Source organism: Ammospiza nelsoni, chromosome 2, assembly GCF_027579445.1.
Source record: "Ammospiza nelsoni isolate bAmmNel1 chromosome 2, bAmmNel1.pri, whole genome shotgun sequence".
In the NCBI taxonomy this organism is placed as follows: Eukaryota; Metazoa; Chordata; class Aves; order Passeriformes; family Passerellidae; genus Ammospiza; species Ammospiza nelsoni.
The window spans coordinates 28896997-29022419 of NC_080634.1; the positions used below are offsets into that span (position 1 = coordinate 28896997).

General features: G+C 43.9%; 3 protein-coding genes across 5 annotated transcripts in view; 1 reads left to right on the forward strand and 2 right to left on the reverse strand.

Annotated features, from left to right (window-relative positions):
- HGD (homogentisate 1,2-dioxygenase) overlaps positions 1-14936 on the reverse strand; it is a 23795-nt gene extending 8859 nt beyond the window's left edge. Inside the window, exons 1-9 of the mRNA XM_059465836.1 lie at positions 14783-14936; positions 9549-9620; positions 6608-6696; positions 4815-4920; positions 2634-2693; positions 2069-2160; positions 1443-1477; positions 251-330; positions 22-121 (exon numbers count right to left, since the gene is read on the reverse strand). Coding sequence (XP_059321819.1) covers positions 22-121; positions 251-330; positions 1443-1477; positions 2069-2160; positions 2634-2693; positions 4815-4920; positions 6608-6696; positions 9549-9620; positions 14783-14797 — 649 coding nt within the window. The 5' untranslated portion in view covers positions 14798-14936. The remainder of the gene's footprint in view (positions 1-21; positions 122-250; positions 331-1442; positions 1478-2068; positions 2161-2633; positions 2694-4814; positions 4921-6607; positions 6697-9548; positions 9621-14782) is intronic.
- A 7949-nt stretch (positions 14937-22885) lies between these two features.
- Positions 22886-34138, reverse strand: RABL3 (RAB, member of RAS oncogene family like 3). Of its 2 annotated transcripts, none has more exons than XM_059493771.1 (8): positions 34088-34138; positions 33812-33903; positions 32115-32244; positions 29145-29259; positions 27859-28009; positions 27170-27241; positions 26322-26360; positions 22886-23730 (listed from the first exon to the last, which is right to left on the reverse strand). In XM_059493771.1, exons 1-8 carry the CDS (start codon positions 34131-34133, stop codon positions 23665-23667), a joined length of 711 nt encoding a protein of 236 aa, XP_059349754.1. In that variant the 5' UTR covers positions 34134-34138; the 3' UTR covers positions 22886-23664. The 2 variants fall into 2 exon arrangements, with proteins under 2 accessions (XP_059349754.1, XP_059349753.1); XM_059493770.1 differs by having other exon boundaries at positions 27859-28012.
- A 244-nt stretch (positions 34139-34382) lies between these two features.
- On the forward strand, positions 34383-83658 carry GTF2E1 (general transcription factor IIE subunit 1). 2 transcript variants are annotated; one of them, XM_059466633.1, is made up of 5 exons: positions 34383-34450; positions 42347-42824; positions 73893-74094; positions 78742-78989; positions 81899-83658. In XM_059466633.1, exons 2-5 carry the CDS (start codon positions 42377-42379, stop codon positions 82327-82329), a joined length of 1329 nt encoding a protein of 442 aa, XP_059322616.1. In that variant the 5' UTR covers positions 34383-34450; positions 42347-42376; the 3' UTR covers positions 82330-83658. The 2 variants fall into 2 exon arrangements, with proteins under 2 accessions (XP_059322616.1, XP_059322615.1); XM_059466632.1 differs by lacking the exon at positions 34383-34450 and adding an exon at positions 34542-34911.
- Positions 83659-125423: the final 41765 nt, after the last annotated feature.

The window sequence follows — 125423 nt, forward strand, 5'->3', positions numbered from 1 at the left end:
GGTGTAACACGAGATCATTACCAATGGGTCCCAGGTCAGGCAGCTCGAAGTGTGCCCCATACACCTCCAGGATGTAGCCTCTGGTCTCTCCAAACACCTCCACACTGAAACGCATTCCTTGCTGGAAAATGAAGAAAGATACTAGGATCCTCCCAGGACTTTGCTGACAAACCATGAGCAGCTGAGTGCAGGAGTTGTCTTGCTCCAACCTCTGGCTCTGAGCCACAGACAAGGTGCATTCAGCCCTTACCTGGATGACACAGATTTCATTGGGCTCCACTAGCATCTTCCCAAACTCAGTTGTGATGAGCAGTTTTCCTTGCTGGGGCACTGTGGAAACAAAATGCAGGCAGAGGAGCTGAAGTAGTGTGGTGATTGCCACCTTCTCTCTCCCTGTCAGAGCACCCAGGCTCCAAGGAAGAGCAATGGGCCCTTCTTGGCACAGCTACACAGGGAGTCTGGGCTCCCATGCAGACTCTTGCAGCAGAGACACATGCACTGGGGTGAAGCTTCCTGGCCAGCTCCATCATCCCCATGTCACAGAAGATACTTGGATGAGCCAAAGCTTTGTGGCCCCTTGGTGTAAGTTTTGCACCACAGTCCAAATAAATGGGATTTGATACATTTGGGTCCATACCTCTCTGTCTCACAATCTTCATACAAAACAGTGCTTGTACCCATCTTTGTCAGGACTGTGGCAGTGTGAGATGTCTGGGAATAACTGCTTCCCGAGGGTAGAAGCAATACTCTGCTAACATCTGCATTGTTTTCCATGACTGTTCTGGCACAGGAGAGCTCACATTTTGACTTTAAAAACTAGCAGATTTACAAAACCTGCCCTGGCACTTTTACTTCACAGTAGTGAGGGAGGTGAGTGAGAACAATTTAATAGCTATTTGATGGAACAAATGTTCCTGTTGGTGTCCCGAAGGCATTCCTGTTCCTTACTCAAGAAAGATACAAGCAAATATCTGCCTTCTGATACCACTCAGAATATTTTTCAGCATGTGTGGACTTTATGTGTCAACCTCCACGCTTGCTGTGGCAGTCTGGTTGCCTGAGGCTGGCACAGCATGGGAGCTAAGCTGCCGTGCCAAATAATATTGGGCTAAAGCAACAAAGGCATCCAACTGTAAGCGGTTCTGAAATCCTGAGGTTTATGATTTCCAGAAAACCTCTGCCTGTGGCGTGTCTAATACCGGTCTAGGGAGCCCTGGGAAATGATCCCTGAGGAAGCTGGATCACTGCTCAAAAAGCTGAGGTCTGGCACAGGAGCAGAGCTGGTGCCAGACCACCAAATCTGCATGGCATGGGGGTGAAGCCAACCCTCTCCTCCAAATCTTGGCTGTAGAGCCCCAGGCTCCGGAAAAACAAAGAGGCAGGCAGGTGGTAGCCCAGGTAGAACCACCTGGAGGAACAAAGAAGCCAAAGCATCAACTCACCAATCAGGAAGTCGCCATCGGAATTATAAAGGCATCTAAAGAAAAAGGGAAACAGTAAGATTAAGGTGCCATAAGCCCCATGCATTTGTGCACACCACAGCCACAGCTGGGGAGGTTTGCTCTGGGAGACTGACATGGCAGAGTTTCACAAATTCACAGAATATTCTGACTTGGAAGGGACCCACAAGGATCATCAAGTCCAGCTCTTAAGTAAACGGCCCAGCCTGGAAGCAGGATGTTCTCTGACCTCTGCCAGGTCCCTGCCTTTGCACTCATGGGCACATCAGCTATTGTTAGCTGGGGAGTGGGGCTCATTTCCCCCCTGAGCTCCTGCAGGGAGCAGCAGTGCCTGCTGCATGTGTGTTGAATTCTGAGGAGCTGCTGGAGGACCTAAATCCAAGACACCTCCTCTTGCTGCACCCCATGTCCAGATGCCTACTTCTCTTGGTGGTTCCTCAGGCACTCCTCCAGTGTCTGACCACAACCCGCTGTGGACATGGAGAACATGTTTGCCTGTGCACACAGGAGCACAGGACATACAGGGATGCTGGGAGCTGGACTCCAGGTGGTGGCAGACAGACAGACAGCCTGGAGCAGCCTGAGCCACCAGCGCAGCAGGCACTGACCTGTCAGTCATGGAGGTGTTGCAGACAAAGATATGGACGGCGATGCCATTGCGTCCTCGGGGCTCGCCAGCACCACACAGGGTGTGCAGTCCCTGCAGGCAAACCCGAGGCACCAGCAGTGAGCAGAAGGCAGGGCAGCAGGGGCAGCCCTCGTTCCTCCCCTCTCCCCTCCCTCTGGCTGGGACTCACCTCCTCTCTCACTTCCCACACTGCCCCCAGCCTTCCTCTGCATGGCCCTTTGTCAAATGCATTGGATTCTTTTTAATATAATAAAGGTTTCTTAAAATCCATGTAAGCTGGTGTTTTCTAGCCAAGGGTCTGGGGAAAACTGAGGGTGGGGGCTTTTTTCCTTCTTTAAGAGTTCCTTGAAAGTCAATGAAGAAAATCAAGCCCACTGCCAGCTGATTGAAATCTGCAATCCTCTCCCCTCCCATAGATGCTCTGCAAGCCCAGTGGTTTCAAACCTGCCAATATTACCCCAGTTCTGAGCATCTTGTGTGCCCTGCCACCCCCTGAGGGGAAAGAGAGATGGAGGATGCCCAGGTGCCCTGGTTCCCCAACTTACGCTGACAAAGTCCATCTTGTTCTGAGGGGCTTTGGGAATCTCAAAAGGTTTCCATCGCAGCTAGATTGCAGCAAACAAAAAACAAGAAGGAGGTGCCAGTGATCAGAACACAAATAGTGGTAATTCAAAAGAAAGTAGACCCCTGTCCTTCCCCTGCTTCTCCTTGCTGAGTTGTCTCTTTCCTCTCTTGCCTCGTTGCCTTGATCATCTGGTTTACAAGTGGTTTTGTAGTTGCTGTGGTTTTTTTTTTAATTAAAAAAAAATTTATTTGAGGGGGCTTTTAAAATTTTTAATCATAATTTTGTAAAGTAATTGGCAGGCCTGTGTAGTGCCAAGGTCAAAAAAAATCCTATTTAAAATCTGTCTCTATTAACAACACTTTTGAGAGTGAAAAAATTCAGATAAGCCAGCTTTCCACAGTCAAATTGTTATGGTCCTGTGCTCCCTGCTAAATGATTCAGTCCTTCTGTGACCCAAACGTGACATTTTTGTTTGCTCCACCTCATTTTCCCCACTTCCAAAGCAGAAATAGCTCTGCCTGCATGAGCAGGAGCCATGAGCGGCACTAATTACTTCTTGCAAAGCCTATCGAGGTCCTCAGGCAGAAAGTGCCAGAGGAGTCCAAAATATTTGCTGGATTTGGATCCACCTGCATCCTCTCACAAGAAGTTCCACAGTTTATATTTGTCTGGAGCTTTTTTGTTTGTTTGGTTGGCTTGTTTTTGTTTGGCTGGTTTATTACTGTGACATTTGTTATTGGTATTTGTTTTTTCCCTGCCTCTCAATCATAGTTTCCCTTTGTAATCTCTGTTCCTGTGTGGAGAGCTTTCTTCTGTTTCAGCATTTCTTGCTCAGATGTCACCCTATATTTTTTCATCACATTTGACTCCTTTTCAGTTCTGTCATCTTTTATAATTCTGCCATTGTCCTTGGGTAATTTTAAAGGGTCATTTTCCCCATTGACTTCAATGCGCTTTGCATATGGTGCCTCCATATGGCATCTTTTTAGATGGATGAGGACTGCTGAAGCTCCATAAGTACCTGGGTGAAACACAAAGCATCTCAGGGAAGAGTAGGTGCTGTCCAGCAAACTGAACCTTGTCTCTGGCTTTGCTTCAGAGAGGATAAGAAGGAAAGCAGGAGGGTGGCTCCCACTTACTTCCAGGAAATAACTCTCCTGGGTTTGGTGGTTGCCATTGAAAGTGGCAAGAGAGGCAGTGGGCAGAGGCTTTGCTGCTGTTTCCTTAGACAAAAAAAGTACTACACATAAATGGTTTCAAACGCTTGAGAGCTGGGCATCTTGGAATTACTGTAATCATAAATAATCATAAAGGTGCTAAAGGACATCAAGGATGGATGAGGTGATAACAGAAGTCATTGGAGCTTTATCTGGGAAGGAGCACCAGAGGCATGTAAATATGAGCCTGTCACTGCTCCTTGGTCAATGGCTGGAAAACATATTCCAGCAGATCCAGGAAATTATTTAGACAAATGGTGAGGCTGCCGGGAGGCTGGAAATTAGCTGATCATGATGCATCAAAGGGCAAAACCTGAGAGAAGTGAAAACCAATGACCATGAGATGATGTTGAGAGGAGAATGGCAACAGATTAGCAAAACCAAATGTTCTGCGGCTGGCAGGGACGAAATCATGATTAAAGACAATGGCAAGGCTGTAACAGAGGAAGACAAATGCCATCTCTCTGTTTGAATCTCCAGAATGAAGAGAGATTTCCCACAAGGGCTGCAGAGAAATGGGCTGGCAGCCAGCAGCCTCTCCAAAAGCACAGGGAGGGAGAGGATGGATGGCAGAGACATGCAGCTGCTCTGCTGGCTGAGCTGGGGCACGAGAATTGCATGGGGGGCACTGAAGGAAGGAGAAGAGAGAGCAGATTAAAGGTGTCCAGCAGGAACCCCCAGGGGAGCTGCCAGGTAGCACACATCTAACCCTGTGGCACTGTAGCCGTGCTGGGAAGCAGCACAAGGATCTTCCAAGATGGGAAGCAACAAGCATGGAGGGCTGTCCTTCCTTGGGGGACCGTGGGGAGGAACAATGGACAGGTGGCAAACAAGGAACCCATGGCTCCCTCAGACCTCTTGCAACTCAGTGCCTTTGCACTTCTGGTTAGTTTGACATTTGACTGAACTCCTGGCAGGACCAGGGCTCCTTCCAGCATGGTTACCTGGTTGGGGTCAGGCTCAATTTCATCCCAGTCGTGTGTCAGGTGGCCCTCCTCGAGAGGTTTGAAGGGTTTGTGGCAGACTGAAGGCAGAATTCGATACAGCCAGCTACAAACAAGGAAAACACCTGGATTAGCCTGGGGAAGAGGTTAAACCCTCTGGGTGGCTGCTGGCTGATTGAGCTCCTAGAATAACATTTACATGGGTGGCAACTGGAACAAGAGGTTTATTAAACATCAAATTAGTAATATTAATATTAAGATTACATAGCAAACAACAGCTCACAGCCAGAGGTTTCCAGAGAGATGGCTTTTATTATGGGCTCTAAATACAAACATATCCTGCTTTATATAGGTAAATGTCTGTGTGTATTTACGTGTAATTACTTACACATAAATACACACAATTCACATTCACCCAATTGCATAGGAAAAAATAAAGATACAGCCTTTTCTGTTGCTGAAATACAACAATCTCACAGTTGGAAAAAGAAGCTTGTTTAAAGCAGCTACAAAGCAGCTCAGACAAGGCAGGGATGAGCAGCGTCCAATGGAAAGAACAGAGGAGCTCTCTGGAGACAGCCTGTATCTGAATTTGGATGCCTTACAGAAAGTAGCATCCCTTGCTTGGTTGGGCATGCCCATGCAGCAAAGGCCAGAGTTTTGTGTGATGTTTCCTGCTGCTGCAGGAGGTCCCCCTTGTCTCTGTCACTGCCTGGGACTGTCACTCTCTTTCCTTGCTGCCTGCAGGGGCTGTGGGCCCTGCCAGCACTGCCACTCCAGCATCCACACACCCTACATGCTGCAGCCAAGCCCAAAGCTGGGCTTTCAGTCAGGTGAGAGAGCAGAGGGGATCAGAAAAGCCTGAGCTAGGCAGGGCAGCCCATGCTTGTGATGTGCTAACAGTGGTGGTTGCACTTTGGGCAAGTGGGAGAGGGGAGGAGGGAGCTCTCCCTTGAAAGCTTGAAAAATTCCATCAAGGACAACTTCGTGCAGCAAACAATGATTCATCCCTTTCCCACACACACTGAGAGCTGGCACCAGCCTGGAGAGCAGAGGCATCTCAGATGATGCATTTGCCTTTCATTTGAACAAGCAGCAAAAGGGACAGAAGAGCCACAGTGGGAGCAGCAAAAAGAGAAACCCATCTTCTGCAATCTGGTTATGGCTGGAGCCTGACAACCGGGACAGAGCTCTGGGAAGCTTGCTGCTGGCTGGAACAAGCTGTTCCCAGCACTGCTGAGGTGTTAAAGATCATGCTGGGTCCTGGCACTTTTCTGAGGCCCTGGGCAGCCCCAAAATGGGAACAGACTGATCTAGCAGCTCACTGGCCCCAACCAGTGTGCAGGAACACCCCTTAGGAGGAAAGAATCTTTCTCAGAGGCTTGGCTTTGACACTGTGCATCATCAATTGCTCACCAGTGCCAGGGCCAGGGGTGATCTCTCCATAGAAGCAGCAGGGCTGAAACCCCGCTGTTGTTTCACACAGCACACATAACCCATTCAGGACTCTGTGGTCCCTCTGAACATCCCCTTCCCTCCTCACCTTGCTCAGAAAACCACTTTGTTTCCCACCCCAACCACCCCTTGCTCAGCATTTTTTTAACCCACTTTCCCCACCAAAGCCTTTTCTCTCCTCACCCGTGGTCTTCTGTCCTTGTTCCTTTCCCAGAGCACAGCAGAGGTTTTTACCTTTCTGGGCCTGCAGGAAGCAGTGCTGGCACTGAGGCAGCCTCTCCCCTGCTCCCCAGAGCTCAGCCCAGTGCCACATCCCCCCAGTGCCGGGGTCAAGGTACCTTCTCCTGTTGGTGGCGCGGGGGCAGGTGAAGGCAGAGCCCGAGAGCTGCTCCGCGTACAGGCCGTAGGGACACACCTGGGGGTTGTTCTGCAGGGGGACAAGGAAAAAGGAGTGAGGCAGTGCCATGGAACGTGGCTCTGAAGCCTCCAGCAGAGCACTGAGCTGGGCACCCTGGTGCTGTAGGGTGCTGTGCTCTCCTGGGGCTGTGCTTCAGCTCCAGTGCTCGCGTGTTCTTGCTCCTCTGAGCACCAGCCAGACCCCAAACACCATTCCCACACACCACAGAAGTGCCCAAGGGAGTCAGCACAGCCACTGAGGCTGCAATAGAGTAAGCTGCAAGGGGCAGTGCTGCACAGGGTTAGAAACAGGATTATCAGGGAAAAGGAAATAATCCCCAGTGAATACAGACTGAAAAGCACACTGGTGTTGGGCACAAACTTTTCTCAGACCAAGTGTTCAGAGGGGCTACCCCAGAGCATCATGTCTGGCTGCCTTTCCAAAAGGCTAATCAAGAAACAGAGGCTGAATGCACTGAATTCTCCCTTCTCCTGCCCTCTGCCTACAGAAGCAGTGCCCAGAGCAGGGGTTTTGGTGTTGTACTGCTTCCTCCTGACACTGCTGCCTGCTGCCTAAGAGCATCAGTGACCTGTGTAGGAGCCTTTGCTTTTCTGCAGCGTTTCTGCACAGTCAGAGTCCTTCTTTGGAGTACAAAGGGGGCATTTCCCCCTTTGCAGAGCTGTGGGTACAACTAGCACAGGTTTTAGCAACCCTTATGAGTTCATAACTGGAGGACAGATTCCTCCTTTTCAGAGAACAGAAACTAAGCATTTTGATCTAAGTAGGCCACCATCTACTCGTTTGAGATCAGCAAGAAGCAAAGACATCTGAGAACTGCAGGAAACACCCCAGTGGGACAGTCATACACCATTTGCTATCCCATCTCCCTCCTGCAAGGTCTACTATAGCATCCTGTATCCTGCTGCTGAGCAGAGCAGCCATCCATACAGCATCAAACCCTGCCCTGAGAGGTGGGCAGAGGGGAGAGCTAAAGCTCTCAGTGTGTGTGTAGCCTCCAGCCCTCCAGCTCCATCTTGTCAGTACGGGCATGCAGTGAAGCAGGGGGATCAATAACCCTTGGAATTTTTAACTTAGCCAGCACTACTGCAGATGCCAGTCTTATAAATACTGCATCGGAGAAAGGATCCACTCCTGGGACTGAAAATCTTTTTTGTCTAACTTGTTTTCAGATTTTTCTATTAACTCTTTTGATATGGAGTCCACACTCTGTCCATGAGAGCACCTCAGCCAGGAGCTGGAGGAGTCTGCTCTGCAAAGTGGTGCTGCTGTGGAAATCCTCAAAGAGCACATCCATCACATCCCACTGCCTTTTCAGCAGTCACTATTATTGATCTTCCAGTTTTAAGTGCCTATATCTTACCTTTTTTCTAGCCAACCTCAGTAACAGGACACTGCACCAGCCCAACTACCACCTGAACCAGCACAGCAGTTTGTCTTTCTTGTGAGCACACCGTGGGCTGCCATGCACACCTAGGGGACATTTGCATTCACCATGTCCCTGTGTTGTGTGTCAGTGTCCTCACTGGCACAAACATGCAAAATATCAGAACTGGGGAAATCCAGGAAGCTCAGGAAAAGCAAAAGGTCTCCATTTAACCTTAATTCTACTGGCTTCTCTGTACAGATAGGGAAGGGGAGCACCAAGGGATTTAATTGGCAATTAGTAATTAATTGGCAATTAGCACCAAGTCATAGAATCCCTAGAATGGTTTGGATTGGAAGGAGGATCCTAAACCAACCTGCCATGGACAGGGTCACTTCCCACTTGAGCAGGCTGTTTAAAAACCCATCCAACCTGATCTAGAACATTTCCAGGGATGGGCTGTTCACAGCTTCTCTGGGCAATCTGTGCCAGTGTTGCACCATTCTTGTAGCAAAGAATTTCTTCTTAATATCTAATCTAAGCCTGCCTTCTCTTGGGTTAAAGGCATTCTCCCTTGCCCTATCCACTACATGCCCTTGTGAAAAGTCCCCCTGCAGGTCCCTTGTAGCCCCATTTAGGTACTGGAAGGTGCTATAAAATCTCCCTTGAGCCTTCTCTTCTCCAGGCTGAACAGCCCCAACCCTCTAAGCCTGTCTTCATAGCAGATGTGCTGCCATCCAAGTCCCAAGTTTACAGGAGACCCAAGGGAAGCCACAGGCAGCCTCAGAGTGTGTGCTGGTGTAAAGGAGACCAGCACAAAAGGAGGTGAGGGAGACTTAATTCTTCAGGGTTTCATTTTTCACCTTTGGGCACCAAGAAGGTAGCACCACATTTGTTGCAATTCCTTCCCTTAAAATAGAATGACCCCATATAATTTATTGTCATCAAACTTGTTCAGAAGTTACTTTTAAAAATGAATCTGTCAGTTTATTACTACAGGTATTTATTTATGTCCCCTCCCTACAAAGAAGCTTCTCCCCTGGCAAAGACTTGTATGTCAGCTTAATTGAACCCCATTCCTACAGAAGTTGTGAAATCTGCCTCTCCTGCATGAACATATCTCTCTGCTAATCTTCAAATTTCTGCTCTGGTTTAATCCAGAACTGGTGGCTTCCTTCTCAGTGTGGCTGAGTCACTTGTATTGCAGACTCCTTTAGGAAAAAAGCCCCTGTTGCTGAGCAGAGGTAATTTAGGCAGGCCTTAACACCCAAGGTGAAACTTGGAAGCTCACAAATAACTTAAAATAGAAAGTATTAATGAAAATCTTTAGTTCTGAATTCTGCCAGCATCTTATTATTCCAGTCTTGTATAAAGAAGACTCCTGGAAATTTTCATGGTGGCAGAGAGAAAGGAAATATGTTTAAATGAAAAGGAGCCAAAGGATTAGATATTCACTCAAGAGTGCATTTTGATAAAGCACTTAAAAAACCCTCAGTACCTGTCCCTCTGGTAAAGCTCCTGGGCAGCGTGGATCCTCAGAAGCATGTTCATTTCCAAATCCAGACATGTACTGTAAAACAAACCACACAGCTCATCACTGTTTTGAAAACACAATCAAAACCTCTCCCAACCACCCACCCATTGCTTTCCCATGCATTTTTCCAGGCTCTTTGTATGCATTAAGACTTTCTCAAGTGATCTGTTTGCATGTTGCCACAGACCATTTTCACAGCTCCTGGATTTGCTTCATTAGCTAACCGTGTGCTGGGCTGGGAAGCACAGACAGGAATTGCTCTCCTAAGGCTGCATGTCTATTTTGACAGCATTCTGCTCCATAAAGGTACTTGAGAAATAACCCAAATATGACATATACTGTCAGAGTCAAGGACAACAGGGTGATGGATAGGAAGAACTGTGCACTGACATTATTCTGACTTTGCTTCAGTCATGGGTGTTCCAAAATCTCCAGACTGCCTTGCAAATTTGTTCACTGGGTCCTCAGATTCTTAGGGAATGAAACTGGGAATCATTTGGTTGGCATGCCTTGTGATAAATCCCCGTGCTCAAAGAAAAGGTCAGGATGTAGATGGGATGGGGGATGAAGGGAAACACAGCCAAGTTAAACTGTGTCACTGATCTGCCCTACAAAAGCATTGTCCTGTTGGGCATGAACTGTCCACCATGGTAGTAAGCAAGGATTAATGAATTTCTGGGTGATTGTCTGGGTCTCTAGAGTAGTGAATTCCCAAGATGGAAGAGACTTACACATCCTGTCATACCTGCAGCTCTCATGGTCTGAGCATGGCTAAAAGCCACAGGATAGGGTGGGTGCAGATCCCAGCTTTGCAGCACAGGGAAAAGCCCTGCAGCAAGCTTGAAACACATAAGGGAAGCAGGAATAACCGAGACCTTGGCTTTGCACTGTCAGAAATGTAAATACAGTCCCTTCAGATGCTCCAGGAAGCCACAGAGCAGCTCTGTTGAACTCTGCATGAACACAGAGGTGTTTCTTGGCAGTGGCTGGCGGTTCAGCCCCGTGGCCTGGGAGGGAGTTAAATATTAATACTGCCCTCTAACAACTGCAGGAGGAGCGGGGCTGCTCGTCAGCCTTCAGACAGCAGTGCCAGGATGGCAAAGCCCAGGAGCCCTCAGGCTTGGCTGTCACACGTCCTGGCTGTCCCCAGCACTGAGCAGCCCTGGCAGGCACAGGGACAATCCTCAGCGTGGTATGACCCCCAGGAGGCACAGGTGTGAGATTAAAGTGGACAGACCTGGTTATAGGAGCCCCTATAACCTGGTTTATTTTATATATATATAGCATTACAGTGCCTGGATTATTCCCCCCAGGGGTGCTCAACTTGGGCAATTTGCAGCCTCCTTATAATTTTCCCAGTGTAGCAGACACTCAGAGAGCAAGCCTGAAACCTCCAGAGAAATCATGTGTTTCCCTCAGGCTCCTTTCAGCGACCTGTAAGAGAAGGCCATTCCCAGGGGGCCCAGGCTGGCTGGAAGCCCTGCTCAGCCTGAACCTGAAAACATTCCGGTTTCCCGCGGTTCAGGGAGGATATTTCTCTCGTCTTGTAAATGAATGTACATCGCTAGGAGCTGCTCTCCGCTGGGTTCTGCGAGAAGCATATTGATATGCAAAGCAGTAGGTCACCTAAGCAGCCTTGGCAAATGTATTGTATTGGAACATTCCCCCCCCCCCCCCCCCGCCCCGTTTTTCTTCCCCCCTCCCTCCTTTTGAACGGAAATGCAGCAATATCTGATGGGACTGCAGCAGTTCCAGAATTAACTGAGACTTCCACACTGCATCCTCCTTCCCCGGTAACACTGAGCTTGTCCGAGCATTTGCCTTCGGGCAGCCTTGTGATAAGGGGAGGAAAGAGGGAAGAGGACGAAGAGGGAGCAAGCGGATTGTCTGGAAGCGCAGCCAGCAAGGTTCCACAGGCTCTGCTGAATGCTGATGGAGGGCAGGGAGGGGACAGCCAGTGGCTCTTCGGAGGGTTTGTGCCCCTGGCAAGCGCCGTGTGCTCCCCGGCAGCCGCACTGCTGGGGCGAGGGGGAAAGGAGGCACAGAGATTTTGCTGTGACAAATCCATCCCTTGTCCTTCGGGCTAAAAAGCTGGGGACCTGCACATCTGAACTGCCCATCCGCATCCCCAAAAGTCCCTTTGCCTCTGCTTGCTGGGCCAGAGGAAAGAAACAAACCAGCTCGGCAGCAGCAGCTGCTCTGTGCCCCAGCACAGCGATGCCAGGGGCACTTCCCACCGGGCTGGGAAGGATGCTGGGATGCAGAGCTGCTGCCTTCCCCGGCTGCACCAGGGGCTGCAGGGGGTGCCACTGCCCCGCTGCCTCTGGGGGGGCAGCAGAAGCTGCTGCATCATTGTTGGGTCAAATAAATTCTTTCTTGCCAAGGAAAAAAAAAAAAAAAAAAAGACGAATTCTCAGGTAACTGCATCGAGGGCTGAAAAAAAGACATTGGCAGGACTGCAGCCACTGAAGGGGAGACGCCTTGCTGGTGATTCATCACCCTGAGTGTGGCTCCAAGACTTTCGCCTAGAGATTGGATGTGGCTTTTCTTAGTCCCTGTTTCATTTTCTCTTTCCCTGTGGCATACCTCAGAGAGGCTTCTCTCCTCTACATGCCCATAGGGAGTTGGTGTCAAACATTATCTGGGCTCCCAAAAAGCTGTGCCACATGTGGTCCCTGCATGCCTTGGAATCATCATGCTCCAGGGCTCTGGGGCACCGTGCAGGGACCCTGCTGATGCAGGCTGGTGGGAGCAGTGGTGAAAGGGCCAGGCACATCACGGCCTCTCTCCCTTCCCATCCTCCAAGTCTGTGACATGTAGCCAAAGGTATTATTCTTAGTATTTATTATTTGTTATTTATCTACCTCCCACCTCTCATTTCCCATTTTGCGCTGCACAAGGTGCCCCCAAGCCAAGGGAAATGATCTCTTTCTGCCTGCCCAGCAGCAGAGCATCCTTCCAGGGCTGAAAAATCTGTGAAAATAGAGCCCAACCGTTCTCTGTGAAGTGGTACCATGATTTGAGTCCCAGAGCACTTCCCCCTACATCTCTACCTGGCCTCTACAGTTCCTAGGTAACTTATAGAAATCTCCAGGCTGGGTAGGTTGATGGGCACTATTGTAATTGAGCAGCTGGTTTCTCTGTTACACAAAATAGTCTCTGTGGCTCTTTGTTTTCAGCCCTGCTTTTAACTACTGTTGTTATTTTGTTCAAGATCCCGTAGATTTTTATGCCAACAGAACCTTAGGTATTCATCTGACTCCACTTTGGTTTTTGTTTTGTAGTTTTTCGATAAAATGAGAGAGATAAAAGCCCAGCACAGCATAAAAAATTCAGCACAGCTCATTGATTGGAATAACTGGGATGTAAAGCAGAGTGCTCGCAATGGGTGTCGTGCTCTGACCTATAAACCATAACCTTTTGTTCTCCAGATTAGACAGCAGGCATGGGAAAAATGCATTTGAAGTCTGAACACATAGTCTGCAAAGTAATTAAGACCCTTCTTCAAACACTGCATAATGTATTTCTCTATCAGCTCCTGCTGCAGGACACAGGGAAACAACATTCCTGTCTCAACGAGAAACATGGCACTTTTTATCAGCTCAGTCCAGTCAGCCCTGCAGTGTTTAACACAAATGCAGAAACATTGACATGAGCATTTGGGGCAACGAGCAGAGCGGGTCTGTCACCCTCTGTGTGGGGCTCCACAGCCTCCTGGCAGGATGAAGCCAGAGCACACAAACCAGAGTTCTGCCCTGGTGCTGCAGGGCCAATATCCCCAGACAAAGCTGCCACCTCCCCTGACATTTCAACATCTCTGTGCTCCAAAAGTGCTGGAGATGGCCCAGGGCCAGACCTTTCCTGAAAGGACCTGCTCAGCTCTAGGCTGGGACATGACATCTGCAGACAGCAAGAGAGAGGGATGGATGCCAGGGAGTGGAGAGGAAGGGCAAACCAACAGTTTTGGAGGAGAGGAGCCAAGAGAGGGTGAAGCAGGTGAGGTGGTGACGGGGTAGGGACACATGTGACGTCCCAAAGAGGAGCTGCTGGCAGAGCAGCCTGTTCCCATGAGCAGCTCAGGGCAGACCCACACTCAGCCTGCAGCCACAGCCACAATGGCCAACAAGGTGTTAGGGCTGCTAGGAGTGAGGCAGAGATGGACATGGAAGATGCAATCACAGCCATGACATGAACCAGCTGGATCCTCATCTGGAATGGTGCAGGGACAAGGCTGTCCTGCTGCTGAAAGAGGATAGTGAGGGCTGGGAAGTGTCATGGACAGGCAGGGAAGAAGCACAGTGAAATCCTACTGTTTGAGGAGACAGAACTCCTCAGAGGGGAATGAGCACTGCAAGAGCACTGTGTAAAATAATGAGCATTACAGAAGGTGGGGAAGGAGCACACTCATGTATCTCCAGGACCAGGAACAGGCTTAGTAACAATTACATCCCGAAAGTCCAGGGAGAAATATGATGATCCTACACAAGTTCCTGAGACTCACCATGTCCTGGGGTGAGGCCTTGCCACTCCTGCATGCTGCAGCAGCTCATGCACCCCAGTGGCCCTGGGGCAGCTGGCCCCCCACGACAGTGGTGAGGTGCTGATGAGATTCAGGATTGCAAATCTTGTGTTCCTATTCTTGAGCCACAAACCCCCCTGTCACACCCTTCTCCCAAAGCTGCCCCATGCTCTGGCAAATGGTGCAGGGAAAGCTCCTGCCAGCTGCCCTGCTGGGGCTGGGAGAGGAGGGCATGGCCACAGCCTGGCTGCTCCAGGTGCCCTGCAAGGGGCCCTGAGGAACAGCCCTGAATGGAGACGCTCCCGGGGCTGCCAGGGAAGATGGCAGCCAGGATTGCAACATCTGGGCAGATGTTGCCAGCCAGATTTCATAGGCTGAGGGGGAAACACCCCCTGGCAAACAGGACGGGAGGAGGGGCACATGCCAAAGGTGGGGAAAGGACAACTCCCACCATGAAGAGGTCCTGACCAAGAATGATTTCCAAAGGAGCTGAAGAGGGAGAGAAATGTGTATTTATAGATGAAACACAGCAAAATACTACATCCCAAGAAAGCTTTAAAAACACACCTTGGCACACAAAAGTGGCACAATAAAATGAAACAGCCCCAGAAAGTTAGTGTGAGCAGAGAAAGGGTTTCTACAGCCAGCACTGGTGGGTTCCAGGCACCCAACCTCCTACCTGCAGGCCCGTCATCCTCTCCTGGTTATCCTCCTCCTGGAGCACACACAAACCCCGAGCAGGTATCTGGCCAAAGCAGCCTGGCAAGCAAAGCCTGCTCACTGATCAACTGAGCTGGGCTGGAGGCAGGCTGACAGTGCTGGGAGTGAGAAAGTCCAAGGGAATTTTCAACCTGTTTGCTCAGCCCAGTGTGTGTTTAACCAAACGCCCTTCTCTGCAGAACCAACCCCAGGATCGATCTGAACAAACAGGGCGTGAGGGGGACTGCGTTTCCTCATCGCCCCTGCTCCCCCTTGGATGTTAAAAAAGGGGTCAGAGCTCCCACACATGGGGAGGGGGAAAGAACAAGGTGTTTAGAACCAAGAAAAGCCATTCTGCAACTGTTTTATAAACTTCTTTTGTAAATTGTACCTCTAGCAATTTTCAGACACAACCCTTTAAATGTGTAACAAATATTTCTTCATTAATGCTTCTGAGCTGGGGGATAGAAGAGATCACATCTTCATCATGGTGAAGGCAGTGATATTTGGGAAACACTGTGTGGCAACATTACACAGCATTTTGGGGCCAAAAGCAAGGGAGAATTTTGTATTCCTGTGATTAGAGCTAGCGTAAAGGGAACTTACAAATTCTGAAATATTAATATTCTTCAAGAAAGCTGTTGCTGGGGAAGAAGTGGCAGCAAGCATTTACCTACAGAATACTAATGAAAGTAGCTCTGCACTCCAGAAGTTGCAGGGGAAAAAACACAACTGATTTTATTTGATTTTTTTTTTTTTTACTTTGAATTCCACATCCCCCTGTAAAAAAATAAAATAAAAAGCAGCATTTTTTCCATTTCCATCACCTGCTCTGCTTATATGCCTAGCCAGGAGGAAATTTCTAGGAGGCACCCACTGAAATTTGAATGTGACCCTGAATTAATGCCCCTTCCTCTCCTAGAGCATCCTGGAAGCCTTCCCTCCCCAGAGCAGTTGCCAGCCCCTGTGACCCCCACAGCAGCCCCTGAGCTTGGGCTGCAGGAGGGGGAGGTCCTAAATCACCTCTGCTTCTCTGGAAACTGGTAGCTCCTCTGAGCAACACATTCCAGCCACTGAGAGCTGACACTTTTAGGAGCTGGCAAAATGGGCAGGCTGCCCTGAGGGAGAAAATGGGCTGTGTGAAGAGCCAATGGTTCTGGATGGGGGAGAGGAAGAGGAGAGGAAGAGAGACTTCTCCTTGGCTCTAGAAGAATATAGACTGAGCAATCTCCAAGTTATAAGTCTTCTTCAGGTCTCTGTTTCTGCACACCAGGAAGGCTCTCTCCATACCCTGGTCTCTCCCGCTTTGCCATAAAAAATTGCTCCAGCAGAGAGGAATTCTCCAGGACAGGGCAGAGATTGTGAATATGTTAGCTCACCTTGAGCAGTGATTCATCATTGCCAAAGAAATTAAGTACCTGGCACCTGTCACCTACCCTTGAGACTCCTTTTCTACCAGACAAGATTCAAGAGTAAAAAGTTCACCTCACTTATTTTCTGACAGTGAAAAATTACACATTTGACTACAGTTTAGTGAACTGCAGTTGCAGAGTTTCAGGGGTTTCCAAGATCCTCGTTTACTGAGACACACAGCAGGAGAGAGAACATCACATCTGAGCTTACATTTCCCTTTGGGAGCCTCCATTTCACCTTGCTCACATCTCCTTACAGGATCCATTCTCTCGTTTTCTTCGCATGGGACAGGTAAAAATAAAGGTGCTGCTTTTTAATTATCTGTAGGCCTATTTCCTGGTTGTTTTTGTTTCCTAAAACCAGACAAGGTGTTGTCACTTTACTCACTTGATGGCCATAGAATGTTTTAAAGCTGATTAGTCTGCCTAACCTTGCAATTCCATTCCATTCCATTCCATTCCATTCCATTCCATTCCATTCCATTCCATTCCATTCCATGAAAAACATTATTTAGTAAGATTCTGTTGAAATGCCACTTAAGTTATTGATCTCCAAATTATATGAAATGCAGAAAAAAAATCTTAACACATGTTGTGTTTCTGTTCTAGCCCATACAATTCAAGAGGGAAATAATAAATCCATGCTGATCACTCCAAATCATCTTCATGCTCTTCATGTGTGTGAAAATGTTTTCCAGGATTAGTTGCCTGAAGCATCCCTTCTGAGGGATGGAGGTCAGGCTGACTGGCCTGTAGCTCCATGGACTTCCCTCCTTGCCCATAAATGTGAATATTAAGTGGTGGTCAAACACTGAAATAGATTGCACAGACAGGTTGTGCATTCTCCACTAGTGAAGCCATTCAAAATCCATCTGGATATGGTCGTGGGCAACCTGCTCCAGCTGACCCTCCTTGAGCAGGGGATTGGATGAGATATCTCCAAAGGTCACATCCAGGCTCAGTAATTCTGTGATTTAGCCTAAACAACTCCTTTAGTTAGTTGCAGTATAAATCTTGACTATAAATCTTATGTAACATGAAATATAGATGTACTTCATTAATATTTTAGCAACTGTATTCATTGTCATGTAACTACGAAACATGGAAACAGGATGAATTGCTTTTGCATAAAGGTCCTAGGGTGATTTCCTCCCAAATTTGCCCTAAACCAGGACAATAAACATGGGGCATAAACACAATAAATTAAGCCTGGAAGAATGAGGATTAAAAGCATTGAGTGTTTTCTCAGCTACCTTTCTGGGTTCGTGATGTTATCCAGTGCATGTCTTTACCTGGCCTTTCCTCCAAAGAGATTGCAGCTGAAAGACACAACAAGACCCAAAAGAGATAAGTCAAAAAGCAAAGACATCCATACCACTGTATTTGCTACATGATGCATGTACAGCTGGATGGTACCTGCATACCAGCAGCTTATTACTTGTGAACTGTTCTCAGAGTCATCTGAAGAGGTGTTCAAAGAGCTCTTCTACTTCTGAGAGGCAGCATGAAAATACCAAGGGACTTGCTTGAAAATTTAGCAGCTAGTGTTCAACATCCCAGTGATGAATGAAAGATGAGGAGGAGAATGGAAAATATTTCCTTTCAATGAGAAGTTGAAGCAGCTTGTATTTGATCCAACAGAAAAAGGGGACTAAAAATAATTTGAATTCACAGCATTTGCATTAAAAGGCATTTTGTTTCCTGCTGATTCAGGTAGTGGGGCCATGGTGTGAACTATTATTGGATCACAGCTCACCACTGTGTCCTGCAGCAGGCACTGTCAGGTCCCAAGAGTCAAGCTCTTCCCTCCTGTGGGCAAAAGACGTCATGGGTGACTGAGGCAGATCCTTTCTGATGGATTTGTGCCCCTCCTGTTGCAACAACCTGTTGCTTTTCACAGTGATGCACCCTGCTTCCAAACTGACCAACTTCTCCCATCTTCATCAGCTACAATGCATCAGTGATGTACCTATTAATAAATATCCTCATTCACTTCTGTCTCTGTGATCTCAGCTTCCTCAATTTGCATCTGTTCTTTGCTTGTTAACCCTTTACACACTGCTAAATTGGACAGGAGCTCTTGAGAGCAGCTGTCTTTGTTTATCTGATAGTGTACTACTTAGTACCAGGAGAATTAACCTCTTTTTTGAACCTTTCATCACAATATAGCAAAATAAACCAACGTTTATACTTTTTTTTTTTTTAAATCACTGCCTACAGCAATGTGTTAAAAAAGGCTCTTTTTAATAACATGTACTTTTGTGTAGAGTGGCTCTTATGAAATATGTCCTTGTCATTTTTCTGGGACTGTTCAGCAGAAGATGCCAGACAGGTTAATTATTATCATTTATTTGTGCAGGAAAGATCATAAAAGTTGTCTGCAGCAGAAAGCACACACTCCTTGTTGCCAAAAAGCAGATGCTGCATGAATAGAAGCTGGAGAAGCCACCTGCTCACGTTGCTGTGATGTTTCTGCCTGCAAGCTAGAACCACCACTCTTAGAAGTCAGCAGAAAATTTAGTCACATTGCTTTGTTCTGTTCTTCCTCACTCTGGTGCTAATTTTGGACTGCCACTGAATTTGCAATCTGACCTTATATTCAGCAAGGGTAGCACAGTCCATCAAACCCATGTAAGCCATAGCAGAACCAGCCTCAGGAAAAGCAGATGGTATCAGACAGAAAGATGGAAGCTCTGACCATAGTTGTAGCCTTCACAGCTACTGGGCATCCTTGTCCTTTAAACAATTTTTAACCCAAAGCCAGCAGTGCATTTCCACTGTGCAAACATTAACTTTCAGGTCAAAGGGAATGTAGATGTGCATGGGTTAATCACCCACTATTTCCCTTCATGCTCCTCTTATTCAAAAATATGATTGAATTTTAAGTTGGTTTGCTCATGCAGTCCAGACTTCATTTTGATCAAGTCAAGAAAGAGCATATGTTTTTATTTATGAGCTGGTCTTGTGTTCAGCATCTTTTTGAGAGAAGTCCATGGTGGTATGCTGAGAATAAATCTCCCTGTGCAATTTCAGTAGGTATGGAACCAGCGTTTCTGTGCACAGGTAAGGCCAAGGGGCACAAGAAGCTGTACCTCAGCAATACAATGCCGAAGTAGGAAAAAGAAACCACATTTCTGTATTTAATGGTATTTGCAGCAGGTGTTGGCTAAACAGCTGAACTGCCAAAGTTACATTTCACAGTCTCTCTGCTGCCACAGACAGTTCTGAACATCTAAATTGTCACAGACATCTTTTGTGAAAAATCCTTTCTTTAGGATTTTTCCCTCTTCTGGGAAGCTGAGGCCCGAGAAAAAGAATGTAAACAATGGTTATCTGCTGCTGTGGAATGCAACAGGTGCACCTGTGATTGGCCCATGTTGGTTATTTACAATTGAGGGCCAATCAAAGGCCGAGCTCTCTCTGGGACAGAATCAGAGACAGCTCCTTTGTTTATTCATTTCCTTTCCTATTCTTAGCATAGCAAGCTTCTGAACTTTTCTCTCTATTCCTATTAGCATAGTCATAATGTAACATATATACCATAAAATAATAAATCCAGCCTTCTGATCATGGAGTCAAGATTCTCATCTCTCTCTTCACCCTGAAAGACCCATTTTTAGCCCTGTAACATCTAAATCACCTTCCTTACATGCATGCTGGGGAATTGTCCTCAAAGTTGCGCTAAAGCCTGCCTTTCCCAAAGCAACTAATGCCACTCTGAAAAACTCTAAACATTGACAAATCCACCTTTTTTTTCCAATAACTGTTTCAGACATCATCACTCCCACTGTTAGGGAGCTGCATCTCATTTCAAGATCCATTTAGAGTCAGGACCTCAGTATTGCTGTTCATTGCAGCTTTGCCTGCACTACTGGAAATCTCTTATGCTGCTCACATGGCCACTGTTAGTGACAGAGATGCTTCCTAATTTCTCCTTTGTGTCCTCATGTACTATAAAGAAATATATTTTCCACACTTACTGATCAGATGTCAGAATAAAAACAGTAGCACAAAGTGGATAATAAGTACTAAGAATAATACTTTTGGCTACATGTCACAGGCCCTCACTAGATAGGAGAGCTTTGACACTGTTACTTGAAATTAAAGATTGGAACTGCTTTTATTTTTCTTCCCTTTTTCCACCTGAAAACTAATTTTTTTCGTAAAATCCCTGTGTGTCAGAGGACCTTAACACAGAGTGCTGCAGCAAAGCACACCCTAAGGAAAGCTTTACCTCTGCACACTTCCTGGTAACTTGCCAGCCAGTGACAGGTTCATCAATAATGATAATAGCTTTCTGTCGAAGCAAACTAGTGCACTAAGCCACACACTTGCTCAGCCCTACAAAGGAATCAAAGTAACCAGCCTCCTTGTAAGGATAGTGAGACAGAAACATGTTTCTAACAAGAGGAACTGACTAACAAAAGAAATAGAAGGATTAAGCTCCCTTTGCTGAAAAGCAGAAGCAGGTTTTCAGTCAGTGAAAACTGTCTCCTTGTTATCCACTGAGAAATGAGAACCCAGACCCTGACTTCACCACAGCTGACTGATACTGACTGCAGGCTACAACTCAGCAGTTCATCCTTCATTTGTGACAAACGGAGCATATTGCAGCTGCCTCTGCAAATATAATCAATAATGAAAATTTGTATTAAGGTTGCACCCAAAATCCCATTACTGGATAGGTTTCACATGCTTAAAAAGCCAGTGGCATCCTTGCTAAATTTTCCACGCTAAGGACATACTCATATTCATTCTGATGATCCCCCCACTCATCAAAGTGGTCACAGATCAACCAGAAAGCTCTGCCAAGCCCCTTGGGAACAGGGAAGGCTCATGGTTTATTTGCTCTGCATTTCACCTGCATGGGAGGTCCAACACATCTCACATGTACCTGCACCAGCCACCTTCACTGACACCTCTGGAACACAGCAGCTGGGCACACATTTCTGCCTGGGAAATAACACAGAGACACTGAGTAGCTTGAATCTAAAGGGAGTGGGTAACAATGTTCTGATGTGAAATGTGTGTGCACGTAATACAAACCAGGGACAGACAGGACCAGAGATGAAGGAAAACAGAGAAACAGAATTTCAGTGGTACAGCAAAAGAGACAATGCATGGCACAGAGAAACAGAGAGGAAAATGGGAAAAAAGGGGAAACCAGAGAGCTGAGCAGGAAACACAAAGAGGAGTCTTTGTGACTTCTTGTGATACAGAGGGGTCAGACAAATGGGGCAAATGGGAAGAGAAAGAGGGATAGAATTTGTGGGAACAGGGAATGAGGTATAGGCAGACAGGCAAGACAGACAGAAGGGTGACAGGGCATGGAAGAGGTGTGTGTTTGTGCAGAGAAAAGGAAGGTAAAACACATAAAACAAGTGTGACATAGAAAAGTAAGTTGTCCGGTGTCACATCCCTAAGCTTGCAAGTGAAACATTTTTGGACAGCTAAACAGGTAAGGTGGAAAAGCAATGTAACTAACTCCAGCTGCTCACATACTCCTGGTTCTGACAAGAAGCTGGAGCTCCCTGCACAAATAAATGTAACATCATCCACATGCACAACTCCATTACTCATCATCTTGTCCTAAGAAGGAAAAAATATACCTAATTGTGGTTACCTGCTGAGATCTAAACAAACAACATACTTATTCTGGGCTAGAGGCCTATTTTAGAACACACAGAGAGGTGAGCTGCAGCCAGGGGTTTGGCACTAAAGGTGAAGGAGGGAACAGCACCACAGTTTGCTTGTTCTGCTCTGCAGCTCCTTAGGAACTGAGGGGGCCCAGACCTGGTTCCCTAAGACTGCACCTGACCTTAAGAAAACAATTCCAGCTTTCACTGTCAAAGGATCAGAGACAGACACTGGGGCTGTCACGAGCCGCACAGCTCACACATGTGCTCTTTATTATGAATATTTTGGTACCTTGTTTCTTCTGGTTGTAAACTAACAACCTATTTCACACAAGCACCTAAAAACTTATTGCATTCATGCTTACAACTACTCCCAGACCTTTCTGGAAATGGCCTAAGGAAAAGCAAAGCATCCATCTTTTTAATAAGTTTGACTGGTGCCCCCAGCTGTCACTTTTGTGCCTGATTAGTGGCAGTAGGCAGGTTTCCATTTATTTCCAAGCAGCTGCCAGAAGAGCTGCAGGCAGAGGTAATCCAGAAACTGCAGAACTCTGCTCCCTGTCAATTTCACACTGGCATTTTACTTTCTTCTATCCCCATTTATTATTAATCTCTATTTATATCTAACTCCAGCTCTTAGTTGGCCTTTGCCAGAGGCTTAACCATTAGAGGTGACTGTGAGGAAGGTGTGGAAAGAAGGAACAGCTATAAATCAGGCTTTTACCACTCCATGGAATTCTAGCAAAGTGAGAAACCGTGCAAAGCTTGGGCTCTTTAGGAAAACAAGACCCTGTGCAGAAGATCAGACCAGATCAAGTCTCCTTTATCCTTAGTGCTAACTATGTAAAGGAAACATCTATATAACAGAACTCCCAGTCATGCTCAGTTTTTACACAGCTTTATATCCCTTCTAAATTTCTATCCATTCTAATTCAGAGGATGTTCGTACATTCCATGTTTTCTGAATCCAATAAGTCTCAAGCTCAGTAGGAGCATGTCACACTTGTTTCAAATAAGCACTGTATAAAAACATACTTTTTCCATCAGTTTTCAATGAATTGCCTTTTAATTTAATATAAAAAACAAGACACAATCAATTATGAAAAGATAAACAGGAGAACCTGATTTACTTTGCCCTCTCCAAAGTAAACAATTTTAATTTAAGCAGCAGAACTAACACCAGTTGTTTTCTACTAATGATTTTATTTTTAAGGCTTCCAATCTTTTTTCATATCTTGCCTATTGCTTTTATCCCTTTTGGATAGGGATGAACAGTGTGCTCTAGGTGAAACAACACTCCATTCATTTAATGAAGGCATTCCATTATTTTCCAGACCACTCCTTACCCATCATTGTTTTGCTCACTTCTTTTGGTCACTTTATTGTACATGAGAGGCCCACTCAATGTCATCTTTCCTTTAGAGGTAAAATGAATGCAAATCATTGCAAAGACTGTCCATAAGTTTTCCAAATGGAGAGAAGGATGTCACATATGTGTGCTATGTATGATGAAGTTTCCCACAGCAGTGAGAGGCATTCAATTTATTGCACAGTTTCCCCAGATGTTCCCATAGATGCAGATGGTCTGCAATCCTAAGCAATACTCTAGGCTCCTGATTAGGTTTTTGAAAAACCTTTCCAAAAGGTTTTCCAAAACCTTTCCAAGTCTTTTCCAACAACAGAAGCTTCAGCAGGCTAGCCAGCTGTAATATCATTTTACTGTGCTTGACAGAAGCATTACTGTCTTTGAGCATCCAGTGGGAACAGGACTGTCTTTAGGAACTCAGAGAAGTTGTCTTCCACTTCTCCAGTGCTCAGTCATAATGAAGGCTCTTCAGTGTTCCTCCTCCAAACCTCTTCCTTTCAGAGAAGCCAGGAATCTAGAGGCAGGAAAGACAAGTTGTCATGTCAGAACCAGCAGGAGCTCCCTCTAGCCCGCACTGTTACCAAGCCAACTGCAGCATCTCCCACCTCTGCCATCTCCAGAATCAGGGCCACAGTGCTTCAGCTGACTGCTCGAGGAGCAGCTCTAATTAAACACTGCACAGCTCCACTATGGCTCATCTGTTCTCTGGGGCTCCTTAAGAATTTTGGCAAGGGAAATTGAAAGCCTCAATCCTAACACAGTTAATGACAGATTTCAAAGACAGATTTCAAAGCAGATTCAAGCGCATACAAGAATTTCTCCTCCATTCATTTTTAAAACTATAAAACAATATAAACTAAGTCCTATCAAAGAGCTGTTGAGGCTTTATGCCTTCAAACCCAGGCAGCAGCACTTCAGTGGTAGCTGAAAGTACAGTTTTATCAATGACTGAAAGCTTAAAGAAAATCATTGAGACAGAAATGGCTGCAACAATACAAAGGATTAGAATTCCTGCTTTTGCAGCCCATCTGCAGACACTGCTTACACAGTGACAATGGATGTTTACAAAGAAAATCTACTTGAAACCATCAGAAGCTTCTCTGGCCTTAACAGCATTTCAGACAGATTTTCAATCCTATGCACCTGTGAATCCACAAAAGCAAGTGATATGCTGCTTTCCAATACTGCATATCTGCCCTACTGGCATCATAAAACTATTTGATTACAGGCCAGAGTAACTTTTACCTTACTCACTACAAACAAGCAGGAACAGCAGACCCTTGTAAACACACCCTCCCAAAACAATTCCACACATTGATAGGAAATACAGTCTATTAAAATGGAGGGAGTCAACCAAGCCCTACAAATCATGCCAGAAGCACAAGGGCATGTATGGATGGTGGGGACAAAAATATAATCTACAATTTGCAGCAGATTGCTCAGGTTACACACTTCACTAGTAAGCAGAGAGCTGAAAAGCTTCCCCAAAATAAAAGTCCACTAAAAACTCCACAGATTAAATTTACTTGGGGTTTTCGGGCCCAAAACTCAAATATGCAAGTTATTCACTAAGGTACTAGTTTATTCACCTCTGAAAAGCAATCATCTCTAAGAATAAAATCAGGCAGATTTGGTACAAAGGTTCACCTCATGAAAACTGCTTCAGGAATTTAAAGAGGAAAATTGCAATCATTATAACTAAAAAGTACCTGAACATCATAGGTAAAAAGTTATCTGCTTTAGCATTTTTTACATCAAAATCACTAATTAAGAGGAACAATTATTTATTTATCACATATCTGATTGAAGTCATAGCTATGAACAATTTGAAACTTATCATTCTTTTCATCTTGAAGAAGTTTATAACAGAAATACCTCAAAACACGAATAATTGTAGGAACCTATTGTAGAAAACCCACAAACACATTGGTAAGAGTCACATTTAGTAGATAACTTCAAATGGTAACATTAAGAGGTTGCATTGAAGTCTCCATTTCCAATTTGGATTTTGCCTCTTTTAACATGATTGCTTGCTGTTTAAGATTTGTTTTGAGCTTTTGAGCTCCTGTCAGGGAAGCAGACAGTCATCAGCAGGCTGCAGTCTGTGGCACACAGCCAAAAGGAATGTATAGTTAATCCCTGGCTAGCCACTAAATAGGATCAAATGATAAAAATAAAAATCTTACATCATGCATCAAAGACAACCAGCACACAGGCAGGTTTCTGCATTAAGATATTATTCCCATGAAAGAGAAACTTCCTTTCACTAGAATGTGGGGAGAAGAGGGGAAGATAAAAGGCATCACGCAGAACTAAAAGAGGCAAAAGCAAATTTATTTTCAAAAGGCACTATAGCAGCACTCAAAGAGAGGAAACATTTTGTAACCTGTGACTATCTCCCCCCCACACCCCAGGGGCTTTCAGCACAGCTACCTCTAACAATGTACAGGTGTGACTGTTCTCCAGAGATGCTTTTCATGGTAATCTGCAACACCTTTACATAAGGTAAATGCAACTTCACTACTCCCTGCATGGCAGACTGCATGTGGGGAGGTGGGGGGCACAAAAGCTGTAGTGGCCTGCCCAAACCAGAAGTCATTTTGCTGGTACTTCCCCATCTAGCTGAAAACAGTGAATTCAGTCCTTTAGGAATGAATTACAAGCTGATATCATCCTGCCACTTTCCTTGTGGCTTCACTGAGTCTCTGGAAACTACCCACATTAAACATAAAAGCTCATTCCAGCTGTACAGAAAAACCCTTTCATTGACCTTCAGGATAGCATCTATGGCCTTAATCTGCAACCAAAGCTGACAGAGCTGAAAGAAATCATATTTGCCCATTTTACCTCACTCTTCCAACTTGTAGTATGTTAGCATACTTAAGTATTTCACTGCCAATCACTTTACAGACAAATACTTCAGCTGACAAAAGTCAGCCATTCTTCTGTCTAGCCTTAACAGCTGTGCCCCCAAAGATACAAGAATGAAATTACCAGCACAGATTGCCATTTAGCTTGCATGAAGCTGTGTTTTAAAGAGGACTATGTCAGCAGTTCACATTACACAGGGAGAAATGAAACAAAAGAGGAGGAAAAGTGACAAACCTGATTGCCATCTCTCAAGACGTATCTCTTCTCTATGACCTGGGAACAACAGAGAATGAGCTCAGCTTGCACAGTACATGCAGAACCTCAGATTGCAACCAACACTTCACACATGAGCACTGAACTCAGGGCTAAGGGACAAGGTCTGACCCCACACCTCTGCTCCAGGCCTACAGCTTTAGTGCAGTGCTCCAGCAGTGGCCACCCACAGCCATCCTTACACAAACTGTCTAAGCTGTCTCATCATCCTCAACTTCCACACAGCCCTCCTGGGTAATGGAGGTGATGGTTTGTGTGCCTCCTGCTTCAGACTCAGTTACTCCCATTCCCTCTGCAGGGATACTGGTTCCTACCACTGCACAGTAGCCCCACTATGCTATCTTTGCCCAGAGGATGCTTAAAACAGAGCATTCCCTCTCTCATTTGCACAGTAGTACATTTGCCTAATGGTCTCTTTTTCAGGAAGGGAGAATAATATTCTTAATTAATTTCTTGATTCCTAAAGGTTGCTTTAACTAGGATCAACAGAGCTAACCAGTCTTGCATCCCCCCACATTACTACCTCAGAATGCTGTAACCCCTCTGGCCTGCCAGACAACTTCAAAAGCATAAGCAGAGTGTCTTTTGTGAGTTCTTTTTCACTGCTCTATGCAGATCAGGAACTAAATCTTCAAGCAGATCAGCTATCTCCTGTAGGGTTCCAAAAGCAGATCAATCTTTGGCCCTCCCACACCTAGCTTGAACCAACTCAGAAAGTGGAATGTGAAAGGAGCAGCTTAAACTGCTGTTCATGCTCAAATCCCAATATTTGATGCACAGGACAATAAAACATCATTTCATTGACTTACCTTATCAAAAAACCTGCTTAGTTTGACAGCATTGGATGAACCTGCAGCCAGATAACGAGGATTGGTGCAGTCCTAGAACACCCAAAATGACAACAACAAACCAAGGAAATCAGTGCAAGGAAGCCAAACACAAGAAAATGGAACATACTCTTTTCCCTGACACACACCATCAGCAAGGGAAAACAATGGATCTGCTGATTTCTGCTCCACAGTCACTTCAGAGAGAAGACCAACTGCAGAATTCCAAACAACCCCTCATATGCTCAACATATTCCTTCCACCACCAGCTGTGCAGTCAGGCAGGGATTTGCACAGGCCCTGAGATTGGGAGTGTGTATACAAGCATTGACACAGCACATGTGTATTTTTACACCCACAGATCTATATAAAGTAATCTTCATGTTTCATTCAAAGACATTCTATGTCAGAGCTATGAACAAGAAAAAGAAAATTTAACTCCCAGCCAACAATTCAAAGCTTAAGGGACCTTACCTAATACCCCTTACATCTCCTAATAGTGAACAAAGATATCTGTTTCAACAAGCAAGGGGCAGAGCCAACAGAAATGTGAATGACTGGCACTACTGCAAAAATCTCCAAAAGCCAAATTTTTGTTACATCTTTACTTACTAAAAATTGGACTCACTCCTATACAAAAGAAAAACAACAAAGATGACAAGGATACAAACCAAATTTATCTCTTCAGCATTGAAATCCTCAGCCAAGAATGCTGTTCTGGTCAAAACTTCATTCCTCTTAGTTTCTGGGATCTGATCCAGTTTGGTTCCTATCACCAGCAGTGGGATCTGGTTATCACCAAACTGTTCACGGTCATAGTCACCGCTGAGGGAAACAAAGACAATCCTGAAGGAGGCAATGGCCATGTAAGTGGGCACAAGCACAACATGACCTCCCCTGTGCCTCTCAAAAACCAGCAATTTATCTATTAATAATCATTTAATCTAAGTTAAAATATGCAATATCTTTACATTAAGGAAGAGCTTCTGCACCTAAGTCACTACAAAGGAATCCAAGCTTCAATCACTCTCCTTAGCTAGAATAATCATTTGTCTGTAATTTTTTACCTAAACCAAGCTTTCTAGCAAATACCAACAGCAACAACTTCAGCAAGAATTCTAGTGGCTGAACATCTGTCCTTTACAGAAGTTAAACTTCTGAAAATTAAATCAATTGTGAAGAATCTGTCTGTGGAGACATTAGAGAATTTGGCAGTTTATACAATGCAAATCCTCTTTCCCATTTCCTACATTTCTACAGAACTGTTCTGTGTACCAGAACAGACAGATAAACAATTGATATTTTTCCCACAAGAAGCCACTCCTCACTATTGCCTTCCTGCTCATGTGTGAGGTTCAGCAATGATTTTAAAACCTCCTTGACTAGATGGATGACAGGAGCAAAGAGGTGCAGGAGGAAATCCTTGACAAGGTGTTGGAGAATTATGAACATGCTGTTTAAGCAGAGTTTTTAAGCTCTTTTAGCCACACTCCTAAAATAATTCCCCCATCACCCAAACCAAAAATGTATGAAGTGAACTTCCTCAGTCTTGGTGCATGGAGGGAATGCCTCTTGGCCCAGACACATTTTTCCATGACATTTCCTGTACAATGGCATCTCTCAGTGCAGACAGAGAAATCTGTAACTGGGACTGGACCCACTCTCACAGAGGCCTCAGACAAATAAAGGATGCATAAACATCTTTTCCCTTAAAGCAAGGTCTCTGCCACCCAGTTTGGGAATCTGCTGTCAGAACTGCCTGATATTGCCTGGCAGTATGAAAGAACAAGAATAATCAACAGACAACTTTCTTTGCTATTCCCCATTTCTTTCTTTCTTCCAAGTCTAACCACATGTACTTTCCTGTGGAGACCAAGCACCCTTAGAGAGGAACAAAAACTTGTACAACTGCTTGGAATTACCAGGTCTGAGCTCTGCATGTTTGTTTTTCACTCACCCATTTGTCACAAGAACTCCTGTTGGAGCAACATCTCTGTTGAGTGCTTCCAACGACCAGCGATACAAATTCTGGGATGATTTCTTGTTGGTCAAGTCATGCACTAAAATTATCCCTGCAGGGAAAGACAAGACAGCAAGATGCCATTTAAAGATACATATTCTCCTCCTTATCTTACCAAAATGACACCCACAGGTTCCCAGATAGCTGAGAATGAAGGGATGTATAAGCAGTTCTGTTACAGTGAATAAGTAAGGCTGAAAATATCAGGATGCAACAGGTTTTTTAAAGCTGCTTATCAAGAATTGGCTAAGAGCTAGGAGAAAAAATCACATGAAAGCAGGAAACCAACAACCATCTCAGGCTTTAATCTGCAAAAGGCTTGCAGGCATTCACTGATTCTGTCTACTTCTCATGACACTGAAATTCTATATTACTGCAGCAGAAAATTCAGCCTTTCTCTGGTAAACATAATTATCTTTTATCCCACCATCTATAAAGTCTGAAGTCTTTTTCTTTGTTTTAAAGGAGTTCAGAGAGAACTACTGCTTTCCTGCATTTTTAAGAATTAATGCTATATATCTGGGGAGATATCCAAAAGAGAAAAAGACACTGACAAAATATCATAGTCCACTAAATGGCTGGTAAAAGCATGAATAAATAAGACTTACTGCACTTAAGATTAAGTTTCTAGCATTTTTCATTACCATGAGCCTTCAAAATGTAAATTCTGAGACAGAGTCAAGCTTCCTAGCTGTGCTATTAACAGACACTCACTTCTGATAACCACAGCTCCTAACTCAATTACCAACTCCTGCTAGCAAATTTCTTCTATTTATTCACACCTTCTGCAATATGTGGAATGTTCCCACTTCCTCCAGACTTCAAACTACCATCAATTCAAGGACAAAATGGAATGATATCCCTTATCTGCATTAGGATTCATTCTCAAAACACTTCACAGCCTACAGGTAGAAAAAAACTCACTAATTTAGTCTTTCACCATAACTTCCAGAGGTGCCACCCACTGCTATGAACAAACCACATTTCCACAAACATTTTCCACTGCCCCACATGACTGTGCACAGGCTCTCCCACGAGAGTTCCCAGCATATCACAGCTGTAGCCCTATTTCAAGGCATTTATCTCAGTAACACTATAAAAAAGCAACTCTGCTGCCTGCCCACCCCCAGTGTAGAGAGAAAATGCCTGATACAACAAAACTTAGCCTACAGCAACAGATCCAGAGGCAGTGCTGCACAGCCAGTGAGAAACACTCCCCACCTCTACATTCTCTCCCTCAGTTATGTCTTTGATTTCCTTATGTGCTTCACCTAAAACCTGCACAGTTAGCTGCACCAGCAGGAAAAGGCTGTCAACATCCATAAAGAGCAGGCAGGACCAAAGACTATTCAAAGAAATGCTCCTCCCACAACAAGGTGTGCAAGGCCAAGCCTCACTGCCCAGTCACTGTCCTCAGCTATCACAGTCCCCACACCAGGTGGAGAGCCAGCCAAGAGGAAGATCTGTGGATAATCCAAAACCAAAGTGTACCAGCCTGGTCAGCAGCCTGCTCAGCTGCTGCCACAACCAAACACTGACTGGCTTTCAGACCACTGCAGGCCCAGAAAGCACAAGCAGTCAGGCAGAAGGAATGCATTCATCTTCTCTTCTTAAATCAGGTCAAGCAGAGGCAATTTGTGAGACAAGCTCTAATGGAGAAATTAATCTAATGAAAGAAACAAGACCCAAGGTTAACCACCAAAGTCAACACTCTTCATATGCAAGCTGTCTAATTAGTATCTTTTGGGCAGTGGAGATAAATAACTCTATTTTAATGTCATCAATTATAACTCAGATGCACAAGTCCAAGACTTCATTTCCTAATGGGCTGTTCTAAGTTATTTCCAAGTCTGACCCACACTCCTTGGCACACTGTAGATTTGGTATCAAAAAGAAATCAATTTTTTTTCATATACCAAAGAGGCTTGCTTTGAGGGCACAACTCAACTCAATTCTCATACACAGAAATCTGGTTAACAATATAAGCAAGAGGTACCTAACACAGTTTTCCCCCTGAGAAAAGAGGAAGAAATAACTAGTTAGTCACAGGCCAAAAATGTTTATTGTGTGGCTTAACATGTTACTGAAAAGTCTTCAAATGAGGGGGAATAAGCAAAGAGAATCAAACAGAATACTTGAGCCAGATTTTCAGCAGCAGTTCTTACTCTGATACACCTCTAGTTTTAGTGAAGTCTCCTGGTATGACAAAAAGTAACAACTGAAATACTGCACTGTTATGTTTATAATCTCTTATTTACTCTTGTTAGAGACACAGATGAACTACTAGGCCTTTAAGACAATATCTCAACAGAAGGCACAAAATACTACTTCCTACATATGCAGCAAGTTGCAAGATTCAACTCTTAAAAATAAGCTGGTAAGCTAAATGAGCAGAGGCAAGATGGTTATCAGCATATGGCAATTTTATGGGACACAGTTCAAATTTGCCAGGGTAGGATGTAACTGTCAAAGTTCATAAAAACTGAAAGAATCATTTTTCTGCTGTAAGTTTTACAACCGAACAGACAAGAAAATACAAACAAACAAAAAAAAATCTTTAAAAATATAAATCATATATCTGCAGTATATCAGACCCAGAAAGGTGAAGGTTTGATATACCTTCACTGCACCTCCAAAGCCTCCCTGCTGTGCCAGCAGCACAAGACTGAAGGGAAAGGCTGATAGAGCTCATCTGCACAGGTTTGCCCGAAATATCTGCTGTTCACAACTGAATCCATAAAATTCTGCCTACAAATAATATCATTTTTCCTGTATAAATCAGAAAGGAGAACAATGTAGCCCTCAGGCAGGCTGCCTGGAACTCTGCCCCAGAAGCAAGGGACAGCTCCTTACAGAAACCATATTTACACCAAGTATTAAAACCACACTTACACCAAGCAGACTTACCATTCAGCAAATTATAGAACACAGCTCGTGTGCTTTTCACACTGGTGGCACTGCCCACAGAACCTCCAACATCCCACAGCTCAATGTAATAGGTCTTCTCTTCTGGGGTTCCTTCTTTGTAGTCATGGATCTGATGAAAAATTCACATCACACATAACCACAGCACCCTGCCACAGGAGTTAATCCACATGGCACAGCTGGAAGGATTATTGTGCTTGGATAGAAATCTGGAAATTCTCATGCTGACACAGTTTCAAACCTCTCAAGTGGAAGAGAGACGGAATGAGTCAAGCAGCAGCCACTGGACACCACAGAGATGGAGATCACCATCTCATGTGAGAGGGAGCCTGGTGAGTGAACAGGGAGCACCTCAGTGTTAACAAACCCAACATCTCATGATGTGCTCAGACAGTGTTTTGCCAAAGCAAATGGAAAAATTAAGGTCTTGACTTCTTACAGTTGTTAAAACCCACATGGCAGCATTGCAAGAATATTAACACAGGTGACAGACCTGGATTCCAACTAACCACATCTTTTTCCTACCAAACTCTGACATCTCAACTGAATTAATCAACAACTTCTGCCCCCAGACCTGCTGAGTAGTTTTGCCCACAATCTAACAGGACTGCCATGTTCCTCTCCTCAGATTTTGGAAATACATTTCTAACCTAGGGCAATGCATTTCAAGGAGAATGCAGCAAAGAGTGATGAAGGGAAAAATCATTTATCAATGTCCCATGAGGGCTGGAGGCTGGGCGAAAGAACTGCTGGATGGGCATCCTCATTCCTCCCAGAGCAGGTCCTGCAGCAAGCAATCAGGAGCAGCAGCAACCCCATGGTCACAACTGTCTCCAAATAGCAGGTTAGAAAATCACCACTACTTTATTTGGCAGTGAGATGCATCAGTAGCATTTCACCAAATGTGTACATCAGTCACCAAAACTTACAGTTGTTTATACATTTTGGCAAACAAAGGAATAAGTGCTCACTGGCTCACTGAGTGATGCAGTTCTCTTCATTAATTAGTATTCAATCTTCTATTGGTTATTGATTTCTCACTTCTCATGCTATGTAGCCCACTTTTTCAACCTTTTTTATTATCTTTTTCCCATGTAGGGAGAGTCATATTAATTGTCTGTTAGTTTCTTCTTCAACTCTGCTTTCTCTAACATGTCTTTGTAGTTTATGAATTCTGCATTCCTGGTGTCCAGCTCTCACCAATAAATTTCTCCTGTTAATTTCCTCACTCAGATCTAAGAGCACTGAAGCATGCCAGGCCCTGAAGTTTAATTTGTTTTTCGAACACATGAGCATCACCCAGAGCTTTCCTGTGTTCCCACAAGCTAAACGAGTGAACAGTTTTTTCCCCACTGTGTTTGGCTGACAATTTGGCTGTTCCTTGCCTGTTTCTCAAGGAACTGGCCATCTTGTGATTTGTAACACGCCAGTGGCCACTGCAGCAGGGAGCAGAGCTACGGGTGACAAATGTCTTGTCTGACAGTGGCAACCCTGGAAGGTCAAAACTTGCTTACACAAGTGCTTGGCTCACGTTTGACGCTACTTGCATCAGATGAAGCCCTCAGCAAAAGGCATGACCAAAGTACAGCTCTGTCTGGGGCGGTAAGTCATTGAAGTAAAAAGTCAAGGCCCTTCCCTTACACAGCTCAGTGCCACCAAGAGGCCTGCATGTCACCTACTCGCACATCCACGGAGCAGCCCACAGTCCAGGACGGGTTTCCCAGCACCTGGTTGTGGCACAAGAGGTGAACGAGGGACGATTTCCCGACACCTGCAAGCGCACAGAGAGAGAACAGCTCCTGAGGGCGGTGCCAGGGTTACAGGTGGCGAGGCCGGGAGCAGCACGGAGTGAGCGCGGGCGCTCCCGGCTCCTCAGCGGTAACGGGGAGGGAGGCGAGGAGCAGATCGCCAGGAGCGGCCCCAGGACGCACGGCCTGGGGACACCACGGACTCACCGGAGTCGCCCAGCACCAGCACCTTGACCCTGTCCAGAGCCGCCATCTTTACCCCGCTTAGCAACAACGCCCGGCCACAGGCGCGCCCGCCAATCGCGGCGCGCGTTCTTGCTGCTTCCCTCAACCCATTGGCTGTCTGCTCCGACGGCCAGCGCGTTATCACTTCTGATTGGCTTAGCCCCGGCGGGGGCGGGAAGGCGCCGTTCCGTACGGGCAGGCGATTGGCTCTTTTCCGTGTCGCTCGGCAGGGGGGGGCGGCGCGGCGCAGGCGCGGGCGGTGCCGGCGGAGGCGCGCGGCGGTGACGCGGTGGCGGAGCCGCTGGAAGCGCCGCCCGGAGCCGGGAGAGCTGGAAGCGGCGGCAGGTCAGTGCCGGCCCCGGGAGCGCGGGGTGCCTGCGGCCCGCGGAGCCCCCGGAGCCCCGGCCCGGCCCGCGGGGCCCCCGCTCCCCCGCTCCCCGCACCTTGTGCCCGTCTGGGCCCCTTCCGCGCCTTGGCTCCTTCCCACCGCTTGCCGTTCCTCCTGCGGTGTTTGTTGAGGCTTCTTTGTTTTATTTGATTTTTTTTTTTTAAAGAGGTTCTCCTGACCTCCTCTTGCCCTAGGGAATCGTACACAGTTCGATGTTTAAATCTCAACACATGAAATGGGCAGGGAGCGGGAAGCTGTGCAGGGACTGTCCCGCTGACTGCGTTGAACTGCTGTGCTGTGTGTGATTCTGAGGGCACGCAGGGCTGTGGGCTTCTGAGGGGGAGCTCACTGCCAGAGCCGGCTCAGTCCTGCTTGGCTCATTCCTCTGAGCCGGCTGTGGAACCGTTCCGTGTTCCAGGTCAGCAAGGTGACGTTTGCTCGGTGGTTTTTCTTTTTTTTTTTCTTTTGTTACATTATTACATTATTATTATTATTATTATTATTATTATTATTATTATTATTATTATTATTATTATTATTATTATTTCGTTCTGTCTGGCCTCAGGAGCGTGCTGGTTCCCGAGAACAGCATCATAGTGGCACCGAGCTGCATTAAATGGGTCCGGCTATAGGCCTGTGCCATTCCCGGCGGCTCACAATGAACAAGGAGGATCAGCGTTCTGGAAAGGGTGTTCAGCTAAGGTGCATTTTCTTGAGGTCTAGGTAGCTTAATGTTTTTCATCCACAAAAGGTGGAGTTTTTTCTTTCATTTTTTCCAGTGCAGCGGCATCCTCTCTTGCGTGCTGGTTCTGTTGCTCCTCAGAGTTCACCGCCAGCTCACTGAAGTGTTGAAAAACATAGTAAAAAGGGGAAAAGAAAATATTTTTCTACCTTTAAGCGATCAGTTTGGTGCACTGGTTGTTGTGAGGGCAGAGCCATGTGCCTGGAAAGGAGCACATGCTTTCAGGCAGGAGTGAGGCTTGATGGGAATTGCATTCCTGCCTTCCACTTCCTGTGACATACAGCTCACTTGCTCACAGGATGCTTTAGGGGATTCTTCTGAACAAGAAACTGTGTTAATTAAAGCTAATCTGCTGTCTTGTTACTTAGTTTCTTTGTTTCTTTATTGCTTATATCCACGGTATATACCCACTTATTAGCACTCTCATGATGCACTAAAACTGTACTGGAGCCAATACTTCCATAACTTTTCATTGTCTTTCTGGAATTTCCAAAAGGCAATATTGCTCACATCATCTATCATGATGAAAGGTGGTGTTCCACCATCATGTTCCAAGGTCTTATTGAATCCATAACATGAAAAGCAATTATTGCTTTTTTCCTGTCAGAAACATAGAAAGGAATGCTGGGGCTAAATTCACTGTGCTTTGGTGTAATCATGACTTCCTGGGCTTGATATGTGAGAGAAATGATCTTATTTTCTTCCCTTTAAAGAAGCCCCTAAAACCTTACAACTTCATTGTGTGATGGCTGATGCTTACACGTCTCCAAAATAACACATTTTCTCCTGGTAGGTTCAAATCTGTAAATTTTAAGAGGTTCTGGTATCCATAATTAAAATTGTTCACATTACAGTTAGGTTAATTTTTCACCATGTGGGGGAAGCTCCCCACTCATCTACATCCTTAGCCATGCATTCTTTTCTCTGTTTTGGCTCTAGTCTGGTAACTTAAATGATTCAATTCTTGAACTTTTCCTCTTTGACCTCTCTGAAATGTCCCACTTTTTTCTTTTGGCAAGTTAGTTTTTCCCTTTTTGTCAATTGATTCTTGTTGCTACATGAGTAGTGGACTGCCAGAATTAAGACAGAAGGGTGTGGGGCTTGTGGCAAAAAGCAAGGAAGGAAAAGAAAGACTTCCCTGGGGGAGGGAGGTGTAATTTGACGTCAGCTGCAACAGGAAATTTCATCCATTTGTGTACATGCACACAGGTGGTCCTGTAATTTCCTGACACCTTGCTATTGTTTATGCTGGATTAAGATTACAAAAGTGATTGAGAGTGACATCCTGAGCCTGAATTGTTCAGTTTCTGCCTGGTGTGGTCAAACCTCGTGGCCTTATTACATCTGGCTCTGTGTGTTTTTACTTGTGAAATGAGAGGAAAGCACCCTCCTTTCAGCCAGGCCCCTCAGCTTTCTGTGTGCAGCTGCAGCACAGCTTCTCATCCTGAGTGAAGAAAACCCTTTGATACCTGTGGCCTCCTGGTTTCAGTTTATGGAAAGCCAACAAGAAGGGATTTCAGTGAAAGCAGATTGTTCTTTTCTGCCCTTATACTTCAAGGCAGGTCTCACAATGAAAATACACTTATTTCTCATCAAGATGTAGTGCAGGAGAAAAGCCGAGCAGCAGTGTTCATCAACTCTCCAGGGAATGAAACTCAGTAAGCTCTTGATAAAATGTCAGAAGATTTTATTTTACAACTGATGTGGGATAAAGGCAGTTCTGGCCTCACTACAGAGAAAAGCAAGTGAAAACAGGACTTGAAAGTGGAAGATTCTGTGTCCTTTTCTGGAAAGGATGAATAGTATCTGAGGTTACATTGTACAGACATTGAAAATATTGATGACATGTTCTCCCACTGCAGTTCTGAAATTTATGTCTTCCCTTCCTGTTCTCAGGAAGATTCAGGATTGCTTCTCTTAGCTTAGCCTCATCATCTTCTGAAAAGCAGAATTTTAAAGCTGCCTAGAGTGAGAGACTACAAAACCGGGATCTGGTGTTTGCAAGTGACAGCTGGAGCAGGATGTGGCATGCTCTGGCTCCAGGAAGGCTGTTGTACCTGCCACATTCACAGCAGAGGGGATTCTCTTATTATATCCTGATTTTGATTTTACCTGAAGAAACTCAGGTCACCACTCACCATGTCAGTGGTGTAAGTAAATAATGTTTTCTCCCCTTTCTTGAAAATCTTGTGTCAGAAGCTTGAAGAAGCATTTTCTAAGCCGGTTTCAAAGATTTAGTGGGAAAGAGCACTAATTAAATAAATGTGGGGGAAAATAGGAAGGACCTGTGCAAGTGTTAACAGTGTGTCTGATAGCCTACAGCCAAACCTGCAACTCCAAGCTTTCCTCCAAAAGAGATCTGGGGTGTTTCAAAAGCTTTTTAGGTCCTTGTGAGTCTGAAGCACTCTGCTTCCTTTTTAAGATCCTGCTTTTAAAGCTCCTCTGTCAAATATATTAATAGTGAGACCATTGAATTTTCTGGATAAGACTAATGTAAGTGTCAAAAGTTGCATGTTGAAACAGGAAGATCCACATTTGCAGTATTGGATAAAAATTCATATTAATTCACTGGCTGATGTAGGTTTTCATATTTTCTAGTACTACTTTCATCTACATTGTGGCTTCTAGGTTACCACCCTTCTAGCACTCTTTGTCTCAGTTTGAGTCAGGAAAAGCAGGAAGAAACACAGATCTAACTTAATTAGCACAATTCCTGTTAGAGTTCATTGGAATTGGAAACTCTTGAAATTGTTGTATGAGGAAAAGAAGAGTTCAGTTGTTTTGATGTTGCATCAGGAAGGACCTGAAAGTGGAGGTGTTTGCTCAATTCAGTTTTTGGCTTGTGTGTGGTCTCTGATCCCATCATACCAAAGGGTTTTTTGCAGTCACTTGCTCTTCCCCCTGACACCCTTTCTGGCAGCTCTGGTTATGCTGAAGGCCTCATACATTTTACTAAACCTTAGGTACAATCTTGCAGAAGGTATCCTTATTTTCTTCACCCAGCAGATCTGATTGTGTTGTGTAACTGTAAGTCTCTTTTTCCAGTGTTGCCTTTTATAGACACATCAATATTAATTCTTTCAATTACAGCAATTTAAAAAACCCAACAGATGTGTGTTCAGGTTTGCTGTCCTACTGTGTTAACACAGACAGGTCTGCTTTCCTCCTGCACCCATAATACTGAATTGTATTAATGTGATTACCCAGAACAATTCCCCAACCAACTGTCTCTTTTAATAAAGTCCATGTTTAAATTTGGAAATTCTTCTTTTGGCTGTTTCTGAATATGATGCTGTCCAGTGTGCCTTATCATTGATGCTGGAGGTGCTTAGTGGCATAGCTGAGTATCCTGGCCATTGTATTTTTTTTGTCTGAAAATGTTCCTTGGTGTCCATAAATGATTAAGGTCAGTTCAGACATTATTATGAAACAGGTGCACGCCCATTAAAACCTTGTTAAAGGTGTTTCCATATTTTTTTGCACATGTAATTAATTCAGGTTTGACTTACTGCTTCAACAGAAGGTGAAATCACTGCTAAAGGATGCAATGGTAAAGTCCCCTGGGTTTGAATTTTGTGAGCTGAATCAGTGTCCTTTTGGCATGGTGAAAGATGGTAAGAATTTGCAGTTTAGGGATTAAAAGCCTTGGATTCTTCATGGGCCAGGCATCAGCTTGGCCTGGTGAGATCTGGCAGTGGAATGCACTTGCTTTTGGGTTTTTATTCCCTCAGAAATGGCACTAGTCAGTTTTTTGTTTCACCCAAAGACTGTTTTCTGCAGGATTTAGAATTTAAAGTGTGTTAATCCACTTTTGAAGTGGAGGATAACAGGAAAGAATAGTTTCTGGTGTTTTCAGAATGCCTGTATTTCCATATATCCCCGCCTGGAAAGAAACAGTATCACAGTCAAGATGTCCTCTGTTACCTGAGAACGCAGAACACTTGGACATCACTCAAAATCTCCAGCAGAATAGAAGAAACTGTGTTAAAACTCCTACTCCCACTAGATGAAAAAGAATATTTTCTAGTGATTGACACTAAGAAATGTTATTAAATCTCTGAATGTTGCTGGAAACTCTTAGAGTTGGTTTTATTTACTGGCCCCCTGTAGGTCTCTGTTTAAGCTGTTTGAGTGCATTATTCAGGAAATTGTACTTTAAACCTGTTTTGGAAGTATCTGTGGAAATCTGTAGCTGTCTTATCAATGCAGAGAAAGTGCTTTCCATCAGCTCTCAGATGAGGTGTCCAGAGTGAGATGTGCTTATTTAAATCACTTTACTCCTTTTTTATTTCAACTGATATCTGAAGGTCACTGTGCCCCTGCAAGTTGCATCACCAAGTTTTCTGCAAGGAAGTTGTAGGGAAAGTGGATTGTTGAGGAGGGAAAGTTGTCTGCTCTTCAGATCAGCATTTAACAAGATTTTGACTTTAAACAATTTGACTTTTTAGCCCTCTGGGGTGCCAGGTTTTATTTAAAATTGATCTTTACATTTATTCTTTACTGTGCTTTAACTCTGGGTAAGATTTAATCAATTAGAATAAATTGAGGCTTCCCTCCAGCTTCTGCATTGGCATTGTTTCATAGTGTCAGTATGTTGCTGACAGATACAGATACAGTCAAAACCAAGATTTGTCTTCAGGTGACTGAAAGACTGAAAATATACCAACAGAATGATGTTGATCTTCAGAGACAATATCCTGTGACAGTATTTAGATTTGGTCTGACTTAGAGATTCCCAAATAGTGCATGGCTAACTCTTGGTGGGGCATCATTTATTGCTAACACTTTTACCTTCAATGCAAAGCTCTCTAAAGCTCTCCTTTGTGTGAGATGAATCACTGTGTCTCTGGCATGCAAGAGAAACCTGGCTGACTCTGGAAATACTTGTTTCATGGGTAGTTTGTGGTGTGATAGATGTGTTTTAATTGAATTTCCTTAAAGGGAAGCTGTAGCTGGACATCCAGGCATTGTTTGCTGGGAGCTATTCTCAGCCTGCACACCAGCAGTCAACAAATGTCGTTCAGTAATTTCAATTTGAGCACTGCAAATACCATTTGGCTCTAAGTTAGAGGGGAAGAAAAGCTCAAGCCGGGAAGTGTTCTAAAAGAAAACCATGAAGGTGGTGTTTTTCTTACCCAACAGGCAGAAAAGACAGGATGATCTTGATTTAGTTACTGTGAAGCTTCACATTCCACAGCCTAAGTGCTTTGCAGTGATACTGGCCACAGCCCTTGAGAGGAATATCCCTCCTCAGTGGCAGCAGAGGGTAGGGGTGGAAAAGGAGTAAAGCTTCAGTGGCTAATGCTCCACTTTTTTGAGAGGATGCTGTTTATCATAAGAAAAAAAAAAAAAAATCCAAGGAGACTACTGTGATAAATAATCACAGATCTTTGAGAAGTCTTAGCTGATGGAGTGAGTCAGTCAGCAGCTGCTTGGTTGCAGAGTTGGTGATCTCAGAGGGATGTCTTAGTGTGGGGAGTGGACAAAAATTGTGTGATGGTGTATGTGAAGAGGTATCAGTGGTTTTATGACAGTGATGAAAAAAATAGGATACTCATCCAGATCCTTTCTTCTGCTGTCACTTTTTGCTTTATTTGATAGGTTTGAATACTGGGGAGATGCATATACAGTGTGTGAAACATCTAATGGAAATGAAAATTAGGATGGGCAGAGTTTTACGATTTAATATATTAGTTCACAGACAAAAATTGCATAGCAATGATGAAAAAAACAGAGATTAGAGTAAGAGGGGTTTTCTTCAGTTGAGGGAATCATTTCCATAAGAAATGGTTGCTCATGTCCTAAGCTAGCATAGAAAGCTCCTACTGAAAAAGATAATTCAGAGTCTCATTTGATGTTACCTGGAAGTGCAACCTTCTGAATGGCTATTTCAAAAGCATCTCTAATACTTTCTTCTTCTCTTCAGTCTCTGGTGTTTGTGAGCTAAATCTGGCAGGCGTGACAATGTGAGGAATTCCTTGCATATGATTTTATGTATGTTGCCATGTATGTCATAGGCATGACCATTTCTGCCATTTGATGTTATTGTGAAGAAAACTAAAGTGAAAATAGAATACTTAGAAATTATTGTCTTGTCACAGGCAGCCTGGTAAGTGGTGGTAAGTAACTCAAAGGATGCTTCATGGAATACTTTCTTCTTTTTTAAACTTCATCACTTCATATTTGCTATGTCTTGACTTTTGCTTCATTTATTATGCTATGTTATTCATGGGCTTTTGAGGCCTGAATGTGAGACTTTAAATGAAGGTTCAGTCCTCTGTAAGAACCTCTTTGCTCATATAAGAACAAGGCTGAAGCAGTTTGTGGTGTAGCAGTTGGGAGTGCTAATGGTTTTCATGCTGCAGTGTCCTGGTTTGAAAAGGAAGTGAGTTTTTTGGGAGTGTGGTGGTCAAACCAGTAGGTGCTCAGATTTGAGTATTGGCACCTGGTGTGGCCACTGAGGACATGGATATGCCTCTGAGAACCCAGGGGGTTAAAAGCAGAGAACTCCTGGGGAGAAGCTCTCTTGGTTCTGGTGGATATGCAGGTAGCTGACTGAGGTGTGTTCATGAGCAAGGATCTGTTCTCATGGTGCAGCTGGGAGCTTTTGCTTGAGTGCTGCCAGCCTGTACAGCAAGCTGTGCTCATGGTGCATCTCTGCCCAGGGGTGGCTGAGGTGTTAAACCTGACAGGGCTGCTTACAGTGGGACAGAGTGATGTCAGCTGAGGCCCCCAGACTCCACTCTTGGGCTGGCTGTCTTAGGACCTTTCTTGCTGTAGCCGTTTTTTGCTTTTCCCAATTTACAGGTCTCAGCTATCCCAAAGCTGCCTTCTGGAGGACAGCTTTCTTACTCAAGCTGTGTTGGCTGTGACTCAATATCAATGAAATCTGCTGTATGTTTTGGTACTAATTTCTTGTGTGCTTTTAAAAAAGTTTTGCTTTGAATGAGAGGTATAATTTCCTTCTTCTGTAGCATTATTGACACCTAAGGAGACAGTAGGAAAGGGAAATGGTAAACACCCCATCCTTTTCTTACCTCTAAATAATATAAATAAGAACTTTGGAAGTTAGAAGATAGCTAAGAATCCATCTGCCTGTTTTTCCTTGCAGTATACATGAAGCTCACAATCTGGACCTGCTATGACTGACCCCGACGTCCTCACTGAGGTGCCAGCAGCTTTCAAGCGCCTTGCCAAATACGTGGTGCGTGGCTTCTACGGCATCGAGCATGCCTTGGCTCTGGACATCCTCATCAGGAACCCCTGTGTGAAGGAGGAGGACATGCTGGAGCTCCTCAAGTTCGACAGGAAGCAGCTCAGGGCTGTCCTCAACACCCTCAAGGGTGACAAGTTCATCAAGTGCAGGATGAGGGTGGAGACGGCTCCTGACGGCAAGACCACGCGCCATAACTATTACTTCATCAACTACCGCCTGCTGGTCAACGTGGTCAAGTACAAGCTGGACCACATGCGCCGCCGGATCGAGACCGACGAGAGGGACTCCACCAACCGCGCCTCTTTTAAATGCCCCATCTGCTTCAGCACTTTCACAGACCTGGAGGCCAACCAGCTGTTTGACCCCAGGACAGGTAAGGGTAGGCTAACAGAGTGCTCTAGCTGTGGTTCTGAGTGCTGGACTTTAAGGTGACAGAGCCTTGGGAAAATTCTGTTTGAGTTTAGCCAGAGCTAGGGGGCACTCTGTTTCTGCAGGTGGTAAATGTTTGAGCAAAATACTAAAGGAGTGTATGCAGGTTTATACAGATGAAAAGGAATCTTGGTGAAATGCTTTTGAGTGTCAAGCAGTAGAGAAATGGAAGTCTTATTGAAGTCACACTCAAGGGTGAATAAGGCAATCTGTCCTTGTTGGAAGCTGTCAGGGCTTCTAGCTGGTCAGAGTGACCCTAAAAAAAGTTGGAAAGGCTCCTTTCCCAGCCTGGCGCTTGAAGAAACAGTCAGGGCTCTTCAGTTCTTGGTCTCAAGGTTGTTTATTGTATCTTATCTATAAAATTCTTTCTCCTGTCCAGCTGAGGTACGCTCAGCAAGACAGTCAGAGGCACTCTGCCTGCCCCCAGGGTGGTGTTATGTCTTTATACTAAAATCTACATATACAATGTTTACAATTACTTTCCAATACGTATCACCTATGTTAGACAGTGAGCTTCTACTCTAAACCAATCTAAAAGTGCCAACATCACAGCAGAGGATGGAGGCCAAGAAGAAGAAGGAGAAAGGCAGGACACACCCAGATCCCACCATCTTGCCTCCTGAACCCCCATTCTAAAAACCCCAAAATCTACTTTTTCACCTGGTGATAAATTCACTATCATTCTACTTAATTTGTCATGGCTTGCAGATCTTCATCTAAGGTTGGTAACTTGCTCCATGGGTCATAATCAAAACCACAGGCATTTTTGGGCTCTGCCAGGGTCTCTGAGCCCCCTGGCAGGGGCCTTGGCTGCTCAGGACAGCCAGAGGGATGTCCTGGGTTCTGACAGGAAGCTGATGGCTTTTCAGTATAACCTGGTCTCGCCAGTAAACTGTAAGACTTCCAGATAGTTTGTAGAGAGGGCATATGTAGAGTTGATTTTAGTTGGTCATGCAAGAAGTGAGTTGTTGCTGTTTAATATTCTCTAGCCTGGTGCACTGTACTGCACAACCTTGTTTCCTGGTGCAAGGCAGTCTCACGAAAGTTAAAAGAAATTAATTACGGTCTTTTCTGTGGTTGGGAGTAAACAATATTCTTATTCATGTATAAGTCTCAGTGGAAGTGTGTATCTGTCTCATGCATATGAAATGAGCGCCTTTCTTGGGTGTCATTGTCTACTTTCTGCTTCTGTGCCAGGGAATAAAAGGAAGAACACCTGCACCTGATGAGACTCTGTTTTGCTAGTCTAATCTGGGATCATTCTGGGGGGAAGGCAGGGAGGTTAGGTGTTAATTTACTTTTTCAATTTTTTTATTTGGAATTCTGTGTCCTGATTTTACTTTTGGAGAAGAGGACAAAAGTTAGGAGAGCTCTCAGATACGTTGAAGTATGATGTTTAGCATCACTGAAGCTTTTAATCTAGGGTTACTCATGTTTAATCTGCCAAGTGCAAACACTCAAGAAATGTTCAGCATCTCATTTTCCCTTTTTCCTGCCTCCAAAGTTAAAAAGCTGTAAAACTCCTTTTACTTGAGCAGCTATGCAGAATCCACTAAGTCAAGTAACAGTTGCTGATGAAGTCCAGTGCAGCTCGCTGAGTAAAATTGCTTCCTTGTGGAGCACCAAACCAGCAGTGCCAGCACAGAATTTCTGTGCTCACCACTGAGTGTACAAACTCTGTGTGCCCTCCACATTTAATTATCATCTGTGGTGGCTGCAGTTGTGTGTGCTGGCTGAAGGGAAATGGTGCTTTTGCAGTTTGCAGTGGTGAGGAGAGAGCAGAGAAGCTGTGCAGAGAGCACACGCAGTGGGGAGTGTGAGGCACTGATCCCAAGGAGACCTGTAGCACTTAGCAGAGGCCTGTGGCCATTGCCTCCCAGCCTGGGTGGGCAGTGAGTTCTGAGAGCAAGGAACTGCCTGTCAAGGAGGTGCTGAAAGTAATAATGCTGAGATTGGCTTTGATACCAAGGCCTGTGCTCCAGGAACTGATAAGGTCAACCAAGGGTCTTCCTGCAGTACAGGCACTGGCTGTGTCCACAATGTGAAATCATTCACTGGCACATGAAGTGTTTTATGTTCTGATGGAGGAAAAGGCTGAGTGCTGTTTTCTCAGCAATTCCCAGGAGTTCTCTCAGTATTTGTGCAAATAACAAGATTGTGAGTTTACCTCCAGTTACTTTCAGTAAGAACATACCTGCCTAGAATTTATATATATTCTGTTTCTCTTTATATTATTTTTAAATCACTGATAGCTTCATCTAGGTCGTGCACATTGATACTGTTGTATGTCTGCTTTATATTGCAGTGGAATGTGTTGTCTCCATGTTTCCTGCTGCCCTGAATTCTGTATTAGAAAAGACCTGAGAGACTCCTAGGTCTTTCACAGAGGAAGCTTGAGAGGTCCAGGCATGCAGAGAAACAAGCTTATTAGACAGTGAAGAGCCATGCTTTTCCAAGAATGTCTTTAGCTCCTGTCAGTGCTAAAGATAAACCTCTCCCACTCATGGAAAGTTGTGGCAGTACAACTGTTGAAGGGTAACTAAAAGCCACATAGCTGCAGTCACAGTTGACCTGAACTGCTCTTAGACTACAGCTATGTTGATAAAACTTTGTGTATTAAAAGGCCTGCAGGACCAAAATCTGTTAATCCATGGAGCAGGTAGGACATGGAAGGCATTCTCTGCACCAATCTGGACCAAGCTGCACTTAAATTGAGAGCTTTTTGTTAAAAGATTCCCTCTTTCACTACCTGCCTTTTGTCCTTATCATTCAGAGAGGGGTGTGATTTAGATGTCCTGTGTTTTCTTCTGCTTTGCTTTCCTCTTTCCTATCTACACCTCAAATGCAAACTCTGAGCAAATGTTGTAGAGTTGGAAGAGTTGCTCTTACACTTCCTTGTTAGTGTGGATGAAGAGGTTTCCAGAACCACTCCATTACTGTGGTCATTATTCTGGAATTTGTGAATCAAGAGTGCTTATGAAGAGCCTGTTCATAATTTGGATTTGTAGAGCTCTTTAATTTTTACCACAGCATGTGTGTCTACCTCTTGGGTTTAGCAGACCTTTGTTTCTTATGGGTCAAGTAGCTCTCTTTTGGCTCTGTTCTTTAGTCCATCTCTGAATAATGTTGAAATAAACCAAAGTGTTTATTTTTTCATCAGAAAATGTGATTATTGATGGTTTTGGAGGGTAGACACAACTCTGATGAGAAAAAATAATTGACAATGAGAAGGATGTGTTTTCAGGACATGTAGGTACAGATGTGCTTTGACTGCTGTTCAGTTAACTTGGAAAAATATTTTTAACAGAGTAACATGTTTGCCAGTAGAATAATTTTAAACGTAGGTTTTAAACAGTAGAAGTGTTACTTTCAGAGTGTGTTCCCTCTGTTTTTAAAAGCATTATAAGATTTTTTTTCTCCATCCCTTCTGCCATTGAATGTCTCAACCCAAAAAAAGCTCCAAAGGCTTTCTCTGTTGTCAAAGGTTGAACAACTCTTATCTGGTACTTGAAGGAAGTTCAAGGACAGGATGTGAGACAGAAAGTCAAGATGATGCCAAAAACTGGAGTTTTTCTGCTGCTTCAGCTCACAAGGAGATCTTGTGAAAAGTGAAAAGAAATGCGTGCTGTGTGAAGTATTTGCTTGGTTGGATAACCAGTGAGTGAGTGCCTGTTAACTCTGAGCATGGCATGCCCAGGTCAGGAGTTTCAGCCCCATCTGTTCTACGAGAGGAGCTTGAACAGATCCTCTAGCTGCCATACTTTCTCCTCAGTGGTGTTTTTTACTGTTGCCTCCAAAGAAGCTACATCAGCAACCCCCTGGTTTTAGAGGCAAACAGCGTGAATACAGCATGATTTTATTGTGCAAAAGTTGCAATGCAAACTTGTAGCAAACTTTAGAGGAGCTTTCTGATGGAGGAGTTTGCCTGTCTCTGGGAATTGGTGCAGACTGGGTTGTTACAAGCTAAGCAGCCACTTCTGTGGGTGTTTTATGATCTACAGGTGGGAAAACAATGCTGATGAATGAAAAGTGTCACTTCTAGCTTTGTTTTTCAGATAGGGTGACTGAGAAACAAAAAAGATTGTTGTTTTCCTGGAATATCCTAGTATGAGCACTTGATCCTTGCCATTCCCTTGTGCCATCATCTGCTGTCTGACTGTACTCTGGCATTTCCTCGTTCTGCACATGAGCAATAGTTTGCACCTGCTGCTGTGATGAGCTCTTGGGGAGATGGAAAGTTTCAGCTATTCCCCTGAACAAGATAAGGGCTGTCTCTGGAGGCTGGGGGTGTACAAGGAAAGAGTTTAGTTGAGGAGCAGTAAGAAAAGCCATCTGTGGGATGTGTGATGTGAATAACTCTGCTGAGGTCAGTTCTGCCACACCTGGGCTGACAGTGGACACTGCTGTAAGGGAACACTGGATTTTCCTGTTTCACCTAGACATAGGATGTTACATTATCTCTTAAACCTATGAGAAGAATGTTCTTCTCTGTGTTTTTCATATAGAAACTTCAGACATTTGGGTTCTGCAGGCCAATCCCGTGAATCGCAGATCAGCCTGAACATCTCGATGCCATTTTGTGGGCTGGATGTTGGGAGGATCGAATCCGCCCACGTGCGTGCAGTGCAGTGCGGGGGAAGGACGGCAGGAGCTGCCGGCAGTTTCTCACCCGGTAGAGGGCTCTGTCTTTGCTCTCTCCAGATGGGCTTGGCTTGCTTAATCTATGGACTGTCACAACGCTGGAAATTATGTTCATGGATGTGTGTTTCTGTAGCGTGATTAATTGGATCTGGCTGGAGAAGGTCTCTAATGTATCCTACTCTCATACCTTAATCATATTTGTAAATCTAGTGTAGCGTTGGAGTTCTGTCAAATTCAAGGTCAGTTTGAAAGAAAGTATGTGACTAGAAACTGCAAAAGGGAGAGTGAGGTGGAACTGAAGAAGTGGCAGAAATGAGATTCTGCAGTGCATCACACTGGTATTCAGCCCTGGATTTTCTTAGCTATTCTAAATACCAAACTGTGTTAGGATACTCACCAGTGCAGCAAGTGAATTTGATGTTGAAAAATGTAAGGCTAGATGAAGTAGTTTTTCCACTGCTGTCTTCCAAAAATTATATTTGCAATGTATTTTTGCCCAGTTTTTGTGTTTCTTTCACTTCTGTTACTGTGAAGAAAAATCTTGGTGTTACCAGTATGTTGTAATAACTGGAGTTGATCTCTCATGTCCATCTATACCTTGTGTCCTCACCATAATATTCAGTTAATTACGGTGTGAATAGTAGTGGAAAGAAACGGATGCAAGACCAAGTGGGTAATGTGAATCAGAAAGGTGGTGCTGGTTGGGATGTTCTCAATCACAGTTGTAATCACCAAATTATTTTGTTGCTTTTTGAAATCACAGCAGTTCATTACTTGTCTGCTCTTCCTCCTCCCACAATTTGCTCTTGGTTTGGTAAATGATTTTGTGAGGATGTGTAGCTGTTCCTATAAATGCATTGTAATGGTAACATACTGTGTATCTGTATGCCTTTCTTATTCCATGTACTGATAAGAAATTTAATTTGGGAAGAACAAATTGAAGGTGACAATATCAGTTTTATAGAAGGAAAGACAACATCTTGAATATCATTTTAAGCCACTTGTTTTACTGTCAGCCTCTCACAGGTCCTTTGTGTACTTCCCAACAGAATTGCACATAACACATTCAGAGACTGGTTTTGTGTACCTGTCATAAGGCACTTAATATCACATTCAGCCAGCCTGTGTGCAGCTGAGCACTTGGATGGTTTGGGCCCCGTTTCTGAGATTAGAAATTTGACTAGGCTTTCATTTTTTTGCTTTGGTCTTGTGTGCTGACTTCTGGAGCTACTGCCTTTTCTCCTGAGTGTTCAGCTCCTTACTTCATCCCCAGTGAGCTGTTCAGAGCACATCTGTCTTCTCATCTTCTTTTGAATTCCCACTTCCTCAGGCAAGTTCTACGTTAACTTCAAAACTTCCTCATCTGATTCAAATTGCTTTTGAGCCTGTCCTATCTATTTTGTTAATTTTTTATTATGCTTCCCCTTTTCCCTGCTTTTTTTGCCTTACTCTTTCTTGAGGAGCTCTTGTGTCCATTTCTAGTACATCTCTTTTTGTATTCTGTCCCTTCCAGCCACTAGAAAAAAAAATAAATCACATGGAGCTGTTTATTCTATATATTCACACAATGTAGCCAGTCCTGTTTGATCTTTATGCTGTTGTTTCTTGTCCTTTGAGTTCATTGATTTTCAGACATTCTGGATAGCTCTGTCTGCCATGTAGTGCCATGTATGTGCTAGGTGATGCTACCACTACAACAATTTACAGCTTTTAACCAGCCAAAATGAGGGCTTGGCAAGCCTTAATGTAAACAGGCATACTGAAACTTCCCTTGAAAAAGAATGGATTCAGAGCAGTTCTGCTTTGAACAACTTCAAGTTCTGTGAAGCTGTGTGTTTTTGTTATCATTGTTAGCTTTCCAAGTGCATAAAAACCCATCAGTGTGATTTTTCTTGACTCTACAAGCACATTTTGTTTGTCTGTGCTGCCACTGAGAGCTTTTGGCAAACACCAGCAGAAGGAAAGTGTCCATGCTCTGCTTAGTTTTTCTATTTCTATTCCAATTCCTGGCAAAATCTCCAAGTGTATTCCTGTCAGCTTCACTCTGCTTTAGCTTGATAAGGCTTGGAGCCACAGGGAAAGGAAAACTGAGAAAAACATATCAGAATTAATGCATGTTTTCCTCAAAGTAAGAATACTCTGTGGAGTGACTTAAAGGTTACATCTGTAACTTGAACCCATTCCCTGTGGGTTGGGCATCGTGTCTGGAAAATAACCAGCTGGTCTAGCCATGGATCTCTCAGCTTGATGGGGAAATAGGTGAAGGTAGGGTTGGAACCTAAAACAGCAGCCAAGAGGATAAGCTGCTGCCTGTAGAATGCTGCCTGATCACTTCCCTGTCTTCCACACTGACCTCTGGCTGGAATGCTTGTGGTCTTAGATTAAAAAACCGATCTGATAAATGCATGCCCTGACTTACAATATTGATGCCTTTTTTGTTTGTTTGTTTTATCTGTGAAGGGCATTTTATTATTTGACATACAAGAAGTAATTGCCCTTCAAGTAAAGGTTATCACTTTAACTTCTCTTAGCTTTGCAAATTGAAATAGATTGCAGCAAGATCTCTGTGAAATCTGTGAATATTGCTAAGCCATTTATAGTGATGAAAGCTGAACTGCAGCATTCCTTTCTTTTATTCTAGTGACTTGTTCTTTTGAAACTGCATCCTTGGTAATATTGTCTGTGAAGGGTGTTACTCTTTTAGGCATGGGCATCATGGAGAATCCTGTCACTTGTGTTGCAGTCTCTCTACTATTGGATGCAATTCAAGGGTGTAGTATGTTGGCTTGGTTGGTATTTTGGTGTAGTCTTCTCAACTGAAAGAAAACTCACCTATCTGTGGTTCCCACTGGGCTTCCTTTGGATAATCCCTCTGTCCAGTTGTGTTTTCTTGGCTTAGTGTCTGGCCTAATTTATGCACAGTAGGACCAAAGGAAGAACTCTATCAGCTCAGAGCTGCTGGGGTTGTGCATATGAGCTGCAACAGGAAAGGCTTCCTCTCTTCCAGTTTATAGTGAATATATGTTAAATCATCTGATGCTTCTGAATTAACAATAATTTGATGTGTGTCTCGTGCAGTCCAATTTTTGAATGTTTAATTTACCTTTTCAAGAGAAATGTCTTTGCTTAAAAATTGTATTACAGTAATTTTAATTTAGTTGAGATAAAAATGATCTGCACACTGAGATGAATGAGCAACGTGGTATTCCTCTAGATAATATAAAGTTCTTAAGGTGCTGCTGTTTTTTTTGTAAACATTAAAGGTTAAATTGTTCCCCTTCTCCAATTGCAAATCCAGCTCATCAGGAAAGGGAAACTGTAGCATGAATATAGGTTAATGTCGTTATTAAATGCTGAAGGAAATTTGGTTGATATCTTAAATTTTCTCAAGTTTACTGCCTAAATTATGGTCAAGAAATAAATCCATATAGGGGCAGTTCCATATACACATTGCAATCTGTGATCAAGTTGCTATTTCACAGCTGAGTTACAGCACTGCTTTGCCCTTAGAGCACCTTGCATGCCTCATTCTCCACTGATAACCTGCTGTGGCCTCCTGGCAGAGCTTATTAACTTGTATCCTTTACAGTGCTCTAGAGAAATGTATTTTAAACTGCTGACTGGGCCCCTGGACTCTCTTTGTATAGCTGTGCTTGGTTCTTAGCCAGAAAAAAGCTGCTGTCTTTTTGGCATTCAGTGTAAGATGAGAGTGATAGTGCTGGGTGTGTTCTCTCCCAAAGTGCTGTCAGGGTGCGAGCTGGAGGCTCAAGTGTGCCCATCCTGTACTGATATGTGTTTTCCAGAGCACATTGCAGGTCAGGCATGGAGCTTGAAGAAAGAAAATCTGTCAACCCATGTTCAGGTAAGTGATTTTGCCACTTGAGGAATGAGCTTTTTTGCAATTTAGAGTTATCAAGGTTTTTTTCCTTGAACAATATAAGATTTGGGAATGCAGAAAGAGGAGAGTGGAAGTGCAGACAGAGATCATGGGGTCTCAAGTGCAAGGCAAGATGCTCTTTAGAAGATAAGTAAACAGTCCAGTGTTCAGTGTTCCACCTCACTGTGCTCTCCTGAGGGAGGCAACAATAACAGAGGCATGAAACCTACTTGGTGAAGATTTGCACTTCAAAAGGATTGGCAAGGCTTTTAATTCTCTGTACCAGGGATGGCCAGGAAGGGCATTTCTTCAGAACACAGCATCCTGTCTTCATTGATTAAAAGAAATCTGGGTGTCAGAAGGGAACAGGCAGCTGCTTTGACGGAAAGGGAGAAAGCTCAGTAATACAAATCTGTTCTGAAAATGCCAGTCTAAAATTGCATCATGGAACCATTCTTTTTCTCTTCACAGCCAAAGATTTTCTTTTTCTTGGGATGTTTAACAGTTTTATTCTTCCTTTCTTGTTTCTTCTTGGAGACTTAACATGAATTAACACAACTGGCTAATAATCTTTGGTTGGTTTGGAACCAAGGTTCTTTGGTTGTGCTTACAGGTGGAGCTAAGGCAGGCTGTGTTTTCTGGATTCCTTTTGCTGTTAGTCTGAAACAGTATGATCCAGTTTGCTGACTTCAGGCTGGGGAAAAGAGTTAAACCACTCTGCTTCTGAAAACAATCCTGTTGACAAGTAGATAAATGCCTTTAGAAGTTTACCTGCATGACTGGAGTATCTAAACTCCTAGTCCATGATTATGGGAATACTTGAATACGGTAGTTTTACGTTGCAAAGAGATTAGCAACTTCTGAATGTAATTCAGTGGAGCTGAAAGAAGAGATACCTTTTTAATTTCCATAATAATTGCACTGAGCTGCTGAAACGGATTAAAAAGGGGTTTGTTTATCTACCCCGAAGCCTAAAAAGCGGTGAGGACAAGGATGTAACTTGACCATAAAAGACAAAAGATTAGTTGATTTGTCAATCTTCACTCAAGCTGAAATGGAGAGATGGCAGTCTCAGTGGTTCTTCCTACTCTGTGAACAAGATCCCATGAATATATGATTGTTGTTGGGAACAGGGCACATCAGTTTTAAAAACAAACAAAACCCAACAAAACTCATCTGAATATTCTTTTTATATGAGAAGACAATAAGAGCTGGAATTAAATTGGCCGATCTGTGTGTCTGTGCAAAAATATTGGTGTAAAAATCGTAAAAATGTCAGAGAAGCAGATGAAGGAAGAGGCAATAATTCTTGCCTGCTGTATGTGATGCTTTATCAGCTAAAACTTAGGGCTGCTTCTGTGCTTGACTTGATCCTTTTTTGTATTTTATGGAATTTAACTCAAGGAAATCTGTGTGTTTTCAGGACACAGTTGAGCTGCTTAGTATCACCCAAATATTTTTATGTGATAACCGAACATCGCGTGTCTAGGCTGGAATGTTTTTGTTAGGATTGAGTTCCTCAGTCCTGCCTGTGGTCCTCCCTCTCAGCCAAGGGTCTTGCCACTGGTAAATGCTTTGGTGATTCATCTTAATCTGCCTGGAGCTGGAAGTTAATGACCCACAAAAGCAGTAACTTGTAAAGCTGACAGGAACTTGTTGCTTTCAGGCAACAAAGGCTGCTGTGCTTCTCAGCAGTTTAGTATTTGCTTCCAAAACACGATCCTGGTCTGCATCTGAATCTGTAGTACTCATTCAGGAATTGGAGTGTTGAGGACCTGCCACCTTGTTCTCAGGACTGCGGTGGTTACAGTCTAGTGAAGGAAAAACTGCTGCATTTGTGGGACCAGAGAAGATGTGGCTGAGCCTGAGTTTGACCTGTGCCCATCAGCATGCAGCTTTTAGCTCCTCCTTAATGCTCCTTGGGTGACTGTGTTGGTTGGATACCACAGCTTAAACTGGGCATGAGCTCCAGAGATCCCCCCTCTATCACATCCTTATTTGGCTTTATCAGTTATTACTTAGGTTCTCTGACTTCCAAATGGGAAATGTATAACACTTTTTCCTCACTTGCTTGATTTGCCTGGTTGGGCTGACAGTTTTTGAAGCAGAACTTTTTCTACCAAGTATTTTTTGCAGGATACCAGTTCTGTGCAATTCTGAACTTCTGTATCCCACATGAGTAGGACCAATGCCTCATGAATACCAATTTTTATGTTTATATTTAACTAGATGACAAAATTATAAACAAATGTTTACAAATTTCTGAGATTCTTCTTTGTTCAGCTGTTCTCTTGGATTAAAAGAGACTTTGTTACCTTGTTAAATAAATAATTTATAACCTGCTTCTCCCTCTTCAGAATACAGGTAATGAGTTTTATCTCAGATTCAAAATCATTTGAGCACTGCTGCTCTTGCATCTGTGAAAGAAAGGAATAAGAGCTTGCTTCTCTTAACCCCTTTTTATTTGCATTTTAGTTTATTAGCTCACTTCTATCATCTCTGGTACATTTCTAATAGCAAGATGACAATTTGCCTTGGAGTTGTGCCAGTTCTGCTTGCTCTGGTGGAAGCATTTGTGGCACCAAGCATGAGTGCGTGCTTAAGGAGAGGGAAAGCAAATGCAAGTAAACAGCACAGCAGGCCTGCTCTTTGAAACTCCCTGTGAGGGCTCAAAGATTTGCAATTAATGTCCCTATGCTTGTTTATAATCAGTTTTGGAAGAGCATTAAGACCCTGTAAGCTACTGAATGCTGAAAGACAGGAAATCGGGTTTGGAAATCTGAGAATTAATTTATGTAGTTGTTGTTTGTTTTCATCTCAGATCACTGCCTGCATCAGAATTTGTGCAATAAAACATTTTTAATATGTAGTCACTGATTTTTTATTAAGGCTATATAAAGTCACGTTCTTTAATGTAATGGCAGTGTTTGCTTACAGGTATGCTGTACAATTTCATAGTGTCAAAACATTGATTCCTCAACTTGTGATGACTCTTCATTTAAGATCTTCTGTCAGCTGTGATGCAAAATCCTTTAATATAGTTTGTGATACACCTTTTAGGTTGCTGCAGTTAAAACTTGGAATTGATCTCTTAGAAGTTGCTTTGTTTGAGAATATCCTGTGTGATATAGTTGCAGGCAGAGACACTGATTTGGATTGTCTGCATGAATCTTTGTAGGTGCAGAGTCTGAATGGTGATAGAGGATATTGTTTTGAAACCTATTCTGCCAATCCAGAAGTGCCTTTTTAAGGCTCACAGCCATCATCTGTAAGCAGTATAGAAAGTAAAGTGCAGGTATGGAAAAAAAGAAATGGATGCTTTGGACTTGACTAAACAGCATCTTGTTGACTAATGACAATTTATGTAATTCATACAGACAGTTTTTTATTCCAGTTGTGTCTTCTACCGAGGATTTGCCACCTTTTCCAATTTTGACTTGTTAGTACATAGCATATGCACCTAAGAGTCTGCATTCAAAATCTTTAGGAGAAAGTATGAAATTGAAATGAACCAGGACAGACTTTTGAAATGCCCTCTAAGGCTAACAGTAAGCAATGGGTTTTTTTCTAAAAGTGGTGTTCTGCACCAGGTGTGCAATCATTTTGTGATTTATTTATCTGGACCATGTTTCATTAGTTTGCTGATAAGCATCTAGAACAGTTGAAGACTGTCTCTTCTCCCAACCAAAACAGATTGCTTCCTGTTTTTCTCATTATCCTTTATCTTATCTCATTATCCTTCTCTAAAACTTAAAATTTGGCTCACTTTTTTTTCCCTCTTATAATTCATACTCCTGATCAGCTCCTTCCTTATGGGTAAATTCTCTTCCATGCTTTAGCCTCCACCAATATCCAGTTTTCCTGAATGTCTTATGGAGTACAGCCCCTGACAAAATGGGCTGAGTGTCAGCTGTCCTGCACCCTTCCCCAGTCCTGAATTCCACTCACTGGATCTCTGCCATCAGAGTTGTTATTTTTCTCCGCATTAACTCAAGGTAAACGCTATTCCTCACTGGACTGCAAGAGATTAGATAATGTCTTTGGAAATAGGAAGGAGGAGAAAAGGCCATCTGCAGCAGTCTCCAAAGTGAGATGCATGCAAAACAATCCATCAAGGTGGGAGGAGTACTAAGGAAATATTTTTTGTAACATCAATAAAAATCTTCTAAAACAGTTTTTCATCTTAATCTTGTTCCTAATTCTATTTTTGTGTATGCTTTATAATATATAGCATATTATTACAGTCCTACATGTATAATTTATAGGTAAATATTCTTATAGTTTGCTCAAAAGTTTGTTTTACTGATGGCTTATGCAATCGATAAAGTGATCTGGAGCTTCAGATTTCCTCTTTTCTCTTCCAAAGAAAACTTCCAGTCCCTTGCCCGTGTCAGGATCTTATTATGGAAGGATCTTATTATCTTTAATCCAGAGCATTATGATTTTGTTATTTGAGGGTTAAATCAGACTTCTGATTTGTTTATAAATTTGAAAGGCAGTGTTTGTGCTCTTGAGAAGACTCACATGGATTTTAATAAAGCACCTTGATCTCCTGCTGACTGCTTTTGTCAAAAATCTGAATGTTTCTTCTTCCTTCCACTGGAATCTTTGTCTGCTTTCCTTGACCCTGAAATAAACTCCTTATACACACTGAATACACTGCTGTGAAATTGAGTGTTTTCTGGCATCTTTAACCAGTCTCACGTGTTTCTGTGCATCCCTTTGGATGTGCATCAGATAAGAAGGACTGCTGTGACTCTTACAGGATGAACAAGCTGAAAGGCAGTCCTTGGAGCACGCACAAGAGGATGCCACTAACTTTGTAGTGCTGTTCTACATCTTCTGCCCAAGGAGAATTGACACTATTCCAGTTTGGGATTGCAGTGTAACAAGTGTTTGCTTTTGTGCCTGCTTCCCATGAAAAGCTCTTCTCTTCTTAACACTGCATGTTGCAGCTGAGCAAGGTTATGTGGTTTGAGGTTTTGCTTTTGTTTTTGTCCTCTGTTACCTTACTTTGTCATAGCTCTAAGGAAAAACATCCCTGTGTGTTCAAATGGAACCAGAACAAATTGCTTCATTCTTCAGGTTGTTGTGAGTGAGGCAAAATTGTTTGGGAAACATTTAGGAAAGTTGGAGCTTTTTGTTAAAAGAAAAGCCAGCAAAAGTGATAGGATCTTGGATTGTGTAAATAAGGAAAGATGCTTATCTGTGTGGGTAGGTAATATTTGATGGAAACTTTCTCTGCAAAAAAGTATGTTTAGTATAGGAGTAGAGAAGTACTCAGAATATTGTTTCTTAGACTTTTCAAAAATGTATACATGCAAAAATTTATTCAGGATGCAAGGCAGAGTAAAAAGTCTATTGACATTGGACTCTAGAAGTTACTGCAGTGATGAGCATGAAATATCTAAATAGAATTTTCTGGCTTGGGTTTAAGAAGGGTGAAAAACTGATATTAAAAAAATCAGGAAATTAGCATTGTTAAGGTCGATTTTCAACTTTATTTCTTCTGTACATAAGCATTTGACACAATCTGCATATGCCCTTTCTTCTCAGAAGAAATACAAGATATTGTTTTTCTGCAAATGAGTTTTCTGCCTTGTATGCTGTATCAGATAGTGTATGCTTGCACTAAGCTGCTCTTTCATGTATAATGTTAAAATATGCTGGCACTCTTAGCTGCTAAATTAATTAATTAAAAAGAATTAATAATTGTGTCAGTAATGTTCTTCTCTGATGGCAATAATTGACAGTATTGCAGTGAGGTCTTGTGAAAGTATATATAAATGTAAATAAAGTGCATGGGTAGATGTATGATGTGTTCCTAATTGCAAACAACTTGGTGACAAACCTAGGTGGAGACTCTGACTTCAGGCTTCTAAATTATCATCCTCAGAGAAAACTTGAAAGGCTGGGATATTGTTATTTTCTTTCTGATGCCACTATCTAAAACTGTAGAACCTTTCATCTGCCTGTGCTTCAAAATACGATATTTAGAGTGGCACTATTCATTAGTTAATTCTGCTAAAGTAAAAGGAAAATGCAGCTCAGGAAACTGATGCAGATAACTCTTGTATTCTTTTGAAGACTTTGGAAGGAAGCCAAAATTAGTGTCAACAATGCTTTTGTTTAAAAAAAAATACTTGCAAAACATTAGAAAATGTTCCAGTAATACAATTCAGTAAATGGGAGAGAGGGAAAGGGAGTCTTTCCAAGCGTGGATACTGATACTAGACAAGGTATTAATCTTCCTAATTTTAGGCATTTACAGAGCAGACATGGACACTTGAGGAATAAGAAAACTGCAAACAGAGCATCCATCTTTCTGTTTGCTGCCAGTGAAGGGAGCCCTGCAGACCAGTAGCCCCTGTGTTCTTGTCTGGTTTTAAGTGTCCTAAGTTCAGTGGAAGTTCTTCCTGCCTGTCATGTGCGCCATGGGAATGGCAGTTCCATTCTGGACTCTGGAACACCTACTAAACTGGCAGGAGCTAAAGCTAAGCTCACATATGGTCTGGTGTGTATTAAACTTCTGTGTAGAGCAACACAATTCAGAAGAGATGTTGAGCTGTGCAACAAAAATAACAGGGTTTAGTTTTCTTCAAAAAAGCTATTCATTAATAAAACTTCTTGTTTGTGAAATCAAACTCTATCCCTTAGGATAGTTTTTGTGCTAGTCATTATTGTTTGGCTGTGCTTTATATTTTGAGTTGCTAAAAGCATGAATAGCAGACAGATCACAAATATCATGGCTCAGATTCTGTACAGTGTTTCAAGTATGAAGGTAAAATTCCTCGTGTGTACTTTGTTGTCATGACCCCTGAAACCATTTTAAAGTGTGAAGGTTCAAGCATGTCACTTGTTTGGGTTTTTTAGTGGTCATTGCCTAAATGAATTCAGGTTGGATTACGCTCCCTTCCAGTTTTGAAGTCCAGTCTGCCAAAGGGAGAGGGTGTGCCTCACAGCATAACTTGCAAGGGAGTGTGCTAGGAGCAAGAGAAAAGAAATGTGAGGATTGAGAATTTGTCATAGGACTCAACCTGCAATTTTTTACTCTTCTTTCAGCCTGCATGTGTTGGAGACCGGGAAAAAAGGACAAGAGCATCAAGAGATGTTCAGTGCCAAGTCAGACATAAAATAACCTGTTAAAGTAAAACACACAGCTGGGACTTTCACTTGAACAGGTTAGCAGATGGTCTGTCAGTCCATGTGTAAGGCACTGGTGCAAGTGTTTGCTATGGTCCCAGCAAGAAAGGTATTCAGGCTCTGTGGGGTATTGATTAAAATATCAGTTATTGGTACTAACAAGAAGGCAAGGGAGAATGGATAATCATACAAGCCTCCAGAGGGTTGTGCTTCCTGGTGCCTTTCAATTACTGTGACCCTGGCTCACTGGCTTCCAGCATAAACATAGTCTAAAACTGGCAGTCTGTTGATTAAAATGTACAGGAGAAAGCCTGAAACAAGAGACACAGCATTTGTGAACCAGAATGTTGGTGCAGAATCAAATTTTCCAAGGAAAGATGTTGTTAACAATTCTATTTATTAAACAGCCCTCAGTGGTGGGAGGGAAGTTCTGTTTCAATTTTTCATACTTGGTTTTTAATTTTATGTTTGTGGCTTTAAAACCATGTGTGTTTCTGCTTTGAAAAATAGATACAAAATTGGGAATGAGTATACAGTAAAATTATCTGCATTTCAGAATATGCTGAAGGTTATTTTCAGATACAGTGCAGGGCTAGAAGAGATAGCCATGTCATCATCCTTCTCTGAAGCTGGGTAAATTTAACCTTCATGGCTGGCATATTCCAGGCTTCTTATCCTCAGTTTTTCATAATACCCTAACCTAAAGGGGGTTTTTACCCCGAATTAAAGCTGTGAGTAATCTTTTTATGTATGTGTGAAATGAAAGAACAGTTTGTCACTGTTTTCATTACTGTAATACCCAAAATTTGCTGTTCTCTACCACCACCTTCTTAAAACTAAACAAGTCTGTCTTCCCAATTTTTCCCTAATGAAACATGTATTAAGCTGTATCATTTGGTTCATTTGGAATTTTTACAATTGGTCCCTAATTACAAGTATGGATTCTGAAGCTGCACCTGGTTTATCAGGAGGAGATATTCACAGGGAAGAACAAAGCAGGATAACATACTGTGGAGAGTAACAGTCATAGTCATGCATGACTTAGTTATTAATACAGCAGCCAGATTTTCTCTTACTTTCCTTGCAGCACAACAAGTTTGGTTCCTGGCTTTGTCCTCTGTTATAAACCTGAGGTTCTTTGCAGTGTGCTGCCAAAACAATTACCCCCTTCTGGTCACCCCCTTCCTTTTTTTCTTTTTTTTTCTTTTCTCTCTCTCTTTTTTTTTTTTTTTTTTTTTTTCTGCTCACCCAAATGCCATATTTTCTACCAATCTCTACTGAATTTCTTTATATTTATTCCAAGCATTTCTCCATTTGGAATGGCAATCCTGTCTCCTAAAGCATTGATAAGCCCTACTCTTTCTTTAAATTGTGAACTAAATTCACAAAATTTAGTTACCTGACACTCACTTGAAAATACTGTGATCAGGGCCTTGCTTCATTCCCACCTGATACCAAATTACTGATGGCTACTCACTGAGAATATTGAGAATATTTTTGAGTTGTGCATCCTTCTTATTGTCATTTCACCTGTAGGCTTTCTCCCTGGTGAGGATATTTCCCAGGACAGTCCAGCATCAGTTTACATCACACCTAATACCTGTTCCTCAGCATTTGCAATTATGAGATCTCCAGGAAGACAAAGCCAGGATATTCAGAGTGATGCCAGATTGGAGGACAAGAGTCTAAACTGATAAATGACCTTTTCACTTTGAGGAAGACTTCCCAGAGATGTTGTGCAGTCTCCACCCTGGGGAGGTTTCAAAGCATCAGTAGATAAAGTTGTGAGCAGTCAGGTCTGATTGCCCTCATTTGTGCAAGAGGCTGGACTGGAGACATGCTAAGGTCCATCTATGTTTCTATTCTTTCTCAAATCTGATCATCTGATCTTTTTACTCTTTATGTTTGTCCTCCTGAGATTTTGATAGTTCCTCTTATCCCAGAGCCTGCTTTCAACAATTCCTTGTGTTCTCTGGGGGAAACATCATCAGATCTTGCTGATGGTGTATCACAGATGTGTAACTTGTTTTACCAGCTGTACAAAGCCTTAGGTTCCAGCTGATTTCCTTCTTTTCTTTATTACATCATATCAGTTCCTACATACAGTGTTGTCTACAGGCAGTTTGCTGGTGACAGCAACACTTGTGAGCAGTGACACAGCCACAGGACCCTGTCATTGCCACCTTCTGGACTGTGCTTCTGTACCTGCAGGTGGCAAGCATGCAGTTACAAAATGAACCTCCTCACTGCCCTGTGCCTTCATCAAGCCTGTCTTTCTCCCATCCCCCCAGCTTCCTTACCCATGAGATGTAACATCTTGGCGCTCCTTCTCAAAGGAAATTATTTAATCTAGTCTGTGCTACACCAGGGACGTGTACACTAACTGGCACAGCAGCACAGCTCACTTGGGCCAGTGTCTGTCTGTGAACACTGCATAGTTTTAGTTTTTCAGTGGTGCACTGAAGTGATCAAAAAAGCTCTTATGTTGCAATTTTGGGCAGACCTCAGAAAAAGTAGGCATGCATATTGCCATCAGTAACTGGTCCACATCCATCACTTGCCCCTAGTTCTCCTACCACCTTGGCCTGTTCATTTAACCTTATCTAGCTTGCCCTTGGAACTGAAAGCCCAGCAGGTGTTCCCTGTCTGCTGGAGGAGAAGAGGTGCAGAACCCTTTTTGCTCCCTGGGATGCTGTGTGTATCCATCTGTTTCCCATCCATGGTGGCACTCAGGGGTGTGTGACTGGACTGCACCTCCCAGCACAGCACTTCCAGGGGAAGGCTGCCCTTCCTGCCATGCTCTCTGCACTGGAGGGAGCAGGGGCTGGTTAAAAATAAATTTGGGAGCAGATGGTGAGGCAGATTATTGTTCATCCTAGGGTGATGATGATGATGTGCCAGCTAACTGCTGGTTGTCTATCAGAATTAATCAGAAGCTGTTGTGGCACATGATCAGTGAAACCACTGCTCCCCCTGAAAAAGGGAAGAAAGAGCAGAGATACAGCTCTGTAAAATAAATTGTTGGAAAAACACTTGTTTTGAAGAAGAAGTTTCTAATGGAGAAAAGACTCTAATAAGCAAAACAGGAATGTTTTTAGGATTTGAGTTTTTTTAAAATGTGCTAACACTTTTATATATCTATAGGTATGCTTTGCTTCTGAAAAGCAACTGGGAAAACTTGGTCACTTTCTTCTTGCATTTATTTCACTGGAATTGTAGATAATCTGAAATAAAAAGATTTAAGAGGTTTATAGGACCCTTTACAAGCACTGTCTCTATTGCTAGTATGAAATGTTATCCATGAATGCACCTGTTTTGGATTTGTGATCAGTGTCAAGGGAGAGGACTTGACACTTGCTGTGCTCAAAAAACTTCACAAATGTTAAATCTCTATACTCACAAAACAGACAAGGCAAAAGCTGAAACCCACTGAGCTGAAAGGCAGTATCAGTTCTGATGCTTTAGCAATCTGAAGGGTAGTTTAGCCCTGTTACCTTCTTTTTCACTCACGAGGTTAATGAAATGGTTTAACAATTAGCAGTGATGGATCACATTAAGAAATAAAACAGGAAGTGCGTTCTTGATTATTGTTAATTAAAAATAATGGTAATTTTTAATTACGTAGTCCACTTAGATAACCTGTCAGTCTATTTTGTTAAGCTACTAACGTGTTAAACCAAATTTCTTATTTTGTGTATTCAGCTTCTGTTGTCCAGGCTATGTCATGGCATCTCCTTTCAAAGTCCACCTAAGCTGATGTCTAGGGTGTAATTTATGGAAAATCTATGCTTTGTTTTAAAAGGTGGTATGCTAAGTGTTTTTTATCTAAGACTGTCAGTTCTGTATAGTCTATTCTCCGCAAATATAAAAAAATACAAAAATTTGGATGAAATTTGCTATTTCTTCACATTTTAATCTGCTCTTCTTTTATACTTTCTATTAAGCAGGTAGTGCTGTTTTAGGTTATACCATAATCTGAGGGCTCTGTCTGTATGTAACAGGGAGTGTTAAGTCAAGGCAGGGCTGAATTCAACTGCTTTAGCTTTAATTTTTCAGATGGTCTAATTTGATATGTTAAAAATAAGAGAGAATGGCTAAAGAGAGGTGGGCCTCCTTACTAAAAATTTGCAGGTGTCAGACTTTCTGTTGCTTTGTCTGGCATTGCTGTGAGCTTCATCAGCCTCTGTTTTTAACAGTTGCATCAGTGAGATGGCAGATCACTTGTGGGTTATCTGCAACAGCAGCAATCTGGAGATCAGGAACCCTGTTAAAATATTCCTGATACTAACAAGTCATTTTTGTTTTGCTTGGTATAGAAAATGGTGAGAATTAAAATAATTTTTTTTAATGGAGTGTTTCTTGTTGTGCATAAGTCAGACTGTACTGGAAAACTGGGCTCACTGGCTTTGTTTCTGATCAGTTCTCCTGTGTGTTGCTGCAGGAAGGTCAGGCTCTTACTATTTGGCATCTATAGCACCTGAAAAGCCCTTTGTTATTTATTATTTTTACTAAGTGAAATAATCTCAGGAACCTGTTTATTTCATCGCCCTTGCCCTTCCAAACTGCTGCTTTTGGTATGCACGTTGCTGGAGTGAGAGCATGGTTTAAAGGAAGTTGTGTGCACGAGGGGTGGCTTGCTCTTTAAATCCTTCTGAGCACTTGGATGCTGGTAAGGTGAGTTTGTACAAACCCTGCAGTGCGGAGGCGCCTGGCTCCATGGGTGAGCATTACTCAGTTTCACCATCAAACCCGTGATGAGAGACTGCAGTACAGAAGGCAAAAATCGCCCTTAGCTCGAGAGATATTTCTCATCTAAGAAGAACTGTAATTGAAAAAAAGCACCTTCTTTCCAAGCAGGTAGCAGAAGTGAGAGTGCTGGGAATTTGCTCTTTGAAGTGTTGTTAGCAGAAATTCTGTTTATTAACACGAGCCTGTGGCACCTGTGACTGTTTCACCAGGCCTCGCTGTTGTTTTAGTGCCTCTCACCTGTGGAGGCCCATGTGGTTCCCACTGCATGAGTCAAAAGAAAAGGACAGAGAAGGTAAAAAATACACATCTCTATTCTTTCTTTCCTGAGGCAGTGTGGGAGAGAGGTACCCAGACCTCAGTCCAGGCTTCACAAGAGATCCTGCCCAGTATAATGGGCCAGCACTTGAGCAGCCTCAGCAATTTCTCCTGCATGTTTCACCTGGTGCCCTGTTATTCCTTCCTAATTTCTTTTTTCAACATTTTTGTAGTCCTAGTCTGTGTTAGTTTCCCTTTATGCTCCAGGTTCCCTCCTGGCATCTGTGCAGTTCTTTCACTTAGAAACTGCCAACTTATTTCTGTCCATGGCAATTCTGGCACCGTCCTGCAGTTTGGAGCTCAGCTCAGTCCCAGGGAGCCTCTCTTTGCATTTATTCTCCCTTACATTTCATGAGAAAATGGGGTCCTCCCTGGCAGCCTCTGGCAAGCACTGCCCAAGCTTTCAGGGCTGCTCCCATTACTCTAATGGCTCTGCATGGACAGAGGGAGGAAGGGTGGTTAAGCACTAAGTGCTGTCTTTGGAGGAAGCTTTTCCATCATCACCCTTCTTTGGGTTTCTCTTCACTGTCTTCTGCCAGCTCTGGCCTGAGGCCCAGGTTTTGTGCAGGTCGGAGCTGGCTTGACTGTAATCCTTCTCCAGCCAGGAGAGGTGGCCCTTCATGGAGCACTGCTGGGACTGGTTTCATGTGGCATGTAGTTTTCACAGGGAGCAGGGGAAAGGTATTTCCTTTGAGAGTAAAGAATAAAGAACTTCTGCACAAAGGAGTATCTAAAAGGCATAGCATTAAGAAGAAAAGAGAACAGTGGGTGGCTTGACTATCCAGAAGAAAGTCTCAAGGAACAAAAAAGAATTCATGGATATTTCTGTTTCCTTGATGGCAGGTAAGAAGTGAGGCTTCATGTGCTAAAATGTGAGAAATACAGAATGGATGAGTAGATTGACAAAAATACCGTGTAAGGCAGCAGTTAAAAGGTGGCATTTCAGGCAAAGGGTGTGTGCAGAAGTTTCTTCAGGAGATCTGTTACCTTATGTATGGCTGAGAATCCAGGTTAGTTGAGTAGAAAATGCTGCCTTGCATCATCCTTCGCATTACCAGCAGAAAGTCAGCTGAAAAGCAGCATTCATTCTCATTACATACTGATGTATATTTTGCAGTGCTGGGGCACCTTCAAAAGCTGCAAGCTAGGAGCATGGTCTCTTCCACCAGTAAATTGTTGGTCAGTATTGCCCATAAATTATTTCAAACCTGTAGGAAGGAGGGTAGTGTGATGTCTGTTCTGGTAAGTCTGTCTTTATTCTTAAGTAACCAACATGGGAAAAACCTGTTTTGTTTGTTGTGAAGGGCCTCCAAAACATCTTGGAAAACAAAAAGTGAAAAGTGGACTTAAGAGCAGCTTGTTCTCGTGGTGTTGGCCCATTCCATTACGTGCTGCTGTTGAAACTAAGGCTGGAAACACTGTGCAGCTTGGAGTCCTGCTTTAATTCCTCTCTCTTGCTATTTCCAGCTGCTGCCATCCCAAGCGCTGGTATGGAAACACACACTTCTGATATTGGCCCCGTTAGCCTTTCAAATGCTGCCTTGGGACTATGGTTTAAGGATTTTGTTCTTGCTCTTTGTTCTTAAATAGATTTCTGGTGTGTACATGAGCAGATTTGTATGAAATGCAAAGTCTCAGCATCCACTGTGTCTTCCCTTGGGTGCCCTTCTTTTTAACTAGATTTTATTATAAGGCAAAAAATGACATTTTACATTTTTTCTATTAATCTGTATTGTTCTCTGTTGGTGGCTCTGGGTGCTGATGCGGGAGATTTTTCTTGCTACACACGAACTCTGATTCTGAATTCTCTGAGGAGAATTTGAAAGGAAAGGATTTAAGTTGTTGCCATTTCTGAGCAGTGGAATTTGAAGCCCTTTTGGACTATAAGTAGCATAGTAGGTGTGAAAGAGTTCTGGATTTCTCTGCTCAGGGAATGTCTTGTATGATACTGAAGGGATTTGGTAGTGGCAGTGAACATGGAAGAAAAGATCTCTCAGAAAATCAGAAGTACTGCTGTAGTTTAACAAGTGGATCTCAGGCATGGGGAAAGTATTTAACATTTGCCATTGCCTGAAACAGAACAATGTAGAAGAAGCTTCTGAAACCTTCTGTTTTTCTGTCCCCAAACACTTGAGATTTTCAAGGAGAAAAATGCTGGCCTTATGTATTTGAAGGTGTTGCCAAGGGTGTCTTATCTTGGCAATTCCTCCTTCTATTGTTAACAGCAGGGTTCATTTTGTGCCGAGAGGGTCTGCAATGAGTGCTGGACACTATTCTTAGCCATCTGTAATAACATTCTAGCACCACCTAGAATTCTTCCAAATTATGCCTAGGATAATGTAACTGCTGGAGTAAAATCCGCTCTGCAGCCTAACAGAGGGACCTTCTGTTTCCAGGACTGCCAGTCCCTCGGTTTTTATACATTTACACACCGCTCTCTGGAAGAATAAATAGTACATGAACATATGCATTGGCTAAGTGAAATTTCCTTCTGATTATAGTGAGGCACTATTTAATGGCATTTATAAAATATGTTTCTTTCATCTTTTGCTATTCCTGCTGTGTGTTGAAGAGTATGCCTTTATCTCTTTTGTTGTTAAGTTACCCTCTTGCTTTAATTTTTTAAACAAATTGATCATTTTTTTCAAGTTAGTGAGTTGCAGTTTTGAAATCTTCTGAACACGTTTCTGGCAGAATTACCTCATCTAAATCAGAAATAGTGCTACTGCATGAGTGCCCTTAAAAGAGGTGGCTGCTACATCTATTACAAGAACAGCATTTTTGAAAGGGAACTGATTGACATTTATCCCAAATGAAATGTTTACTCTCTGTTTAATACCTGCTGGGCAATTCAATACTCTGAATCTGTATTAAACATGTTTAATATTAAAATGTTTAAAAAGCATTATTAAGGCTCAAAATAGGTACTTAAAAGTCAGATCTGTATCTTGGTATGCATGTGTTATGAAATGGTGAAACACTGGGTTTTCCACTTACTAAATTCATAGAATAAGCCCTTTTCAATCACCCATTTTCAAAGGCTGATTTGGAGGGTAGGAGTATATATGACTCCATCCCAAACCTGTAGGCTGGGGAGTTGAATGCTGTTCCAGGAACCTGGATTTTACTCTCCTGTCTCCAATATACAGTCCCATTTCATATTGAACAGCAGGTTAGTGAAGACAAGCTGTTGGAAGGTGAACAGTCATTACTCATTCTCTAATTCTCAGAAACCTATAATAAAACCTTATGGTCTGATACTGAGAAGGATCAATCTCATAGCTGTTGATTCAGTAGGATTTTTGCTAGAATATGTACAGACTTGAGAAAAACTGGATCAAACATTTGGGGCACATAAAGTTAAAAGGAATGGGTTTTTTTACTTCATTGTGAGTCTTGATCTTATTTGTAAACAGTAGATTACACAACTTTCTTAATAATTCAGACATTGTGAAAAAATTAATAGACATTTAAATCTTTCTTCAGATAATAGTATTAGTTACATTATTTGTTCCTAGCCCCATTTTTAGCTGAAGTACCACGCTTGACATTTTCTAATGTGCACTCCACATGCTTCCTCACTCATCTGAGGCAGAACAGTGATAGAAAAGATGTTTTAGCAAATTTCTGTTTAGGATCTGACAATAGGATATGTCCAGCAGTGTTAGTATTGGCTGTTGCTGTGCCTCCTGCCCATAATGGTAATTGTATGTACCTGGTATTAGGTGTTCAGAAAAAGAATAGGGGCATAGAGAAGATGCTGTAATTCATGAGGCTGTTACTAGGAGAGCTGTGAGTTTTGGGGGCAGGATCTGTATTTAGCAGTCTGCATCTGCTCGGGTGCAGTGCTGTTCAAGGAGTGCTGTGTGCTTGGCTCCAAACTGCAGCCTCTGCACTGAGCTGCTCTGGGCAGCCCTGCCCATGAACCTTTCAGTTCTCTGCTTTCAGGTATCACCCACGTGTCTGGATTTGCCCTGACACTGTCTCTGACCAAGGCTACTCATCTCAATTGCAATATCACATATCTTCTTTATAGTTAGAAATTATAAAGCAAATTGGGTGAAGTCTGATGTGTTTTGGATTTCAACGGCAAAAATGGATGGTTTATTACAAAAGTGGGTTAGCGAATCTTCCCCAAAGGCTGACATTTTCTACACATGGCCCAGTGTTTGTTTTCATGCCATGAGTTCTGACAGCAGGGTCTGTTCTGGGCTATCCCAAACAGGACTAATATAAGAAGTTAAACTTTCTGTGTCACATTTCAAGAGAGTACTGCAATCAGCCCTGGGCTGTGGAGTGGCCCCAGGAGCATTAGATCCAGTGGACCATGAAACCTGTCTCAGAAAGATGAGATGTGGCATTACATTTTATGTAACACACTGTGCTCGTAACTGGCTCTTTTATTGCATGTGTAGAATCACTGAATTACTTGCAAGGGAGAATGGTGTATTGCTGTGGTGTTCAGGAGACAGCTTTAGTTGGTGGATTTCTCTTGTTTTTACCTAAAGCAGCTGCATTTTTGGAACTCACATGTGGATAGGAATGTGCTAGGGCCTGTGGGTTTCCAGTACAGTGAGGAAAGAGGGATGGGGCCAGAGAAGGCTGCCTGATGAAATTAACAGCAGACTCATCTTTCTGTGTGGCAGGAATACATTTCCCACTCAGACACACTGGATTGCTTTCTCGTTGGGAAGGTGAGAACAGTTTGATGAGGGCTGAGAAGTCTGCTTAAGTTTGGGAGTCACTAAAGGACAGCAGCTGCCACAGTCTAATCTGCGTTATGATTAATCCATTTAACAATCAACTGTTTTAACAATTAGCTCTGTTACCTTACATTAAGGTCATTAAAACTCTCTTTGCTTTCATTTAACCCCTCGGATTGCCACTCCTAGTAGGTTGAGTGTCCTTATAGCCTAATGTAGATTATGTAATGGTACCTGATGATCCACTGTTGTAGCCTGTTGTAGCCACTTGGCCTACTATTTGTTTTTTTAATGACTCAGCAGAGATGTGCCTTTAGGTGCTGCTGTAAACAGTCCTCTAAATCTTAAAAATCAATGATAAATGAAAGGAATTTAATTCTTATTTGTACTGACAGCACTGTCTGTTACTTAGGTTGCTAAGCATTTTCATTTCATGAGATTGGCTCATTGGTGGAGAGCAGGCATAGGAATTGTTCTGTGATTTTTGTTCTGTTCAAAACTTTGTCAAACACTTACTGTACTCTGAGTTTTTCCCATTCTATGCATCTGACTATGTTTAAATTGCTTAGGAAAATTTAATTAAAAACAGTATTGAAGAATGGGCTGATGAGAAAACAGAAGGGGAGACCAGAAAAATGTATATTCTTTTGCCTCTGTAATATTGTTCTAAATGGCAATATTCTTTTCAATGCTGTGAAAAGATCTTCCATCTCTCTGGCTTGAAACAGGAAATTTGTTTGATGACCAGGGCTCGAATCAAGAGGCTGAATTAGCTGATCTAAGAGTGTGGGGCAGAGAGGCACAGGAATGAGAAGAGGCTGAAATTGGAAAAAGAAGTCCAGGAAAAGAAGAATGAATGGAGAAGTTTGAGAAGTGAGTGAAGCCCATGCTGAAAAAGCAGGACAGCAAGGAGAATAGGACCATCAGTGAAGGAAAAACCCAGAACTGGGATGGGAAGCAGATGGGAAGAGCTGGATAGGAAAGTTTAGGTGTGGGGCTAGCAGGTAGAACAGCAGATTCCCACACAGTACCTATCTTTCAAGAAGCTAGAGCAGCACCCAAGGTGTTTCCTTGTCCTCCTGCCTTTGTTGGAGGAAGCAGGCTGGCACAGCATCCTGCTCCCCTGCAGCACTAGCAGGATGTCATCTTGCCTTTGGTGAGTCAGGGGGCAGGGGCCTGAGGAACTGAGGGCTCCAGGTCTGCAGATGAACCATATGGCTGCTGGCACAGCATCCCATGGTGGGAGGCATTTGTCTGCCTTCCTGGTGGTAGGGACCTAGGAAACTCCTGTCCTTTCCTCAGGGTCTTTATACTCTCATTTTAACATTGGCTGAAGCACTCAGAGTTAAGGAGTGCTGAACTAAAGCTGCCTCTGCATCCTGTAATATTTTTTCTTTGACGTAATTCCTCCCTTTGACAAAACATGCTTTGCTCAATGAGAGAGAGGAATTTACTTATAGAATGCACTTTTTGTCTGGCTTGCTGCAGAAAAAGGAAAAATGCAGTGTAAGAGTCAGGGAATTATTTAACTAAAGTGACTGTAGAAGCTACAGGAACATGATCTGATCCTCCAGGCTATCTGAGTTTGTGTGAGGTTGAACTAGTCATTTTAAGCTTTTCACAGGCTCTCATTAGCCACTATGAGAATATCTAACTCACTGGAGATGTCCAATCCCAGAGCCTGAAAGAAGAGTGGTAAGGATACTGCACATTCTGTTCTGAAAAAGAAGTTCCAGAAAAGCATCTCAAATCAAGTACTGCTCAAATCAGCAGATACTTCTGAAATTTTGCCATCTGTGTCTCAGCTCACTCACCATGTAATGGTAATAATGCTACTTCTAAAAGAAGATTGTGGGAGATTTTGAAAATAAATTAGCTTAATGTTTTGTGATGCAGTCAAGAAAAAAAAATTGGATAAGGGTGAAGGCTGGAGGAATATAAAGGAGCTGAAAGATTATACTATGAACTAGTGTCATGCACCTACCCTGTAATGCAAATGTCTGCCAATAACATGGAGTTCATCAACTGGAAACTACAAAGGAGAAGGAAAGATACAAAGGAAAAGAAATATCTGGGAACATTGCTGGGTCTTGTGATAATTGAGGCATCACTTTCATGATCTCTTACAATGTGATCTTAAAAGATCTCAGTGGCTATCAGAGAAGCACTAATGCCTTTGAGCCTTTGGGAGAACTCATCTGGACACTTGTCTATACTTACATCTTCAAGCAGAAAGGTGACAGCAAACTGGAGAAAGGGCCAGTGAGGCTGCTAGCAAAGTCAAAAGAATAGGTGGCGAGTTTTAAAAGGTAAAGAAGAATGAAAAATGCAAAATGAAGATTGAGGGATGAACAAGACAGCAGTTTGTAAATACACCTGAAGGATTAACAGCAAGATGGAAACCTGATGAGATGAGGTACAGTTGTTAGCAAAACAGTCATTAGGTTTGAGATAAATGGGAATTAAGTTGAGGTTGAAAATCAAATAGTTTTCTGAGAGAGTAGTGAGAGTCTTGGGCAGCATCCCAAAGGACAGAGTGGAAGAGCCCTTGTTGGGCTGGAGGTGAGGTTTGAGCCCTTGGACAGGGGGGTAAGCAGGGCCTGGGCTCAGACCCAGGAGTCTGTAGCCAGTTAAATGTGTTCACTGTAGCAGATGCTGCTTGCACACTAGGACATCCTGCCTTCAGTGCATGTGGGTGGTTGACCTTTTCCTTCTCTCAAGTGAAATCAAGTCATTAGGAATTATCTCTAAATATTCTGGCCCTATACTTCAGAGCTTCAGCTGCTTTAATCTTAGTAAGCCTTGGGGAGCCAGATTACCAGCATATGTGCCCCCCAGAGTCCAGGAGCATATGAGGAGATCTCTTTCAGATGGCTGGTTTTTAACATGCAGCCAGAGAGGTCTGTTGAGTGCCTGAGCATGTGTTCAAAGAAGGGGATGTATGTGCTCTCTGGTAGCATTTCCAAGATGCAGAAAAGCCTCATGTCTGTTTGCTCCAGGATATCTCTTAATCCTGGTTTATGCAGCATTTTGGAATTGAAAAACTCTGTTGTGTAAGGGCTGAAGGAAAAAATACATCGTTGGAGTGGAAACATTGCCGTTTCCAGCCTTTGGATGGCCTCCACTTCATGTTTGTCACATGTAATTCATATCTGAAAGGAACGTGTGTCACTGCTGATGTGATGTGCCATGTCATAAAAGCTTTGGTGACATTTTCTGACCTCTTAAAAACTAACGAAAGAGGTTTGCAACTTGTAAATGCCATCTGCCATGGCAAAGCAGCTTCCCAGTTCTCTAATCACATATGCCTCTTGTGAAATGCTGCATCACCTTGAAAAAACCAGCATATTAATGGAGGAAGCTTGTCGTTTCACTCATTCCCAAATTCTTTACATAATTCATCTATTAAATTTTCTTTTGCTTATTATGAACCCTGAGGGGTGGAAGTTGCAGCAAATCCATGATAGCTTTAGGAGTTCTGTTTCATTAGAGCTGTATTTACGTTCTGATTTTTTGGTACTCTGAATTGGAACCATTCTCCCTATGATCTTAATCTTTTGCAGATACTCATGGGGCTCACAGATGGAAGTGTGAAAAGTCTGAGCTGTCTCAGGAACATGTAACAGGACTTGGGGGGTGTGTATAAACTGGGGAGTGTTCTTCATTAACCTGTGTTTGTTCCTGTGGTCCATTAAGGCAACTGAGATGTGCTAATTATTTTTAATTGATTCAACTTATGTCACACTGATAGCCTCAGATGTGGGATAAGGAGACCAAATGTTGGGTTCAGTTTTTGCTGGGCTGACAGCTTATATAATGAACAGTGTGGAATCAGTAGGGACAGTTTTTACAGCCTGGAAAAAAAGAAGCAAAGTGTTTCATGCTTGGATAGGAGAGAAGAGCACTTTATCCACTTGTGTTTTACTTTGCATAGTGCTGTTGTTGGCTGCTCTGGCTTTTGCATGTCAATAAGACAAATTTTCTAAAGACAGGATTTACAGGATTTATTGCAGGAAATGTGTCCATATTGTAGGGCACATACACAGCATGCATTAATTTCTGAGTAACAATGAGCAAAAGCTGCTTCAGATGGTGCCAGAGTACAAAACTGCATCTCTACAGACTGGTGAGAGGCAACAGATCTCCCTTCTGCCAAAACCAGTGCTTTTTGTGTTTGCTGAGACAAGTGTGAGCATTGTCTAGCCCTCACCACCAGCACTGAAGAAGTTAGGTCTGTTTTTATCGCTGTATTACAGGCAGGGAAGGAGTTCTGCTGAAAAATGAAGTGACAACACTAGCAAGTCTGTGTAAGCAAAAAACCAAGATCCCAGAAGCCCTGGCTTGCCAGCCTGTGTCATTACATCATGCCCAAGTGCCCTGGGCAAACCCTGTTCTTCTGACTGTGTTTGTCCATAGCATTGGTGACATAGAAGGCTTCAATACTGATTCTAATTCTGATTTTTATACATAAGATTATAATTTCTGTGGCAGGACCTATCCTCAGGCTTCTTATTGGTAAAAAGATCTTGTAATTTCTTCATTGGGGTATTGAGAGGTGAGGCTAGATGTTCATGGGTGTCACAGAATGGATAAATAAAAAATATCACCCAGGGGCAAGAGAAATGAAGAAGCCTGTGAGCATCACTCTGGATGTCATGTTCTGAGGTGGCAGGGGTATGTTCTCTGTCCAGCACTTGCAAGACAAAGCCATCACAGTGTTCTGCCCCCTCCTAGCAGAGCAGATGGAAAGGTCCCACTGTGCACGTACCGCCCCAAGGGTCCTGCTCACAGATGGAGTGATGAAACCCAAAAGCTGCTGTGCAGGAGTTCAGTGGGGTTTTTGTAGCTGCTTTGCCATGTAGCCATTTCAGTCTGACCTATTTTTATAGATCCTGATGAGGTCTGCAAAACAAACTTATTTTTAACTGCTGTTCACATGATTCTTATCTTACCATTCGTAATTTTAAGAAGCTAATATGGAAGTTGGGTGGGATAGGTTTTTGCATTGGCTGCTCTGCAGTAATGACTTTTTTGCCTGGTTTGGTCCTGAAACAGAAAGAGAAGCCATCTCTTTTTTGCAGTAGCTGCAAAGTGACAAGAGTTAGAATATCAGTTCCTGCAGGCTGGTTGGTGCAGTGTAAAACTGCACTGTTTTATTGTGAAATCAGCCTAGTGGTGTGGCCTGGGAGATAGCAGCACAGGCACCTGAAACAGAAGATATTTGAACTCCTTAGAGGATGCTGTGTAGCTTTTTATCACAGCCCAGTCATAGCTGACATTTAAAATGTGCAGCAAGGAGGGAGGGAGATTAGGAGATGTCTCAGTAGAGGTATTGCAGCCCATCTGGGCTTTTCAGAGCGAGAAACTGTACCCTGCTGGGTATCCCAGGCTGGTATCAAAATACTTCCTTTGCTGCCTGCTTGAATAATAACCAGGTACACCGTGTGTGGGAAGGGATTTTTGGGGCAGAAAAACTCCTTAGCATCCAGCTAAGGGAACAGCAAGGCACTGCTGTTGGGAAGACTGCATGACGAGCTGGGCCTGCTGCTTTCCTTCCAACACTGAGCATCTTCTCTGGTTTTAGGAACTTTCCGCTGTACGTTCTGCGAGACTGAAGTGGAGGAAGATGAGTCGGCCATGCCCAAGAAGGATGCAAGGACACTGGTGGCGAGATTCAATGAGCAGATTGAGCCCATCTACGCCCTGCTTCGGGAGACAGAGGATGTTAACTTAGCCTATGAAATCCTGGAGCCAGAACCCACAGAGATTCCTGCTCTGAAGCAGAGGTGGGAGCGTGCCTGGTCTTTCCTCACTGCACTGCTTCTTTGTAGAGTGTTCCTCTGCTCTGCTCTGTGGGGCTTTCCCAAACCTTGTGCAGGACTTAATTGTACAGCACCAACTATGCAAACAGCTGACAGATTGCCCCAGGGCTGTGTGGTTTAGAAGGAGACAGGGGGCTGTAACCATTTTTTACTAAACAGCCCTCTGCATGTATTTTTCTATGAGGTGGGATGCTTGAATTGCCTGCTGCTTGCCACGCTGCAGCTGGTATGCACACCAAGCCCTTGGCCCAATAGTTAAAAAATGCAGCTGCTTGATAAAGCTCTGAAGGTGCCACCTATGCTGTCTTCTACCTCTCAAATACTTATCTGTCATCTGTTCCTTTTGCTTCTACCCAGCTTTTGAAACGAAGCTATCTGCAATCCACACCTTCTATTTCAAATCCTCATATAATAGTATTCTAGTTTGAAGACATTACTTGTAATAAGCAGTTTTTTCCTTCTTATTTTGTCCAACTTGTTACACACCTCTTCTTTTCAGGAGAAGACCATGTTGGAATCAAAAACTCCTTAAAATGTTCTTACCCATGGGAAATGACACTTTCTTTCAGAACATTCCTAGCTTTACAAAAACAGATGATGTTTAAATAATGCAAAAAGATGTGGGGAGCTGTCAGTTTTGTCAGCTGTGGTGAAATGTGATGCACTTCTCTGTATTTAAAAAAAAAATTAATTATACACACGGGGGAAAAGAGCTATACCATGAGGGGAAGCATTCCCACAGTGCTGTGGGGTGCTTGGCTTTAGTTAGTAGGAGAGCAAGCAAGATACTCTTTTTTTCCTCTCAGGCTAACCTTGAGAAAGAATGTTCCTCATATATTCATGCTAGACAGCTTCTAATTAATATAATAAAAATTCTTTGTCTATTCATAGTCTTTTTCTAGCCAAGAAGGTAGCTATTTTTCCTCATCATTTTGATAGAAAAACAGAAGCAATATAAAGAGCAGAAGAGATTTTTCCAAGGTCACTCAATGTGTCTGTGGTGATATGGGAAATTCTTTGAAGCTTTTATACCCAAGCTGAATTGCTAGACTTTTCTTTAAAATCCCTTTTTCAGTAGTTTAAGTAGTAGAACTGGGATAACCCTACCAAAAAGAGAGTAATTTTTCAGTCTTCCCTTTTTGTGTACAGGAAATTATCACAGCAGAGGCCTGGTGCAGTCCCATGATTAAATCGCAGCACCCACTTACTTGACTCTTAAATACTTAAAAAACATTGTAAATGATTAATTACTCTGTGCAAGGAATGACAAAATAAATAGGCAGCTTTTTAAATGCTTACTTGAACACAACTTGCTTCAGCACATACAGTGATTTAATTATTTATTAACTCTTATTAATTCAAAGCAGTTAATTCCATGAAAGCACTGCTGTGAGATTTTTTTTAAAGTGCCAAACCCTGGATTATTTACCCTCTCTGTTTTTATGGAGTCTTGAGAGTCTAAAATCATTGACAAAACTGACATTTGATGATTGTGAAACAAACCAAAAAGGTCACAAAATGCCTGTATCTTCTCTTTGCAGTAACTTGGGCAACTCCATGTGTTTTCAGGAGAGTTACAGCTCTAGGTGGCCGCACTGGCACTGCAGAACTGTCATTCACCTGCCCTGGGAAACTGGGTAGATCTTCATTTATGTTTTCCTAAGAGGCTGTTAATTTTCTTAATCGTGGGAGAGCATGAATTAGCCCCACAGGTTTCAAAATAAACCTGTTTTACTTAAGCCCTTCTCCATAGTTTTTGAAAAATTATGGATTTTAATAACCCTTCTATTTGATTGTGTCAAAATAGCATGATGTCAATTAACAAAAAATCTTCACAGAATTAATTTTCTGTGGTCATGCTGTCAAGAACCATGGGTTGTCTCTTATGAAGTTGAAACTCTTAAGAGCAGCACAATGAAAATGTGTTTTGTTTTATCTCAAATGTGGCAAAAAAAGAGAGTTATTCCCATTATCCAAGACCTTTCTTAATAGTCTGGGCAGGATTGAGATGAAAATTTCAAGTTGTTTGCCTACTGCACAGCGTGGTTTCTGTGGGCCATACCTCAGCTGTGTCAAGGGCTATTTATGTTGCCTTTAAAGGCAGCTAAACCACTCATTAAGGGATTTCCATCGACGTGAATAAAACAGACTAAATGTAGCCACATCTGGGCCACTGAGCTGCCACAGTTCCTGCCTGCAGGGTGGCCAGGGTGAAGTCTGGAGCAAGGTGGGGAAAAAGTAGTTCGTGGATCTAAGAGAGAAAGAGAGATTTAAGAGATCCCTTCATCTGCTCTGTGCTGCCTGTCAGGCAGCTCCCACACCTGGCCTTTTGTTGGTGCCTGGTCCTTGGTGTCTAATGCTGTACTTTGGAACAGGTTGCTCCACAGTAAGTTCTCTTCTTGCAGAATGAAGTGTTCCCCTGCCCAGGTAGTCTTGGGGTGGTGCTCACACCTACCAACAGTGACATCAATTAAGGCACACTTGCAAAGCTCACTGGGGTCCAAAATCAGGCAGAAAGTGTCTGGATGGCTCCAGCTCAGTGTAGGACATTGCAGTAGATCACATGAAGTAATTAGTACTGTAGGTGTCTCTTATAAGTGTTACTTTCATTTTTTAAACGTTCCTGACGTCATGGAATAAGTGTTTTGCTGCTAAATGGTTCTGTGTAGGAAAAAAGTAAATTTCAGGCACACTCCCAGAGGCTTCTATGCAAAAGTATTATTAGGTAGTTCCTGGCACTACGGAGGGTTTAGTGTCACGCTGTAGTCATGGGGAGGGAGAGCTTGGGGGAGAGCTGCATTGTGCATCCTGTGAGGAAAGTGGATTACATAAAATCGTCAGGGAAACGCTGGTTAGAGATTTCTATTGTGTGGGAAGCAGAGTGGTGCTTTTCACAGAGCACACGCCTGTCTTGGGGAGCTGAAAGGTACCAACACTTGAAATAACACGCTGGGGAGAAGTTCTCTGTGTGGCTCCTTGGGTTACATAAGCAATCCCTGTGCATGAGCCTTCTGCCCAAAATTCAAGGCTGCTGTGAAGCTCTCCTAGCAGAGCTGGCTCTGCAGGATTGCTAAGGACACAAGACATGCTAACACAGATGCTGTGAAGTATTTTGTTAACAGATCCCAGCCATTCCACTACTGAGAGCCTGTGAGTAGCTCTCGATCAACACTGTGGCTGAACACACCAATATTTTTTATTTGGGGAAGAGCAATGTTCACCTACCTGTGTCATTTCCCCTCAGTTTACCCCTAAAAATCCAGCAGAATTAGCTCATCAAATAGTGGTAATGTCCTTACTAAACTAAAAAACCCACATATTAGTCAGGTCTTCTCCAAGTGCAACTTTATTTTAAGCTTCTTGGTTGGAGAAAAGGTCATTGGGTAGACAGCAGCAACTGAACCATGCTCACTGATGACAACTGTCAGCTCAGCTGGCATCCTGGAGTATTCCTGATGGATTTAATCTGGACAAGAGAAGGAGTCAAGGCAGGGCTGTTCCTCATGAAAAGCTGTAGGTACCCCTGGCAATTTGATGATTGAAATTGTATGACCTGCAGTGGATTTGTTTCTCTGAAAAGATGAAATCTCATTCTGAAGTAGAGGAACAGTTACATTTGGCTTTCCCCACTCTGTATACATAGCAGCACAGGCCAGGGTGTGTTTTAGGCTCGTAGCCATCATCAGTGTGCAGAAAATATTTCACCTGATAGCCTGTTTAGTCAGATCCAAGCAGGAATGGTTTTCTCCATCAGTCTCCTGAGCTAGAAGGAGCCCTGCAGGGAAATGTGCAGAGAGCAAAGGAGGGCTGGGCTTTGACTGCCATACCCTCCCTTCACATGGGTCAGCACCTTCATTTCTCCACTTTTTTCACAGTTAAGACAGTTCTTCTGTCTCCTCCTGCACTGCATCAGCACACAAAGCCTTTTGTACAGTCCCAGTCCTCTGATTTGAAGGTGCTTTCACTTCTTTCTTCTCTGCCTGGGCTCCCCAGTCCTCCCAGGGCTGCCTCTGTGGATAGTACATATCTCCTGTGTAACACAGGAGAGGTGACTTCTCAAGTGCATTGTCACTCACAGTTCAAGCAAAGGTTTGAATTGTGTTTTTCATGGTGAGTTAACTCCTTCAGGAGTCCTGTGATTAATAACAGTTCACAGCTCTGAGCATGCTGAGTCCCTGGGCCTACTATCTACCTTGGTTAGACTTCAGTGCTTTTTAATGCAGGATTTGGCTGCTGTGTGAAGGCCAAAAAGAGGCTTTTCCAAATACCAGACTACTCTTTGACTGTGTTTTTCTGCTGTGGCTTTGGTTTCAGGGAATTCTGGCATGTTATGCCTATTTTAACCAAAGTGCATTTGCATCTCTAGTGCTGCCTCTTATTTTCAGTGTCTGTGGTGGATGTTGCCATGGCCCTATGTAGGGTTTCCCAGTAGAGATCCACAAGTTTCCCAAACCAAAAAGCTGGCACAGAAATTCCTGGCAGCACATGTTAGAACTGAGAATGAAAGTTCTTAGTGCAGATCATAAGGGATAACTAACCATCATTGAAGTATTTTTGTCTAAGGAGGGGCTGGTTCTGAGAGCTGTTTTTCTCTCTTTAACTTCCATGTAGCAAGGAGCGTGCAGCTGGTGCTGGTTCAGGAGCAGCAGCTGGCCTTGCAGGGGGACACCATCGGGAAGCCTGGACCACAAAGGGGCCATCGTACGAGGACTTGTACACCCAGAACGTCGTCATCAGCATGGAGGACCAGGAGGATCTGAGCCGCTCTGCAGGCGAAGGAAAGCCAGCCAGGGAGAGACCCATTTGGCTGCGGGAGAGCACGGTGCAGGGGGCTTATGACCCCGATGAAATCAAGGATGGTAAGAAATGCACAGAGCACAAGTACTGCTGGGCTGGTACAAGGCCTTTACAGTGCTGTCCAAGCCATCTTCTGGTGTTTGTGTACAGCTGCTGCTCCCAACACTGGAGTGTCTGCTCCCCTCTGCTGTGCAAAGCACCTGTGTGTAGGCAGATGGAAAAATTCCTTAGATCCGGGATTGAAATCTAGGTCAGTAAAGCGGAGCTGTCCATGAAATTTTGTGGGGGCTTCTAAAATGTTAATTAAGTGTTATGTCTTCCACCTTGAGAGCTTATTGCTTCTAGATGAAGGTCTTTCAGTTTCATCTAGAAAGCTGTCTCCCTAATAGGTCACTGCTGAAAAATAACATTTATTAATGTTCAGTGACCCTGAAGGCTACTAAATCTACCAGCACTGTTTATATGCTCCCAGCCTTCTTGATAATTGTTTCTCAAAACTTGTTATGTATGAAGAATACTCAGAAATACAGCTTCTAGAAGTACAGTAGGAAGGTCTGTCACCATGACAGGTGAGTCTTTATTCCCTTCTATTTGTTTCTCATTATCTCTGCTTTTATTTTCATTCGTCTTGGGGTCAGTTTATCCACAGACCAATGGTCAAAATCTTATAACCATTAGTAGAAACATTCTGCTTTGGTATGTGTGCTGTTTAAGATTCCATGCCAAAATTGGAAATGGAGACCTTTTATAATTTTTACAAGAGTGAGGTCAATAGATAGAGTAATTTTAGGATTACTCTAAAATTATGCTACTTTAGGAAGAAAATATGGCAAAAAGGAGTCATATGTGTGAGTATGTGACCCTGGAACTCGTGCCATGTTCAGGAGAGGACTGGAATATTTAGTTGTAGCAGAAATGAAGAAAATATATGTGATATAATGGTCACAAGATACCTAAAGAACTTGTTCACATGTAATGCTGTCAAGTGTATTATGGATCCCAAACCATTTTTCAAATAGATTAAGCAAAGTGAGATGATTGAACAACCTGCTCCTGCAGTCTGTAGCAGATGTTGTTGTTACTCACCAGCCATGGTGAGTTCTCACCCCATTTTTCTGCTAGACATTCAATTCACCTGTAGTTTTAAATCAACTCCTTGAGATAGCTCTTGATGTACACAGCATAAATGTTTCTCAAGAAGTCACTGAGGGACATGGGGGTGGAATATCTCCTTACAGGGTGGTGGCATCGCTGCTTAACCTCCTCAGCTACTGGAGATCAAAGAGGGAGCTTGTGAAAATAGCCTGAACAGGAAGGACAGGACAGAAACTTGGGACCATTGACGGAAAAGATTCTCCGCTTGGATCTGGCAGAAACAGTTCTTGCAAGCAAGAGACAGCCCCTCTGAGCCACAAAGTCAGCCTTTGTGGAGCTAACTCTGGCTGTTGTCATTTCACAGCTCTCAGTGTGATGAGCTATGATATTATTTCACAGAAATGCTCTCCTACAGCCTCTTCTGTTCCACAATCACAAGCAGTAAGCTGAGCACACAACTGCCAACACGATGCCTTTATTCCTCCTTTCTTTCAGGAATTTGGCAGTGCTCTAGTATTAGTAGTTGTAGCCGTCACCTGTTACTACAGCTTTGTTTACAATGAAAACAGAATTCTGATGAAATTAGGTATGGTTCTCTGGACCTTTATTTTACCAGAGGAAAGGAGTGACCACCAACTGCCCTGGAACTTACTTCCTTCACCTTATTTTTTAATCTCAAGGTGAAAAATGTAACTAGCACATTTCTAACTGGGGAAGGAAAAGACTTGGGAGCTGCCTGCCTGGAGGTGGTGCTGAAAGCATGAGGGTCTGTGTCTTGGAGAGTGGGCAAGTGGCTGCCTGTATGAGGGCAGAATGCCAACACCTCAGCTCCAGCAATGCTTTTTAGGCCTTATTTTTTTTCCTCCTCCATATTTAATTTTTTGTTCTGCTTTTTGTCTTGTGGTGTTTTTTAGATTTGGTTTGTTTCTTTTTTTCCAATACTCCCTGTAGTTCTTTTGGTCCTAGGTGGACTCACAGCCCTCTCACTAAATGTAGGATTAGGAGAGGTTTTCTATGGGATGCTACTTTTTGAGCAGAATTTTACCTTTAGAATCCCTCAACTGCAGACATTCTGCCTACCAGAGCCATATTGAACCCTCCCAGCTGTTGTTCAGCCAAGTTTTCTGAAAGAGGAGCACAGGCCAGGTGTGTCAGCTGGGACACTGCAGTCCCCTCCAAATAAGGGGTGCAGGTAGGGAGCTACAGGGACTGTCTGGGCTGTGTTTCACTTGGAGAGCAGGCACTGGTTAGTGGTGTGCTGCACAGCTGGGCTGCAGGCTGTCAGCTGCATCTGCTCCATGCCAGCACCATCTCCCTGTAAGGAGCTTTTCCCCTGTCTTCCTGGTGTAGGTGCACCTCTGAGCTCAGCAGGCATGGCTGCTCTAAATGTTGTTTCATAACACATGATTTCCACATATTCTTTGTCTGCCTGGATCAATTTCTTCTCTGTGTTAATCCTTACAGGCAGGGAGCTCAGCAGGTTAGGGCCTCGGCTTGGGGTCTGCATTTTAAGGATTGCTTTGCTTTCTGCTCCACTGTGATGCCTCAGTTTGACACCTCCCTGGGGAAGTCTTTTCCAGGTACCTGCCCGTCGTGCATTTGTTGTCTTCACTTTCAATGTGCTCCTGGTCAAGGCTTCCAGCTGGGAGCCACATTGACTCTTGGCCTCCCAGCTCCTAGGAAATGTCAGTACTTGCTCTGCCATTATGAGATATGACTGTCTCTGTCTTTGAAGGGAGGAGGAGTTGGCATAGAGAAAGGATGTGACTTTGCCAGCTGAGCTCAGTGGCAGTAATTACTGAAGGTTTAGAAAGCTCTCAGGGCCATCACACGGATCTCTGTGAGGAAATGCTCATTCCCTCGTGTCCCTTTGCAGGGGGCCGGGATCTGGATGCGTTCCAGGAGCGTGAGGAGAGCCGGGCGGCCCTGGATGACAATGAGGAGGTGATGCGTGCCCTGCTCATCCACGAGAAGAAGACGCCTTCCGCTTCCACCGTCACCGTCAGCGGCGCCGCTCCTCTCTCGGGCGGCAACGCCAGCGACTCCGAGAGTGAGACCAGTGAGTCGGAGGAGGAGTCCCCTCCCCGCCCCGCTGCCGCAGCCACCGCAACCTACGGGCTGGAGGAGGAGGAGGAGGATGAAGAGTTCGAGGTGGTGGCAGAAGACCCCACTGTCACGGTGGCTGGGCGCCCGCATTCCTACAGCCAAGTGAGCCAGCGCCCCGAGCTGGTGGCGCAGATGACGCCAGAGGAAAAGGAGGTTTACATAGCCATGGGGCAGCGCATGTTCGAGGACATGTTCGACTAGCTGTCCCTGCCAGGGCATTTTTTTAAAGGTGACTTTTTAAGGCAGAGACTCTTTAGCAGAACAGAAGACTGGAGCGCATCTTCCCTACCCTGTGCACAGGCAGGGTCACTGCAGCTCAGCACTGCTAATCTCAGGCATCCTGCTCGCCAGAGCGGGGGAGCAGCAGAGCTGCATGTGCCAAAGCACACAGGGGAGAACGAGTCTCAGAAGTGAGGATGCTTGCATGGTAAAAATCTGCTTCAGGGTGCCCTGCACAGGCACTGCTTTAACCTTCTCCAAGGCCCTAGCAGCTCTTTCTCCTGATGGCTTTAAGTTGATTTTTGTTGCAGATCCCAGTGAAGTCCTCATCCCTGCTCTCAGGGGACATAAGGGCTCTGTAGTTTGAGCAGAGCCCTCTGCAGAGGAGGGCATATGTAACATACAGCTGCCTGTGCTCAGTGAGGGGAGAGGGGAGGGAAATATTTGTCTGCTGATGGCAAGCTCGTACAGGGCTTGTAGCTGACCCTCTGCCCGCAGCCACTGGCCACCAGAGTGGCTCTTTGTAAGCAGGCCTGTAGGCAGCAACCTTTTCTTGCTCCCATTCGCTCCCTGCTGGGACTCAGCACCTCAAGGTCAGGTGTAACTTGAAACAGGCAGAGCGAAAGCCTTGGCAAGCACACGCAGTCAGTCACTTCTTGTCAGTGTAACAAATGCCCTCCATGGATCTGAGCTGCCAGTGCTCTTACTTGCCAGGAGAAACCTTCATTTTCCAATATTGCTGCCTGTTGTTTCTGCCTAGCCCTGTCCATGAAGACATGCAGACAGTTCACAGTGGGCAGAGCTGCTGTCAGGCAGTGCCAGAGAAGTAGCATAACTAAGTTTTATCTGCAATCTCACCAGGGCTATATGATTTTAAAAGGAATTGTACAATTTTGAATTCTGCTTGGCACACTTTTACCACAGAAAGACATTTATCAGTGCCTATAGAGCAATATAATGTTTTTAATGTTTTTCTCTTTCAATTGAAAATGTTGTTTTTTAAAAATTGTTGTGTTTTCCTACACAGTGCTACAATAAAACAAAATTGTAAAAGAGTTCTGTGTTCCAGAGTAGGGGCAGCATTATGTGCTGTTCCACTTATATGGGCGGTACAAATTTGCTGTTCACTGAGACTGTAAATCTGTTTTATACTAACTATGCTTTCTATGTTCTGCTAACCTTGTAATGCCTCCTTTGTGGTTTGATTTTCAGCTTCTCAATACTCTGAATCCCCTCTTTTTCAAATAGTGTTTTGAATTTTCTTTTAAGTCATTTTAAAGAGGAATAAATAAACAGAAACTTCTCCCCTTTTTCATGTTTCAGTTTATCTTGTGCCTAGTTGGGAATATTCTTTGCTTATCATTTTGATTTATTGTATTCAAGGAAAAAAATAACAATTTAAGGTCTGCTTTGAGAGGACCATTTGAAATCCCACTGCACATTGTTTCTCCGTAGCAGAGGTTCCTTGAATGCCTCCTGGAACCTCCTGCACTTCCAGGATGGATGTTTCATTGCATCAGTGCTGTGTACAAAGCAGAGGCTGCTTTTGATCAGCACTTCCATTTCTTTCCTCCTTCCTCAAGGGAAGCATAGGCTGATGGTAGAGGGCTTGCGGACATGGTGCTGCTGGTTAAAATGGTGTACTTATGTAGACAGGCTTCCAAGATCTTGTATCAAGCTTCTAGATATCAAGTCACAGAGCTGATAAGTCAGATTCAGTGATCACCTAGCAGAAAAAAACCCATGCTGTACCCATTCTGTCTAGATTTAATCTGGCTGAATTCAATATTATCACTGGAGAAAAGCAGGTAGATTTACAAGGAGCCAAAAAAAGAAACTGAGAACTAATCCTGAATACAGAAAACTGCTCGTGCTCTAAACTCACCAGGGCTGTATACTGAGTTTTCAGTTTGCAAAATCAAGCTGTAGGTTTAGTAAAGATGAAGTGAAGAAATAATCAACATAAAAATCTATAAAGTAGTGGTTTTCTTAATAAACACATTTAATTGTGGTTTGTGCAGCTGTTGAGGTTTTTGTCATTCAGCAAGGCAGGTCCTGCCCATGGGGAAATCAGAGCGGTGGTTGTGGGGTTTGCCTTCCATCTCTCATGCACCACATGCAGCCCTTGGGAGGACTGGAGAGGTCAAAGGTGTGTGAGCAGATGCCATCATTGTTTCCTGCCCTCTCCAACAGTTCCTGACATTAGAAAGGATGGCTGCTCTGCTCTGTTCCAGCCAGTTCAGGCTCCTGAAGGACAACCACATGCTGCTGCTTCCCTGTCATGACAAGCCTGGCTTGAACAGAACGCACAGTTGATAGTGCCCTCTTTCTCTTCCTGCAGTGGAACAGAGCTCTGCAGGCATGGCAGGAGGGAAAACAGCCTCTGCAAGCAAAGCCAGGCAGGTTGGTGCTAATGCAAGGGATAAAGGCATCAATTCTGAGGGAGGCCCAGCCATTTCCCCTGCCTGCTAGACCACATGTGCTGCATTAACTCTAACCCAATAACACTGCCAAGCCTTCCTGGGTGGATGTTCTAACTCTGTTCAAACCAGTTTCTGCATCTGCTTCCGGCCTAAAGTGCATTTTATCTGATGAGTGATACCTGAGAGTTGAAGAAGTGTTTGGACAACACTGTCAGGGATATGGTGTGATTCTTGGGAGTGTCCTGTGCAGGGCCCGGAGCTGGACTTGGATGATGCTTGTGGGTCCCTTCCAACTCAGAGTATTCTGTGGTTCTGTGGATGTAGATGAGGGCAGGGCACTGGAGCTCCCTCTGGAAAGAGAACTGCGTTTCCCAGGCTGCTCATACTCCTCTTCCCAATGGTCAGAGGTGTCTCCCAGCTGGATAAGAGCTGCCTCTGTTCCTGCTACCACTGCAGGTCAAGAAAACTGAAGTGGAGTTGTGCTCCCTGGCCCAATGCAGAGCAGGCCAGAGCACATGAACTAAGTTGTTGATGGAGGGAATGTGCACTGTCAACCCTGAAGAACAGAAGCATTACAGTATTTTCTACTAAGCTTCCAAAAATTGGCTTCCTCCATCCAACTCTTCCTGTGCTGCTGCCTCCTTCAGGCTTGGATTAAACAGACTTGCTCTGTGAGAGTCAAGGGATTTGAAGATCCCCTGGAGGAATCCTAGAGGGCAGAAAAATAGCATCACCTCCTTCCTGAGACATCTGGGGAGCTGTGCCTCAGTGATGCCTGCAGCGCCAGGACATGCTGTGAAGTTTAAGAGGGCCTGGCAGGGGAAGCAGCCTGCTGTACTTGGGTTTCTGTCTCCCACTGAGCCTCCCTAGGAGGAGAGAGAAAATTGTCTCAGGAATCAAATGCAAGACAAAGCCTTCATGGAAATGGAAAGGTTATGAGCAGGTGGAAGGACATGTCAGCAGCAGGGTGAGGCAGCAGGCAGTCCAGGGGTGGGCTGTGGGGGCAAAGCAGCAGCAGCCCTGTTGCTCTGGTGTTGTGTCAGCAGAAACAAGGGAGGCTTTGGGACCTGTCCTTTAGAGCAGGGATGTGTCACACTATGCTCCAGGTTATTGCTGTGGGCTGTCCAGGACTGGTACTGCTTTATCCCACTGGAAGCCTTGGGCTGGGTAACCATGCCCCAGGCTTGTTCATAGGAGGCTTGGGAATATTGATCCAAGTGTGGACAGCCAAGGATCCCTAAGCATCACAATATGCTCCAGTTTGAAGTGTATTGACTGTGAGACAAGTCTCCAGCAGCAGAGGAGCTGGGGCTGAAGAGCAGCTTCTCTCTGCTGAGCTGCTTCCAGAATAATGATAAATATTTACAAAGTCCAAGGAGATCATCACTCGTACAGCCTTGATAGGAGGTGTAGCCAGATGCTTGGATCTGGTTAAGATGTGAATCCACAGAAAGTCATGGAGAGGCCACTGCTAAAAGGAGAGGCAGCCCAAAGCATGGGGAGCAATGTCTGAGTGCTGGTGCTCTTGGAAAGCTGCCTGCCTGCCTGCCTGCTGGCAAGCAGAGAGCAGAGCACCAGCAGCACCAGACTGTTCGGGACTATAGTCCTGTCCCTGTGGCAGAGCTGTTTTATCTCTCTTTCAAAGATATCCAGGGAAATCTGAGCTTTTTCCTGTTTGGGATACCTAAATGAGCTGTCAGAAAGCAGTTTCTTATTTACCAGCATTTAGATTGAGAGAGAGAGAGAGAATGTGTCTAATTTGTATTCAAACGAAAATCAGACTTTGGAAGCACCTGGTATCTCATTAAAAAACATTAAGGACAGTGAGTATTAGTGCAACCATCCTGAAGCAGCAGACAGTCTCTGAAGAAGATGCTTTCAGTAGAATAGGTATTTTTGCTTAAAATATGTTTGTGACCTAAATATAATTGAATTTCCATGCCTTTGAACAGTGTGATGCTAATGAGACAGGCAGGGGTGGCAGAGAGGGGGCTGAGGCAGCCGCATGGGCAGCGGCTCCACTGCAGTGCCTGCGCTTAGCCCCGGCTGTCACAGCCACCCAGGGCTGGCCTGGCAGCAGGAGGAAACCTTGGGCTGCTCAGCCAGAGAAACGGGCAGGGATCCAGCCAGGAAATGAAGGCTGATCAAGTGCTGTTCCATGAGCATTAATGTCTGTGTACAAAAAAAGGTACATCTGGCAAGGAGGAAAAATCACATCTCACAGAGATGTGATTAAAGCCCTGACATGCTGCTTGTGCTTATTTTTCACCTGGAATCTGTATTGCCAGCCTCTGCCATCCCGTTACTCGCTGGAAGAAGGAGGGTGAGCAGTGGTAATTTTGCAGTGAGCTAAAATTGTGCACAGAGCTGAGAAGCCTGGCTCAGTTCCTCCTGGTAAAGAGATCCTCCTAGTCTTAAGCATTTATTTTCTGTACTTCTGACAATGGAAGTCTGCCTGAGCCAATGCCAAATTTGCCATGCTCTGGTAGCACAGTCCATGCTTTTGCTGTTTTCTCATGGCATGCATGGTGGGGGGACAAGTCTGTAAGATACCACTAATGTCTGTGACCGGCTGACCCGGGTGTGCTTTAGGTTGCCGTGTCAGAACCAGCCCTGACCCACGTGTGGCAATGATTGCCTCGGTCATTTTGGTTGGATTATCCAAACCTGCTCTTTGCAAAGATGCTGGTTGTTGTTCTCCCATCAGTCAGTGCTGATTCAATCTGTCTGCAATCACACACAGGTGTCAATTTAAAGTTAAGCTTCAAGCCCTTTACAACCACCACCACCAAGCAGCTCCAGCTTGTGCCATGTCCACTCCTGGGACCTGTGGCTCTCTCATTCCAGGTGCACCATCCAGGTCCTGGCCATGCCTGCCTCAGTCTGTGCCACACCCCAGCAGAGAGGTTAATGAAAGGTAGGTTTGTGTCCTCTCCAGAAGTGAGCTCTGGCTGGGCTTAGGCCCCTGAAATTCCTGCAGTGGGTAGGAAACAGGCATCAGCCCCAGGCTGGTCATGCATTCTTTGCTCCTTGAACTAGATGCGATTTGGTAGGAGTGGGTTTGATTATTTTTTTAACCCTTTTTGTTCCTTGGGAATATTTTGAGTTTCTGAATTTCTCATGTTTACCTGCTGCTTCTAACAAGAAAAAAACTTTTTTTTTAATGTAAATGAGGCTGTAAAATCTTGGTAGAGAGACATATCTGCTCTCCCCACACTGTCACCACAATTATTTTTTCATTGCCACACAGTGCTTTCTTCCCAGAAGATGTGTGCTTTCAGCATCTCTCAGCCCTTCTGGTGATGTCAGGAGATGAAAACTATTCCCAGTACAACAGAGAAGAGTAGAGGGAAATGGAGTTAGAGGGAAATTTGGCCTTAAGAAAATGGTGCATCATGAGAGAAATTTCACTCTGGCATACTCTCCCAGGCCACATGGGTGCTGTATCCAAGCATAGAAAAATACAATGTGATGAAGAAGGACTTGGCTTATGGTGCATTTACCCTGGTGTATTCCCTTGCCTCTGAGCCCATTAGGAAGGGTAATATTCTCCAAGTGTGCCAACCTCTTGGAAGTTATATAAAGGCATCAGGAAGGTCCCAAGTTAGCAACCAACTTCAGCAGGAGCTTGCAGGTCTGTTTGAATTATCTGACTCCTTCTTTTGCCATGCTGAAAGGTTTGGTGCAAAAATACCTCACAGAAATTAGTTGGGAAACTGAGCTCAGTTGTGATATTAGAAAATACATTTTTCCTCAAATATTTCACCAGAATTTGTGCTCTCATATCTGTGTATGAGAAACAAACATAAAGGCCTGTAGGGGGCTGCCCAGCCCTCCTCAGACATGTCCCCCTTTGGGAATGTTAACAGATAAGGACTTCAGTGTGGTTTAGGTAGAAGCTGCTGCCAAGAGCAGCAAATGACAACTGGATTTTTGTTAACTAGACAGTCACATCATTGCAGCTGTCTGAAGTGTGCACTAAAAGTGCCGATGTCCACAGACAGCAGACATGGGTTCTTACTGCTGAACATAACGTCAAAATGCCAGATTTTCAGCTCTTCCAGTGTTGGGTTTGTTTTCTTTAATTCTTTGCATTTTTTGCTTCTCCTGTAGCAGGCTCGAGCACCTTTTTGGTGCATGCAGGTGCTGCCAGAAACTAAATACCTCCTTGAGGCATTGCTAATTCACATGCTAATGGTATCTGCCCCAGGAAAGGTATGAGTCAGGCCATTAGAAGAAACATGGAAGTCAAGGCTGATGAATATTGTGAGCAGCAGTGCATTTGTTCAGGTGGTCAAAGCCAGTGAGCAGGAGATGAACAGCTCCCTGTTTGCAGAAAGTGTGTAGGGCACTCCAAGTCTGCAGTGAACATAAAAACTGCTTTATGCCTAAGTCAGTAATAAAAAGTGCATCAAGACTGGAAGTCTGTATGGGAGGGAAATAAACTGTGCATTACAGAGGGATTATTTATCCTTGTTGAGTAGAAAGGGGCAGTAAACCAGAACCTTTCTCTGTCCCATATGCAAGACCCTTTGGCAGCTGAGGATGTGACAGTGAAGCAGAAATGGGAACCATTCTGACCTCACAGCTGCCAATGCATTGATCTGCACAGGAAATCCAGCACTTTTTAGCACTAGAAGAAGCCAAGTGTTCAGTGAGACCAGTGCAGCCTGTGCTGTAGCAGTGACAGCTGCAGAAGCACAGAGAGAGCTGCTGTGATTCCATACTCATCCTTGTCCTCTCTAGTTTCTACAGGAGTCATGGCCATGCTGCAGGGTTCATGGAGCAAATTACCAGAAAGAACTCAACGTAGAACGTGGTCTACTGGAGATGGTCACTTTCCTTCCCTCCTGGCCTGGCCACTTCCTGCTGCCTTCCTCTTGTGTTTTGAAAAGGAAAAACATAAAAAATAATTAATTTTCCCTTTAAACTGAGATAACAAAACAAATGATACTCAAGCCTGCAGCTTAATGGCAAGGAGTCAAGGAGAAAAAGTGGTTGCAGATGACTCTTGGTCCATTTTGCTGATAACTTTTGCTCACACCAAGGGCTGTAACTCCATAAAATCACAGAATCTCAGAGGGCCTCAGAGGAGAGCAGGAGCTATATTGCTGGAGTGTGGGTGGACTCTCCAACCCATCCCAAGGGGACAGAGCAGGGGGCTCCCGTGCACATTTCCAAGGCACTGCCTGACTGTAGGATGAAAACTATGAAAGTGTAGAGGAGAGTGAAGAAGTATCAGGAGAGCAATAAACAGGGCACTTATCTCCTCCTTAATCACAGCCCAGCCTTCAGGAGGTCTGCAGGGAGAACTAATGGATTAAATACAGGTATTAAATGAAATCTTGGAAACATTTCCCTCACCTGGCAGGACTGAGAAGCTGATGGTTATGAGGGAGTGCTCCCAGTGCATTTGAGCTCTGAGAGGCGACCAAAGGAGCTGGGGCCATGGCTGACACTGTGCAGCCACAGCATTGAATAACCTGGGCTTTTGCTGTTGCCAGGGACAATCTTGAAATATCTTCCTGAATATATCCTTCAGCAATTCCCAGGTGGACTAAATGAGGTGCTCCTTCTCAAATTGCTTTCTGCCTGAGGAGGTCCGTCTGTGTTTATTTCACATGCTGCAGAGCTTGACCATCTCCAGATTATGGAGCATGCAAGTGAAGAGCTCAGCTCTCCTGCAGCCAATGACTACAGCAGCATCCTGAGAGATGCCTTGATCACTCACTGATACAGCCTGCACAAAACCTTGCATGGGTGTCCTCAAAATGCTTTTTGGGGTCTCCAGATCAGAAGGAAGGCTCCAGAATGTGTGGCTGAAGATGAGGGGGGATTTCTGTCCCGGTGCCATGGAAGGCTGAGTGCAGACAGGAGCTCACAAGGAAGGTTTCAGTGAGTACAAGCACTGCTCACACTGGGAAGTGGAGGTGGAACAATGTATTGTTAATTATATACCTTGGTGCAGTGGGGTTTAATGCTGGCTGCATTCCCAGGCCATAAGATCTCACCTTGCTTTCAGCAAGGATTCAGTAATCTTTCCTCCTCTGTCCTCTCCTAGGAACTCCTTTGCCTTAATAATATTAGGAAAAGCAGTGCTTTTCATAACTCCAGGGGTTTATCTGGAATGTGTGAAATAGAGCAGTGTGAACTGTCCCTCAGGTGACTATAGCTCAGCAGGATATGAGGGGTTATCTGCTGTAACCTTTTCTAAGTGGATGGGATGACTGGAGTCCCTGCATGAGCAGGTGGTTTGTGAGCCAGAGCTCACAGGGAGGGCAGCTCTGCCCACAGCTGGAACCAGCACTGTGAACTCCACTCCAAAAATTAAGCTTCTAGTGCTGGGCAAAGCTAACACATCTGTTGGGAGAAAGCAAATCAACTTTAATAAATGGTATCATAATTCAAAGTAATTTTTTAATATAAGGCTAAATTAAAGTAATACATTTCTTAGGGAGAAATCAACACCAATCAGGCTAATCAAACTGTCATCTAAAATAATCCAACTCAAGTAGAAAATCCTGTTTAGCTCAGTGATGATGCTAGTCATTTTATTCAGTCACTTTCAGAGTATAGAGAGAATCATTCATCTTTGAAGTCAGTGACATTGGTTTCTCCAGCTCCTCCTCCCTTTCCTAGCACACTTCCCCTTGCTTTTGGAGGGTCACTGGCTGGGATGCCACATGTCCCAGTGTCTCCCACAGTCCTCATGCCACCACTGCCTGAGAAAAATACACACCATTCAGGTGCTGAATTGTCATTAGGGGTTGCTACTGGCAGTAGAGATTGCCCTTTACATTTTAGACAAAACTCGCTGTTGGCACTGTATTGACAGTGGAAAAGGGCGGGTCAATGAGGTGTAGCCAAGATCAGGGTCAAGGAGCTGGGCTGGGTGGCTGTTGTGGGACCATGGGTGACAGTGACAACACAGCAGTGGTCCTGCCACTCAGAGCTAATGTCATCATTCAAGCAACAGTAATTAAAACAAAACAGCAGGGTATTATAATAAGCCCCACCTTTAAATGAGTGTCTGTCCTCAGACCCTTGAGCTTACTCAGCCCACTGGTCCCACTGACAAAGCTTTATCAGAACCATGACTCCCTAAGGGGCAGCCCCAGGTGAAAACAGGATGGGAGGAGATGGGCATGAGGAATTAATAGCTATTTCATTCATCAGCTACACACAGACTCTGTCATCGTCTCACCAGCCTGTAACACACACACAGTCCCACCACTGAACTCACTCACACTGCAGTTTTTGATCCTTGGCTTCTTTTGAATGCAGGTAACTTAGCTCTCTACTTATTTCCCTCCTTTCATAATTTTATTTCTGAAGTTAAGAATTGATGTTTCCTCTATTTGTGCTCCTGAGAGGCAGTTGCACCTTTGTACAGCTGTGATTTACCTGCTATGACTCCTGGAACCATTTTCTTTCTACCTAGGAATCTCCAGACTCCAGAAGTGGTTTTGATCCATTTCTGCTGCTCCAACACCTCCATTCCCCTGATGTCAAGGAGAAGTCCATACTTCTCCTATGGACTTCTTCTGAAGGAAGCTTCTTCAGAAACTCTCCAATGGCCTGAGTTGCTTTTCTCCAGCTCTGGAGAGCAATGACAATGATGTCCCTCATCTGTTACATGATCTGTCATCTGGAGAGACTGTCCCTCACACAGAGGGGAGTAAACATGAGCTGAGGGATTCCAGCACATCTCAAAACTTTTATCATAAGTCAACCTTCAAAAAGGATTAGATGCAGAAAATATCACCGTGCCTTTTCAGCGCCAGAGGCACTGGAGATGTAAATTTGAGGATGCAGTCAATATAACTACCTGAGATATGGCTTCCCAGGGGCACCATGTCTCCTCTCCTTTCCACAGTCTGGACACTGCAAGTTCATCTGAGGGCTCAGCTACTCAGGTAAGCAGAAAAATCTCAATAACATGGAACATAACAGAGAACAGAGAGCAGAGCTGCTGCAGGGGCTCTGCAGAGTGGGAGCACGGACCTGGAAACATTCTTCCCTGCTTCTCTTGTTGCCACCAGCTCCTGTACAGCCCAGTTCTCAGTTAGCAGAGCCTGTCCCAGTGCCACCACACAGCCCTGCTCCCAGGTGTAAGGCAGGGTGGCACAGAGGTACATGGGTTACATGGAGTAGCAGGAGTGCCATCAAACCAGATGCCTCTGGAGTTCACCTGGCTTTACACAGGGAATTGTTTCCAAAGCCCCCTCATGTGCACTGTGCACAGAGCTCACTGGCCCCACGGTTTAATTGCTGTGGCTCTGTGCTGTCCCAAAGCTGCCCAAGTGCTTCTGGAGCACAGCTGGCAACAGCAGCGATGGCTGAGCTTGCAGCATAGGGCATCCAAGCCATAACCAGTCTGGATATGAAGTTGCTCTTCAAGAGCCAGCTCCCATGTCTCCATCTGCAGAGCAGCACACTCACAGCCTGGACAAGCAGCTTGTGAGAAGCTGGGATTTTATTATGTATTCAAGTAAGTGTGTCTCCATGACACCTGCTGTCCCACTTGGGTGACAGGCTTGGTCACATCAGGGTGGCACTGTCAGGTCCAGACAGGGTTGCTGCAGGCTGCTCCATGGGGACATCAATCCTGTGAGCTCAGGGGAGGAGCAGTTCTTAGGGAAATATGGGAAATCACCACTCAAAGGTGTGACCTCTGGAGCCATGGGACCAAGCACAACAAAAACCCTTCTTGTATGGCCGACTTTCTTCTTCATGCAGCTGCCAAGAAGTCTGAGCTGTGTTTTTTTTCCAGCTGTGCTGGTGGCAGATGCCTATGGGTGGATTTTGAACTGGAGGGTTTAGCTGCACCAGTGCAAAATCCCTGCTGTAAACAAGGCTGACGTCTGTATCTGCCTTTCATTTCTGCAGCAGCCCTTTCCTCTCTCCCCCTTCTCCTCTCTAATAAAGACATCCTGGCAAGCTTCCTGTTTTTCAAGAAGGCTCAGAGCAGCCAGTTGCACTGGCTTTGGCTTCATGCAGGCCTCTTCCTCTGCCCCTATTAATTCCCCTGTAAATCGGATCATGATGAAAGGGAAACGGCAGAGTAATTTAATTGTCCTCCGAGCACGGCGCGCTGCAGAGGGATGCTGCTGAGGATAAGTCCTACTCATGAGATGCCTTTTTTATCCCTATATTTTACTTTGCAGGGGAAGGGGGACACTCAGCATTACCTTCCTCTCACCATGTGCCTTCTTGTAATGCCCAGGAATGAATTGTGCTGCTGTGCTGCAGCTTCCCCTCATTGGGAGAATAAGAAAATTGAGATGTCCCCACTCCCTACTGGATGTAGGAATGGGGGATGGGAATTAATTAGGAAATTGTTGGACAGAGCTCTAAAATATAATGTGCTCCCCCATTGTGGCTGTCAGGCAGCCCCATAACTTGGCAGAGCGCCTTTGGATCCCATCCTGTCTCCAGTGAGCCGGAGTTGGGGCTGGAAAAGGGATGGGGAGCAGAGAGATCAGTGTCAGAAATGTCTCTGCAGAGTGACGGTCTCAGAATCTCTGCTGGTCTGAGTGACCCTGAGATACGTACAGGCCTCTTTTTCCCAGCCTGGTCATTGAAGAAGGAGTCAGGATTTTTCTGTTCTCATTCTCAAGGTCGTTTATTGTTTCTTATCTATAACATTGTTTCTCACCGAGCTCTGTCTGGCAGGCCGGGTTGAGGCACTCTGCCTGCCCCAGGGGCAGTGTTATCTTTTTACACTAAAAACTACTTGTACACTATTTACAATAACTTTCCAATAGTATCACCTATGTTAGACAGTGAGCTTCTACTCCAAACCAATCTAAAAGTGCCAACATCACCCAGAACATGGAAGCTAGGAAGAAGAAAGAAGGACAGGGCATGCCCAAATTCCTCCACCTTGGGACCCTGAGCCCCCATTCTAAAAACCTCAAAAATCTATTTTTCACCCCGTGACAAACTAACTATTATTCTTCTTAAACTGTCTTGACTGGTAATTCTTCATTTAAAGGTGGTAATTTGCTCCATGGTTCAAAAATCAAAGGCACGGGGGTCTTGGGCTCTGTGCCGAGGTCTCTGAGTCCCCTGGGCAGGGGCTTGAGCCATCCAAGACAGCCAGAGAGATGTCATGGCTTCCAACAAGACAGGTCCCTTAACACAGAGAGCAGGGACAGCAGCAGGAATCCCACAGCTTCTGTGGGTTGTGAAATGGCTTTGGAACTTAATTTAAAAGCAGCAAAGGCTCAGGCATACACAGTGGGTGGGAAGGCACAGCACATGACCCGAGTCCCAGTGTTTCTGTGTCACTGAGCTCTTTTCCCCAGGCAAGATGGTAACACATGATTTGGTAACACAGATTATGGTACAGTTTTTCCATCAGGGCTTGCTGGGATGCCTGCTTTCCTAGGCAGGGTGCTAGCAGGGAGACGGATAGCTCCTCTGCTCTGGCTGAGGCAGTGACGTGTTGTCCATCTCGTCTTTTCTTGAGCTTTTCCTTGGGGACAGTGTTGGCTGTTTTCTTCATCTTAACTTCTTATCATTCCACTAAAACTTTCACCAGTTTCTAATATTTCAGGGAACAGTCTCTAGCAATTAGGAATTGCATTAAAGCGATGTTTTACTGGGGATCTGAGAGTTGATATAGTGGGAAAGCTCAAGAAAGGTGTTGAGCTGGAGTTAAGGGGCACTGGGGCTTTGCTCTGAGATGAATTAATTTCCAGACACTCTGATACTCTGACATTTGAGCTCATGTATGATGGAAAGATCAGCAGCAGGTGGCTCCTGCATGGAGGTGGAGGACCCTGCACATCTTTCCTTGCCCAAATGGCAGGAAAAAAACGGGGAAGGAGAGTGGGGCAACCTTGAGCCTCTTCACAGGAGCTGAGACTCTTCATTGCTGCCATCACCAGATGTGTCACCACAAGGGGTCTGCTGTTAATAAAAAGTAACCTGAAACAGTCACCTGTACAATGTGCTGCACCAGTGGAACCTCTCAGCCCTTCTACTGCTGCTGGACACCAGAGACCATCAGCTACATCAGGTGGTAGCTGCAGTTACAAGCACTTACATTTTCATGGTTTGGGTTCTTCTGCCTTTCTGCCCTGAAATTCCCAAGCTGGTCTTCAGTTCCTCCCCTCCATCAAAACCAAAAGGACTTGCTGGTAAAATATTCATTTTTCCACACTTTAAAATGTCTGGTGTAGAAATTGTACAGGTTTCTGACTTGCCCTCCAGGTGTCTTGAGATTTAATTAATCCCAAGTCACATTTGAATATCTTCTGAGAGAGAGGCAAAACACGAATCCACTTGCATAGGAAAAGGCCTGCAGATAATTGCTTCTGTGTCTCTTAGTATGGGGAGGATGTCTGTCAAATAGAGAGTCACTTCCTCACATATTTCTGATGAATTATTGTTTTCATTTAAATCCTATAAAAAATTATGTAAGTTGGTGTGCTCTTAGAATGCTGGCCCCAGAGTTATTGCTGGATCGGATGCTTATTGCTGAACAGTGTTCAGCCTTCTGCAGGCTGCCTGTCTCTGCAGCTGAAAGAAGCCAGGTTTTGATCAGATATTAGGAAGAGATTCTTCACTGTCATGGTGGTGAGGCACTGGCACAGGTTACCCAGAGAACCTCTGGATGCCCCATCCCTGGAAGTGTTCAAGGCCAGGTTGGATGGGGCTTGGAGCAGCCTGGTCTAGTGGAAGGTGTCCCTGTCCATGGCAGGGGGGTGGGAACCAGATGACCCAAACCATTTTGTTAACATCAGGGTGAGATGGAGTGGTAAAGATCTCCCATGTGAAGAATGGTGCTCACCTGCCTGGATTTGGCTGTTCTTCTGACCAAAAGTGATAGGAAATGCTTTGCTGGACACAGCCATTCTGAATTCCACAATCAGATAAGGAGCAAGGATGTGCCAGGTTTATCGAGTGACTTCACCTGCTCTGAGACTGAGCCTCTGTTCCCTGAGACTTCTCAATAGCTGTGTGCTCATGGCCACCACTTCCCTGGCTCCTCACCAGACCTTCTGGAGTAACTTTTTCTGATTTGGAGTTGAATGTCCACCTGCCAGGCAGCTCTCACAGCTTAAACCCAAACCTGTGTCTAAATCACATTCCAGGTTCAAACACAGTCATCACCAAGGACACAGCTGCTGAACAGGCAGAGTAAGAAAGAGATGAAAACCAGAAGGGTAGGCAAATGCACTCAGACATTGACACCTGAGATGTTTATAACCCAGACTATTTTCAGTGAGATGTCAAACATAATTTGAAGATTAACAAGTAGTCTTGCAATGAAACAAGCTGGAGAAAAAACAGCAGCAAACCCAGGTGTGAGATGCCTCTGAGCCCGTTCACCTGAAGGATGGTTTAGAAAGGATGACACGTGGAACTGCAACATTAGAAAAACTAAAAATGCAGTTTGGTTTCTGGTGCCTGTAAGATTAAATCCATTAGTCTGCCCCATTTTAAATCCATTTGGCTTGCAGGATGTCTCAGTCTGCCACAGCTTCTGTTTTTCTTGTAAGTAAACTATGTAGAGAACTTGCCACACAGAAGTCCCTGCTGGGAAATGCAAGATATTGACAGCAAGCACAACCTTGAAAGATTAATGAGTAACTCTTTCTGTATATCCTACACAAAGAGGATATCTTTGAGTAGGCCAAATTGAAAATACCATATCTCATTTTGTTTGAGCTCACAGCACTATTCTGTAGTGCTGTGTGAATGACAAATAACTGGGAAAACACTCTCAAGGTGAGGATGTAATACATGTGCCTGTGTTTGCATGAACACACACATTTATTTAGAGATACTATTGAAGTACCAGAAAGAAATATGTGATTTCTCTAAGATGTTCTCCTCTGCACAAGAGGCGAGGTGTGGAACCCTAAGGTGAGGTTGTCTTATCTCATATATTTGTGTACAATTAAGTTAACTCAAGGCTTACCTGATTTTAGACCTTGCACCAAGCTGTTTGGCCCAGTGTTCCAGCTTTGTGCCTGTGCCTTGATGGCACTGGAATCTGTGTGACATCTTGAGTCTAAGTGATTTTACTGGGATTTGGTGATAAAGTGCATGGGGTTTCTAGTACTTGCTGGCCAAAGGGGTTCACTTATTCTGCACAGAAATATACACATTTTAATTTCTTGTCCTCATTGCTTGATTAATAGGCATCCTTAGAAGGCAGTGAGAGCATCTCTGTTTGTGCCACTCCTGGCTGCAAAGTGTGGAGTTGGAGTAGGGAGCAGAAGTGAGCCTGTGATCGTGCTCTTGGCAATATAGCACAGACTCACTGCCCAGGTACCAGAGCAGCAGCAGGAAACAAGTGTGTCCAATTTCTGTAGAGGATGTGATTTCCATGCTCATCAGATAGTGGAAACTGGAATAATTAGAATTAATGAATCTCTTGGGACCATCGCAGACAGTGTGAGTGGAAGTTCTTCGGCAGAGAGCTGCACTTTCCCCACTCTAAGTGCCCTGAAATGCCCTCACCAGATATACAAAGAAGGAAAATTCTGCTGTTATCTCACACTTTCTCCAACCATCTTCAACATCAAATGCTCACAAATGAACGAAGGATGAGATTGGAAGCAAAGGTGGGAAGAGAAGTTCAGCACTCCCACTGGAGAAAGAATGCTCCAGAGGAATCACTGCTGAGCCTGGTGCTGCTCCTGAAGACTGATCAATATTCAGAGTGGAAAAGAGTCCAGAAATCTGCCAATTACTTAGAGAGGAGCAAGGTGCATGGCAGGACCCTGTAATAGCTTGATATGCCCAAATCTTGGAATATGTGCTGCTGTGTTCCAAGTTACAGCATCCTTGAAGGGATATATTAGCACCATAGGGTGACAAACTCCAGAAGTCCTGTTGCTTCAGTGTCCTGTTTCCCTGATTATCCATTCACAGTCTCCAAACTCAGAGCAGTCTGGGCAGTGGTATGTGCTGAGGTCACCCCTCTCCCTTGCTGAGGAGCAGGGATGGACTTGGGAGGACTCAGACCTGGGAGCCCAGCAGCACTGCCAGGTCCTGGAATTAGGGAGATGGGGAACAGTCCCTCTAGGAGGACAAACTTAATACATTAAGGCTCTGTCCTTTACAGTCTTGCCTTCCTGGGAGCTGGGCAGATCCTTCGAGAGGTAGCTTTGAGTGCTGGAGTGCTCCTGGATCATGACTGGTCTGGTTTTCTCTGCTGATTGCAGAGCCTTTGTAATTCTGACACCACCCTGCCCCTCTCCTCAAGATCTCACATGTGTATCTCCTCAACAAATTCCAGCCCTGATTCTGAAAGGACCCACTGCTGAGGTGGCAGCTACTTATTAAAGGTCCAGTCGTCACAGCAGAAAAGGAACTGGAAAAGAAATGAAAATTTTAATTAATGCTACTGATGGTTTATAGAAGAAAAGCAGTAAGAAACACCTTTGGTGTGAGACTGATATTAAACTATTTTTTAAATTACTTTTCCTCCTTTGAAAGCAAAAAATAATTAACTGTGAAGTGCTGGCAATGTAATACCAGCTCTGAATGGTGGTGCATATATTTAGTACTTTTGTTGTCCAGTTCTGAGAGATCCCAGGGGACAGAGTTTATAACAAGTATATTATCTTCTCATCAAAGAGGTATTTTTTTCATTTTAGAGAAAAAGCATAGCTCAATAAATGATGTTCACCAAATCCCAAACTAATTGAAGTCAGGAAGATGCTCCAGAGGCCATCCAGCCAAAGGCCCCACTACAGCAGGCCCAATTAAAGCAGGTTATTTATGGCTTTGTCCAGCAGAGTCATGAACAGCTCCAAGATTTCCTAATTTTTCTGGACTCTATTTCAATCTTTGAAAACCCTTATAAGGATAAAGGAGCTTTCCCCATAGCACAATTTTCCAAATTGCTCCCATCCCTCCTCATGCCTGTTGTCTCTGCTACAGCGCATGTCCAATAAGAATCTGGCTCCATCTTCTCTGTGCCTTCCCATTGCAGACAGCAATGAGATCTCCCCATACCTTCTCTTCCATCTGAACAAACCCAGTTCACCCAGCTTCTCCTTGCACATCACACACTGCCCTTCCCTAATCATCTTGGAGACCTGCTGCTGAACTCTATGTTAACCTGTTTTCTCACTGGGGAACCCCAAAATGGAGAAAATTCTCCAGGTACATTGTTAGCTTGGGTGAAACAAATTGATTCTGCAGCTGGAAGTCCCAAATTTAATGTTAGCAATTAGCCCCTGGCCTCAGGATAAGAAGTTTCCATCTCTTCTGTTGGCAATGCATGCCCATAACCAGACTGGGGATTTTGCAGTGTGGCAGAAGTGCTTTAAGAAAAAAAAAAAAAATAGGGTTTCAGCAGAAAATGAAAAATAAAAATAGGTGTAGCTATCAGATCAGCCATGAGTCCAAACTGTCACAGGTCCAAGCTCTAAATATCCTTTGAAATGCACACCCCAGCAAAGGAGGCAGCTGGACACACAGTTTGGTTGCATCCTGATGGGAGCACAGCCCACTCCCATTCCGCAGGGTGAGCAAGGCATCAGCAGCTCATGGGGTGAGAGAACAGCAGGTCAGGGACCCTGCACTGCACTCTGAGCAGGAGGGGATGTCGAGGTAAAGCTGCTGTGGAAATCACATCAGCAAGAGCTGCAGGTGCACAGCCCCTGGTGTTGCACACCTCCTGCAGGTAGAGGAGAAAGCCATGGGGATGGATGCACCCAGGCTGCTGGGAGCCATTGGGGATCCTTCTCCAGGCTGGTCTTTTTCTCAGCAATGATGAGAGTTCAGCAGATCCTTCTCTGGCATGGAGTGTGGGTGACAGAGAGGCAATAATGGAGCCAACACAGGGGTTTTAAGGAGCAACTGGGCACGTTGACTTGGAGGCAGAAAGAAGTGCCAAAGGAAAATGAGGGATAGTGGAGTGCTCCCTCCCTGCCACCATGCTGTTGTGCTGCTGCTGCTGGCTGGCAGCAGGGTTAAGTCTTTGTGTGGCTTGAAACAGCTTGTAAAATATTGTTAAATGGCTTGAAATTCTCAAGGTGATTTGGATCAAAGTGCAGACTTCCAGTACTTTAATTATTTATATTTGTGAGTTGATGGGTTTTTCCCTCCTCTTTTAATCAGTCTGTGACTTCCCATGTATTTCTGTGATAAATCACTCCGTTTAATTATTGTGTCATTTAGAAATAATCAAAGGGTTGGCAGCAAGAGAAGATTTTGCTATAATATGCATGTACATATACATATTCCATTTTATTCTAATGGATTGTTCCTGGTACGTGAAAGGCCCAGGACACTGAGGCAGATGCCAACACAGAGAATGTGTTTTTACAGCAAAACCTGTTGTTAAAACCACGTTGCCATGTTCAGAAGACTAAATCATCAGGAGCAATTTCCATCCCATTGCTCATGACATGCATGGAGGATGCTTCTCTTCATAGCCATCTCTCATCCTTCAGTATTCACTCACTCAGAGTTATAGCTCTGCCATTTTACAACATCAGAAATCCTCCTGAGAAGCTATTTGCAATGCATATGAGTGGTTTTTAATTTGCCATTTGTTTTCAGGAGCAAATAGGCAATTGCCTCGAAAGAGGAGAGCTAACAAACCCCACAAAACTCGCATTGGCCTCACATAACTCATCAATGGGAGAAGACGCCCCTCATGGTGCTGACAACATTGTTAAAATGTCACCTGTTATTTATGCCACTGCAGCCAAACGTGACATTCATGGCTGTAAATGAGCAGCAGGTTTAACAAACAAGTGCAGGGGCTGAGTGCCCCGTGCCCGTCGCTGCCCTTGGGCTGCATTGCTGGCATCAGCCGGGCCCAGGGACACCCGGCACCTTCCCCGCCGCTGCCGCAGACTCACGTCTCATAAAGTTCGTGGCTGATTGAAAAGTGCTTACTCCTCTTCCACTCCAGCACTTAGTGCTGCCTCTGTGGTTTTTTGGAGGGAGGAGCAGCCAACGACCCCGCTGCTAATGAAGTGTTGAAGCTGGAAAATAAAGAGGCAATTCACCGTAGGTCATGTATGGAAAATGCCTCTGCCTGCCCGGAGCTATTGTGTTTCTTCAGTGCACAGGGTTTTTTTCTGGCACTCCTGAAGCTAAGCTGCCAGCAAGGTATAAACTGCAAGGGATTCAATTACAGCCTGTCTGTATTCATCATGGGCACCCAGGTTTCCTCGTCCTGCAAGCCACATATGAACCCCCCAAACAGGCCTGTGCTGCTCTCCACAGAACTGCTGACATCCCTGGGTGCTGTCCCCGATGAGGAATGACCCATCTACGTGCCCTGCCTCACCTCCCAGCCCTTCCCTGGACACTCCAGATTTGGAAGTGGCTGTTGGGTCCCCATCTCCTCAGGACTGCCAGATCTGGAAGCAACACCCTGGTACCTGGGGCTTGGCTGAACACCAAAGTCCCAGCAAAGGAGTTGGATCCGACAGGTTTGGAGCCAGCACTATGGAAGCAATCTTATACTTGCAGGGAATAATGGATATATTTTCTTTCAGGGTGGGTAAAAACAAGTCCCTCAGAGAGCTGGTTCCCTCTGTGGAAGCACCTGGCAAAATCTGGGTGCAGACAGACCACTTCTGAGCCTGCAGGAGTCTACTTGGTTCTTCCCAAGGACAATTTCTAGAGGTCAGCTACAGTCAAATAATTGTTGCAAGGAAAAATTTTAGCATAGAAAGAAGAACATTGTGTTTGAAAAATACAATTAAATTCCTCCCAAACCCATAACCTGTCATTTTGTGAGAGGTTTTCTGGTCTCAAATCCATCTTAGTAAAGACAAGCAGTGAAAGGGACAAGCAACAGTGATTATTGTGAGCCTTATTGTATGTAACGAATGAGAACCAGAGAAAGTCTGGTGGCTGTGGCAACAAGTCACCAGCTAGGAAAGAGACAGCTGATGGGAGAAGATAAAACATTAATGAAAAAAATCCTGGGTTTAAAGATTAAGGGCAAGAAGGCATTATTTAAGTATACTAAGACCTAACAAAATCCTTGCAATCATACAGGAGGATAGGATTCACAGGGACCTCTTGGACCATCATGCTATCTGTATCGCCATTTCAAACAATCTTCTGCATGGAAATAGGAGTATTAAAGTAGTTCTTTTTGTCCCCAAATCCCAAGGGATGGAGGAGAGTGTGGAAAGCATTTTAGAACCTGGTATTTTGATTGGTTATAACCTCCTTGTGATTTCATACTTTAACTTTTTTGTCGGCATTTCACACCCATTCTCTCTCTGACAAAAATGCCACTCATCAGGTTCAGTAACATCTCTTCCCTTTGTTAGCCTCTGTAGCTACAATGTTAAAGGTGGCAGAACTGCCAATCATGATCATACAAAAAGAAGAAATTTGCATTGAATATTTATGTTGTGTATTTGGAAAGAAATGGGATGTGCTTATTTCACAGGAAAGAAGAAGTACTTTCTATCTCATCAGTAGCAATGGAGGTTGTAAGCAGCCATCACAGCAATGCACAGAAGTGTTACCAGAAAATTGTGACCAAGAATATTGAAAGAAATGTCTGAGGAGCTTCCTGAAACACTGAGAGTATTTGTGAAATGTATTGAAAGAGAGGAGAAGCTACAAAGAGCCAGAGAAGTGACCGTTGGTTAAACAGCACGACCCAGGGTTGTCCCCAGAAATGGGGGGGACATACTGGGCACTGCTCCCCTGCATGTGCACAAGATTTGGTTGCAAACCTGTCTGGTGCCCCTGTAGGCAGCCTGTGCACCTGTGCAGTGGCACTGCATGCCTGGTGTCATGCTGATCATGTGCCAGCCAGCAGCATGCCAGCCCCATCAAACTGTGAGTCCATACCTTGATTTTCCAAGTCCAATCAGTCTGTCACCAGTCCCAGACAAAATTATTGCTAAGCACATATGGGAGGTGAATAAAGCATTAATGAATGGGAGCATACTCAATGCCAGCAAATGTTGAAACCTATTTTCTTAAAAGCAATCAATGAAACCTCTTATAAAAATTAGATTTTTTTATTTATCTGATTAAAGTTATCTTTATAGATTGCTGGAAGTAAGAGACATCTATTTGACAGTTGCATGTGTCCTTCTCATTAAAAAAAAAGACAATTAAAAAATCAGTGTAGCCAGTACTGCATTGGTGAAATTAAAGACTGGCTCATAGATGTCCAAGTAATTGTCAAAAAAAGGAGCTCAGTCAGTATTTTTTATGACAACTTCAAGTTTGTTCTGGCCAAAGAACTGACTTTGGTTGTGATCTATAAATACTCACAAGGGCAGCATTTTCTGGCAGTAAGTAGATAGATCTGTCATCATCTAGCTAAGCTAGATTTGTAAAATAGTGCAGCTAAGAACAATCATACACAAGTTCCAGGTAGGAAGAAGAAAAGATTTGAATGGGGAACAGTTATTAGCCCAGCTCATTAGCAAGTAGTGGATTTATTCCTGTTTGAAACCTTGTATTTGCCCAGACAAACTGTGCAGGCAGCACTGGTGAGTGCTGGTGGCCACCAGGTCTCATTCAGGGCAGCTCCCTGTCCCTTGTCATGTCGGATGGCAGTGTCTGAGAGTGCCTGCACTGCATCAAGCTTTGTCTCTCTCTCTTTTTGGGGGTGTGCAGAGCAGCACCAAACCCAGAACTGAGGCAGCAGCAGCCATGGGTGACACCTCTTGCCAGGGCAGCCATCTGATTGTTCCCAAACAGCCTCCTGGGCTGCTTCAGGCAGCTGCTCACACGCACTGCAGACAGACACTTGAATTTCATTATCCCCTGTTGCACAGGAATCACTCAGCTGGATATCTGAGGTCATATCACATTACTTCTGGCACTGAAATGGCTGGGAAGTTACCTTGGGAAGGGAAGATGCTGCATAATCACCTCCCTAAGCATCAGATCTTAGTAAAAAACCACTACAGGGGCAACTTGAAAAGCACAAAAGGATGGGTCAGGGATTAATTAACTAAGACAGACTTGGCTGACCAGTAATGCCCATAGGACTCCCAAATGAGAACAAATGCTTTCCTGGTAGGAAGATGATCTTTGCCCTGGCAGAGGAGTCAATGCCATGTGGGATCTTGCTATGCCTCATGGTTGCTGCTCAGTGCATAAACAGATCTCTGCTGTTAAAACAGAAAGATGAACAAAGGGCTAACTAACTTGGAGTAGTTGAGGTAATGGTATCTCAGGTATTTTCATAAGCAAGAGGTGAAGGTGCATTGGAGCAGACCTGTGCAGTGAAACCATTTGGGGTGTGGGGCTGGTTCAGACCAGCTCTGGTTTGGACTTGTGGACTGAATCACCATTAGCAGCTTTAAAGCCAAAGCAGGAGATGGGGCATAACCAGGAAAGACTCATCAAAAGCACTCAGGTAATCCAAATTAAAATGCTGAGTCTGAGATACCAGGTGCTCACAGTGCAGTATGCAGGGGAATAATGGAGATGGATATTGGCACATCTTTTACTTACAAAGAACTTGCTTAACAGGGAAAGCTTTTTTTTTCCCTTCAAGCCATCACAGAGGGTCATCCAACTCTGTGAGGGTGCCAGACTCTCATGTCTGCTGTTCAAGTAATGGCACTTCTGTTCCTAATCACACCATGGCTCATAATGACATAGGAAGGACAATTTTGGTTATTCTCTTTTTTCCCCTCCTTTAAACAGGTATCTTGAACAAAATGCATATATGTACTACACAGCATCTTCATGTCATTGGAAGGAAATCTAAATGCCAGGAGTATCTTTCTTGTATAGCTGATCCTCTCTGAAAATGATGAATCTCAGCAGATAGAAGTGATAGCTTAGTGCAAAATCAGTGTTGAGCATATTCTGTAGAATCTGATCCAAAAAAAGCCTGAGGAAGTCTATGGAACCTTCTTTTATCTATGACAGGGCTCTGAACAGACTCACAGAGCAGTTTCCCACAATGTCAAGCAGACTTGGCATGATTGTAGATTCCTCTACAATGTCCATGAAACAAAGGCATTCAGAGTGAGAGACACACAGCATGTAGGGGAGATCTGCCTCTTGTCCTAAAGATCTCAGCAAAACAAATCAAAACATCTGTGTGTCAAAACACACAAGATTGAGTCTACAGAGCTCTAAGCACTCTTTGAGGTGATGCTCTTGCCTCTCATTGAGCTTTTGGAGAACCAAGAAAAGTGTCAAATCCCGAGGTTTAGTGAGGCAGGAAGTCCTTTTCTCTACGTTTTTCCTCTGGACATAACTGGCTTTGTTGTGCTTTCCCCTGTTCTTGCTTCCTGAGCAGGCAGGGAGGGCAAATGACCAAAGAATGCCTGCCCAGACATTTTCAGGTGGCTTTATGACATGGCATGAATTTGCTGTAATGGCAGGAGTCTGTGTTCATTTAGTTTCAATTCTCGTTCATTATCTGCCTGTCTTTCCTGATACTCACAAGATACAAGGAAATGACATTGCCATAGCCAATTCTATTTTAGGCTGGGGATAGCTACTGATGATCAAAGGCTGACACACTTCACATGTATGGAAAAAACATTTTAGTTATTCAGAAGCAGCACTGAAGAATCTACATCCCAATTAATGTGTAAACTGCATTTGCAAGTTACAGAGAAATGGTTGCAAGTCCCCTCTGTGGAGTTTGCTTGAGAAATTGCAGGAATGGGCATTGTAAAAGCAAAAGAGGGAGAAAAAAATCACAAATAGGAATGGAATGGGACCGAGTGATACCTCTCCACCCATCTGTGTGCATTTGTCTGTGGCTGTAGGGGTGACAGTGGTAAACCCCCCCCAGATTTTTGCTGCCTGTGAGCAGGGATTGCTGCTAACCACCCAGTGCTAGTGGTGTAGGCAGCCCAGGAAGCATGACCATGGCCCCTTGCTGTAGCTAGCTCCCCACATGCTGGGGGGTACAAAGGAATGATCCCTTCTTGTCCAGTGGTGAGTCACTATGTGACCATCTGCCCCTCCATCTTTTTCTAATATCAGCTGAAAACATCATGGTGTTCCTTTCCTGCAGTCTCTCAACATCCTTCATTTGTACACTGCTATTTATTATTTAAAGCACTGCCTGTGTTATTTAACTCACTGAGAATTCTGGGATATGGTTTCCATGAAAGAGGCTGTGCAGCACCCCTCTCTTGAACTGTGAAATATCAACATCCTTCTGTCTTGGAACAAACACCACCCATAGTGGTGGCTCAGGTGGCTTTGAGGTCCATAAACATACACAAACATGCATAGCGTGCATATGTTGTGCACATACTTCCATGTGTCTATGGTATGTGTCAGAAGAATGACTGATATTCTGGAAAGCCTTTGCTCAGCTGCAGCTTTCTGCACTCTGTGCTGTTTATCCTCCATCTTTGGCTACTCCATCACCACACCAATCTGTTTTCATAAGAGCTTTTGTTTGTGGTGCTGTGTCTCATATCCCAGCCATGGATTTCATCCCCTCCACATCCAAACTGGCCACTTTCTCCTAAGCTGCAGGTTTTTGATTGCAAACATGCCCAAAGGATGAAACAAACTGGCCAACCAATTCACAAACACTGTGTCTCTTCTTCTTCAGCCCCAAGGACATTTGGTTTTCACTGCATTTTTTTTTATATACAAAAATACCAATACTTCTACTTTGGGCTAAGACTGAGTCTGTTTTTTGCCTGCTATTCTTTCTGCTGATCCACCCCAAGACACGTTTCCAGCTGAATCTTCAGTCTCAGGGATCACTGGCTGTTGTGTGGTTTGTTTATTTATTTTTTGGCTGTGATTTGTCAGTCTCTCTCTGACTTCTCCCCACGCCACTCCTCTTCCTCTCATTCAGCCACAGGCTTGCAGAGCCCTGGGCTGTGCATGCTGTGTGGATCTGTTTTAGTTCCCTGTCAATTATCCCTCCCTGTTTACGGTAACAGCTCAGATCACATTTTATTACTGTGGCTCATGTGCCTTTCACATCATTGCTTTTGAAACACTGAATTTATTCTGAAATGTGCCTGGTTTTCAGTCTAGCTCCTCACTGTTTCCTAATCCCAGGAGGATTTTGTTGTTGGTTTGGCACCTTTTTTGCCAGCTGCAGCTGCATCCATGTTCCAGGATTATTGCTCAGGTTGCTGTGAGAAACATGGTGTTGTTATCTTATTGTATTTCATATTTCTGGAGTCCCATCTTAAAGTCCATACCTTCTTGCTGGTCCTATTATGCAGCTCCTTTCTGCAGCACAGTTCCTCATGGCTTCCATAGGGGCTCCTCCTGGGCTCTCGACCCAACCCCCTTTTATCCCAGAGCCCTTCATGAGCTACAGCTGCTACCCAACCAAGGATCCCACAGCTGTAGCTCATCCAGAGCAACAGGACCCACCTATCTAATACATAGGACTCTCACTACATATATATATTCACAAGGACTCCTTTATAACAATACATATATTCAGGCCCCTACATTTCCCCCCTTTTCTTTTAACAATTTCTCAATTACACAGTTACAATATCCATATCTGTCCCAGCTCCCAGGCTGCCACAGCTCTCGGCTGTCCGGGGGATTCCATACCTAATACATATATTCAGGCCCCTACATTTCCCCCCTTTTCTTTTAACAATTTCTCCATTACACAGTTACAATATCCATATCTGTCCCAGCTCTCAGGCTGCCACAGCTCTCAGCTGTCCTATCTTCCACTGTCCCAGCTCTCCGGCTGCCACAGCTCTCGGCTGTCCGGGGGATTCCATACCTTCTCCTTGGCTGCATGTTCTTTATCACGTCGGGGTCACCAATTGTTGTTGTTATCTTATTGTATTTCATATTTCTGGAGTCCCATCTTAAAGTCCATACCTTCTTGATGGTCCTATTATGCAGCTCCTCTCTGCAGCACAGTTCCTCATGGCTTCCATAGGGGCTCCTTCTGGGCTCTCGACCCAACCCCCTTTTATCCCAGAGCCCTTCATGAGCTACAGCTGCTACCCAACCAAGGATCCCACAGCTGTAGCTCATCCAGAGCAACAGGACCCACCTATCTAATACATAGGACTCTCACTACATATATATATATTCACAAGGACTCCTTTATAACAATACATATATTCAGGCCCCTACATTTCCCCCCTTTTCTTTTAACAATTTTTCAATTACACAGTTACAATATCCATATCTGTCCCAGCTCTCCGGCTGCCACAGCTCTCGGCTGTCCGGGGGATTCCATACCTAATACATATATTCAGGCCCCTACATTTCCCCCCTTTTCTTTTAACAATTTCTCCATTACACAGTTACAATATCCATATCTGTCCCAGCTCTCAGGCTGCCACAGCTCTCAGCTGTCCTATCTTCCATTGTCCCAGCTCTCCGGCTGCCACAGCTCTCGGCTGTCCGGGGGATTCCATACCTAATACATATATTCAGGCCCCTACATTTCCCCCCTTTTCTTTTAACAATTTCTCCATTACACAGTTACAATATCCATATCTGTCCCAGCTCTCAGGCTGCCACAGCTCTCAGCTGTCCTATCTTCCATTGTCCCAGCTCTCCGGCTGCCACAGCTCTCGGCTGTCCTATCTTCCACTGTCCCAGCTCTCCGGTTGCCACAGCTCTCAGCTGTCCTATCTTCCACTGTCCCAGCTCTCCGGCTGCCACAGCTCTCGGCTGTCCTATCTTCCATAGCTCTTCAGGCTGCATACCTCCATCACGTCGGGGTCACCAATTGTTGTTGTTATCTTATTGTATTTCATATTTCTGGAGTCCCATCTTAAAGTCTGTACCTTCTTGCTGGTCCTATTATGCAGCTCCTTTCTGCAGCACAGTTCCTCATGGCTTCCATAGGGGCTCCTCCTGGGCTCTCGACCCAACCCCCTTTTATCCCAGAGCCCTTCATGAGCTACAGCTGCTACCCAACCAAGGATCCCACAGCTGTAGCTCATCCAGAGCAACAGGACCCACCTATCTAATACATAGGACTCTCACTACATATATATATTCACAAGGACTCCTTTATAACAATACATATATTCAGGCCCCTACAACATGGAAATGTTTTTCCTTCTCTTCTCTGACCTTCCAAGCCCTTTAGGTACTTCTGCCCCTATCTGCTCTCCTTTCTGAGCCTTAAGTGCTGTGCTCCCTTCCTGGCCATTGTGTCGGACACAAAGATGAAATGGCCGGGGCGTGTGAAAGCGCTTGACAATGCATCAATATTATCTTCTCCTGCAGGATATCACAGTTAACCCTGGGTCTCCACTTCTCTTTACAACTGCCTTATTTTCATTTTGAGGGAACTCAGGCTCGCAGCAGCACGGAATTAATATCTCAGCTGCTGCCATGCTCAGGCAGAGAGCCAGCTCCCTCTCCCAGCGCGTCGCCCAAGTGTCTCGCACTTGAGCACCTGCATCCCTGCGTGAGTAAGGGCAGCCTGGAACTGATTATCCCTCTTGCTGTTCCCCCACGTCACTGTGCCCTTCTGCCAGGGCCTCATTCCACCTGTGAAGCTGAATTTTCTAGAGGGCAAACACGATCACTTTAGAGAAGATCTTGCTACCCCGAAGGAGGGGAGCTGATGTTTCTGATAGGCACTTTTAAAAACCCAGTATAGCTGATCTGGAGTGGGGAATGGGAGCAATGTACTGTTTATAATGTAAACAGGTCTTAAAATTTCCCCAGACACTTGTACTTTTGCCAGCTCCAAATGATGAAAAAGCACACGTCAGGTCTCAAAACACAAGATTGTCTTTAAAATTCATTACATTTAAGAATATAAGAATATAACTTCTAAATGTTTATTCACTCTTCCCCCTCCGGGCCTGGAATTGTATTTGATAGAACCTTCCTTCTTTGAGAAAGGAAGCTTTTACCTCAGATACTGGAGCATAGAAAATGGGAAATGCACAGAGAGGTTATAGCTCAGGAACAGCTCAATGCTTCAGTGACTTTGGCAAAACTTAATTTTACTACTCTAGGGTTTAGGGTTTTGGGAAAAGGAGAGGGAAAAAAGATAGGCCTGGGGGGAAGAAGTAGGAGAAACCCCTGGAGAGACTGGTGCTGAGAAAAGAGGTTAGCTACTTCTCCCCCCAAGTCTTGCTGTCCCCATCAATTCCAAAAACTCGGGCTTCCTCTTTCATTAGCACAATGTAACTTGTCTTGCCACAGCTTGGGCAAAGTAGGCTGAAAAAGTATGACTTTTCTACCCCAAGAGCCTAATGTCCTGGTTGATAAGACGTTCCCTACCTCTAGAACCCCCTCCTCCTTATATCCTGGCATAAATCTCTCTAGGAGAGGATTTTAGAGTGATCAGGATATAAGCTGCATCCAGCAGGTGGGGGACCGGACCCACATGTTTTTCCCTGTGGGTGGCGAAAACAACCAGGAGAAATTTGGGGAGCATTTCACCCAAAGTGTGTATCTGGCTATTGCAGGAAGAGAGAGCATGCAGGAAAGCGAGGGTTATCAGTGTCTCACAGAGCTGAGGAAGCTGGTTCTGAGCATATTTTGTACTACACTTGCTGCAGGGTAGCTATTTCAGGCAGGCATTAGAGATTTCAATCACAGCTTGTGGCTCTCAATGAACTTGGAGCAATCCCCACCTTTTCTGAACCCCATTTTGCCTTTCCTAAGAGATAGCAAGAGTGAAATCCTTCTACTACAGAGGAGCCATTGAGAATATATAAGTTCATGTTAATAAAGCAGGTGGATATCAATCAGATACTACAGGAAAGACATGCAGAACATTTTGGTTTATTGTGGTTGCATGAAGACTGAAACTCTTGCCTATTTTCTACCAAAAAGCATAACACCTTAGTCAGCCTTTCCTGATAGCAGGAAGGAAGCAACAAGCCAAATCACAAAAAAAAAATCTATGCAGTTCAACATGAAAACACAGAAAACTTAAATACAGGCTATTACTCAGTGTAGCACCACTAAATGTAGACTGGGTAAGCAGCTGAATAATCACAACTGCTGATGATTACTTATGAGCACTCCTGAGAGCAAAGTGTGACCCTAAATGTTATCTGCTGGGAAAGAATATAAGCCAGCTTTTCCTTCCAAGAAATGAGATAGCTTCCAATCTGTATAGGTGATGGAAGACAGGGAGCTAGAACACAAAGAACACTACATCAATTGCTAAAAAATAGGTAAGGAATTAATAACATAGTTGTTGTGTGAGCATCTACAGCAAAATAAGGTGATAAATAGCAGACAACTGGGGCTTATAGTGCATCTTAGAAGCCAATTTAATTATATTCTTTGACAGGATAACAAGCCTAGTGGACAAAAAATACTCCACAGTAGCAATGTCTATCATTCCCTGAGATGAGCTTGTATGTGGATTACTGAAATCTGAGTGGTACTTCTCAAAGCCCAGCTCTTCTCTTCCAGCGTGTGCCAAATGAAGGGAAGTGGGTCCCACCATGCAGTGTCTTGCAGCCAACACACCCATTTTAAACTCCATGGCTGTTCTAAGCATGTTTTCTCACCCTGCACATCTATGAAAGCCACTGAATGAAAAGTGGATTCCATCACATCCTTTTTTGTACAAAGGATCCGAATCCTCAACTTCAATCTACTAGAGGGGCTCAGGAGCAGAGCTATGCAGATGTTTTGCTGTCAGAGCAAGCCGTAGTGGCAATGCACACAATTTTGGTTTATTTTGCCATCAGATGGTAGTCAGCAGTTTGCTAGAGGTGGAAAAATCATTGGAGCTGTGAACAAACACCCTCATCCAAATACATCCTGAAGGCTGCTGCTCAAGGTGCATTCTTCCCTCCTCCCTGTCACCCACTCGCCTGCCTGGCCTCCCATGCTGGGAGGTAGCATTGTTCAAGCATCCTGACTTGTTTCAGCCAGCATGGGAGGAGCTCATCCTTGGCTCTCTGTCAGGCAACTAGAAAGGGCTCCAGGAGAGGGATAGAAGGGTGTCAATTTAAGAGAGATGCTCTCTGAAGAGGAGCTCCCTTTGGAACACCAGCCATGGTCAGTGTATTGGCATTACTGCAATGAAAGGTGTTTGTTCCCTGTGTCCTGGGTTTGGACCTACAAACACCATGGGCTCCAGTGGTTAAAAATAGCACAGTTAGCACAAGGACTTTGTTAGTATCAATGCTAGGAGCCTAAAACATGATCCAAGTGTGGAATTAGAAAATTCCCAAACCTCACTGTGGTCTTGCTGCTGGAGGAGGACAGAAGTCCATCTTCTTGGGAGAGGTCACACAAAAAACACAGTTTGGTCCATATCTCCTGAGGTCTGGAGCAAGTATTTCACTTCCCTATCCCTTCCTGGGTTTTGCTGTCAGTTGCATCCCACATGACTTTGTGCTCTGTCAGCCAGGTGGGTGGCACCTGTGCTCTGGTGGGGACGCTGGAACTAGATGACCTTCAAGGTCCCTTCCAACCAAAACCATTCTGTGATTCTATGATGAGTCTTCTCTTATCTCTATGTTGAATGACAAGGAAACAAGAGAAGCTATTTCTTTGCGGAATTGCAAACAAGTCTCTGCTGCAGGAGTGTCAACTGATGATACCTCTGCCTTGTACAAAGCCTGATGAAGAACAGGCAAACAGCCAGGATAAGTGTTAGTGGTGGAGAGTTAATCAAGGAGGTCTCCTATCATGCCCAAGCAACCCCTCTCAGCTTGAGAGCCTGCTCATACCTGCAGAATAGAAAGAGGGAAGCATGTATATAGCTCTAGAAGGTGAGAATAGACAAAGTGCAAGCTAGAAGAATGAGCTGAAATCAATTAATTGAAGTTCAAGCCCAACAAATAAAGGAAAGGATGAATAAACATGAGTACAGAGAAATGAAGAGATCACAGAAAAGAGTCCTAGGGTTAATGAGAACATAGTCAAGGGGGAATTGCTAGATGAGGTTGGCACAAATGCACAAAATGTATTATCAGATGGATATTTGGATTAATAGGTGTCATGACTTTAAACAAGTAATGTAGCTGGAGAGTATTGAAGCATGTTTTGATCAGCACAATTCAAAACAAACATAAGCCAAATGGATAGAAATGAGATGAAAGAATGAAAGAATCAGCAACTCTGGGCCTATTTTGTTTGTTTAAAAAACCCTAAGACTCAGTGTAAAGCTTTCTTAATGCTGATAGGAGTAAGTCTCCTGACTATAGAACTTAGAAGAACAGGACCTTGGTTCCCCTCTTCATGAGGGAAAATGGAATTGGCCATTTCTAATTAGCCACATTTTCAGGAATTACAGTTTTGTTCACTCGTGCTGGGGTTTCATGTGCTGTGTTTTTCTGCTCTATTCCCAAGCAGAACAACTCCTAACTAATGACATGTTACTGCTGTGGCTGTGCCCATTGCAGGGCACAGGGAACACACACAGGCTTTAGGGAGGCTGAAGCACAGCTATGCAAAAACTTTTTGGACTGGGGACAAGCATGCAAAAGTATTTAAAAAAGGAAGAGAGCTCTGCTTACCAGCCTCTAAATCATTGTCAGGAAGCCCCCATTCTCCAGACTCAGACCAGGCCCTGGATGATCCCTGTGCCTCCCAGGGCTGGCCTGGTGACTGTAAGGTGACTTCACAGCAAAGAGCAAATCAGACCCTTTGCAAAGGGGCACAGGTGATGTGTGATACCTGACTCAAGCAGCACCAGTGATGCCAGATTTTAGTCAGGTGTTGCCAAACTCAGAAGGAGGACAAAGCCAAAACTAATGAGCCACACCAGAAGGCACAGATTTAATTGAATTGGAGAAGCAGAGAAAATTCTGTGTCCCCCTGATACCTGTAAGTGGCAACAACTGTCTGTTCTTCCACTTACAAAGTAGCAGCTGCTACACAATGTCAAGATGCCCACTACAGTTTCAGTTTAGGATGGAGGTGAGCATGGACTACCACCCTGCAAAGGAACAGAGTGCAATGGAAGAGGGAAAAAAAATCCCAAGGGACAAGTAACTTAAATAAATTTAAAGATAAAACACAACCAGGATATCTTACAGGTCAGGACAGGCACTGTAAACATCACTGAAAATTTTTCATCTCTATTTTAAAATTAGTTTGTTACATTGGTCACTGCAGAAAAACTGAACACAAACCACTGGCTTCTTGTTCTCAGTCAAATATAACAGCAACAGTCCAAAGCAAACTTAAGTGTGGAAACAAATTACTGCTGGGCTTTGGTACCTCAGCTCCTGGGAACTTGTTAACTCTTTCATTGATGGTGCTTAGTGTAGAAATACCCAGTTACCACAGCTGCACCTACACTGCTAAAGGCCATCCAGCCTAAGAGATGCTTACTCTCTTTTCTAAGCCAAGTCTTGTGGTGGAGCAGTGCCCTGGTTGGTGCTAGGTACCCCTAGAGAATGTCCACATGCTCACCCTGGGCATCCTCTCAACTCCCCATGGAGCTCCCAGGGCCTAGGGACAAAACCCTTTCCTTCTTTCCTTTTCTTTCCTTCTTTCTCAGTTCTGTGTGTGTTAAAACAAAAGCCCTGTGCTACAGGCCCAGCTGTTTTTAAGTTGCCACATGCCATGAAGGCTGGTGGAGGCATTAAATTCTCCAGTCCCGGCTCTAGTTTGCCTAGATAGTGACTCACCTCACATGTTTCAGATCAGCTCCTTTTGAGGAGAGGAGGTGTGATACAGGTCCCACAGCCATGCAGAAGATGAGGCTCTGTTATGCTTGCAAGACAGGTCTTAATTACAAAGTGAAAATTGTTATTTCATGTTGAAGTGGTGGGAGAAGATATATGAAAGCAGAGGAAATATTCAGTAACTGCTGAAAAGGACACACAATACCCAGACACAAGGAGATGTCTCATTAACTACTTGCTTTAGTCCCCTTTGGGCTCAGAACACAGCAGCAATAGAATTACTTTTGTTAGCAGCTGTGGGCTTTGTTTTGACTAAGATATGTGTTTTCTATTTATACATTAATGGTTTTTGACGTGTTTCCTTTTGGTGTGGGAATTAATTACCTACAATTTATCTAGAGACTGTACTTAATCCACATGTCAATCATTCATGTTTCGTGGTGTTTCACAGACAGCAGAAATAAGGACTACTGAGAATGGAGCTATCCTGCCAGCATATGTGGAGTCATTCAGGGCTACAGCTGTTAGTTACCAGCCCAAGTAGGTTTGTGATATTCAACAACTGAATTTCACACCAAAAAGAGAGCACGGTGAAGCAGTAGCTGTCACTGACTGAATTCCAGAGAAAACCTCTCCTCCCAGAGACCAGCTTTGTCATTCTATTTCACTTATCCAGTATTTTCTATTGCAAGTCTTGAAGAAATCTCAGAGAAAAATAATAGGAGTTAGTGAGGGACTAAGTTACTAAGATGTTGTAAACTGGTGTCTTTCCCACAGATAAAGCATAGCTCACAGCATAACTTCAGATTGGCAAGAGGCCTTAAGTTGTGGTGTCACCTCCTAATCCCAGTCAAAATGTATGAGCAGAGATGTCAAGTGCTGCCTTATGAGCAGGAAAGCGCTGAAGTTTGAACTGAGGTCTGAGTTTCCTGGAATTTGAAAGCTACTGTGGTCCAAGGGACTTGTTTCAGAACTGCTCCTTGTTAAATGGAGTTTGTCACTCTCCTGAAAACAGCTTAGCCCTAAGAATCAGGGAGGGAGGGTCAGCAGGGAGCATCAGTAATTGCAGCTGCTCTGGAGCTAGAGCCCAGAATGCAGGTCTGCCTGTGTTATCCACTTGCTCCTTCCCACCTCATTCCCAAAAATAATGGAACACGAGACAGAGTAATTTGGTCACCTCTCCATCGTGCTCTGTCAGCGCTACCCATGATCTTGGCAGTTTATATTTATCCAGGGAGAGAGGAGGCGAAACAAAAAAAACAAAGGAAAGATGGAGGAGTGGATGAGGAAACTAACAATTTCTAAGACTGTAAAACCTGGCAGGCTTTGGTTTTATGGCATCATGGTGGATGGCTGCACAATGAAGAGCTGGCTTCTGTTGATAGCAACACTATCAGCAATTTCCCATCCAGCTGGGAAAGGGTTTTTTGTTAATACACATGATGATTTTAATAGCATGTGTGTAGGTGGTGAAGAATTGGATTTTTTTTAAAACTTTATAATCAAGGTGAGAGGAGGCAAGCACAGTATGTGAGAGAGAAACATGCAGTGTCAAAATACTCTTATCCATTATCCCCCAGGTCACAGGGTAGATCTGACCCACCTCCCACCTACTGACTGGTCTTACATTTGAGAAATGTACCCTGCTCAGAGCACTTGGACTTTTTAATTTATTTATTCTAAAACCTCAGCTAAAGGTGGTGACAAAATACCACTGAGTATATCTGTTCATCTCAGAGGTTAAAAATGATTGCTCACACTTTGTATCCAAAAAAACATCTACATGCAGACCTGAATGTAAAGTCTGCCTATGGAAAGGAATCAGAACAGTGTTTGTTTAGTACAAGATGAAGAGGAACATGCAAAAAACCAAAACCCAGCAAGACAAGGCAATTAGTAGTTTTACTGTTAATACATATCAATGCAATAGAAAACTTGAGCTTTGCATTCTGGTGACTTGGGTTTAGAGCACAGCCTGCTTCATTTTCACAAGGACATTTTTTCTCTAGCCTAATGGCAGGGACAGCAGCTACAGTGATGCTTTTTGGTGTGCCTTGCCCAGTGCCTGCAGAAAGGGGGTGCCTTCCTGGCCCCAGCCATGCGAGTCCCTTGCATTAGTTTTAAGCTGTAGAGGTTCTGCAACAGCAGGGTGGGCTGAGTGAACAAGCTGATCTGGCAGAAAATTGACATTGCCAAAAAGCAAATAGTTTCAGCACGTTGATCTGACTTAGACATGTGATCTCACAAGTTTTGGTACAAAGGATGGAGCACAAGACAAGGGAGAGATGGCTGGTGTTAGGGCAGAGGAAGTCAGGCCAAGACTGGCCTGTCACCACCAACGCAGAGCCCACCTGAGTGGTCACCCATGACAGCTCTGACACACTCAGAGCAGGAGACTGGTTGTTTGGGGTTCTCTTCCTCTTTATAAAGAAAAGGGAAGATTGATTGAAAGGCTGTGTAGTTGGCCTGGTGCCACTCCCATAAATAATGTCAAACCAGCCCTGTGCTAAGCTTGCTGCCCCACAGATGTGCTAAGAACTCCTCTGCACTCACCCCTGGGAAGGACAGAGAGCATGATCCTGCTGACATTCCACTGTATGCCTCCAAGAACATTTCAGCATGTGCTGTCTCCAAGGATGGCACAGTATCCTGGTTTCTGTGCCACATTTGGCAGAATCGGCCACATTTGGTTAGGATGCTGTAAACTTTCCAACCCTTCAAAGTGGCTTTCATGTCTGACATGTTTTGTGGTGATTCCATATCCTTGGCCCTAAAACTCTTTTTCCCTCTGCACATTCCCTGAGGGTAATTTCATCCACACAGACTCAACAAGCATCTCGATCCTGACAAACACAGTAGTGACTGGTGTCACTCTCCTGTCCAAACTAACATCTCAGCTTTCATCTGACATAATTTTAGGGCTAAATAGCTGTCAACTTCAATTCAGTATGACCAAAACAGAAAGCTGATTTTGATTTTTCCCATTATCTCCCACCTTATATTCTTTCCCCTCCTTCTCTATTAGTCTCAATATTCCCCAAAATGTTGAAAACCTATGGCTTTGTCCTAACACCAATATCTAGTCTGAATCAGCTTTTTCCCAAACCTCTCACCCTGTCTTTTTTTAACCTTGCTGCCTTGTGTTGCTTATTCTAAAATCCACCCTGTCCTTTTCATTGACTCAACTACATCTGTCAAATGCAATCAGTTTGTCAGCTCCTGTCTCTACTATGCTAGTGAGAACAGAGATTTTACTACATTATTACCTTTCTACTTACAAGCCAGAGCAGGCTGTGTGGCAGAAGAAAACGTGGCCCAAACAAGACATTTCCAAAAACATCTGTGATGTACTCAGAAAAAAAAGCACAAGAGCTTCTTGCTTAATGAATTCTGTATCTGTGAGGTTACACCAGGCAAAAACTGAGATTCAATATGTTTTTATACCTGACATTGTCAAAGCTTACTTAAAATTAATGCAAATCTTCATCTCAGCATGATAGCAAGGGGTTGAAAGTATGGTGTTTTGTGAATTTAAGGTAGCACCAGAAAGATGGTTTTAGAAGGCCTTCCCTATCTCCAGGTGTAATTGTGTAATTCCTAGAAACTGGAAAAACTTTAAAATCAAGTTGAAGTCAGCTAAATTTGGCTACCTTTCCTGAGGTAAAAGAGCATCTAAATAAAATATAATGACCCCTTTCTTCCAGGAATGGTTTTGTGGGGTAGGATTCTCCCAGAGCTCAAGGAGGAGCCTTTGGGGATTTCCTTGCTGGATGAGTCTGGTGTGGAGGCTGTGTGAGCAAATGCCTTAGAGGAAGTGAGAACAGAATAGCTGTTAAGAAGATTAATGAGTGGATTCCTTAAGCTACTTATGGGAAAGGTGATCTCTTATGTGTAAGCCAAAGACAATTAATTAAAATGGGTCAATTAGCCTGTCAAATACAACATGTATCCAGAGTTCAAGTTTTTATGTATTCACACCAGAACCAAAGTCAAGGGAGAAGGAAGACCTTCTGAAACTCTACAGGGCAGAAGATGAATATGAGCTGGTGAAGAGAGAGAATACTTCCCAGAGCTAACTGAAGCTCCACACTTGTGAGCAGGTAAATGCTGATGTGCTAATGTCACTGGTGTACAGGACAGTGTTTGCCTGCATCTGCAGCATCCTCCAGTGTAACAGAGCCAGAACAAACGACAGAGACAGAAAAATGTGCAATTTAACACTTGTGTTTTGACCCTGACTGGATGCCAGTGCCCACAAAAGCTGCTCTTTCACTCCCCTCCCCACCTGGAGAGAGCAGGGGAGAGCAAATATAATGAAAGCTCATGAGTTAAGGATGGGGTGAAATCACTCACTGATTACTGTTGTGGTCAAAACAGGCTCAATTTGGAGAAAATAACTGAATTTATTATAAATCAAGCCAGAGCAGGATAATGAGAAGTAAAACAAATCTTAAAAACATTTTCTCCCCACCCCTTCCTCCTTCCCAGGCTTAACTTTATTCCCAAATCTTTACCTCCTTCCTCCCTAGCAGCATAGGGAGAAGGGAAAGGGTTATTTTTGCTGCTGCTTTCTCCTCAGGGAGAGGAGTCCTTCCCCTTCTCCAGCACTGGGCCCCTCCCACAGGAGATCTCCATAAATTTCTCCAGCAGGACTCCTTCCCATAGGTTACTGTTCTTCACAAACTGCTCCAGTGTGAGTCCCCTGCAGGGCCACCAGTCCCACCAGCAAACGAGTTGCAGTGTGGGCTCCTCTTCCCACAGGGCCACAGGTCCTGCCAGGGCTCTGCTCCAATGTGGGCTTCCCATGGGGTCACAGCCTCCATCAGGCATCCACCTGCTTCAGTGTGAGGTTCTCCATGGGCTGCAGGTGCATCTCTGCTCCCCCACGGACCTCCATGGGCTGCAGGAGCAGGTCCATGGGGGAGCAGAGGGGCTCCTGCCCTTCCTCCTGCACCGACCTTGGTGTCTGCAGGGAATCTGTGCTCTGGCACCCAGAGCACTCCTGCCCTTCCTCCTGCACCGACCTTGGTGTCTGCAGAATTGTTTCTCACATATCCTCATTCTCACTTGTCTCTTCTCTGACCACAATTACTTTTGCCCAAGAATTTTTTTCCCTTCTTTAATAAGTTATGTGGGCTCAGCCTTGGTCAATGGCAGGTCCATCTTGAGGCCAGCTGGCTTTGGCTCTGTCAGACATTGGGGATGTTTCTCACAGCTTCTCAAAGAAGATGCTCCTGTAGCTCCCACCCTGTAACCAAAATCCTGTCACACAAACCCCAACGCAACACTGAAACAAAACCATTTCTTACATGGAGGAGTCAAATCCCAGCTATGTGAGCAAAGAGGATGTAAGGAACTATACCCCTTTTTAGTTTCTTTGTAAAAAACTAAAGCCTTTTTTTTATTTCTAAATAAACACAGTGGTATCAGTAGCATCAAAATAGAAAAACCTTAAAACATTGAGCATGCAGAATGGATTCGATTTTAGCAGAAAGCTTTGGAAAGACAAACCCACCTTGACAGAATGAGTTTTGGTGAGCCTAAACTAAATGTAGTGATCAAAATACTAAGTCAGTGATATATTTTAAAGAGTAGTCTGATGAGAAGTAGAAACATTCTCTATTCCATCAGTCACTCGAAACACATTTCCTTCCAAATGTGTTTAGAATCTGTCCAAGCATTAGTGTATGCAAATTCAGAGATGAAAGCAGTAATTCATAGTGGTAGGAAAGCACAGGGCATTTCTAGTATGAATGCCAATCATCCTCCATGGGCTATGTTGCTGATATAGGAACAGGATGTGAACGTGCACCTGATCAAAACTGAGCATTTCAGAAGGCACACAATCCATAAAATGTCTGGGGATCTTAATACTCAAAATGAGTGAGAACTTTGGTTTTACAGCTTGTCTGTGAGCAAAGCAAGGTCTGGGATGTTGTGTTCATGTTAACCAAGAATGGAAAGCTTAGACACTCCTCCTCCTGGTTTTCCACAAAATGCTGGGCTTGTAATGAAACAGAGTCTGTGCTGTCTGGAGGACAAGAGGCTTTGATGAATCACCCAAACTCCTACAGCCCAGGCACCACTAAGCAAACTTAAATACCAAATAAATTACTGTTTGTATCCGTTATACCTACTCACCTTCAAACCTGCCAACAGGTGAAACAAATGACTAAAATATGTGACAAATGAGTTAGAGGTACAATACTTCGTTTTGTCTGCATGTTATTTAATAACTGCCAGATTCCTGGTGTTATCCTTTAGACCAGGATTTATAGTCTTATTTATTTTACAGAGATGAGAAAATAATTCTCAAAAATACAGAAAACTGAATTCTATTAGGAAGAAACTATCAAAATGTTCCATATGATTTATCACTCAGAACACTTCCCTAACGCTGGAGTCAAAGATTAAAAGTGATTTTCCTTGTGGATAGAGATGAGCATGATGTGACGTACATGAGTGGGCTATGCAATTATTTGCTAATCACTTAGTAGAACAATAGAGAGAATGTTTTTTTTAATTCTTTGCCTGGATTTGGGTAATAAAGCATGGCTTGATGACACAGATGGGATAAGCAAGCCCATCACTCTGGTGCCTTCCACCTGGGAGGTGGTGGGTCTGCCTGAGAGAGACCTGAATTTGCAGTGGGGACCATGGTCTCTACCAAGTATTTCAGAAAACTGCTCCTGCATTTTTTTGGGAAACTGCTTTGATTCAATGGTCATCACACAGAACTTGAGATGTAGGACAGCTGTGCCTAATTCTCCACTGACAAAAGCATCAAACCTCTTCAAAGGATAGAAGTGGAAGTCAGTGACAGCTATTTTGGACTAGGTTGAGTTGATGGCAAGATTGAACGAGTATGTCAGGTTTAGGAGATGATTCTAGTAGAAATAAAATGCAAGCATGCAAGCAACATTTGTTAAAAATAATTCTGATATTTTCAAAGCAGATATTTCCTTTTTAAATTTACATTTGGATATTTACTTCAATATATTTTAAATATATAAACATTATTTTGAGCTTCTGAATTGGAAAACAAATAATTCCTGCCGTTTTAAATACTGATTATACACTGAAGAATTAAACTCAGATCTGTCCTGAGGTGGATTCTCATTTCCTCCAGGGTTGCATACACAGAGATTGCAGAGGGACAGACTTTGTGTTCAGCACTGTGTTGCAGATCAGCACTGCACTAACTTCTCTGGTGGAAAAGCACTCTGCAAATATCCACTACCTAAAGGATGCAGATGGGACAGCAAGGATGCCAAGCCCCTGAGACAACTCAATCCAATCCATACAGGCACTACACACCAAATTCCTATTTGATATATCACACTGGCACAAAGAAAATCCCTGACTGTGAGAGAGAACAAGAGCTGAGGAATAATACAGCTGTCATTTCCGGCACGAAGAAGCATTTTTAAACTTTTAGGACTGATTGGATTTTCACTGCCAGACTTCCTTTCAACAAAGTATCAGGACTAGGATGGAGGGATGGAGTATTTCATAGAATACTTGCAGAGGAGATAAAATGGTCCCATCTGCCTTCACTTTGCTCCTAAATTAAGATTAAAGGGGGGAAAAGGAAGGCATAAGAGCCATTTCAGTGATTAGATTCACCCATGGAATAGCTCAACATGACATTAATTCTTAGGCAGCTGATTAGGTGGTTTGCAGTCCTGGGCTGAAGGACCTGGCTGTGGTCAGGATGTGGTCCAGGTTTGGGGGATGGTTTGGGAGATGGGGTGATTCTAGAGAGTAGCAGCAAGGATTGTTTTAATAAACTTCAAAAGAATGTTGGAAGTCAGACTGCAAGTAGCATTTGTTCCCTGGAGTCTTCTGCTCAGGCTGTTCATTATGAAGAATTATTTAGTCAAAAAGAGACAAGAGTATTGGTCTTGCAGATCAACAGCAATTTGCAGAATATATCAATTGTTAAAAATGAAAGGTGCAGACATAAAACAGAGTGCTCTTAATAACAAAAGGTTGAAATACTGAAATGTGGGCTCCATTTTACCTCTGGTTTTCTTCTCTCTCTCTACTTTGATCTTTCCAACTATTTTTTAAATGCAAATATCTACACTATGAAGGACCATCCATATGAAATGCAGTCATAGGCTCTTGGAAGATTTTTCTATGAAGGTTTTTCACAAATAGACCAGAAATGTGATATCTGATGTTATTTGAACTGACACATTATATTTTTGGTTCCTATGATTCATCAAACTAGTTTGAGTGAATGGACATTTTTACCCTACAATTTAAACTGAAGGATATTGAAAGGCAGCTGAAATTTTCCCCAACTAATAAGCATTCTCTTTTCTGTGAACACTGGAAGAAACCTGCCCAAAAATGCAAACAGTGCTGATGGCTTTTCTATAGAGCAAGTGCAGACTCATTAAACATATTTTTTTCCTTTCAAACTCCTTATGCTTTTAAATGAATTCAAAGATTATGTTTCAAACTTCCAAGACTGTGTGGGTTTGAAAGCAACCAAGACAAGTAGCCCAGTCCTAACTGAGACCTTTGTTAGGGCAGAATCTAGTAAAGTGAGCTAACAATTTGCAATACATTGGCTGTCACTTCAAATGTCAGTGATAATTTGCAAAACACTCAGAGCAATAATGGAAAAAGGCATAAAATGTCAAATTTGTAGCAAAGCTGACAACAAAAAGAATATTCACTGTGAATTACAGTCTTCCTGACTTGCTAAAGCTCTTACTGATTTTGCTTTAATAAAGGATATTCTCCTCTCTAGGGATTTAAATACAGTAGATTATCTAACATGCTTAACTGATGCTTGAAGTTCCCTATCTGAAAGCTTATCCTTGATGACTGGGAAATCTGTGATCTCTTGCAAACATGTTTGGGAGGGTGACTGGTCAATTTGAGGGATCTGTTATCTAAATAGGTACACATTTGGTCAAGGACCCCAACATTCCCTGGTATTGAAAAGCTAGTGGCTATTCCATTTTTGTAGATGTCTTTTTTTGGAAAGCTGTTCAGTGAACTATTAACAACTGACTTTGAAAAGGCATCAGCTCCTGCTGTTTTGCAGCTCCTAGAGAAGATGAAAATGTACAGAATGGAAAACATCCACCAAAAAACTCAGAAATGCATATATTGATCAAAAGTCAGCATATGCTTGATGGAAATGAAAACTTCAGAGTACAAAAATAACAACTCTGCTTTCCAAAAACCTGTGCCAGTTACTAAAAATATTTTAATGAACCAGTACACCTTCAGATACATGGGATGTGCACAGGCTGGATTGCAAGCCTGGGTCATTAGGAGTTCAAATAGCCTGGCTCACAGCAGGACCTGGGAAAGCCAGACCATTTTATCTAATCCTTATTGAAGGGGTAAGAGGGGAAACAGGGAACTGAACTACGTGACAGACAGGGATCTATAAAATGAAGTGTTAGGCAAAAGGATTAAGAGGAAGCACTAGAAAACTGTGCATGGAATACAATGCAAGTTGGATGCAGAGAGAATACCAAAAAGTCAGTCTGAGAGCTACAATAAAGGTGGATAAGAAATCTCTGGCAACATGGTACATGGTATATATTAACTGCCCGAGAATTTATCAAGTCTCTCAGACCAGTTGTGCCTCCCAGACATGGCCTGACATTGTCTTGACTAGAACCCAAGTTATCTTAATTTGACATCCCAGACATTTGCAGAATTGCTACAGTAAAAAAGCAAGTTACTGCTGTGCGATCACCTTGGACCCCTCAACCTGTTAGAAAAGGGCCCCTGCTCCAGAGCAACCAAATCTAGGTTGAGTCCCAGAGCCTTGGGAGAGCCCTCTGCAAGAAGCCCCATTGCTCTGTCACAACAGGGCCATCTCTTTGCCCCAGCTGCTGTTCAGGTGGCTTGGGACAGCTCTTCACTGAGATGTGCAGGCCTTCCTGAGCAGGGCAGGTATTTGGAATGCAGCTCAGTAGGTCCCCCTCACAATGAATTTTTAGTGTACACCAGAGCTGAACCACATGTAACAAAAGTGGGGCTACCCTCATCTTTCTGTCCAGGTCTGCTTTCCTTTGCACTGGCTCGAGAGCTTGTCTGACTCTGTGCAGAGCTAATCCAGCTCATTAACCCAAAATAAAACTATTGATTTCCCTAGCAAATGAATGCATTGCTGAAGGTACAAAACCCTCCCCAGAGCTCA

Bases quoted from the DNA above. Each gene is read 5' to 3' on its own strand.
- RABL3 (XM_059493770.1), bottom strand. From the start codon at position 34,133: ATGGCGGCTCTGGACAGGGTCAAGGTGCTGGTGCTGGGCGACTCCG. The intron at 33,904-34,087 runs GTGAGTCCGTGG...GTGCGCTTGCAG, and splicing joins GCTGGTGCTGGGCGACTCCG to GTGTCGGGAAATCGTCCCTC. The intron at 28,013-29,144 runs GTGAGTGAAAAA...TGTTTCCCTCAG, and splicing joins GGAGTTCTTGTGACAAATGG to CGGTGACTATGACCGTGAAC.
- GTF2E1 (XM_059466633.1), top strand. From the start codon at position 42,377: ATGACTGACCCCGACGTCCTCACTGAGGTGCCAGCAGCTTTCAAGCGC. The intron at 42,825-73,892 runs GTAAGGGTAGGC...CTCTGGTTTTAG, and splicing joins GCTGTTTGACCCCAGGACAG to GAACTTTCCGCTGTACGTTC. The intron at 78,990-81,898 runs GTAAGAAATGCA...GTCCCTTTGCAG, and splicing joins CCCCGATGAAATCAAGGATG to GGGGCCGGGATCTGGATGCG.